This window comes from Prunus dulcis, chromosome 1 (assembly GCF_902201215.1).
Source record: "Prunus dulcis chromosome 1, ALMONDv2, whole genome shotgun sequence".
Taxonomy (NCBI): Eukaryota; Viridiplantae; Streptophyta; class Magnoliopsida; order Rosales; family Rosaceae; genus Prunus; species Prunus dulcis.
The window spans coordinates 8,869,781-8,972,596 of NC_047650.1; the positions used below are offsets into that span (position 1 = coordinate 8,869,781).

At 36.6% G+C, this 102,816-nt stretch overlaps 11 protein-coding genes across 12 annotated transcripts; 2 read left to right on the plus strand and 9 right to left on the minus strand.

Annotated features, from left to right (window-relative positions):
- Window positions 1–3,844: 3,844 nt before the first annotated feature.
- LOC117627801 (pleiotropic drug resistance protein 3-like) lies at window positions 3,845–11,149 on the minus strand. Its single transcript, XM_034360051.1, has 24 exons — window positions 10,842–11,149; window positions 10,503–10,626; window positions 10,337–10,422; window positions 10,073–10,157; window positions 9,713–9,872; window positions 9,543–9,619; window positions 9,407–9,460; window positions 9,215–9,305; window positions 8,819–9,120; window positions 8,445–8,726; window positions 8,041–8,354; window positions 7,765–7,925; window positions 7,585–7,688; window positions 7,348–7,501; window positions 7,119–7,262; window positions 6,923–7,002; window positions 6,491–6,823; window positions 6,009–6,299; window positions 5,855–5,938; window positions 5,644–5,777; window positions 5,227–5,454; window positions 4,830–5,001; window positions 4,497–4,751; window positions 3,845–4,401 (listed from the first exon to the last, which is right to left on the minus strand). The coding sequence occupies exons 1-24, from the start codon at window positions 11,147–11,149 to the stop codon at window positions 4,135–4,137; spliced, it is 4,290 nt and encodes a 1,429-aa protein (XP_034215942.1). The 3' UTR covers window positions 3,845–4,134.
- Window positions 11,150–17,860: 6,711 nt separating this feature from the next.
- On the minus strand, window positions 17,861–20,222 carry LOC117622590 (S-adenosylmethionine synthase 5). The gene is made up of 2 exons (XM_034353328.1): window positions 19,864–20,222; window positions 17,861–19,430 (listed from the first exon to the last, which is right to left on the minus strand). The coding sequence occupies exon 2, from the start codon at window positions 19,418–19,420 to the stop codon at window positions 18,239–18,241; it is 1,182 nt and encodes a 393-aa protein (XP_034209219.1). The 5' UTR covers window positions 19,421–19,430; window positions 19,864–20,222; the 3' UTR covers window positions 17,861–18,238.
- A 6,624-nt stretch (window positions 20,223–26,846) lies between these two features.
- Window positions 26,847–28,678, plus strand: LOC117622601 (autophagy-related protein 8i-like). The gene is made up of 5 exons (XM_034353339.1): window positions 26,847–26,984; window positions 27,075–27,130; window positions 27,570–27,622; window positions 28,181–28,299; window positions 28,397–28,678. The coding sequence occupies exons 1-5, from the start codon at window positions 26,945–26,947 to the stop codon at window positions 28,483–28,485; spliced, it is 357 nt and encodes a 118-aa protein (XP_034209230.1). The 5' UTR covers window positions 26,847–26,944; the 3' UTR covers window positions 28,486–28,678.
- Window positions 28,679–29,023: 345 nt separating this feature from the next.
- LOC117622609 (probable inactive serine/threonine-protein kinase fnkC) lies at window positions 29,024–31,023 on the minus strand. The gene is made up of 6 exons (XM_034353352.1): window positions 30,950–31,023; window positions 30,684–30,813; window positions 30,373–30,542; window positions 29,961–30,246; window positions 29,485–29,654; window positions 29,024–29,350 (listed from the first exon to the last, which is right to left on the minus strand). Exons 1-6 carry the CDS (start codon window positions 30,978–30,980, stop codon window positions 29,193–29,195), a joined length of 945 nt encoding a protein of 314 aa, XP_034209243.1. The 5' UTR covers window positions 30,981–31,023; the 3' UTR covers window positions 29,024–29,192.
- A 4,161-nt stretch (window positions 31,024–35,184) lies between these two features.
- Window positions 35,185–37,229, minus strand: LOC117622618 (BTB/POZ and MATH domain-containing protein 3-like). The gene is made up of 6 exons (XM_034353364.1): window positions 37,155–37,229; window positions 36,891–37,020; window positions 36,591–36,760; window positions 36,176–36,464; window positions 35,729–35,904; window positions 35,185–35,618 (listed from the first exon to the last, which is right to left on the minus strand). The coding sequence occupies exons 1-6, from the start codon at window positions 37,189–37,191 to the stop codon at window positions 35,461–35,463; spliced, it is 960 nt and encodes a 319-aa protein (XP_034209255.1). The 5' UTR covers window positions 37,192–37,229; the 3' UTR covers window positions 35,185–35,460.
- An 844-nt stretch (window positions 37,230–38,073) lies between these two features.
- On the minus strand, window positions 38,074–39,955 carry LOC117622627 (BTB/POZ and MATH domain-containing protein 6-like). Its single transcript, XM_034353374.1, has 6 exons — window positions 39,844–39,955; window positions 39,623–39,752; window positions 39,323–39,492; window positions 38,929–39,214; window positions 38,629–38,795; window positions 38,074–38,488 (listed from the first exon to the last, which is right to left on the minus strand). Exons 1-6 carry the CDS (start codon window positions 39,875–39,877, stop codon window positions 38,334–38,336), a joined length of 942 nt encoding a protein of 313 aa, XP_034209265.1. The 5' UTR covers window positions 39,878–39,955; the 3' UTR covers window positions 38,074–38,333.
- Window positions 39,956–48,841: 8,886 nt separating this feature from the next.
- LOC117636766 (ubiquitin carboxyl-terminal hydrolase 13-like) lies at window positions 48,842–53,047 on the plus strand. Its single transcript, XM_034371468.1, has 6 exons — window positions 48,842–48,926; window positions 49,013–49,142; window positions 52,057–52,226; window positions 52,313–52,604; window positions 52,672–52,801; window positions 52,967–53,047. Exons 1-6 carry the CDS (start codon window positions 48,899–48,901, stop codon window positions 53,045–53,047), a joined length of 831 nt encoding a protein of 276 aa, XP_034227359.1. The 5' UTR covers window positions 48,842–48,898.
- A 3,947-nt stretch (window positions 53,048–56,994) lies between these two features.
- Window positions 56,995–61,328, minus strand: LOC117620149. Of its 2 annotated transcripts, XM_034350383.1 has the most exons (8): window positions 61,201–61,328; window positions 60,921–61,090; window positions 60,526–60,814; window positions 60,222–60,388; window positions 59,876–60,040; window positions 57,902–58,321; window positions 57,692–57,810; window positions 56,995–57,567 (listed from the first exon to the last, which is right to left on the minus strand). In XM_034350383.1, exons 1-5 carry the CDS (start codon window positions 61,284–61,286, stop codon window positions 59,886–59,888), a joined length of 867 nt encoding a protein of 288 aa, XP_034206274.1. In that variant the 5' UTR covers window positions 61,287–61,328; the 3' UTR covers window positions 56,995–57,567; window positions 57,692–57,810; window positions 57,902–58,321; window positions 59,876–59,885. The 2 variants fall into 2 exon arrangements, with proteins under 2 accessions (XP_034206274.1, XP_034206202.1); XM_034350311.1 differs by having other exon boundaries at window positions 57,902–60,040.
- LOC117636845 (ubiquitin carboxyl-terminal hydrolase 13-like) lies at window positions 57,284–57,987 on the minus strand. The gene is made up of 3 exons (XM_034371574.1): window positions 57,902–57,987; window positions 57,692–57,810; window positions 57,284–57,567 (listed from the first exon to the last, which is right to left on the minus strand). Exons 1-3 carry the CDS (start codon window positions 57,985–57,987, stop codon window positions 57,284–57,286), a joined length of 489 nt encoding a protein of 162 aa, XP_034227465.1.
- A 9,360-nt stretch (window positions 61,329–70,688) lies between the features above and the next one.
- LOC117636916 lies at window positions 70,689–75,193 on the minus strand. Its single transcript, XM_034371675.1, has 9 exons — window positions 75,080–75,193; window positions 74,545–74,557; window positions 74,334–74,404; window positions 74,137–74,260; window positions 71,945–72,080; window positions 71,616–71,785; window positions 71,245–71,536; window positions 70,975–71,141; window positions 70,689–70,837 (listed from the first exon to the last, which is right to left on the minus strand). Exons 1-9 carry the CDS (start codon window positions 75,191–75,193, stop codon window positions 70,689–70,691), a joined length of 1,236 nt encoding a protein of 411 aa, XP_034227566.1.
- A 7,715-nt stretch (window positions 75,194–82,908) lies between these two features.
- LOC117636998 (ubiquitin carboxyl-terminal hydrolase 12-like) lies at window positions 82,909–85,600 on the minus strand. Its single transcript, XM_034371761.1, has 4 exons — window positions 85,438–85,600; window positions 84,149–84,278; window positions 83,196–83,325; window positions 82,909–83,061 (listed from the first exon to the last, which is right to left on the minus strand). Exons 1-4 carry the CDS (start codon window positions 85,598–85,600, stop codon window positions 82,909–82,911), a joined length of 576 nt encoding a protein of 191 aa, XP_034227652.1.
- Window positions 85,601–102,816: the final 17,216 nt, after the last annotated feature.

A 102,816-nucleotide genomic window follows, 5' to 3' on the forward strand; every position in this document is an offset into this window, starting at 1 on the left:
TCTTCCTAATATAATTTCACCACCACTAATTAAATAATGGGGTTTTATTATTTTAGGTTCGACCCATTCGAGACGCAAGTCTCTTAATTACAATCCTTTGCTTCAAGGGAAAACCCTTTGATTCCATCATAAAGAAACAGAACGTGTGTGTTTGATTTTGCAGCTGCTCCCAAGTCCAACCTCAGGATGCCTACGTATCCTTTGCGGGAATCAAGCCACTCGTAGTTCAAAAATTCATGATGAATAAATGACTCATCACAAAACGAAGAATTTGAATGGGTTTGATTGAGGAGTTTGAGTGAATTTAGCTGAATAAACCAGGGATTCGATATGGAAATATGTTTGGGATGGTTGCATCTAGATTGAATCTCTAGATTGCCTACGTACCCTTTTAAAGGGATCAAACCAACGTAGTTCGAAATTTGGAAATCAACGGGTAAGTGTGGCCCACTAATTGAGAATTTCTGTTTGAGAGACTTGGACTTAATCTCATTAGAGTTTTCATGGGTAGATGACCCATGGAAAATTGGATGGTTTTGTACCACTTTCGTTGTTGTCAATATCCAAGAAAAATAATGAGTAATTTTAATTATGCCATTAATTTTTCCTAAACATTGACAATTGCGTTTGGGAAAGTTTTTTTTTTGGCAAAATTTGGTTAAAATAAACCAGATATTTAAATTTGATTGCGGTTGCGTCTATTGGGATGTTAGACTGCCTACGTACCCTTGACGGGATCAAACCGACGTAGTTCCAAAATTTAGAAATTAATGGGTAAGTGTGGCCCAATAATTTAGAGTTGGTGTCTTTGAGACGATTTGAAGATTTTCATAGGTAGATGACCTATGGGAAAAATTAGAAATTAATGGGTATGTATGGCCCAATAATTTAGAATTTGTATATTTGAGATAATTTGGGGATTTTCATAGATAGATGACCTATGAGAAATAATTAGAAATTAATGGGTATGTATGGCCCATTAATTGAGAATTTGTGTTTGAGATATTTGAACTTAATCTCATTGGAATTTCCATGGATGGATGACCTATGGGAAATTTAGGAATTAATGGGTAAGTGTGGCCCATTAATTGAGAATTTGTGTTTGAGATATTTGAATTTAATCTCATTGGAATTTTCATGGGTAGATGACCCAAAAAAAATTTGGATGGTTTTGTACCACTTTTTCTTTTTGTCAATGTCCCAAAAAATTAGTGAGCAATTTTGATTAACCCTCTAATTTTCTAAAGTTGACATTTGCAATTTGGGAATTTTTTTTTTGGCAAAATTTTGTTAAAATAAACCAGATATTTAAATTTGATGTTCATCTATTGGGATGTTAGACTGCCTACGTACCCTTGATGGGATCAAACCTGCGTAGTTCCAAGAATTTAGAAATTAATGGGTAAGTGTGGCCCAATAATTTAGAGTTGGTGTCTTTGAGACGATTTGAAGATTTTCATAGGTAGATGACCTATGGGAAATAATTAGAAATTAATGGGTATGTATGGCCCAATAATTTAGAATTTGTATATTTGAGATAATTTGGGGATTTTCATAGGTAGGTATCCTATGGGAAAATTTTGAAATTAATGGGTGAGTGTGGCCCTTTAATTGAGAATTTGTGTTTGAGATATTTGAATTTAATCTCATTGGAATTTTCATGGGTAGATGACCCATGGGAAATTTTGGAATGGTTTTGTACCATTTTTATTGTTAATGTCCAAAGAAAATTAAAAGGGGCATTTTAATGAGCCCATTAAGGATTAATCCATCAACCACATAATTTATTTGGACCAACCCATGAAATATTTTGGGCTTTTGAGAGTTAATGGGTAATTTGTTTTATTGACCCATCAATTTGTTTTTCGGGCCTTTTAGTTGGCCCATAAACAAAAGGTCCATGTCAGAAAAACTTTGAGAGCTAGTTGCATTTGAAATTGATATCTATTTGGAGAAGTAGAGATCGATCCAAACTGAGCCACTCCCATCCTTATCTGGATCAATTCAAACTGGACCCAATTATATATCTCTTCAGCCACTCATCTGCCACAATCAATACGGAGCCTAGAGTCTTAGACGCCAAAACCAAAGCAAGACCTTTGCTTTGCTCATATCTGTCAGATTTAGACTACATAAACCATTTAAAATATTAATCTGAGGTCTTGGGAACTTGAAGGCAGACTTGGACCACATAAACCATTGGAAATATGGGAGCTTGAAGGCAACACGTCAGTTTGTCAAAGTACAAAGGTACTTGTCCTTGTTTTTTGTCTTTTCTTCCAATTTCAACAAGGTGGCTGACGCCACCTTCTTCATGGTCCTTGGAAAGACACCTTTTTTTTTTGTATCACCTTCATCTTTTTTTTTTTTATGTTTTGGCTTGTTGGCTTTTCTTCTCCTGTTTCTTCTTGATCTGCTGCTTCCTTTTTTGCTTTGAATTTCTTCTTCCTTTTGAAACAAAGTGGCTGACGCCACTTTCCCTTTTTTTTCTTCTTCCGTTTATTTTCTTTTCAGTGGAAGCCTTCTCCCTTTTCTCTTGGAAGCCTTCTCCCTTTGAGCTCTTTTTTTTTTTCTTTGCTTTTGGTTTGCTGCGCAACCAGATGAAGAATTCAAAGGATAGACTGTACAAACGTGGCCTCCCTTTTCAAGCTTTGTTCCTTTTTTTTGTGCACACAGCTGATTTTTATTTGCTGATTTTTATGTACCCAAATTGGATTTGTGCTCTTGAGAACTCACTGAATGAATTTTATGCCCAAAAAAAATGGATATACCATTCAGGGTATTTGATTGAGGGTTACACACCCATGATGGATTTTGTATCCAATATTTTGTATCCATTTCAAAGGATTTTCTTTTGCTCGGCAGAACTTTGTTAAACAGAAATCCTCTCATGGATTTGTTGTTCATCATTTAAGGGTTGCCACCCAATATGGATTCATCATCCAAGAGAATGATTTTAGGGTTGCCACCCATTATGGATTTATCATCCAAGAGAATGATTTTAGGGTTGCCACCCAACAAGAATTAATTGACAGGATCAATCTACCTGTGAAAATGTCTCTTCTTGTATTTGTGCTCCTGCAATTTTCCTTCTGCAACAATTTTCTTCTTCTGTCGTCTTCTCCTGTTTTTCTGTCCTCCTTTCTCCTCCTTTTTTTTTTTTCTCTTTAATGCAGAATATTTATATTAAAAAAATGAATAACCAACTCCCCCAAAAATAGGAGCCACTCAACCCACTTAAACATTTTCATTGGTTGGAGACCCCCACCTTTTTCCAAACTTCCCCCCACCTTTTTTTAATCCCACGTTCCAATGTGATTTTTTTTATTCCAACAGAGTGTAAGGAAAAGAATAAAAAAAAAGAGAGAGGAGAGAGGAGAGAGGAGAGTGTGAGTAAAAGAATAAAAAAAGAGTGGTGATTTCTCCACTCCAATTTTATTCATTTACACTTCATTTTTTAATTAAAAAATAAGTGGTAAGTGGATAAAATTGGAATGGACCCTAAAAAAATAGGAGAGGAGAGAGATGAGAGTGTATGTAATATTTTTTTTAACAAAAATTAGAGCCGGGCAAAAAAAAAGAGAGGAGAGAGAAAAGTGTGGGTAATATTTATTTAACATAAATTTGGGCCGCACATGAGCCCAGCCTGCCACATGCTGGAACAGACCCTGATCTGGGTCTGTAAATTTCACCTCTTTTAATTTTGAATAGCTTAAAAGAGTAGAATTTATCAGAACCCAGAAATGTAAATTAAAAAGTTTTTGCAAATGTGGAAATTAACCAAGCACAGATGGTTTTAATTACGATCTTGTAGTTGAATTACCAATACAAAATTTGCACCAAGTTTTCTTGTGATACATTTCAACCGTCAACAATCCAACATAGGACAGACATATAGACAAAAACAGGCTTCTTTCTTATTTTTGATGAAATAAAAGTTTAGGGAAGGGAGAGGCTACCCCCACACCCAGGGCCATGGCAAACCTTAGACCTTTTCAGATTTACAGAGGAATATACAAATTGTCCACCAAACTCGGAATTGCTGGCAATGGGACTCGAACGTTAGTGGGGCGACACACAATGCAAGGACCTTACCAACTGAACCAACCCGTGTCGGTAAAAATAGGTTTCTTTCTACCTTCTTTGAAAATTTAATTTCCCAATGCAATAGGCAAATAGAGACGCATAAGCAACTGGGAAAGCAATGAGAACAATAGCCACAAGGGCTAAACCATCATGATGGAAACCATAGTAATCTTGTAGGAAGGAACCAACTGTTTTATGCTCCCCAAAAATCAGGATGTCTTTGTTCATGTCTCCATATTGTGAGGTCAGGAGGCCATTTAGGGACCATGATGTAGGACATATCCAATAGCACCAAACCCACCACTTAGGAATTTTCTGCATAAAACATATACAACATAATGGTCAGCTTCCCTGTACATGTCACCGCATTAATTCCAGCATCAGATTAAGAAAGAGTTGAATTCGTTTACCGGTCCCGGCATGAGGAAGCCAGAGAAAAGATTCAATATGGTGTAGACTGCAGTTGCCAAAATGGAAGCAACATCCAGGTTTGTGCTCAACGAAGCAATCAGCATCCCAAGATACACAAAGTACAGAAATGTCCAGAATGTTGCATAAAAGTACCAAAAAACCTTAGTAGCTGACCAATAATACCCTATTGTAGGGTATGTTATAATCACAAACAGAATTGCTTGCAACATTGTGTATGGCATTTCCACGGCCACCTGCAACATTAAACATATATAGTTAAGGCTGATCCTGTATAAATCAAGAGATGTTAAAATTTTCTGTTAATATCGAACCTGCGCAAACGAATAAGCCTTTGATGAGTACATCCCAGCAAATCGTTCCCGGTACAAAACAGTGCGCTCAGTTTCCACATAAGGCAGAACTAAGTTGCAATTGGTTACGCCCAAGAATATTACAGCAATGTACATGGACCCAAGTATGTTCAACAAATCCTGCTCATTATTTCTTCAGGAAAATGGAAAACATAGGATTTAGAAGTTAGCAAAGTTCTTGTGCTTTTGATTTTTATTTTGAAATAACTATTATTATGAAAGACCTAATTCCTTTCATGAGTAACAGATGTCAATATAGAAAGATTTACATGAATGGTTTTCTTTCCTTTTTTTCTTTTCTGAAATATATGAATGGTCACTTCTGGGTATGAATATGAAGGGAGAAAATGGGGCTTACATTTCCTTCCCTTTCTGCCAAAAGATTATCCCAAACAACACTGAAGCACTAATCATAAACATGAAACGTGCTAGATTGTATTCCGGACTTCTCCAGTAGGACAAGTGTTGTTTCCAAAGGCATGCCTTAAACTGCACCCAGCTATTTTGAGGAAAAGGAGTGGGAAAATACAAGTCCTTTGAACCCGGCTTTGGCACGCTTAACTGTCTTACCAGCTCAATTGTGTCCCTGCAAAAGAAAAAATAATGTTATGATTGATTTAACACCTGAAGTAAAAAACCTGATGATCATGTTTAACTTGCTCAACAGATGGACTAGTTTACTTTCAACATTCATAATCCACAAAGAAATTAATCCCATGGGATGCCTTCTGATAAAGTATGCATTTCAAGTAATGGTAATAACATACACACCCACCTATACTGAGTAGACTCTCTATAAATGCTGGCAAAATCTAAACCAAGTTCTTCCTCTACCGAAGCAGAAGTAACTTCTAACATCCATGTTGCTGGATTGTAATTATCTTTGATTTTTGGTACACCAGGAATGCCCTGTTGGATGGTGGCATATTGGAGTTAGTAATATACAGCAACTCTATATGCATGCACTGCTGAAACTATGAGCATACCTCGAAATATTCGATTAGTTTACTCGATTGATGTCCTAATATTCCAGAATAGATGATCTGTCCTCCCGTTTTGATCAAAATTAACTGCAAAAATCAATGTCTTCCTTAGTTACACGCTTCTATCTTTTGGTCTAATTTTAGGACTGAAGGCTACCTCATCAAAAGACTCAAAGATATCAATGCTTGGTTGGTGAATTGTGCAAACAGTTGTCCTTCCTGTGTCAATGACGTTCTTCACTGCGCGCATGACAATTGCAGCTGCTCTGGCGTCTAAACCTGATGTAGGTTCATCCATAAATATTATGGATGGATTGGAAACAAGCTCCACTGCAATTGTTAGCCTTTTACGCTGCTCAGTGGATAGGCCACTTTGTCCAGGAATCCCGACTAAAGAATCTTTTATATCCTCCAGTTCAATCGTTTCAATGACTTCTTCCACAAATCTCTGCGAAATAGATAAGAAAAGTATACTATGAGGGCAGTGCATTGAACTCTGTTACACCCAAGGAATGGCCCTGTGACAATTTTTTATATCTTATATTGTGAAATCTAACTCAAACTCAAATTGTTTCCTATATACATTGTAATAAATTCTCAAGGAACATGTGTGGTTGAGAAGTTGAGAGAATATCTTACAGATTTTGTGTCTGGATCAGTGTCAGGTGGCAACCGCAACCAAGCTGAGTACATAACTGATTCTCCTACTGTGATATGTGGAGAATGTATATCAGTCTGCTCACAGTAACCTGATATTCTTGCAAATGTCTTCTGTACCTTGGGGTGCCCTCCTATTCTTATATCTCCTTCAATAGTACCTCCTGTTTTCCTTCCAGAAAGAACATCCATGAGAGTTGTTTTCCCAGCTCCACTGACACCCATCAATGCTGTAAGAATTCCAGGTCTGAATGCTCCTGTAATATCTTTAAGCAACTGAAGCTTTTTCTGTTTGAAACCATGCTCTCTCATTTCCTTTGCAGAGGGAATGAAGTTAACATAAAAACTAATCAGTTTTCCTCAAGGCAACAACCAATGATAATTTTATGTGAATATTAAGTATGATTTGATTACCGGAGGGGTATCAACATAATACTGCACATCCTTAAATGACACTGTCAGTGGTTCAAATGGCAGAGCCAGGGCCATCTTCCCTGTATAACACCAACCGATTCTTCTAATAATTCGGTAACTAATAGTTCTCGTTCATTGTTTCAAATGTAAGATATGAAATTGAGAATTAATTTAGTTAGTAACTGTCTAATCTCACCAAAATTTAACTTTTCTCCCACATTGTGGTAAAGATCAGCTGGAGTTGATACATTCTCTGACTGAGCACTGGTGTTGCAAGCATCTTTCCCTTGTAGTTGAGATAATCTCTTTTCCGAAACAATAGCCCGAGACATATTTGGAGCTGTATTTAGGAAGAGTTTAGAAGTAAACTGACAAAATGTCTTGTAATACTAAACATTATCATCCGTCAATTAAATTGAACTTACGATTTAAGTAAGTTAAGGCTAAAGCAAATCCAAGATCGAAAAGTACTGTGAAGCCGAATAATGCTCCTACCGATATCCAATAGAAAGATCCATCAAAGTTCAGACCATGACTGGTTAGAACTTCATTCCCTAAGGTTGTGTTTCCCTTTGAAACCTAACCATAAAAATTAACTGAAGGTGTTAGCATATTTATGTGACTTGGCAAGGGACTAAAAGACTATATCATCTTCCTTGTACCTTTTGCCAGCGAGGAGCAAGGAATTCATTTAGAGCTGTACCTATTTCCCCATAAGTCATAGGAGAACACCAGAATACCCACCTCAACCAAGGAGGTAGAGAGGCTGAAAAATCACCCCTTATTAGCCTAGTCATTATTGCATGTACTTTAAAGGGAAAAAAAACTATGAATGGACTTACGTCGTGGCAAAATGAAGCCTCCGCATAAAAACATTACCACTAAGATAAAAGTACCACAAGTTGTTGCAGCAACCATAGTTCGGAAAATTACAGCAACCAAACGACACATGGATGTTGATGCTTGATGCAGAGCAAATAGCACAAGGAACTGGCAGAAGAACCTAAAAAGCATTGGGAAAAAGAAGGAATTCTATAAAACATAAGCAACAGTGAAGCATTGTGATTTACTGGTCTAAAATTTCTTGTTCTGTTGTGTGACTATAAACTGCCTCTTACCTTTTTATTTCTGGGCTATACCCAATAACATAGTAAGTTGTGGCAGTCCAAAGCACTGAATCCATGAATGAAAATGGAACCTTCAGCATAGAGGCCGGAATAGAATACGCCCATGCTGGGTACAAATAGAATCCTCTTTGCTTGTAAACTACTGGAAGTCTAGTAACAGTCAAGGACAGCTCTGCAACGCCATTTGTCATATGTCGAACGAGTGTATAAAACAATGCGCCCAACAAAAAATTTGCGCTTGTCAAATTCACAGCCATCTGAGTCCTTATAAATACTGTCATTGTAATAAATGCAATGATGATAAGCTGTGGAAAAAGGAGAATGAAAATATGTCAGTGTCTTGGAGTTTAGCTGCAGAAGTAAAACCCTGAATAGTGATATCAGTGACAATAAACCTGCACTGTTTTGAAGACATAGACAAAGGAATTTCGTTTCATAAGAAGCAGCTCCCTGGCCATGCAAGCTTTGAACAACTCCCATTTGCTCACAGAGTAAGTGGTAAATGATAAGGTATTGTCATGGGACTGCGATTTATCATACGGTTTTGAGAGCTCATCGTCTAACTTATTTCCTAAGTAACTTGCTCTGAAAAGTTGTGATAACTGATCCACTGAAACATGATTGTAGGGAATGTTATCGTGCTTCCAGTATTGTGCTTGATCCTTCTTTGAGATTACCTGTAAATGGTGGAAAGCAGATCATTGTTATTATTCTGCTTTTGGAGTTTTTGCCAAAAGGAGAAACGAGAAAATAAAGCACGTTCTGGCACCTCCTGAAGAAAATCTGCAGCACCCTTTCTTGATGGGCACTTGAAACCGCAGTCTTCAAAAAACTGAAGTGCGTGGCTGCGAGGACCATGGTAAACTACCTTCCCCTCTCCCATTAATATTACATCATCAAACAGATCAAAGGTCTCAGGTGCTGGTTGAAGAAGTGATACCAATGCAGTTGCATCTGTGATGTGCACCAACTGCTGGAGATAGGTAACTATCTGAAATGTTGTAGAGCTGTCTAATCCCGTCGATATTTCATCCATAAATAGAGCTTTTGTGGGACCTACAATCATCTCTCCTGAGAATTAAACAGATAAAGGAATGTTATGCTTGAAATATTTATACATGGGAAGTAATGAAATTCAATTTAGCTTGACTTCAAGATTTACTACCTGTTGTCAGCCTCTTCTTCTGGCCACCTGAAATGCCTCTACTTAATGCATCACCAACCATTGTGTCACTACAGGTATCCAGTCCGAGGATCTAAGAGACCAACATATAGTAATTCAATTTGCATGTCTAAGTGAGTAAACATTGTTTGTTTTTCAAGTACTTAATGCCAACACTGCTGGGAGAAAATTTACCTTCAAAACATAATCGGTTTGGAGATTTTTCTTTTGTCCTTGAACTGATATTGCCTGCAAGTATTATGTTAACCTCTAAGCCTCTAACACCGTTTTAAAATTCACTAGAGGGAATGTTAGAAGATTTCGCAACTACCTTCATGTAGGTGTCAATATCTGGATCAGGGACTATTCCCGCTTCTTTTTCTCTTCTGCTGACCTCCATCATTATATCTACATAGCCAAAACGAAATTGAACTTCATTTGTCACAAGAAGTACACGATTAACCTGATGACAATAAACGCAGAAGGGCATAAGGAATGCACCAGCTCTACTCCGAACACCCTGACAGCGGGCAGAAAAGTCGATTGTTTCCCTCACGGTCAACTCAGGTATGTGAAGGTCGTATTCGCTTATGTAAGCTGACGTTTTCTGGGGGACAAACTCATCTAGCTTGTGACCATTATAAGAAATCTCCCCTGAAACCTGAAGGAAAAAAAAAAGTCTGAGTTTATGACGATTGTACACGGTTTAACTCACTAATACACTCCATTATATACTGAGTTTTTGAATATTAACATATAAAAGACTTCAGGACCTACATGTCTAATATGGATAGGCATGCATAATCATGTCTTTTCTTGATCAATACTATTTAAAAAAAGAAGGTGGTTTGCAATGCTCACCTTGAGAGATTTGTCTTGTTTTCCTGCAAGAGTTTGTAACAAGGTGGTTTTCCCACAGCCTGGGGGACCAAGAAGGAGAGTAAGCCTGCATTTAAACCATGTTTATGAGTAAAAAGTTGTTTACTGAAAATTTGAAACTATGGCTTGATCTACTGATTATATGTTTCTCAGATTTTAATATTTCCTTATTTGATTTTGGAATATAATTATCCAAAAAGATAAAATGGGTTCTAGAGTCTTAGCAATTCAACATGCATACAAGACCTTGATGGTTTGATGATGCCACTGACATCTGTTAGAATGCTTATCTTGGCTTCTACAGATTTGAACCAAATTGCCTTTGTAAAAACCTGTTCAAAAGTTGTACCTTCATCAAGCTTAGTAAGAACAAGATATCTCCACTTAGATTGAATTCAAAACATATACTTACTGATAACAAGCTTAGAAGAGAGTTCCATAGCGTCGGAAGCGGCTTTCCTTGGACTACCTCACACTCTGCTTCCACAAACAAGTTCTTGTACCTCACCTCCACAGTCGGCAGTTTCACATTCACTCTAGAAGAAAACTTCTTGTTAGCTAAACAAAATGCACATATGAGCAGCCAGCACAATGTGTAGCCACCACAACCATAAAATGAAGATAATTGAAATGAGCAGACTAAAAGACACTAGGTGCATGATTGAGAAACTGATAATACATCTACAAACTACATTTTTCCACAAAATTGAAACTTAAACAGCCATAAGATCAAACTTTAAAGCATAAATACCGGTCTATTCTTTCTCGCAGTTTCTGTAGAAGTTTCAGATTATCATTCTCTATGTGGCTTATGAGTTTTTCAATGAACAGATGCCTCTCATGTGTTCTTAACTTGGTAACATCAACCACCCTCTTCCCTGCATAGTCTTTCGAGTCTTTTCCACCGCTTCCATTCTCACCACCACCAACATCAAAAAGTGAGGTTTTGAGGCGTTTTAATGTAGGCAGTCTCTCAATTGCAGCCCACTGCAGCTGAACTTCCTCATCCTCCTCCTCTATGATTGAGTGGACATTTCTTTCAACTGGTGTTAGCTCCATTTGAATAATATGCTGCTCTGTGCTCTAAGATCCCCTTCAATTTATAACTTAGTGTTAGTCAACCTTCACTTGACTTAAACAGTCAATCCTAAATATGAGAGAGAGCATTTTTTTTTATACAAGCGATACTGAGAATTGGGAAAATCAAACTTACGAGCTAGATGCAGCAGAGGTAAATGCTTTTAACCACTTGTGCTGTAAGCGCTTGCTAGACAAAACCATTCTTAAGTTGGCTTGCACATATATTTTTCTAATGTGAACTGGTAGAAATGGCAGTCCATTTCCAGCAAAGCTCAGTCCTTGTCAAAATACTGACGTGCCCAAGTAGCTTTTTTTTCTTTTTTTTCTTCTCTTTTCTTTTCCTGCTGAATAATCCTTGCTTTTTTGCAACAGAGATAGAGGTCATGTACCCCACTGTCATTACATTAGTGGAGGGAGGTCACAAAGAGATATGTTCATAACATCTTTTGCACTTCGTATGTACACAGTTTTCTTCTGTAATCAAATTCCACGCAAAGTTAATGGGAAAAAGACCTTGAAACTAACAGTCAACTTAAAGATTGTCCCAACAATAAAGATTGTCCTTGCTAGTTAGTTGATTTATTTATTTTTGAGAGAGGCTTGCTAGTTTAATTCTTGAAATTTTAAATTCATCTCTTTGTTCACGCGGCCTTGATTTATTGCAGAAATCAGTAAACATTTCCCATAATTTTCTTTTCTTTTCCATATCAACATCAGAGATGAAGACAAAAAAAGAAAAGAAGAAGAAGATCATGCTCTTTGTCCGTATTATAATTGATCGTTTTTCACATTCTCGGGTTTAAAATAATAAAATCATTGTTGAAATGACCAAGACTTTAATTTTAGTCTGTGATGTGCTGTTGGGGCATGCATGGGACAGCATTATTTAAGTGTGGGCCTCAGAATCTAAACACTCTTATATTTACTAGTACGGTTGAATAGCTAAAAATACTAGTACGATTTATCAATCAGTAGCAGAAGGGAAAAATAACCAAGCACTTGTAGGTAAGAAGGGTGTAATTCAAATGGTTAAGATTGTTTATCTTCATAGACGGAGCCAGATGCAGGTCTGTGATGGCGGTCTTGTGCTCCTCAATCTATGTATAGCTCGATATACTTTTTAAGATATTTAAAGTATTTTAGATAATTTCGTAACAATTGAAAAAAGAAAAAATTTCTGGCTCCGTCACGTTTATTCTTATACGACAATTACTTGCGTACTCAAAAGCCTTTTCACACAATAAAGTTGGTACTATTATGTGATAAAAGCAAAATAAAGCAAGGAATAGTATGAAACTTAGTGGGATCTGCATGTTTAGGATTTAACCATTTACCAACCAAAATATTTGTCCTCCTGATGCAACCAATTGTGACGTTAATGTTATAAAACTTGAGTTGAGACACATCATGTCATGTTATATAGTCTTTTCCACACTTTTGCAGGCTGCTTGAAATTATAGTGGCTTGGTGATGTTTCAAATCTCACAAAATGACATTGATTTTTTTTTTAAAAAAAAAAGTAGGGCTCGTCAATGGGCTGAGCATTATTTAATGGGCTTCGGTAGGGTCGGGCTTTAAAGAGGAGAAAGAAAAATATCGGGTCGGGCCGGAATTTTTTAGAAAATTCAAAGCTCAAGCCCAATCCATGAGCCGGGTTTGAGAAAGCCCATCGGGCCGGGCCGGGCCTAAACGGGCCCTACTTCATTAGCAAAAAATCATAAAGGCATTTTAGTTCAAATTTGAGATTAAATTCACTTAATTCCAATATTTTGACTTCAAACTAAATTCATAAAACACCCAATAAAGTCACACAACTTATAAGATTTTCCACAAAAATAATAAAACCAAGTATTATTTTTGGTATTATTTTTGAGGTTATTACATAATTAGATCGTAATACGTTTTAAGAAATAATTTTTTAAAATAATAAGTATCAAAAAAATATTTTTTTAAAGGATGGTATGAATAAATATGCAAATATTTGGTGATGTGTTCAAGAAAAGCATGATTATATTTGGTGGTACGATTATGTTTCGTGATATGATTATATTTGGTGATGTGATATGTTGTTTATCTTATATATATATATATATATATATATATATATATATATATATACAGAGAGCTTCCATTGAGGGATCCCTCAAATAAGCTTATTTGAGGGACACCCCTTGTCGGCCCACTCCGGATTGTATTTCACTAATCCAAACCATCTATTTTGTAGATACTCATTCAAAGATCATCTCTACAAAAAATCACTTGAATCCGATATCATTTGACCACTCAATTAAGTTATTGAAATTTTAGCATTTTCTTGAAGTACCGTGTTCATTGATTTTGTAAGACACAATTGGATGTCGAAACGGTTTCCGATTTGTCTAATTTTTTGTAAGGATGATCTATGAATGAAGACCTAAAAAATAGATGGTTTGGATCATTGGGAAAAAAATTGTAGGGTACCCTAAAGGGTGTCCCTCAAATAATTTTATTTGAGGGATCCCTCAATAGAAGGGGACTGTATATATATAATTGTTGAATTAATAATTGATGAAAATTAATGTGCTAATCATCCAATTATAAACTAGGAATGAGTAAAGAAAAGTAAATGAAATGAAACAAATTATATATGTGATTTAAGTGAGTGATATAATCATAAACCTAAACTCTTATTTATACATAATTATATATGTATGCGGGCCTAATGGCCCGGGCTTTTGTGGGCGGGCCGGATCGGACTTTCTTGGGCTTAACCGGGCCGGGCCGGGCTTCAAACACCCAAGCCCAAGCCTAGCCCGGCCCAAGGCGGGCCGGGCCATCTCAAAGCCCATAATGGGCCGAGCTGGGCGGGCCCCCATCAGCCCATGAGCCCGTGGGCCAAATGATGAGGCCTAAGAAAAAACACCAAAATGTTGTAAAGGAGAATGGGTGAAGCCTACATTGTCAAAAAGTGAATAGTGATGATTGGGTAGAAATATCATGATGTCTCTCTTTTTACTCATGGGTGCCATTTACTTTGCCTATAAATAGGCACTCTTCCTACTTGCAAAGGTGTACTAACGGAGAAGAGAAGAGAAGAAAGGAAGAGTGAGAGGAAAGAAGAAAGAGTGAGAAATCTGAGTGTCAGTGAGAAGAAATTCTGTCAGTGTAAACACCACAAAGAGCAAATATAATTCTACTCTCAATATTCAGTTGATTTCCCATACTCTGATTATTTTAAATTTATAACACAAAAAAAAAAAAAAAAGATCATACTGATGGCCAAGAATCAAACTTTTGAGGCTTGAGACTCTGTGTGAAACCAACTGGAAAACTAGGTCAGAAAAGGCCTTGACCCAATGGGCATCTTTTGCATTCATGATTCATCTCGGATCCATAAATAAATAAATAAATTTGCATAATATTTTCTACTGAGTATGGTGAGAAAAAGAATACACCACGTAACTATTATATGTAAATGTAACACCACGTAATATGTGAGAAAAAGAAAAATATTGACACAATTCAAATTGTTTTTCTTAAAATAATATTGTTAATATAATGATAACTAGCCATCTGATCCATGACATGCAAGTAATTAATTGGCTATCAAATTTCATGATCATATATTGATGTTGAACAAATAATGTGGCTATGTATATATCAGTTGTCATATTAGGAAAATAGAAATTCGAACTTGAATGCAAAAGTACGCACACACTATTAAAGTAACTGCTTAATTCGTGTATGTTGTAAACAAGTTATTTGTTGGTGTGAAAAAGTGATTCGGCATTTTTGGGCTCAACTTAGTGATGTCTGGGCCTTCGGATTTTGTTGGGCCTCGAGGAGGTGGATCCTGCAAGAAGAGTATCCACTCAGTAAGACCTAGGACATTGGTGTGGTACCGGCCGAAGGCTCTTCGATGCTTAAATAAGTACGGATTTAATAAGCGAACTGAACAGATCTATGGGTAGTATGCCGAGAGTTCAGATTACCTCCATTTTGAGAAATTGTGCTTCTTTTATAAACCTTAAGAGATATGCAAATTGTGTAAAATTTCGATGTGAGACTGGTTATTCACAGTGGATATGCCACGTGTCCAGTGGGCAATTTGTGCTTTCATACTACGAACGGTAGATGTGGGTGCCAAGACTTCCCTGCCGATGCCTAATGTAAACCAAAGTTTGAGTGTCATGTTGTTTGTCCATGTGGGCCATATCTTCTTCCCTTGGAATGATCAAATTATTGTGCGACACACTATCATGAAAGAAAGCGAGCCCGATGTCCATTATAAATCCCATTTTTAGTTGCATGTGCTTTGTCTGAAACAACCCAAGTGGGATAATTATACAGGTGAGCAATGGGTTAATTGTACGTGTGAGCAATCAACTTCGCCTTCCTCTTTTTCATCAAGCCTGGTTTGATTGCTCAGATATTTGTTTAAGCAAAAGAAGAAATTGTGGAGAAGCAAATCCCTCACAACTCTTTTTGGCCATGTTTAGGGATGGCAACGGGTCGGGTAGGGGCCGGGTATGATAATACCATCCACATCCCCGCTCTCCATCCCCGCCCCCATCCCCGAACTCATCCCCGTTTATTAGGTTTCGGGGAATCCCCGTCCCCATCCCCGTCGGGGGACTATCCCCCATACCCGCCCCGAATCCCCGATTTTTTTGCATAAAAAAAATATTTATCATACATTTTAACATTAAATTTCATATTAACTTATCATTCAACACATCCAAATTAACTATAAAGTTCAACTCAACTATTTAAAATCACATCAATATGAAATTCCATAGAAAATTAGGAAGAATTAGGAGAGGGAAGTTAACTTAGGATTAAATATAAATATTATAATATATATTTATTTATTTAAATATAAACATATATATTTTCGGGCCGGGTTCGGGGATGGGGACGCCAATACCATCCCCTCCCCATACCCATCGGGGATTTTTCAAGTTCGGGGATCCCCGTACCCGATACCCATTTAGACCCGAAATCTCCCCCCATTAGGGTCGGGGACCCGACGGGGACCCGCCCCTACGGGGATTTTTGCCATCCCTAGCCATGTTTGGTATGCTTCACTATGCCTCACTGGATTGGATTGGATTAAACAATACTTGAAACCCATGTTTGGTAAGGGAGGGGATTATCTTAAATGAGATTATATAGTCCAATAGTTAAAAAAAGCCCGGACTCGCACAGCTAATATAGTGAGCCCGAAATTGGGTTCGCAAAATAGTACGCTCGCTATTTTGAACACGCGAGTCCGAATGAAACCCAACGCCCAGCGCTCTACCCTGGATTTCTTCTCAGAACGATCTCTCTTTGCACCCCAGCAACCAGCAGAACCCAAAACCATCTATCTTCACCATCTGAGTCCAATTCGTAGTAGTTCCAAAGAAAAAATGAAAAGCAGAAAACAATGAAACCAGAAACCGAGAGAAGAAAGAAGGAAAAAGGAAGAAAAGAAAAGAAGAAAAAAATATGGGTCTGTGTAATTATGATACTGCTCCTATTTGGGTAGCTTCCTTACTTGCTGATGATGTTTTGGGGGTGTCTAGAAGCCGCTTGATTTGTGTTGAGTCGGTTTAGATCGTTTTCATTTGAACGCACCATCCATTGAGTGCAGACAATCAAGACGGCGGTGCTGGAAAAAATGGAGCCATCTTGCTGTTGTTGCCAAATTGAGACAGGACTAAATCCTGTCAAATTGCTCATCTTGGATTACAGGTTTTGATGCGCTGCTTGGTGGAGACCCACAAAAAAATGGTGGCGATGAAGGCAGTTGGTTACTGGATCTCTCTTCACAATTGAGAAGAAGAAAAAAAAAAAGGAAAAAAAAAAAAACCATAACAGAAAGAAACGATGGAGAAGAGGAGAATAAATAAAATAGAGAAAAGTAAACAAAAGAGAGAAAAACAAGGAAAATAAGAATAAAATACTAGGGAAAAAAAAAAAGGAGAGAGAGAATGAGAGCTGGCAGGGCTGATGGGGGTGGGGCTATTTTTCAATTCATATGGGTTGGCTTGTATAATTATTTATTTATTTTTAATTTTTAATTAAATTTAAATATTTAAATAATTATTTTTTAGTCCGACATAGCACCAAACGTAGGTCTTCACTATTTTTACAATTCAGCTTCTTAGTCCGATGCAGCACCAAACATAGGTCAGTACTTAATCTAGCTTAGGCCAATCCGAGCTAATCCAAGACAGTCCCAGGATTTAGTCCAGTCCATGACAGTCCGCCGTTCCAAACGACCCCTTTGGGATCTACATCAAATGTTAAGTAACCAACTTTCTCTCTGTGCTTCTTTACAGCCTAAAAGTCTTCAATCAGATGGCTTTGAAAATTTTCCTTTGATTAAGCTGATGAAACTGCGAAGGAATCAGAATTGAACTAGAGCACTGCTTCCTCAGATTCTTTTTTATTTTTTTGTTTTTTTTTAATGTTCAAGCAAAAGAATATGAAGCACACGTTTGACCAACATAGGGAACCAAAAACAACCTCAATGGGCATAATACCACGTAAAAATATTATCACACATGACATATCTTATTTTGCCAGAATAGCAAAATAATGTCATCCTCGTTAAATGAATGTTAAGTGTTTGAAGAGACTTAGGGGGTCACAAATGTTTTTAACACTTGGAACAGTAAATCATGGCAATAGCAGAACCCCAAAAATACCAGCAGAAACAAGTCATAGGAGAAGACAAATTATCAATTGTATTAAATGCCACTTGCCATGTGCACCAACAATGAACAATTTAAACATTGTTGCTGCTTCACCGCAAAAACCATTTGTCTATGAATTCTTATTATCTCAGTGAGCAGCGATGATGGCATTATATTCAACCTCTGTGAACACATATTTCCATATGTTTTGTCACTTCCATTAACCCACATAATAATAAACTAATACATCCTTGAAAGAACTCAAAAAATACAAATCATTAATAAAAATAAAAATAACTAAACAAAAACCCAAATGGCAAATTGCCTGTATAGAGAGCAACAGCAGCACATGCTCAAATTAATTCAATGTTGATGAAGGGCCTTCTTCATTCAGAGAGAGAGAGCTTCAAGCTTGGACCTTGTCCCATTTGAGTGGCTTGACCACCTCCCATGTGAAGTCAGTGTCATCCCTGCCAAAATGCCCATAGGCAGCAGTCTTCAAAAACCTTCCATTGCCACCCCTCTTGAGATCTAGGTTGATGGCAATCATACCAGGCCTGAAATCAAAGCTCTCTTTCACAATCTTGAGAATTTCCTTGTCTGGGATCTTCCCAGTGCCATAAGAATCAACAAAAACAGACAAAGGCTCAGGCACACCAATGGCATATGAAACTTGCACAATGCACCTCCTGGCAAGTCCACTGGCCACAATGCTCTTGGCAGCCTGCCTCACAATGTAGGCCCCACTCCTGTCCACCTTAGTTGGGTCCTTCCCAGAGAAGGCACCACCACCATGAGCTCCCCATCCTCCATAGGTGTCAATGATGATCTTCCTGCCAGTGAGACCAGCATCACCATGAGGCCCTCCGATGACGAATCGGCCAGATGGGTTGAGATGGAAGATGGTCTTCTCATCAAGGTACTTCTCAGGGATCACAGGCTTGATCACATGCTCCTTGAGATCAGCAGCAATCTCATCGTTTGTCACAGTCTCGTCGTGCTGGGTCGAAATTAGGACAGTGTGGACACGAATTGGAACCATGGCACCCTTGTCATTGTAGTACTCAACAGTCACTTGGGTCTTGCCATCAGGCCTCAACCAAGCACAAGTACCATTCTTGCGAACCTCGGTGAGCTTAGCACCGAGCTTGGTTGCAAGGACATGGCTGAGGGGCATGAGCTCAGGGGTCTCATCAGTGGCATAGCCAAACATGTGGCCTTGGTCACCAGCACCAATCTCTTCAGGCCTTTTGGTCAAATGGCCATGGACACCTTGAGCAATGTCAGGGCTCTGCTGCTCAATGTTCACAAGAACCTTGCAATTGTCAGCATCAAGACCAACATCGTCTGATACAAAGCCAATTGTACGGCATGTGTCACGAACAATCTTCTCATAGTCTACATTGGCCTTGGTGGTGATCTCTCCGAAGACCATGACCATGTTGGTCTTGGTGCAGGTTTCACAGGCCACCTTGCTCTCAGGGTCCTGTGCAAGGCAGGCATCGAGCACTGCGTCTGAGATCTGATCACAGAGCTTGTCTGGGTGACCCTCATTGACTGATTCAGAGGTGAACAAGAAGGTCTCCATTTCTTACAATCTGAAAAAACAGAAGAGAAGCACATGCATAAGGCTTAGTTATCAGTTTTTGTGCAATCAAAATCCAAAATTAAACACATGCATAGCCAAATTCAGATCCAATTCCGTATACGCCAAGAATTACCAAATCAAATGCATGCAATTAAAAGCTATCAGATCTGCAATGCCAGAGCCCATTTCTAAAACCCCAAACAATCCAAAGTTTAAATTTTCGAAAAAAGCCAACTACTTTCTAATGGATCTACCAAAAATAACAAAAACCCAGTTCCAATTTCGGTCGATTTCATCACAAACTCACTCACACAGCACGAAACGACAACATGAAATGAAGTCCATAAACACCCACCAACTTAAAATAACAGATCTAAAAGCCAAATTCACACAAAATGAGACGAACCCAGAAAGCAAAAGACAGTTAAGCACCAGAAACACACCTCAAAATCGAGAGAGTGAGGGAGAGGGAGAGAGAGAGAGCTTGAGTAGAGGAAAGATTGGAGCTTTGGGTGTGTTGTCGTCTCCTCCTCAAGCGGTTCGAAAAAGTTTGAGTTTGAGGCCCGAATTTATAGGGAAATGTGGGTGGCCTTCTCCAAGCCCCTAGGCTGCAAAAATTGGGTCATATTCATCCTTGATAACGTGGCATGTGAATCTTGGGCCTGAGGTTTAATCTCAGCCGTCGGTGAGAGGGAGTCGGTGGGTGAAAGAATAAAAGGAAGGGATCTACTGCTGGTCTAAGATACGCGGAGGACGCGTTTACCGCGAAAATTGCCTGTACACGGTACGCCCACCAACCCCAGCCTGTCTCTTATCAAGTGATTAGTCTACGGTTTTGACTAATCACCCCATTTTGGCTCGCTCTTGGACTATCAGCAACTATCATTAAGTTGGTGTTAATGGTAAATTGGCACCTTGTTTGTCATTATGCACGCTCCGCCCTTGTGTTTTCCCAAAGAACCTTTTTTATTTTTTATTTTTGGTCTGATGTTTTTCTTGTTTTCTATACGGCCAACTTTGAACAATATTTATTCACAGTAAATATAAAAGGGAGTTGATTTTCCCATTTTTTCTCCATTTACATTCTTTTTGGCCTTTTAATATTTTTTTAAATTAATTTTGTTCTTTTTGTTCTCTCTTTTTTATTCTATTCTTACCTTACATAAATTTTTTTTTTTTTACTTCACTTTTTACCAATGTCTTTTTCTTGGAGCTTTAGTTTTAGAAATGTAATGTACTAATCGAGTAAGAAATAATTAACACTGTATATTTGTCTATGCAAAATTATACGGTGCACTTGCTGCAAAAACTCATGCCCCAGGAATAAACCTTGCAACCATAGTTTCTTTTTTTGAAATGAAACAAATTTTAATGCAAAAGACAATAAAATACAGAGATGACCAAGGTGGCCACAAAGAAACAGAAAACAAAGAAAGAGTAACTAAACTGAATAAAATCCTCATATACTCAATACCAGATTAAAATTACAACTTCAGTTTCAGCTACAAAAGAAGATTTAATTTAACCAAATTGTATCACTCCACTTAAACTATCAGAACATGAGTTGTCCAAAAAAAAAAAAAAAAAACATGTTTGGGGGCTAAGAAAATTCAACCATACAAGAGCAAACATATTTTCCAAGAGCTAAGAAATTAATGTATGGTAAGTGTAGGATAGGAAAGAAAAAGCACAAAAAAGAATAAAATTGACTAAAAGGTATTATAAAGCAAAAGGGAGTGTAAATGTAGAAAATGAGAGTGGGAAAATCAGCTTCCATAAAAAAAAATATTACTCAAGAAGCAAGAAAAGGATAAAAGAAAAATAAATGTTAACCTTAAAATTAAAGTGGAATCTACCAAAAAAGAGATAAAATTTCAATGATTTTACTAATTAATATGAATAAAGCTTACAAATACAACTCCTATAGAAAGAGAGAAGGAAAAAAAACATAATTCCACACTAGTCTTAAAACTTAGCTAATAATAAAACAAATCAATTCTAGCTAAAATCGTATCTGAAAATTCCAATAATAAATCATTCTTCCTCTTTTAAAGCCATAATTGATATTTAATAGAAAATTTCCTCTCTTTGACGCCTTCATGCCAATTTTAAACTGATTGTTTTTCTTTATTTTTCTTCGTAGGAATTTACCAATAATTTGTCCTACATTAAATGATAACGAAAATTTTAGGGAGCTTCACTAATATACCCAAAATAGGGGCTGAAATTATAGAAAAACCTCACATGGAATGCACTTTAGAAACACACCCAAAACTCATTTACTACATAAAAAATTAGTGTTTAAGTTTTTATAAATTACATGACTGTCATTGATCAATTTAAAAAAGAAGACCAACACAAAAAACTTAAATAGCACCCAAAACAAGCCCAGCCCAATTTTATAAAAAAAACCCAAACAATTCATTACAAACAAAAGGTCTTGAAAACCATAGTTTCATTAACGTATCATGTTAATTAATGATTGTAATGTTCTACACCTTTATTGTCATGTTGATTAATTGTTGTAATATTCTAGTTTAGGGTAACAACACTGCTATGTCATGTTGATTAATGGCTTAAATGTTCCAGTGTAGGGTAATAACACTGCTAGTTTCCTATAACATCCTATTTCTAATGCATATTTACTCCTGTAATGTTCCAGTGTAGGGTAATAACACTGCTAGTTTCCTATGATATCCTATTTCTAATGCATATCTACCCATGTAATGTTCCAGTCTAAGGTAATAACATTGCTAGTTTACTGTCATGTTGATTAATGGCTGTAATGTTCCAATCTAGAGTAATAACACTGCTAGTTTATTGTCATGCTGATTAATGGTTGTAATGTTCCAATTTAGGGTAATAACAATACTAGTTTCATATGACATCCTATTTCTAATGCATGTTTACTCTTGTAATGTTTCAGTCTAGGGTAATAACACTGCTAGTTTCCTATGATATTCTATTTCAAATGCATATATACCCCTGTAATGTTATAGTCTAGGGTAATAACACTGCTATTTCCTATGACATCCTATTTCTAATGCATGTTTACCCTTGTAATGTTCCAGTCTATGGTAATAACACTGCTAGTTTACTGTCATGTTGATTAATGTTTATCATGTTGCTATTTCTAATACATGTCCATCAAAGAAAAGATGAAGAAAGAACAAACCAGGCCAACTCTGAGCCCAGATTGTTAATACGATTATGTCATAGAAGTATATTGTTAATACTCTGTCATAGAAATACACTGTTAATACCCTGTCACAGAAGTACATTGTTAAACAAAAATGAGATTCATAAATGAAACAGTAATAAAAGTTGAATCGATCATCAAAGCTTAAAATACATTTCGAAAATCAACTAAAATTCGAAGAGAAACACATAATTGAAGCAAAAGATCAAAAATCTCAAGTCCAAACCAAACGACGACGATAACAACAACGACGATGTCAATAACAACAACGACGATGTGGCAAAAAAGGAGTAGAGCTCGAAGATGAGGAGTAGAGCTAAGAGCATCTGATCGAGGTTTGTTCGAGGTCTTCAACAATCCGAAAAAAGAAAAAAATCAATAGAAGCACGATTTTAGAACAGGAAATCGAAGGTGAAATATTGAAAATTGTAGATTAAAGATGAAGAATATAGTTGGACATGAGACTGAGCTTCAATGGAAGCTCCTTTTGCTCCAACACCAGAGAAAGCACCAGCGAGAAAAGAGAAAATAAATCTAATTTGGTTTTTTGGCAGATCTGATTTTCCTCTCTTAAATCCATAGTAAAAGGACAATATAGGTATTTAACACACACAAATAAACTAAAAAACAACTATTAAATTAAAAAAAATTGACAACTATCAATTTTTGGGTTTTTTTTTTTTGTGTGTTTATAGTTTTTAAATGGTGTATGGTTTCTTTATAAAACTATGTCTAAGATTGTGTATATAACTAAATTTCTAAAAATTTTGTTGTAGTAAGTGGGTATCTCATTCGACCAAAAAAAAAAAAAAAAAGGGTATCTCTAGTACTATTATAATAATCTTGCTCATATTTTGTTTATGTAATCCCTTATTAAACCGAGTTAAAACTTGGCATTAAGTTCCAAGAAAAAATATTTTAGCAATCTTTGTTTACAACAATTGGTCATGTGATTATGATGTGAAGAGTGGGTACGTGAGACTCATTGTATACTCTAGATTTTTTGAGAAAAATGTCAACTATGAGAAGCACAATGGGTCCAATACATCATTGACCAATATCAATTGGCAACCTACTTGACATTTAGAATGCGTATTCATTGTTTGAGCTCCTAAATAAACGACATCAAAAGAAGAAAGAGTTTCATAAAACGGGAATAATATTATTTTGCTATTCCTAATCAATAAAGCTATGACATGTGTGATGAGAGTCTATACATTTGGCTTAATAAAGGTAATTTCACTTGTTATTACATTTCATTATCACCAATTGGATTTATGAATTTTCTATATTTAATTTGGTGATCTTATTAGGTGAATTTATCTTTTGTAGGAAGTTGGAAAGCCAAAAGATGAAAATATATATTTGTCCAAGTTCAAGCCAAGTGTGAAGAGAATTGCTGGCGGATTTTATTGAAGAATTGATTGTGAGATTATTGTGATTATAAAGAGAAGTAAAGGGGGAGAAGAGAAGACAAAACCGTTGGAGCTAAAGAGAATATTTCATGTCATTCATAGCCATTTAGCGCCCACTACCTCACTGTTATTTCTTTTTCACTAACTCTCCACCATTAACACATGTTTAATCAAATTAATCCCTCACTTAAACCTTTCATTACCCACTTTGAATGTATTAACTTTCCACTCACCTCATTGACTACTATAAATCAACCATCAATTTATTTGGCAAGGACACCACTACGACATATTTCTTTATCCATTCCATTTTAAATTTAGTTATGTTTTTCTTTGTAATGAGTTGTTAGAACTCTAGCAAAGGCTAAAGTGAATGTTCTTTGAGTAAGTTTGTGAATTATTCTTTAATCCAATATACAGTATGAATTGCTAAATCTTTATTTTTGGTTGTTCAATATTTTCATATCCTTTTATTTTGATTGATGTTAAGTGTTACTATCTTTTCATTAATTCAATTATATTTTTCTCATTGTTAAGAACTGACTTAGCATGCTTTTAAATTAAAAGATTAGATATTATGCAATTCTATTTTCTGAACAATCATTAATAAAAGATAACATTGAAAAATTAAATTAGTTTCAATTTCTTTATTCCAGTTAAAGTTGCTCAATGATAATCTTAATCGAGTTATAAGTTGGATTAAAGAGCATGAAACATATTTTGCTTGAAGAATTGAACCTTGATGCCTTAACATTTCCATTATTGATAATTCATTTTAAAACCCACTCTCTACAACACTCAAATCAAATTACTTTGCCATTTTGCTTGTCACTTTTATTTTGATACTTTTAATTATTTCTTTGTGTGAAGACTTTTGCCTACCTGCTCCTTGAGAATACAATACTTGGACTTCCAAGATTTTTACTACATGTGACTACTTGCACTTGGATAGATGCAACATTGACAAATATCGAGTGGCAACTAACTTGACATTTAGAATGCGCATTCATTGTTTAAGCTCCTAAATAAATGGCATCAAGAGGAGAAAGACTTCCATAAAACGGGATAACACTGTTTTACTATCTCCAGTCAATAACGCTATGACACGTGTGATAACACTTTCACAAAGTATAGCATTATTGGCCGATGATAGCAAAATAATACTATTACCATCTCCAGTCAATAACGCTATGACACGTATGATAACACTTTCACAGAGTATAGCATTATTAGCCGAAGATAGCAAAATAATACTATCTCCGTTGCAACTAAATTTTTCTCGCATCAAGAGAGGAGGAACCTTTTAGGCAGTGTTCTTGTTGGTCTCAACAAGAGTGAATGTTTATGCTTGAGAATCAAGGTGAAAATTGAGAGAGAGAGAGAGAGAGAGAGAGAGAGAGAGTAGAAGATTTCAGTTGAATTTTTTATATCATAGAACCTTGTTTTTATCTTCTTTGTTTTTTTTTAAAAATAGTTTGGTAAGAAGTATGTTATTAAGAGATTTTAGTTGAATTGGGTTCTTTCCACTACAAGGCAAAGGCTTGGCTTATGAGTGGGTTGGTGAGTCTACAATTTGGTCTCACATCCTCTTCTATTATTCTCCTTTGATGGTACCATTACCAACCCTACCAACCTCACTCAAAAATAAATAAATCATTTCCAACATGTTTAATTAAGGATAAAATTACTTTTAAACCATTAATCTTAGCTTAAGCCATCGTCTTAACTGAATCAACTGTTAATCCAAATCGAAGATGCAAAAAGGACCCACAGGTGGCATGATCCAATCGCTGTGAAGCGTGGGTTCGCACTACTCTCATGTGATTATAATAAGCAATGTCAATTTCATGGAACATGCTTTTATTAAATGTGAAAATTCAATTCAATCAAGGCCTTTGAAAATCAAAGTCACATGGACGTGTTTAGTGCTGACACCTCAAAACATTTACTCAACAAGGACGTGGTATGGTGGTAGACCTTATTGTCTTTTTCTATTTCCCTTTTTATTCCATATATAATTGATTGTTAATATCAAATTCACTTTTGTTGTTGGCTGTAGTTTTTTAAAGCATAATGTCATCACAAATTTCCATTGCACCGATAGTGACAGTCACTTACGCCTATATATGTAGTTGTTTATCGTAAATTTATCTGTGCATTATAATAAGATCTATATCATCAACAGTTAATAATTACTCACACATGAATATGTGATTATCCTTAACATCGTTCAATCCTAACATCAAACATTAGTTCAATATTTCATGCACTAATTATAGCCATTTGTTTGGATGAGGGAAAATAACTCGAAATTTAGCTAAACGTAGGGTATTTAAGAGGTGAAGTTGACAATTTCCATAGTGCGATTTACAAAATTCGACATACATAAATCCAGACACTAAAATCTTTAATTGACAAAAATTGAAATGATGGAAATATAAATTCCATCATTTTAGAATTCTATGTAATTTTCAATTCTTTCATCCAAACGCAGAGTAATAGTTCAATAATTTATAAGCTAACTACATAAATACTTCTATAGTTTGGAGGGTTTTATATAGTTAATTGATAATCGCTGAAGCTGGTCCATAAAAATCAATCAGTCAATTTATGGAAAGCCCATTAAGAGCCCACAAATTGCAGATCAAAGCCCAAATTGCGAAGCCCAATAAAGAGTCAGCAACGTGTCGGTGGTTGATAAAGGAACGTCAAAGCTTAAAGCAACAGAAAACGACATGTGAGGTGCGTTTGTGAGCAATCTACGTAACACTTGTAGCTATCTCCTCTTCTACACGTCTTTCTCTTCACAACTTTATCTTTATATATAAAAAAGAAAGTCCCCCCATTTTCCATGATTGATTTTTCTTTTGGACTTTTTAGCCTCTCGCGTACGAAAAAGGGGAAAACTTTATGGGGAAGATCAAGCCTTTCAAGCAGGAGTTCTCATTCGGTTTGATTTTTCTCTCCTTTTTGACTTCACTCATTTACAGAAAGGCTTTTTCTTGTAATTTTTATGATGGTTTTGATGGTTTTGATTCAGATGAACGACTTGAAGAATCGAAAAGTATCATCGCAAAATACCCAGATCGAATTCCGGTTAGTTTTCATTTATGATTGTTTGTTATTTAGTTTTCTTTGTGAGTTTATTTATTTATTATTTTATATTTATTTAAATAAGAATGGAGTAATAAATATATATGATTCAGAAATTCCAAGATACTGGGATAAATAATGCACTAGGAAATTGGAAACATGGAGATTTGTTCTTGTTTGTGTGTGTGTGTGTGTGTTTTTTTTTTTTTTGTGTGGTTGCTGTCGTCTTTGGCAGACCTGAGTTGGTTTTAATGTTTGACCCGATTGAGAGATGATAATGTTTTAGTGGCTGAGAGCATTTTTTTGGGTGTATACTTTGAAATGGCAAATTTGTAATTTGTGTACAATCATAACGCTTAATTTTATCAGAATTGACGCAATTAGGCTTTAATGGAGAAGCTGTCAAAACTGATCAAGGTATTCTTTGTATGTCTTTCTGCAGGTGATCATTGAAAGATATTCCAGGACAGACCTGCCTGAAATGGAAAAGAAAAAGTATGTTCTAGTTGTCACAAATTCACGATTCTCTGCATTTTCGTCAAGGCCAAAGTTTCTTGTGTTAAGAACTAACTTAAATGTCATATTACATGTACATCTGAGGTTCAATTTTTCAGAAACTTTAAGATCCATGCATTATCCATATGTTTATTGGTCAGTAAAGTTTCCGTCTCGAGGTCCTTTGGCATTGGTACTCTCCTGGTTTCTTTAGTGTACTTATAATAATACTAGGATATTTCAGTTTGTATATTAGTACCCTCATCCTAACTATATAGCTCTTTGTTCTAGCGAAACAGAGAGCTTTGCTTCTGTTACTTGCTCTGTGTTCTGATGATCTTTTGGCATGTTTTGCTTGCTTTTCTATGCTTTAATAATAGATGTATGCTTGGATGAATTTCCTTTTATTCGCAGTTCGGTATAATCTGAATGTAGCTACTTAGTTCTAGAAGTTCTTAACACAGATTGAATTGGCTTCCGGAATATTTTAGCCAATTGTTTTTGCATTCTCACTTTAAGGAGAATAACCTGTATATCGTGTTTTCTTGTTTCGTATAGATTTCTTGTTCCAAGAGACATGTCTGTCGGGCAGTTTATTCATATCTTAAGCAGCAGGCTTCACTTGACTCCTGGGAAAGCTCTTTTTGTGTTTGTGAAGAACACATTACCTCAAACAGGTAAAAGACATATTATTGATTCGGTTACCAGTTTTATTTGGATTCTGCACGACATTGAGAACTTGTTAACACATTTTTCTGTGGATTTCATTTACAGCCAGTCGTATGGATTCCATCTATGAAAGTTACAAGGAGGATGATGGTTTTCTGTATATGTGTTACAGCAGCGAGAAAACCTTCGGCTGATCCTTCCATCTCCTCCCCTAATAATCTAATCGTTCATATTAGCAACTTGTAAGTATCTGCTGTTAACTTGTTCTCATTGCGAAGGGGCCTGTGAGGCTTGCTTCACTGTATTCTCTCATGTTCATTGTAAATTTGATTTTTTGTGAATTCTGTAAAGTTCATGACCTTCAATAATTCCATATTTTCATTCCAATGTCGACTTTCTATAATAAATATCACCATATAAGTGGGTTCAATCCTAACCAAAAAATTATCTAACAAAAAAGAGGAGAACTTGTAGCCATGCTTTGTGCTCTGAGAATGTGCTTGCCTTTCTTTTTATTTTATCGTTTTCTATTTTCAATACATTTCCATACTACGTACTCAGCAGTAGGACGTCTGAGTGATTATAGAATATTACGGCAGTACGACCATATTGACAAGATGGATGAGTATCTTTTCTTTGAGATGGTTGAGAACATTACACCACATAATTTCATACGAATAGTGCACCAGAAGTTCCATGAAAGCAAAGTTACATGCTGGAAAAAGTTGCATGAAAGGAAAACAAAAAGAAGACAAATGATATTATTATTCAGACCACCGAAGGCCAGGAGAAGTGATACAACCATATTATTCATAAATGAACGAATATTTTTTCAACAACATATTTGAGACGAGGCTTTTGACACATACAGCTACAGGCAGGCAGTCGCTTACTATTTATTTTACTCTAGCGCACTAGCAGTTCCATGCACAGTGACCTCTGCCTCCACGGTACAACTGTCGTTCAACAAGAACCTGTGGCTCGTGGTTTTAAACCATGTGACTGTAATGAATCTCGGCCAGCCCTGCATGGGACTGGAGGCACTGAACCACCAGCTAACTGCAAGATGAAATGAAAAAGAAGAAGAAAAATGAATGAGGAGCTGAAGACCAATAATTAAAAAGTGCAAAGAAAAGAAAACTTCTTCACTGTGCAGGGGATGGTGATGGATAGAACTAGGCTAATCTATTTACCTTTATATTCACGGTTAGAGCTGCTGTAGTCTTGATTTAGGAGGCGCAGGGTATACTGTGCATATATTTTAGAGGTAGGAGGCAGAGATGTCGGATCAGCTAATGCCAAATAAAGAGAGAGATGGCCACTCGCCGCACCGTCTCTTCCCATGGGATACAGTTTTATCTTCCTGCAACAAGCAACAAGCATTTTTAGGAGATTACCTGCACTTAATAACTTCTGCAGCAAGTTTAGTTTCCATCTGCAAACTTTACTGCTTTTTTGGCATATAATTTACTCATCTCCTTTATTTTGTTATTTTGTTATTTGTTTTGGTTGGTAAACTTTCTCTAAAACTTTAACTGATTCTTTACCATCTTCATGTAAGTAAAATTTTCACAAGGAGAGAGAGAGAGAGAGAGAGAGAGAGAGAGATAAGAAGGACATAAAAAGCCTGTAAAGAAGGATGTATTAATAAATGAGGAGGCTTATGCACCATTTTTGGTCTCCAGCAATGAATGTTTGTGAGTCATAGCTCTCCGCGTTTAACTTTGAGAAGTTGTCAATTTTCCAAACATGCTTGTACATAATGGCATCCTTGATCATTGATAGACACTCTCCTTTGCATGTGCTTCTTTCTTTACGAACAAGGACCTCCGCTCCAAACACGCAGGTGTCTTCCACGACAAATCCATTGGAAGCGTCAGTAAAGGCTTTGAGGGAGAGGAATTTATCAAATCCCCAGTCTAACTTCATCCCATGGAAGCGCCTTTCATTTTGTTCTAAGCAACGCATATGAAATAAAAAGAAAAGAATCAGAATATGGGGCAGTACTTTGTATAGATGAGAAACATTGGCTTATCTGTTCTCTGCTGTATGTTTAAGAATAAAATGAAAAGAAATGGTACCTTGAAGAGCAAAGTACGTGCCAGTATTCTGATCAAGCAAAAACAACCTGAAAGCAGCATGCACTTCCCAACAAGTCTGGGGGCCATTTGCTCCAGCCAATACTAAGTTGAGAGAGATGTGCTCTGTCACATTCCTCCTCTTGTTTCCATTTGGATAGAAAACCAGTTTCCTGCAGCAAAACCACAATTGATAGTACTCTAATGCAGCTTGAACATAAGAAGTAAATAATAACAGTGAATGCAAATTCAGGTTATGAGAACCAGAGTCACAAAAGTATAAGAACTTGTTGAAATGAGAGAAAGAATTGTACCATTTGTATCCTCCAGCTTCAAACTCCCCTGATTCATATTTCTCCAGTGAATGTTTGGACAGCAATGAAAGCGACTGTATTTTGATCGTGTAATGAGTTGGTGGCGCATCAGAAATTGTTCTCAAAATCCCTGCAATTAAAATGTTGGCAACACAAACTAGAAGGTGTGAGGGAGGGATGTATACATTAGGCGTCTGTAACATGCCATGTTTACATTAGCTAGTGCTTTAACAAACACACATATACAGATAGCGACAGAATCTTACCGTCTTGTTCATCGAAGTTAAGACTAGTCATGTTAATGGCAAAAAACTTGGCTGCCGAACTTTGAAGGTGCTGATAATTGATGCAGGTTACAAGATTCAGAATGGGTTTTCAGCTTTTAAAAGGAGAAATAAAAGGTGTTATTCCAAACTTGAAACTTTTTAAGGATACGACACTTATGCTTTGCTTTTGCAGGATAATAATTTGTTGTTTTGTTTTTCAAGGAAAAGGTCTCAATGACCTGCTTGTAGGTGTTTTGAATCATGTACCTATTCGAGATCCCACGCAACCACGTTTATTAAGGTTGAGGGAGAGAGAGAGAGAGAGAGAGAGAGAGAGAGAGAGAGAGACAGAGAGAGAGACAGAGAGAGAGAGAGAGAGTGTGTGTGTGTGTGACTCTCACCTTTTCTTGCCACACCTAGACCATACACAACATTGCATTGTTAAGTAGCTTTCTGCATGCTGTATGAGGCATGTCTCTTCATCTCTCTGTATTAATTTTTCAATCTCTTCATTGTCCATTTTTATTAAATCAAAGGAAAAGGGTTTTATGAAAAAGTGGCGTACTTGACTAAGAGCAAAGAAACTATGTAAACGAATTACCCAATCAATAGCTTGATGTGTTTGTAGATTGTACGAACCAAGAAAGGAAGGGACAGATTTTATATCTTAACGGCACATGTACAATCATAAAGCTTGTCTTATTGGAAGCAAAGCATTGTTGCCAGGGTGAATATCTTTTTGTCTTTCTGCAGTGACCAGTGAAAGATACTCCATGACAAGACACTTGAGATTATAAATTTTTTAAATCTAATTTCTTGTCAATAACACTTTTAAAATTAATAATTTTTCTGCGTGCTGATTGCTCCTTAAAGTTTTCATCCCTAGGTCCGTCCTTCCTGGTTTCTTCAGTGTACTTGTGGTAAATGAGATTTCAGTTTGTTCTAGAAAAACATAGAGCTCTGCTTCGGTTACTTCCTCCATGTTACGATGATCCTTTTGCATTGATTGTTTGCCTGCTTTTTGTGCCTTATATAACATAACAGACGCATGCTTGGATGAATTTCCTTTGATTTTTTCAACCAAAAACAAAAATTCTGCATGGCATTGAGAACTTGTTAACGCATTTTTCTGTGCATTTCATTTACAGAGAGTCATGGATTCCATTTCCATCTAGGAAAGTTACAAGGAGGACGCTGGTTTTCTGTTTATGTGTTACGACATCGAGAAAACCTTTGGCTTATCTTTCCATCTAATCTGTAAAACTCACAACCTTGATAATGCCATACTATCTTTCCCATGTCCATTTTTTTATCTAACAAGAAAGTAGAAAACTTGCAACCAAACTGTTTCTGCTCTGACAATAAGCTTCCCTTTTTCTTTTTCTTTTCTATTTTCAATATATTTCCGTACGACTCAGCAGAGACTAAAAGTTGTAAGGTTGAAGAAGTTACAGAAAAAAAATGAGAAACAAAAAAACAGAGGATTAAGAAGCCTTTGACAACAACTAAAAGCATGTAAAGTCCAAAAAAAGGATACATATTTATTCACCACCAAGGTCATAAGAAGAGATACAACCATATTCATAAGGAAATGAGTATCTTTTCTTTCACACATTTATGTAGAGATACCATTTCTGGTCTCCAGAAATGAAAAGTTGTAGAATTCGGCGTCTAATAACTTTGAGAAGTTGTCAATTTTCCAAACATGCTTGCTTGTACATAGCGGCATCTTTTACCATTACCATTACCATTGATAGACACTCTCCTTTCCCTGTACTTCTCTCTTTACAAAGAAAGACCTCTGCTCCAAACACACAGGTGTCATCTACGAGAAATCCATTGGAAGCTTCAGTGAAAGCTTTATGAGAGATAAACTGATCAAATCCCAATCAAGCCATATAAAAAAATATATCAGAAAATGAGACAATACATTGCAAATATGGGAAACATAAGCTTATCAGTCCTATAAATTAAGGAAAGTAAATGGTTCCTTGAAAAACCAAGTAGTTGCCCTTATTCTGATCAAGTAAAATCCGTTCCAAACTCTTGCTTATCTGCTGTAATTATCTCATGTTTATTCCCGGTAGATCTCTTCTTCTTATCTTGATAGAGTTATGCATCTATCTGATCTAGTTGTTCCCATTATCAATTGTAAACACATTCATATAAGTAAAACATGACAACTCTCTTTATGATGAGATTAGGGTTAGAGAACGTGTCTGATGAGAGCAGGGCCTTAAGCTTATATAGGGCTAGGTCAAGTCGTCTCTCCTCATCACCGAGGGCCGACTTGACTAATCTTCCAAGCCCACCAAAACGGTTCATGCAAAAAAGGAAATAAATAGGACCCCTTAATAGGCTTTAAAACCTTTCCTTATTCCACAAGGTTTTGGGCCTCAAGGTATAACTTAATTTAAACTCTTATCAAAACCTGATATAATTTAGTATCTAGTGCACCGATCTAAATAGGAAAACATAACATGGCTATCAGTGCCAAAAATTAATTGACTAATTGTCGTGTTTTACTTATATGAATGTGTTTACAATTGATAATAGTTACAAAGAGACCAGAGAATAGAGGCATAACTCTGTCAAGATAAGAAGAAGGGATTTACAAGGAATAAATATGAGATACTTAAAGAGATATTTAGTCATATACCCATTCTTAGCACTAAAACTATAAATAAACCCTACTTTATTTAATTTCTATAAACAAACCCAAAAATGACAACTAGCCCTATTGAATTTAATTTTAATTATTAAATTACTTTGATGCCCTATTGATTGTTTTGGGCTTTTTTATGAGGTTTTTGAGTTGAGTTTGTTTTAAGAAATCAATGGCAGTTTTGTAATTTAAAAAAAATTAAAAGCCTTTTTGTTATGTTATAAATGGGCTTTGGGTGTGTTTCTAAAGTCCATTTCATATATGGTTTTTTTTGTTTATAATTTGGGCTCCTATATTGGGTATAATAGTGAATCTCCCAAAAGGCCCGGTTTGGGATTGCTGTCACTTTAAAAAAAAGTTGTATGATGTGCTTTGAAAATAATTAGCTGTAAAGTAAAGCAGCTCCATGTTTGGTAAACAATATTTTTAAAGTGCTGTTTATACAAAAAGCAGTGTCAAAACCATTTGGTAAATTTTAATATAAAATTGTTGTAACTGTGAATAATGACTAAAATAGACATGATGTTAGAAGTTTTATGTACTAATCATGTGGTGGTAGTGGTAGTGATGGAGTGGAGGTAGTGGTGGTGATGAAGGTGGAGTTGGTGGTTGTGGTAGTGGTGGTGTTGGTGGTGGGGATGGCGATTGTGGAGGTGGTGGTGGTAGTAGTGGCAGCATGGTGGTGGTTGTGGAGGTTTTGGAGGAGGAGGTGGTTGTGGTGGTAGTGGTGGTGCTGGTGGTGGCGGCGGAGGATGAGGAGGAGAAGGATGTGGTGGTGGTGGTGGCAGTGGTTGTGGAGGTAGTGAATGTGACGGTGCAAGTGGTGGAGTTGGAGGTGGAAGTGGAGGTGGTGTCATTTTTTAAAATGAATGATGGTATTTTGGGAACTAAAAAAATTCATTAAAAGTTCATTTCTGCTTATTTTAAAAGCAGCTTTGAAAAGCAACTCAGAGCCTGCTTTTAAAAGCTGCTGTCAAAAGACCACTGCTTTTAAAATAATTGGGATATTTTATTTTTACCAAACATCTTAAACTGCTTAACTTTAAAGTGAAGCAGGTTTTTGACGAAAAAAAGCAATCCCAAACAGGGCCAAAGAGATATTAGAGAAAACGTTGGGCTAATCTTTCCATCTCCTCCCTTAATCATTCATCTCATCGTCCATATCAGTAACTCGTACGTATCTGTTGTTAACTTGTTCTCAATGCGAACGGCGTGTGAGGCTTGCTTCACTGTATTCTCAGTTCATTGTATATATATTTGATTTATTGTAAAGTTCATAACCTTCAATAATGCCACATTATCTTTCCAATGCCGACTTTTATTTTATTTTATGAATAACAAGAAGAAGTTCAATGTTATCTAAAAAGTTTCAACAAAAAAGAAAATGTTATGTAACAAGAAAGAAGAAAACTTGTAACTTCGCTTTGTGCTCTGAGAATTTGGTTGTCTATATTTCTTTTTCCTTTCCTGTTTTCAATATGTATCCAAAATACTCAGTAGTTATGAAATGGATGAAGTTACACTGAAAAAAGAATGAAGAGGAAAACAAAGAAAAGCAGAGGACCAAGAAGCCTTTCAGAATAACTAAAAGCATGTGAATGATCACACGTTTGAGAACATTACACCCCATAATTTCATGGAATTTCTAATAGGGCATTAGAAATTCCATGGAAGCAAAGTTACATGCCGGAAAAATTTGCATAAAAGAAAACAAAAGGAATGAAACCATTATTCGGACCACCTAAGGTCCGAAGAAGCGATACAACCATATTATTCATAAGTGATGAATATATTTGAGGCATGGTTTTTGATACATACAGCTAGAGGCAGGAGCTTACTATTTATTTTAGTCTAGCGCACTAGCAGTTCCAAGCACAGTGACCTCTGCCTCCACAATGGTACTATCATTCTCCAAATACCCCAAGCTCTCATCACTGAAAATTCCCAGTGTAATGAATTTCGGCCAGCCTCGCTTTGGACTGGAGGCACTGAACCACCAAGTAGCTGTAAGATGAGATGAAAAAGAAGAAAAAAATTGAATGAAGGGCTAAAGACCAATTATTTGAAACCTCCTCACTGTGTAGGGGATCATAGAATTAGGCCAATCTGTTTACCTTTAGTACCATATTCAAAGTGACGGTGGCTGTACACTGGATCTACGAGGCGAAGGGTAAACTGTGCATATAATTTAGAGGTAGGAGACAGAGATGTGGTATCAGCCAATGCCAAATCAATAGAAAGATGGCTACCCTTCCCATCGTCTCTTCCCTCGGGATAGAACTCTATCTTCCTGCAACAAGCGTTTTTCGATTAGATAACCTGCACTTAATATCTTCCACAGCAAGTTTAGTTTTCATCTGCAAACTTAACGTCTCTTCTTTTGTTTTGTTTTGTTTTTGTTATTGGTAAACTTTCTCTAACACAAGTGATTGTTTACATCTTCATGCAAGTAAAATTTGCACAATGAAAGAGAGAGAGAGAGAGAGAGAGAGTGATAGACCAAGGAGGAAATAAAAAGCCTGTCAAGAAGGATATATTAATCAATAAGGAGACTTTTGCACCATTTCTGGTCTCCAGCAATGAATGTTTCTGAGTCGTAGCTCTCCTCATCTAATTTTGAAAAGTTTTCAATTTTCCAAACATGCTTGTACATAACGGCATCCTTGATCATTGATAGACACTCTCCTTTGCATGTGCTTCTTTCTTTTCGAACAAAGACCTCTGCTCCAAACACACAGGCGTCATCCACAAGAAATCCATTGGAAGCATCAGTGAAATCTTTTTGAGAGAGAAATTGATCAAATCCCCAGTCAAGCTTAATCCCATGGAAGCACCTTTCCTTTTGTTCTTCTAAGCAATTAATGACCAAAAAAAAAAAAAAAATCAGCTTTTGAGGCAATGCTTTGAATGTATAAGAAATATAATCTTATATGTTCTCTGCTGGTTGTATAGGAATGAAATGAAAAGAAATGGTACCTTCAAGAGCCAAGTACTTGCCATTGTTCTGATCAAGTAAAAACAACCTGAAAGCAGCATACACTTCCCAACAGGTCTGGGGGCCATTTGCTCCAGCCAATACTAAGTAGAGAGAGATGTGATCTTTCACATTCTTGCTCTTGTTTCCGTTTGGATAGAAAGCCAGTTTCCTGTAGCAAAACCACAATTGAGAGTACTCTAATGCAGCTTGGAAATAAGAATAAAAATTAAGGCTAATGAGAAAATACAGAGTCTCACAAGTATAAGAACTTGTTTAGGAAACGAGTGAAAGAATCATACCATTTGTATCCTCCAGCTTCAAACTCCTCCGATTCATATCTCTCCAGTGAATGTTTGGACATCAATGAAAACGACTGTATTTTGAACGTGTAATGAGTTGGCATTGAATCAGAAAATGTTCTCAAAATCCCTGCAATTAAAATGTTGGCAACACAAGGTATCAGTATCAGTGATGTATGTACATTTGGTGTCCATAACATGCCATGTTTACATTAGCTAGTGCTTTCAACGCACACACTCAAACAGATAGCAAGAGCACCTTACCGTATTGGTCATCGAAGTTAAGGTTATTCATGCTCATGGTAGTAAACTTGACGACCGTGGAACTTTGAAGGTGCTGATAATTTGTTACAGATTACAAGAATCAAAATGGGGTTTCAGCTTTTAAAAGGAGAAATAAAAGGTGTTATTCCAAACTTGAAGCTTTTGAAGGATATGACTGTTATTCTTTGCTTCTGCATGATTATCTTCTCTCTATTTTTCAAGGAAAAGGTCTCCATGCCCTGCTTGTAGGTGTTTTGAATCATGTACTTATTGTTTATTAAGGTTGAAGAGAGTATACTCTCACCTTTTCTTGCCACACCTAGACCTGCACATTCTTATTAAACCGAACAACATTGGGTTGTCATTGCATTGTTAAGTAGCCTTCTGCATGCTGTAACGCATGTCCGTTGATCTCTCTGTAGAAACCGAGGAAGAAAGGAGCAGAGTACGGAGATGGCTATGCATCTTCCTTCTTTCAAAGATGACAAATTCTAATTTATGTTGATTAAAAATTCTACTTTCAAAGATGACAAATTCTACAAGGTCAAGGTTTCTTCTGCTAAGAGAACAAACCGAGATTATAATTTTTTGAAAAACAGAGAGCTCTGCTTCTGTTACTTTTTCGGTGTTATATGAGGATCCTTTCGGATTTCAGTACAGCCAGTCATACGGATTCCATGTATGAAAGTCACAAGGAGGATGCTGGTTTTCTGTTTTTGTGTTATGGTAGCGAGAAAACTTGTGGCTAATCTCTCCATCTTCATCTCCTTCCCCTAATTATCTAACTGTAAAATTCATAACCTTTGATAATGCCATACTACCTTTCCCATGTCCATTTTTAACTAATGTACATCCTTCATATTACTGGGACCAATATTATCTAACAAGCCAAGAAGAAAACTTGCAACCATGCTTTTTCTGCTCTGAGAATGTGCTTGCCTTTTTCTTTTTCTTTTCTATTTTCAATATATTTCCATACAACTCAGCTGAGACTATAAAATTTGTAATAATTGAAGAAGTTACATGAAGTAAAAAAAAAGGAAAACAAGGAAAACCAGAGGATCAAGAAGCCTTTCACAACAGAAGAGACACAACCATGTCACAAGGAAATGAGTTTTTTTTTTTTATTCTTTCAAACATTTGAGAAAATTGAAGAAAATTAAACCCCATAATTTCATACTACAGGGCATTAGAATTTCCATGGACAGTGACCTCTGCTTCCACGATGCAAGTATCCTTCGACAAAAACCCCATGCCTGCTTGGCTGAGAAATCCCAGCGTTATGAATCTCCACCAACCCCACTCCGGATTTGAGGCGCTGAACCAGAAGTTGCCTACAAGCGCCAAGAAGGATTTCCAGTTGAGTATATTGAAAACAAAGTTGAAAAGGTAAAATAAAATGAAACGAAAGAAGCCACATCATAACCAGAGAAGAAACCTCATGACTATCTAGCAATAGCACTAGGCCAATTACCTTTACCAAGCTGATGCCTTGCATTCACTTGGTCCAGGATCCGTAGCGTAAAATCTGCATAGATTTTAGAGCCTGGAGGAAGAGATTTTGGATCAGCCAATGCCAAATAAAGAGAAAGATGAGTACCAATTCCATTGCCTTTTCCCTTGGGATAGAGTTGAATCTTCCTGCAACAATCGCCCACGAAGAATAAGAATACTTTTAGATTACCTACGATTTAAAGTTTGATCCTCGAGCAATTTTTTTTGTGGAAAAAAACTTTAATATGATGATTGATAAGAAAGCTTTATGTAGGGATACCATTTCTGGTCTCCAGAAATGAACGTTTTTGAGTCATAGAATTCCGCATCTAACTTCGAGAAGTTGTCAATTTTCCAAACATGCTTGTACATCACGGCATCTTTTACCATTGATAGACACTCTCCTTTGCATGTACTTCTCTCTTTACAAACAAAGATCTCTGCTCCAAACACACTGGTGTCATCTAAGAGAAATCCATTGGAAGCTTCAGTAAAAGATTTCTGAGAGAGGAACTGATCAAATCCCCAATCGAGCTTCATCGCATGGAAGCGCCTTTCATTTTGTTCTACGAGATGTCATTTAAAAAAAATAATGTCAGAAAATGAGACAATGCATTGCAGATATGAGAAACATACGCTTATTGGTTCTATGAATTAATGGAAGTAAATGGTACCTTGAAGAACCAAGTAGTTGCCCTTATTCTGATCAAGTAAAAACAACCTGAAAACAGCATACACTTCCCGAGAAATCTGGGAAGCATTTGCACCAGACATTACCAAGTAGAGAGAGATGTGATCTTTCACATTCCTGCCCTTGTTTCCATTTGGATAGAAAACCAGTTTCCTGTAGCAAAACCACAATTGATTTTGTACTAATGCAGCTTGAAAATAAGAAAGTACTGGCAACTAATCCAAATGAAGATTATGAGAAAAGACAGAGATGTTGGAACTTTGTCTAGGAAATGAATTCTAACCATTTGTACCCTCCAGCTTCAAAGTCCCCCGATTCATATTTCTCCAAAGAATTTTTGGCCAGCAATGAAAGGGACTGTATTTTTACTGTGTAATGAGTCGGTGGGGCATCCGAAAAGCTTCTCAAAATCCCTGCAATTAAATGTTAATTGGCAACACAACAAGAAGAAGAAGGAAATAAGCTCGTACTTAGCTAGTACTTTCAACAACAGAGCATCGTTACCATCTTGGGCATCGAAGTTAAGACTAGTCATCATGAAACAAGCTTGACCACCAAACTTAATTTGATGAGAATTTGATACTAGTTACAGAAATGAGAAAGGGTTTATCTGTTTTAGAACCAAAATGGGTTTTCTGTTTTTAAAGGAAAAATTTAAAGGTATTATTCTAAACTTGAAACTTTTTAAGGATAGAACTGTGATGCTTTGCTTCCTTAGGATTGTCTTTCTTGCAAGGAAACGGTATCCATGACCTGCTTTTAGGTGCTCTGAAACATTTACTCAAAATGATACACGTATTATTCACCAAGAAAGCCATAGCTCATAAGTAAAACAATTCCATACAATCATTCATTAAGGATTGTGTTTTAACACGGCAAATGGACTGACAATACATTACACCCCCATGGCTTGTATACCACAAGCTTAATTACTATTCTATGCTTTAACAATTCCATGGACGGTAACTTCTGCCTCCAGTATCCTTCACTAAAAGCTCGAAGCCGGCTGACTCGCTGAGAAAGTCCTCTACTGTAATGAATGTTTGCCAACCATTTCATTGACTTGAGGCACTGAACCAGCAATGGCCTGCAAACAGTGAACATGCCTCATTAATTAGATAAACATTTCCTTCAAACTCACTTCCTCCAATTTATGTACCTGCGAACAAGAACCGAGAAAAAACCAAACTGAACAGGCACAGAAATAAACACAAGTTAAGATCAACAAACGCGTGGGTGTTTTGCTTGTGCTCCCTCATTTGCCTTGCCAAGCAAGCCAAGTATTTTCTTTTCTCATCTTTCATTTGCTCCATGACTCCCACTCCCAACCCTGTGCTGGGCAATTCAGCTCCCCAACTCTCTTACTGATTTACCACCAGACCGTAACCTATCCACAACCACCATGAGATACAAAAAAACTAATAAAAACAAAAAAACCTGGCAAGATTAACTACTGGCTCCCAATTACTCACAGAGCATACTCTGCGAATCGTAGATCAATTGAACGCCAAGCATAAGAGTCTGAAATGTAAACAAGTGGCCTAATATATATTTCTTTTTAATTTTCTTCTCAATCCTGATTTGTCTTTTCTTTTTTTCTCTCTTTTTGTGTGCTTGCAGCCGGTTATACCTGGTTCAATGCCTTGACTCCGGCTTGGGGTAGGCAGACTTTCATTAAATTGGGCACTTTCAAAATGTCAGACCAGGTTTATTTGGTGAATAATGCTCGGGGTCGAGGCAGGTCACTGTCCATGGAATTGCTAAAACATTAGAACCAGCTAAAGCTTAAAATGCTAGATCTGGAGATTGGAAGATGAAGAAGATGTGGGTTGTAAATTATGGTATTGTCATGAGGGACTTTGTTTTAAATTAAGTGGGTCGTACTAAAAATTAGTAAAATACGTAGATGCTCAAGACTTGTACAAAAGAACGATTGTAATAAAAATTAAGAAGCTTTGGTTTATAGTAATTATTAGGGGTGAGTACAATCTGGTTCAGTCCGATTATTTTCGGTTCCAATCCAGCTTCAAATTTGCATGCAATTCTGATTCCATATCTGTAAAATCTGAATCCAGATCTACAAGATTTGAACCCAGATATACAAGATCTGAACCCAGATATACAAGATGAACCCATATCTATACAAGATCTTAACAAGAACATAACCCATCTCCAAAAACTTAACCCATATCTGTACAGAAAAAGAAGGGGAAAAAAAAAAAAAAAAAAAAAAAGAAGAGAAGCAGAAAACGAAGGAAAGAAAAAAAGAGAAACAGAAAACACAGAGTTGCAAATAAAGAGAGAGGGAGAGAAACATAAAACAAACAAAGAAAAAAAATTAGTAATAGAAAAACAGAGAGAGAGGAAGAAAGAATCAGTGAGAAAGAAGAGAGGAAAGAAAGAATAAGGGAGAAAGAAGAAAAAAGAAAAGAAAGAAGAAAGGAGAGGAAAGAAAGGAAGAGAGAGAAATCGGAGAAAAGAGGAGAGAGAGAGAGAGAGAGAGAGAGAGAGAGAGAGAGAGAATGAGTGAAGTGAGGGTGAAGTGGCGTGTCAGACCAAAAGAAAAGAAAGTGTTGTTGGGTGGGATTAGGAAGGGTTAGGAAACAGCATACATTTCCCAAGAAATCCGGGTAGCATTTGCACCGGGACATTACCAAGTAGAGAGAGAGATGTGCTCTTTCACATTCCTGCCCTTGTTTCCATTTGGATACAAAACCACTTTCCTGCAGCAAAGCAACAATTAAGATTAAGGATTATGAGAAAAGACCGAGATGTAAGAAGTTTGTCTAGGAAGGTGTCGAAAATATATTTCCTTGTATTTAACAGATTACACGAAGTCCCTATTTATACTAGTACAAGATATCTACTTAAGGCAGGAATGGCTAATTGCTAGGAGGAGATTGTGAAGTTGACTTCCATGTAGGCTAGGAAAGGAAAGCTGTGTTAACACCCCTCGCAAACTGGGCGTCCCAGGATGCACAAGTTTGGAAGACATATGCTGATAGCGTGGTTTGTGAAGGGCTTTGGTGAACAGGTCCGCAGGTTGGTTGACAGAAGTAACAAAGCAAACTTGATGACTTCCAAGAGCCACCTTTTCATGGACAAAGTGATAGTCTAACTCAATGTGACGTGTGCGGGCATGGAAAACTGGATTGGCAGCCATGTACATGGTACTGAGATTGTCACAAAAGAGTTGGACAGGGAACCGAAGACGCACACACAATTCATGAAGAAGAGAGCATAGCCAAGTGGTTTCGGCACAAGCATGAGAGAGTGCACAATATTCTGACTCTGTACTAGAGCGCGAGACTGTGAGCTGCTTCTTGGAACACCATGAGATGAGATTAGTTCCAAGAGTAATCACATATCCAGTGGTCGACCGACGAGAATTGGGGCACCTAGCCCAATCCGCATCAGAGTAGGCGGAGAGGCTAGCGGCGGCAGTTTGAGGAGTGAAGGTGAGGCCGAGATCAATAGTGCCCTTAATGTACCTAAGTATCCGTTTGGAGGCAACAAGGTGAGAGGTGCGAGGAGCACTCATGAACTGAGCAACAGTTGGGCAAAAGATATGTCAGGGTGAGTAAGAGTGAGATACTGTAAACTGCCAACAAGCTCGCGATACTCCGTTGGGTTGGAGATGAGAGCACCATCAGAGATAGATAGGAGAACCTTGGCAGCCAATGGAGTAGATGCGGGTTTGGAGTTGAGAAGATTGGCTTTATGTAAAAGATCATGTGCATATTTGAGTTGATTGATGTGAAGAGTACCATATTTATGAAGAACTTGTAAACCCAAGAAATAGCTGAGTGGACCAAGGTCTTTGATGTCAAAGTGGCCACCTAAAAGAGAGATGAATTGTTGGAGGTGAGTGGAATCACTGCCAGCTACCACGATGTCATCAACATATAGAAGGAGAAATACGGTATGGGATGCCTGTTGAAAAATAAATAATGAAGTGTTAGCTTGGCTCCGTATAAAGCCTACAAAGAGAAGGAAAGTACTGAAGTGATGGAACCAAGGACGAGGTACTTGTTTGAGGCCATAGAGTGCTTTGTGAAGCTTGCAAACATAAGAAGGATGAATGGGATCAATAAAACCGAGGGGTTGAGCCATGTAGACATCTTCTTGAAGAAAGGCATTTTTGACGTCAAGTTGATGAAGGGACCAACCATGAGAAACTGCAAGACTGAGAACAATGCGAATGATGGCAGGCTTGACAACAGGACTGAAAGTTTCAGCATAGTCTATGCCCGGACGTTGATGAAAACCCTTGGCAACTAGACGAGATTTGTAGTGTTCGATGGAGCCGTTAGAGTGACGCTTAATCCGAAAAACCCACTTGCAGCCAACCAAGTTCTGAGACAGAGAGGAAGGAACCCAAGACCATGTATGATTTTTGAGGAGTGCATTGATCTCTTCAGTCATAGCGTGACGCCATTCAGTATGCTTAGTGGCCTGTGAAAAACAAGTAGGCTCAGTAGGCTCAACAACAGTTAATAAGGCACGGGGAAGAGGATATTTGACAGTGTATGAAGCTTAGGCTTTTGGATGCCATCCTGAAGGCGGGTGCGCATGCGTGGAACAGGGGCAGGAGATTGCGAAGCTGCTGAAACTTGGGGTTTCTGAGCTACTGTAACCAGGGGGTTCGGAGCTACTGGAACTAGGGAGGTCAGAGCTGCTGGAATCGGGGGGTTCGGAGCTACTGGAACCAGGGCAGGCGCAAGAGGAGAGAGTTATATGCGAGGGTGTCGGGAATAAGTTTGGAGCAAGGGCTGGGATAAAGCAGAAGAAGTGTTGTTGAGTGGACCCGAGGGTGCGGCGGGGTCATTGCTAGAGACTGCAGCAGCTGGAAAGGTGCGCACCAGAGAGGTGCCCATGAGGTTGCAAGTCTGAGTCTGAGTCTACGGCAGGAGTAATTGATATGGGCACATGTGTGGAGGAGGGTAGAATTGGGTGGAATTCAATATCCACGTACTCTGAAGAAGATGATACCTGCAAATGCTTAAATGGAAAATGCATTTCGTTAAATAAAACATGACGGGACGTGTAAACACGACCCATGGAAGGATGTAAACAACAGTAACCTTTATGGTGAGAACTGTATCCAAGGAAAACACATTCAATGGTGCGATTGGTGAGTTTATTTTCAGTATATAGTCCAAGGTAAGGGAAACAAAAACACCAAACACTCGGAGATGAGAGTAGGAAGGAGGATGTTGGAAGAGACGATTGTATGAAGTGTTCCATTGAAGATTAGGAGTAAGTAGGAGGTTCATGAGATAGACATTAGTGAGGGCAGCTTCAACCCAGAGATTGTGGGGAGTGTGAGAAGTGGTAAGGAGGGTACGGATCATGGTGGCAATATGTTTGTGTCTAAGTTCAGCTAGGCCATTTTGTTGGGGAGTGTGGGGACATGAGAAATGTTGGTGGATGCCTAGTTGACTGCAAAGATTAGAGAAAGCATTATTAACATATTCAGTGCCATTGTCACTTTGAAAGATTTGTACAGTGGTGTGAAATTGATTTTTCACCATGGCAAAAAAGGTTCGAAAGTGAGAAAAGACCTCATTTTTACAGTGCATAGGATAGATCCAGGAGTAATGAGAAAATTCATCTGTAAACAAGACATAATAGCGATAACCAGTGACAGAAATGATCGGGGACATCCATACATCAGAGTGAATTAAATAAAAGGGAGATGGGGCAAAGGTTTTATTTCTAAGAAACGACAGTTTGGTGGATTTGCTAAGTGCACAATCCTTACAGAAAGCATTTGAAACTTTAAAGCCTAGAGGTGAAGCTAAATGAGATAGCACAGATGGGATGGATGGCCAAGGCGACGATGCCAAGCAGGAGAGTGCACGGTGGTAAGGGCACGGTGGACCGTGGATGAGTGAGAGGAAAGGGAAAGTGGGTAAATACCATCTTTAGAAGGGCCCTGAAGAATAACAAACCAGTACGTAAGTCATAGATTTGATAAAAGTTAGGAGTAAAGACAAAGAAAACTAAATTATCATGAGTAAAACGGGCAACAGAAAGAAGATTAGTACAATGAGATGGAAGACAAAAGACATTTTGAAGAGAAAATTTGTGAGAACCTAAATGAATAGGAAGAGAGCCAGTATGAGAGATAGAGAGAGAATCTCAATTACCAAGAAATACAGAATTATTACCTTGATATGGTTGTTGATTTTGGAGATTAGAAGGACTACCAGTCATGTGATGAGTGACACTTGTGTCAGGGTACCAAGTTGAGTTAGATGGCTGCATAAATTGAGCCCCAGCAAAGGAAGGAAAGGATTATGGGCCATTGTAGCGATGGGGACATGTTGAAGTAATATGTTGATTAGTATTGCAGATGGTGCACCAAGCGGGTCCCAAGACACCAGGAGCTGAGTTGGGTCAGGCAGAGTATTTGCTAGAAGCAGCAGATTGGGCCCAAGGAGGTTGAAAGGAAGGCCATTTGCTTTGAGATCCAGAACTTAAAGAAAAAGGAGGCAACAGTTGATTAGGCCATTAGGGCTGCTGAAAGCCATTCCATGGGTTGCTCCAGGAAGATGAGAAGTCACGCAAGCTACCATGGCCGCGACCGCGCCAGCCATCACGGCCACTGCGCATGTTGCTGGTGTGTGGGTCTTTTTTCTCCCGGCAGCTGTAAATGGGCTGGGCTGCCAGAAAAGGGAAATCACTGAAATTGCCCCCTGTGCTGGAGTTCGAAGATTAAGCCCCAAAAGCACTTTGAAAGGGCAGTAAAACCTTAGGAAGTGTTCTGGTTACCTTCACCAATGAAAATGAGAGCTGCTTATAGGTGATTTATGCTTGCTTACAGATAAAGTTTTAGCTTGGCATGAGGAGATTGTGGCATGGGAGCAAGGTCAGCATGAGTTGAGCACCAAAGAGGAGAATAAGGCTTCCTAGGGAGAAATGGGAGTGTTTAAGATGAGGGAGACAAGGTTTGCAGGATGATCTTGGCTAAAATGGGCTAAAGGAAGGGCATTACTTCTTCCGGCAGCTTGACAGACTCTGAAAATAGTCTGTTAACAGAGAAGAACGAAGAAGAAGAGTGAATAGGGCTACTGGATTTTTGCTAGTAAGAGAGGAAGCTTGCTCTCTCAGCCTGGGTTGGTTTTTGCTAGGTGGAGGGGACCTTCTTTTATAGCTGCGGGAAACCTCCATTCCCCAAGAAACCCTAATGGTTTCTTCCCCAACTTAGCAAGGTTTTCCTTCCCTTTTCCTTTCCTCTCTTGACTTTTCCTGTTTTAGTGAGATTTTTCTCTATCTATTTGCACAAAATCAGGGATTTTGGAGCTCAAGGCCTCCTTTCCTGCGGCTGCTTCAGTAGAAGATTTCTACTTCCAGCCATTTTCTTCCTTTCTTTCTCACTCTTTCCTATAACCAGTTTTGATAGGGAAGGAGTTGGGATGTGTATGTTGGTTTGAAGAGTGTCTCTCTTCCTGGCAGCTTGCATGTTAACATCCCTTGGTTTCTCTGATGTTTTGTTTTTGGAACTTGATCCCTTCCCATGTGTTGTCACTTCCCAGCAGCTCTGTTCAATGATTCTGCAGATCTCTACGTGGCTTCTATCTTTTTTCCAGCAAAGGGCTGAGATTTTTATGGCTTATCTTGGGTTTTTTTGTATGGGCCAAAGTGGTTTCTTAAGCAAGTGGGCTGTTTTATTAAATATTGGGCTTTTGGTTGGGCTATTAATTCTTTGATTGGGTTATTTTGGTTGGGTCATTTTGGTTGGGTTATTTTCCCCCTTTTTGCTCACCCATATATTTGGGCCTAAGAAATGGGCTTGGGTTCCGAGGCTCCCAAGCAACCCGGAACCTCCATTTCTCGTCCCATCAATGGGCCTCATGACGACCTATTACCATCCATACCACAACCCACTCAAGCAAGCCCCGGGCATCTTGCGTGGCTTGGGCCCACTTAAGCTTGTAGCATGGCATGTTGTTTATTTGCTTGGCGTGGCATGTGTATAAGCGCATATGGCGAACTTTCGCGTGCCCAAATTGGGTTTCTTCTTGGTAAGATATCGCATTGGGCTGAGAATTTATTTGGGCCGAAGCGTGGATTTTTTGGGCCTCAACAGCTGGAAGAGCCGCCACCACCACAATGAGAAGGGAAGGAAGTATGACCGGTGGTGTGAGGAGAGGATTAGGTGGCCATTAGCGCTGTGTTTTGATCAAGAGAGATTCGAGGAGCCTGTGCTTCAAAAGCTAACAAACGAGCACGAAGATCAGCAAAGTCAGGAAGCGGAGGAAAATTGAGAATTGCAGTGACGAGCATTTTGTAATCAGGTCCTAAACCCCGAAGCACAGTAGTGACAAGTTCTTTTTGGGAGACAGGTTCATTGATGGCAGCTAGTGAATTGGCAAGGGACTTAGCATGATGAAGGTAAGCATCAATGGGTTGAGAGCCTTTTTGCAAATCCATGAGTTGAAAACAAAGAGCAGATTCACTAGCCATACTGGATTGAGAGAAGTGGCATTGGAGACACTCCCAGAGATCCCGGGCAGAGGTGCAACCGACAGTGAAAGAGAGAATGGACTCAGAGAGTGTATTGGTGATGTAGCTAACAATGAGTTGGTCTTGTTGGTATCACTGAGCATGGGCGGGATTGGTTTGGGTAAGAGTGGTAGTGGTGGTAGTGGTTGTGGGTGTTTCGGTGGGAGAGGTGGAGGTGTGGGCAGAAGGTTGTTTATGAGTGCCATCGATAAATTTCCAGAGGTCATGACTGACTAAAAAGGGTTTGAGTTAGCGGAGCCAAAGAAGATAGTTGGAGTCAGTAAGCTTGATACAATGAGAAGAGTTGGGGCTTGGGAGGGAGATGGTGGATTCAGACGAAGCCATGAGGTGGACCTAAAGGAGAAGAGGATCGAATAAGGGAGAGGGAGAAAACCCTAGGTTAGGCTAATACCATGTACAAAATATATTTCCTTGTATTTAACAGATTACACAAAGTCCCTATTTATACTAGTACATGAAATCTACTTAAGGTAGGAAATAATATAGACATGAATACAATCCGATTTACAGCAGGAAAGGCTAATTGCTAGGAGGAGATTGTGAAGTTGACTTCCGTGTAGGCTAGGAAAGGAAAACTGCGTTAACAGAAGGAAATAAGAGAACAAATTCTAACAAGATAAGTATCAAAGAGAGCGTACTTTTATTAAAGGGAAAGTAATTCCAGAGCTAACTTGGATGCCATGAAAACATTCTCTAAGTTGATATGCTGATCGCATAGGTCAAGACCCTTATAAATATGGAGTTTAAACGCAAAATAAAAACACAAAACCTCTACACATTTCAAACATATATGTTCAAAGATTACGCAGATTTCAAGCACACTAAAAACAAAGGGTAAGATTAACTCGAAAATATCGCGCATACATCCTTTTTGGCACTATTGTTTCTACAATCTACACACATATATGAAGCTATATTATATATTGAGTTGTGGTTTTCCCTCCCTTGTTTCAATTAGTCAATAGTCTTCTCCAAGCAAAGGGTCGCTGTTTATCCTCAGAAAAATTTGTTGGTCAATTTTATTGCCATGACTACCCTTATATTTGACCAAGATGGTAAGCCACCTTCTCTGTCTCTCTATATTTTGTGTTTTTACTCTAAACGCTACGTGATAGAAATTTTATGATTTTTTTTTTTCCAGGTCTTTCAAGATCACTTTCAAATTCACCACCAACTCATTACACTCTAACAATAGAGTCATTTTCGATGCTAACTGAAAATTCAGTGGATACATATGAGTCTGGGGAGTTTGATGCTGGAGGATACAAATGGTAAATCGTGTTTTCTTAATTATTTTCTTCCTTTTCACTTTTTGTGTGGATATATGATATATAATATATAATATACCTTGGATATACATAAAGCTTCCTTAAGCTTATTTTGAGGAATTCCTCTTGTGGGTTCACTCGCATTCACTACTACAAAAAACACTCTGTGCGACGAAATAAGTTTGTTGCGCAAAGTACAATTTCGTCGCGCAAAACCTGCGTGACGAAATTTTGGTCTCGCATGATCCGTCACGCAAATCTCGTGAAGATAGGGTTTGCGCGACGAAACCTAATCTTCGTCGCGCAGAGCTTTGCGCGACGAACATTAACGTCGTGCAGATCGACCTTGCGCGACGAATACTAACGTCGCGCAAATATTTGCCCGACAAAATATTTCAGATATTTTAATTTTTGTGTTTTAAATTTTTTTAATTAAAATAAACTAATTTAATAGTTTGTGCTACGATATATTTTGTCGTGCAAGGTTTTTGACTTTTTTTATTATTATTATTTCTCTTGTATTAATTTAATTATATTAATTTATTCAAATTTTTACTTTTTAAATTAAATTTAATTATATGATTTTTTTAATTACTTTAATTTAAATTGACATATTCAAAATAAAATTACATATAAAAAATAGTGATCAAATTATCCAATATATATATAATATTCAAAATGTACACATAAATTAATAAAGTACAATAATAAAATCCTAATACAAGCCTATTGTGGTGGCAGTGGCGGATGGTATGTTTCGATAGCGTCCTAATCCTCAACTTTAGCCGTCAAAGTCTCGACGATTCCCTACAAAAAAAATATATATATATATATGGTCAAATAACAAAAAATTGGCATAATCTCCCTAAAATTGTTATAAATCCAACCCAAACTCCAATCCTCACCCTATACTCAACCCCAAACCCCACACAAACTCAAACTAACTCCAAAAACACATATTAATGAAAAAAAATTTAAAATTTGGAGAGAATATACCTTTTGGCAAGATTGAGAGTGAGTGAGAATAAGAGGGAGAAGTGAGTGTGAGAGAATTAGAGAAGATAGTGAGAGAGAGATGAGAGAGTGAGTGAGAGTGAGAGATAGTGAAAAGAGACATGAGAGAGTGAGTGTGAGTGAGAGATAGTGAAGAGAGAGATGAGAGATTAAGTGAGAGGAATGAGTGTGAGAGAAAGGGTCGGATTTGGGGAGAGGTAAGAGTAGAGAAAGACATTGAGAAAATGGTGGAGGAGTTATTTTGGTTTTAAAAACCGTATCACTTTGCGCAACAAAATATTGTTCGTGCAAAGTCTTAAAAAAAAATTTATAAAATAAAATAAAATTCCATTGTCCCATTTTTGGTGCCAGCCCAAATTTTTAGAGTTTTATGCGAGGAGTTGTTGGTCGCTCAAAGTTTTGAGCAACCCAAAAATTCCCGCGTCCCTTTTTTGGTACCCGCCCAAATTTTTAGAGTTTTGCGCAACGAATTGTTGGTTGCCCAAAGTTTTGAGAGACGAAAAATTGGTTCGTAGCGCAATTTTTGTAAAATAATTTTATTTTACGATTTAAAATATAAATAAGGTTAAGGCGACCAAATGTGTTTTCGTCGTGCAAATAAAATAATAAAGAAATAAAGAAATAATTTAGTTTAACAATATAAAATATAAAAATAAGTAACTAAGGGTTAGGCGACGAAATATTGACATTCGTTGAGCTTCAAAAAATAATAAAAACATATGAAAACAACTATATCTTAAAATTTATAATGTATAATTAAATAAAAAAAATTAATTGGTTTGCCCGACGCATGTTTACATCATGACGTCATGCTATTGGTTTTTGCACAACGACCCCATTGGTATATTTTTAAAAAATATATATATTATTATTATTATTATAAAGTTTACTGAAAATGTGACTGTACTCCCTTCAAATTCTTTTTTTTTTTTAAAAACATAAAACCCACAATAATATATTTTTCTAACAAAAACCCAATCCTAACTACATAAATATATATACTATTCAATTTCTTAAGTGTTATACATACAAAATAAATAAATTTAAAGCTACTTAATAAATAAATAAATAAATAATATATATACACACACACCCCATTCAACGATCCAACCGTCAAACTTGTTTGTATATAATTTCGAGATCGTATACCCCAAAAATTGCAAAAAACTTCAGAGATATAGTAATGGGACAAAACTTTTTGACGGTTATAAATAAAAAATCTCTATTTAACGTTTATTTTAACTCCGATTTTGATTATTTTTTACAACTACACTCCTTGACCCTATATGAATATAATGACTGAATTTGATCTTCAATTTAAAATATTTACATTAGTGGATACCACAAAATCTTATGTTATATTTAACGAAAGTATAAATAAACTCTTAATTGTTAGTGAATATATTATTTTGATGGCATACGCATTCTACGAAACTAGTTTCAACGATCCAACCGTCAAACTTGTTTGTTTATACTTCGAGATCATATACGCCAAAAATCGGAAAAAAATAAACATTCAGATATCAAGTAATGGGACAAAACTTTTCAACTGTTATAAACGAAAACAAAATCTCATTTGAATCCAAAGAGTGCTAGCGTTTGGACTTTGCTTCACCCCTTTTCTTTAATTTTTCTGTTGTAACCATAGTGCCAGTGTAGTTTGGACTGGTCACCAATGCCAGAGGGGGTGAAAAGTGGGAGGGAGGAGGTTGAGGAGAACGTGTAGTAAATTGTTTTTGAAAGGAAACGTGTTTTAATCTAAAATACAATAAAACTTGTAACTCAAATTTAATGACATGACGTGTCCAACTTAGCTGCCACATTGGTACAGGATTGTGGTATAAAAACAAAATTATGATAAAAGTAGCATTATTGTTTTTTTTTAAATGTTTGTTCACTGCAGGAAACTGGTGGTGTACCCAAATGGAAACACGAAGAAGAATGTAGAAGACCACATCTCTGTCTACTTAAAAATGGCAGAAGCAAATTCACTTCAGAGTGGTTGGGAAGTATCTGTTGATTTTAGATTGTTTTTGCTTGATCAGAATAAGGGACTCTACTTGGTTCTTCAGGGTATATATTCATTACATATCTTCTATCTGTTTGGAGTTATGCATCCTTGCATTTTTCATGATCTCTTGATTTTTCTTGCTTATCAGATGCTAATATGAACAAGATGTGCTTGCACGGGGCGATGCTCCAAGTGGGTTTTGATAGAGTAATCCCTCTGAAAGCATTTTCTGTTGCTTCCAATGGCTATCTCATTGATGATACTTGTGTTTTTGGAGCCGAGGTCTTCGTTTGCAAAGAAAGAAGAGCGGGCAAGGCAGAGTGTCTGTCAAGGATCAAAAAGGCTTTTATGAACAAGCATTGTTGGAAGATTGAGAGTTTTTCAACGTTCAAATCCCAACGCTTGCAATCAGAACTATTCACTGCAGGAGGGCAGAAATGGTATGTATCTCTGATGATATTATTAATTAAACCTTGTTAATTATTCATCTAATTAAACTTGTTGCAGGAAGATAGAGCTCTATCCCAAGGGAGATGACCATGGAGAGAATACTCATGTTTCTGTTTACTTAAGAATAGCTAATCCAGAAAAGCTATCTCCTGGCTCCCAATTACTTGTAGAGTATACTCTGCGCATCGTAAATCAATTGGACGGGAAGGATAAGAGTCGGAAATGTAAAACATGTGGCCAAATATATAGTTCTTCTTTTACTTTTGTTTTTTTCCCTCTTTCTTTTTAATTTTCTTCTCAATCCTGACTAGTCTTTTTTTGTTGTTTCTTTTTTCTTTTTGTGTGCTTGCAGCGAATCATTCATGGTTCAGTGCCTCGAGTCCGTGTTGGGGTTGGCCTTGTTTCATTAAATGGGACAGTTTCAAAATGTTAGACAACGGTTATTTGGTGAAGAATACTTGCTTGGTCGAGGCCGAGGTAACTGTCCATGGAATTGCTAAAGCATTAGAGCCAACTGACGATTAAAATACACCTGGTATGCAAGATCTGGAGATTGGAAGATGAAGAAGATGTGGGGCAATTGGAGGAAGAACGCAAACCCGAAGATTGGAAGAGGGTATTGTAATGAGGGACTTTGTTGTGAATTATGTAGGTTGTACTGCAAATTAGTAAAATACGTAGATACTCAGGACTTGTACAAAAGAATGACTGCAATAAAATAAAAAAATTTAAATTTTTTTTAAATTTTTTTAAAAAAACAAGTTTGCATTTTGTTATTGAATTAAAAAAAAAAGGTTAATTGATGATTTGCCCCTGATTTTGTAGGTAACTTTCAATTTACCCATTTACTTTTTTTTAAAAGAAAATTAAGGACCCCAATTAACTTTTATTGTCAATATCCCCCACCGTCAATTTTTCTGTTTGTCCTTGCCATTATTTGCCTAAACAATAGCTTTTGTGTTTTCCAGCACATTCGGACCTAGGATTGGTCCAGTATTTGGAATAGATAAATGAGGAGGATTCAGATCGAGATCTCCTATGCCACTGGTATGGCCTTGATACCAAGTTGACGTTCTTACAGGCATTCCAAAGACTGTGAGGTCAAGTTGGTCCCCTTCAGGCTGCCTTTCTCTCAGATTGGGGAAGCTATTGCGCGAACGCAATCTTCCTCTAGGCTCTGGATAGCCTTGGTGTTATTATCCAACTTCTCTAACATTTTGACCATTAGTTGTTCCGTTAGAGTCGGTTCAAGCTGTTAATCTTCAATTTCCACAGCGTCAGCATTGCTTTTATGAGGAGGATCCATTGGAGTAGGAGAAGTATCTCCCAGATAGATTTTCCTGTGAGTTTTATTGACCATACAAGTGATCCCATCGGGCATGCCAAAAATATATTCGTTATGTTTTGAACACTGTGATGCCTCTGGCTGCTAGTAGACTGTACTTTGGCAACTAACGGTTACTTGTTGGTGAAGGAAGTGAAATGAGAGAGATCCGGGCCCTGAAGTGGGCTCAAAAGCTGCTCTCTGGTGAATTGCGATAGGCATGTCACTACTAGTAGAAAGGGTGGGTAGAGTGGTGATAATGTTGTGAATGTATTGCACTCATGTGATCTTAACCTCTAACCAAAGCCACTGTTCTCTAAAGAGGGGAATCTGGCTTTAGATAGGTTCTTTTCTATACCTCAATGAAGAGGACTTCAATATTTCACTTGTTATAGAATAAAAACAGGATGGATGATGATTTTAGACTGTCATTGGACAGAAAGTAAAATAACAGATCTTGAATGAGAAGTGTCCGATGGACACAGTACAATTGTTGGAAAGTAAATACAAGTCCAAAGGGACTGCAATGAACTTAAATAAAGTAAAGAAAGGTCCAAATAAAGCCAGGAAAAGCCTTATCGGACATAAACAAACCTTATCTGACAGAACTGCAATCTACTTGAGACAATGCAGGAAGTGTCCAATAATGATTTGTCAGAGATATCTGTAGTCAGAACTTGTCTGAACTATTGATAGGAGTTTGATTTAAATGAGCTGGAAATTTCAAAATGTTAGACAAGGGTTATTTGGTGAATAGTACTTGCTTGGTCGAGGCAGAGGTCACTCTCCATGGAATTGCTAAAGCATTAGAGCCAGCTAAAGCTTAAAATACTTGTAACACACCTGGTATGCAAGATCTGGAGATTGGAAGATGAAGAAGATGTAGGGCAATTAGAGGAAGAACGCAAACTTGAAGATTGGAAGAGTGGTTGAGAAAATACATGTTTTAAAAAAAGCAAAAGTACAATACATGTACGTACGTATGTTTTATGTCTAATACAAGTTTTTTTTTTTTTTTATATATACAAAATTTTCAACTTCAAACAAAGATTTATGGGTATGGTTGTAAGAGAGAAGATAGTATTCTTCATGTAAAGTGTTGTTTGAAAGTGATGCATAAGCAAAAGCATGCATTGTCCTAAAATCTTATGTCCATATCAAATACAAAATGCTTCTCTATATGTCTTTAACATATGAATGCATCCTTCTACGTATAAAATAGTATTATAATTAAATAGTACACCTGCGCAGCTAAACTGAAGTTTTTTAATATTTTTTTTGTCTTAAATAGTATAGCCGCTAGGCTGTACTCTTTAAATATAATACATGTGAATAGAATGGCCGCGCGGCTATACTTAAGTTTTTTTTTATAAATAGTATCGCCGGGCGGCTATACTTCAGTTATTTTCTGACTTTTTAATTATTTTTTATAATTTTTTTAAATAAATAGTACAGCCAAACGGCTATACTGGGTACTTTATTTTATTATTATTATTATTTCCTTGAATTTCATTTATCGATAAGGGTAGTTTAGAAAATACACATTTTTTAAAAAGCAAACGTACAATACAAGAACCTACGTATGTTTCATGTCTAATACACGTGTTTTTTGTCCAAAATTTTCAAATTTCAAACAAAGATTTATGAGTATAGTAGTAAGCGAGAATGTAGTATTCTTCATGTAAGGTGTTGTTTGAAAAGTGAAGCATAAGCAAAAGCATGCCTTGTCCTAAAATCCTATATGCCGTATCAAATACAAAATGCTTCACTACATGTCTTTAACATATGAATGCATCCTTCTACGTATAAATTACTATTAAAATTAAATAGAATAGCCGTGCTGCTAAACTGAAGTTTTTAAATTTTTTTTTTAAATAAATAGTATAGCTGCGCTGCTAACTTAGTTTTTTTTAAATTTTTTTTAATAAATCGTATAGCCACGCAGCTAGCCTAAACCCTTAGTTATTTAAAGAGTATAGTACCGTAGCGGTACTGCAGTTATTTTCTAAATTTTTCTTATAAATAGTATAGCCGAGCGGCTATACTTGTGTTTTCAAAACTTTTTATTGTGTTTTCAAAACTTTTTAGCATAAATAGTATAGCCGTGTGGCTATACCGGGTTCTTTATTGTTTTTCAATGTTTTTTTCCTTGAATTTCATTTATTGATAAGAGCAGTTTAGAAAATACACATTTTTAAAAAAGCAAACGTACAATACATGTACGTATGTATGTTTCATGTCTAATACACATGTTTTTTTTATACAGATTTTTCAATTTCAAATAAATATTTATGGGTATAGTAGTGGGAGAGAAGGTAGTATTCTTTATGTAAAGTATTGTTTGAAAAGTGAAGCATAAGCAAAAGCATGCCTTGTCCTAAAATTCTACATGCCTTATCAAATACAAAATGCTTCTCTACATGTCTTTAACATATGAATGCATCATTCTACGTATAAAATACTATTAAATTAAATAGTATAGCCATGCGGCTATACTGAAGTTTTTTTTTATAAATGTTTTTAAATAAATAGTATAGTGGTGCGGCGATACTCTTGAAATATAATATAATTAAACAGTATGGCCACGCGGCTGAACTGTTTAATTATATGATATTTAAACAGTATAGCCGTGCGGCTATACTATTTATTGAAAAACAATTGAAAACTTAAGTATAGCCGGGCGGCGATTCCCCTTAACCATGCAAGTAATAAATAATGTTACGAAAAAGGTTGGAAGCAATGCTTTCATTCATATTCACACAAGCCAAGAACAGAATTTTAGCACTATGTGCAACAACATTACACCTGCCTGCCTGAATTAAACATATGATAGAATTAAGCAGACTTGCGGTGTTTCAGAAGTTCCGTGGATGGTGACCTCTGCTTCCACTATGCAAGAATCCTTCACAGAGAAACCCCTGCCTGCCTGATTGAAAAGGTCCAGTTTAATGAAATTTGAAGGATCCCAACAATAGATTAATGTATCTGGACCCTGTTTTGCAGCTCCATTGAAAAGTGTGTTAAAAATTTAACACAGAAATTGGACTCAAATCAAATACCAAACAGGCCCTAAGAGGCCTTTACATTTATAAGAAAGATGATTGGCAAGCTTTTGATCTACAAGGCGCAGAGAATACTCTCTGAATATTCTGTAGCCAGGAGGAAGTGCTTTTCTATCTGACAATGCCTAGGAAAGAGAAAGATGCCTACCCTTGCCCTTGCCATGTCCCTTGGGAGAGAGGCTTATCATCCTATAACAACCAACACATGAAGAAAAAGAAACTTTTCAATTTCTTATATTTGGAAGCAATGTGATGAGTGCAAGAGGAAGGCTAAGAGTCAACATTATCCGTTGTGGCCTCCAGCAATAAATGGTTCTGAGTCATAGAACTTTGAAAAGTTGTCAACCTTCCGAACATGCTTGTACATAACGGGATTATTGATCATTGATATACACTCTCCTTTGCCTATAATTCTTCCTTCAGAAGCAAAGACCTCAGCTCCAAACACGCAGGTGTCATCAATGAGATATCCGTTGGAAGCCTCCACAAATGATTCTAGAGGGATAAATTGATCGAAATCCGAACAAGGCATCTTCCCATGAAAACACTCTACTTTTTTATTGGCATCTAATTGAAGCACATGAAAGTTTAAAAGGATCAGCAAATGAGCAAAGTGTTTGAAAAATATGAAACTATGAAAAGAAGTAGTTGGCTATCTGCTGGATGAGAATCAGACTGAAGTAGATAATACCTTCAAGAACCAAGTACGTGCCGTTATTTTGATCAAGCAAAACAATCTGAAAAAGGTAGAGAGAGATGTGGTCCACCACATTCTTCTTCAAGTTTCCATTTGGATACAACCTCAGTTTCCTGTGCGCAATCATATCATATAGTAGTCTTATACCATCACAAGATATGCACTGTGAAAATAAAGATAAGATGAAGATTGAACATAATTTACCATTTGTGTCCTCCTGCTTCGAATTCCCCTGACTCAATACTATCCACATAATTTTTGTTCAGTGATGAAAATGACTGTATTTTCATAGTGTAATGAGTTTGTAGTGATTGTGAAAATGACCTCAAAATCCCTGAAACCAAATAATACAGCAACACAAGAAGGCACGTAGAGATAGAAGCATTAGGGTGCTGAAGTCTTAATGCATATATTCCTTTAGTCTATAATTGTAGAATTTCCTTTGTGTAGGGTTTACACTAAGACACGGTCACACAGCACTTGATGTTGTTGAGACAGAGAAATTATCTTTCCATCTTGGTCGATGTTAAGAGTAGCCATGGCAGTGAAGTTCACCAACGAACTATTTTTTAGGATAAACAGCAATATATACTTCGCTTCAAGAAGGCTGCCCTTGTTGACAAACTGAAACAAAGGAATTAGCTTGATACACATTAAACAAGGTATTTCTACATTCATTGGTTGTGCAATCAATCTCTTCGTTTTCCAATTTTATTAAGCCAAAGGAAATAATGTCATATTGAAATGGAAATATTTCTGCTCACTTTAACCCAAGGTGTATGCTCAGTATCCTTCTTAATACTTAAGCTATGTTCATAAGCATAACCATGGTTACATAAATAAATTAACCAGTCAAGTATTGAGAAGGGTGGTGAGCATACACCTTGGGTTGAAGTGATGAGAAAAAATGCATGTTAGATTGTATGTATTGTAGAAACAGAGAAAGAAAGAGACAGGTTCATTCATTGAAAAAATGAAAAGCTATTTTCTAGTTTGTAGTTTCTTTTTTTATTTTCATATATTGAATTAATTAAACGGATTTTCCATATTATTTTTCATCAACACATATTTCCTGAATTTGGTATAATTGGAAAATGAAAAGATTCAGTTGCACCCCACATATGACAGAATTAAGCAGACTGCTCTGCTTCCACTATGCAAGTATCCTTCACAGAAAAACCCTTGCCTGTCTGACTGAAAAGGTCCAGTTTAATGAAATTTGAAGGACCTCAAATCCACCTCTTGGCACTGAACCAGTTATAATTTACAAGTGGGACAAAAAAAAAAAAAGATTCTCAATTTAATTTTAATGCAGCTTATATCGTGGATTAATGTATCTGGACCCTGTTTTGCAGCTCAATTGAAAAGTGTGTTGAAAATCAAACACAAAAATTAAAGAGGTCTTGAGGCTTTACATTTATAAGAAAGATGATTGGCAAGCTCTTGATCTACAAGGCCTAGAGAATACTCTGTAAATATTCTGGCGCCGGGAGGAAATGCTTTTCGATCCTGGCTCCAAAATATTTACAGGCGTGCTTTTCGATCTTGAATACATGAAATAACCTCTTCTGCATCCATTTCCAAGAGAAGAAAACGGCGGCCCATCTGACTATTTCAGACGAGGATCATTATATCCGAGAATTCTCCTACTTCATTAGGTTTAATTATTTTGCTTATAGCCAACACAATGTAGTAAGTCATTGAACCATATTGACTTGTATCTTGGTTTGGCATATATGTAGAACAATGTGAAGTGAGCACACATGATATGGCTACATGGAGTTAAGTATGAACAGGCAGTGACTTGCATCTTACATGTCTTTTCTTCATACATGACCAAATATAATTGAGAGAATTTTGTCACTTTGCAAGAGAAAAAACCAATATAACCTTAAACTTCAAAACAGTTGAATACATGTCTTGACTTCAATAAAATGGTGGTGTTGTAAAAAAAACGTAAATAAACCTGAAAAAGGACACATGAGGATACCTGAGACCATTGTAACTTCACCACCACCAGGTTCTCTTATAAAGAAACCTCTCCAAACTATATATGCCAAACCTACCACTCTAACCTTTTTTTTTTTTTTTTTTGGTCAAGACCACTCTAACTTTAGCTCTAGGAAAATTCAAGAACATGTTTTGAACACAAAATATTACATTACTACCTCAACTTACCATAAGCTGATTAAAGAGCTTTAGCAATTCCGTGTACAGTGACCTCTGCCTCCACTAAGCAAGTATCCTTCTTCAAAAAACCACTGCCTGCCCGACGGAAAAGGTCCAGCTTAATGAGACGTTGACAACCCTGAGCCAGACGCGAGGCACTGAAGCAGTTATACCCTACAAGCAGAAAACAAAAATCATTCTCAGTTGATGCTGCAGCTTCAGCCAAAATTTATTTGGGCCATGTTTCGTGGTTGCATGGAGAAGTGTACTGAAAAGAGAGATTTCCAAAACAGAGCAAAATCTAAGGAACATAAAATAAACCCTCATGAGCCTGTGGCAGGCCATTAGACTTTACCTTTAACGAAAACATGCTTAGTGTGCTTTTGATCTACAATGCGCACACAATGCGCTGCAAATATTCCAGAGCCAGGAGGTAGGGTTTTAGGATTAGACAATCCCAAGTAAAGAGAAAGATGACTACCCTTTCCAAGGCCATATCCCTTGGGATAGATAAGTATCTTCCTGCCGCAATCAAAACATGAAGAATAAGAACAATTTTAGATTACCTGCAGTTTAAAAGTTTGATCTTGAAGATCAATTTATTATTTTGAACCAAATTCTAAATAAGTTCAACAGGAAGTGTTACTGATCAGAGATACCATTTGTAGTCACCAGCTTTAAATGCTTCTGAGAAATATCCAGATTTTAACTCTGAAAACTTCTCAATCTTCCAAGCATGCTGGTACATGACAGGATTCTTGATCATTGATAGGCAATCTTCTCTAACTATTCTGCTTTTTTCAGAAACAAAGACCTCAGCTCCAAACACACAGGTGTCATCAATGAGATAACCATTGGAAGGATCCACAAATGATTCCAGAGGGATAAATTGATCGAAACCCGAATAAAGCATCTTCCCATGAAAACACTTTACTTTTTTATTGGCATCTAATTGAAGCAACATGAAAGTTAAAAGGATCAGCAAATGAACAATGCATTTGAAAAATAATACCCATCTGCTGGATCAGAATTAGAGTGAAGCTAGATAATATACCTTCAAGTACCAAGTAGGTGCCTTTTATCTGATCGAGCAAAAACAATCTGAAAAAAGCATTAAGTTCCCAACCATCTTGGAAATAGGCTGATCCAGAGATTACCAGGTAGAAAGAGATGTGGTCCACCACATTCTTCTTCAAGTCACCATTTGGATAGAGCCTCAATATCCTGTGAGCAATCATAGTAGTCTCATGCATGTAGCAATAATAACAAATTTTAATCACAAGTTACACAACAACATGTTTGTTTAATCAGCGGATATGAGAATAAGGATTTACCATTTGTATCCTCCAGCTTCGAAATCCCCTGACTCAATACTAGCCACATTATTTTTGTACAGGAATGAAAAAGACTGTATTTTCATAGTGTAATGAGTTGGGGTTGATTGTGAAAATGACCTCAAAATCCCTGAACCCAAATAATGAAGGACAACAAAAACAAAACAAAACAACCATTAGTGTGCTAAAATCTTAATGCATCCTCAGTCTATAATTGTAAAATTAAATTTCCTTTCAGTAGTGTTTAAACTAACACCCATAGGGGCAGAAAAAACATCTTACCATCTTGGATGATGTTAAGAGTACCCATGGCAGCAAAAGTTTACCAACGAAGTATTTTTTAGGATGAACACACAGTACTTTGCTTCAAGAAGACCGCCGTTGTTGGCAAACTGAACCAGCAGAAGGGAAGTTGTACAATTAATGGACGGGTTCTCCTAACCACAACCCAGACAAATTTTAGGGAAGAATCTATGTTTGTTTTTCTCTGTTAGGATCTGCTTAGCTCAGGAACGGACCTTATATTTACTAATTTGGGCTATAGCGCAGATAGCTGTTTTTTTTTTCCCAGCCCAATATAATCCACCCAGCCCACCCAAAGTCAACCCGTCTTCATGAAGAATCAATTATAATTCATGTCTTGTTCTTTTTCATTAAAATATAGTCATTAAAAAAAGTCTCTTCCATTCCTATGCCATACCGTAATCAATTGAAAATAGGGATTTGCAACTAGGGCTTTTCTGTTTATGAATTATGAATTATTACATAGGATTTGTAATTGAATTTGGTGTTCTTATTTGTATGAATTATATCAATTAGGGTTCTGATGCATTTCGAGGAGTAAGGCTCATTATGTCTTTTTGACTAGGTGTTTTTTCTTTTTTTCTTTTTTTCTTTTTTTAATCAATGAAATTCATTCATATTGTTGAGTTTTCTATTTTCTTAGTAGGTATGTACGTAAGGTAAATTTAGTCCCCCCAATTTGAAATCCTGAATTCGTCTCTAGCTTGGCTGTTATTCTAAGAATGTCATCTCATTTAAAATATATTCAACGGTTAAAAAACATGTCATAATTTTGAATAAAACATGAAAAATCTGCGAATAATGGGTGTCGTCCCCTTTTTTCAGATCAGTTTTTCTTGCTCATCCCAATTCTCATATGTTTGGGACAATATGAATCACACCTAAAAGATTAAGGAACGCAATTGGAATTACCAGATATTTGAGGGAAAAAAAAGGGAAACATGACATGACAATAATTGAGAGAATTTCGTCACTTTGGAAGAGACGAAACTAATACTTCAAAATACAGTTTAATACATGTCTTCACTTCTCGAACAAAAAAAATAAATTGTCTTGACTTCGATTTGTAGAAAACGTGAACTAACATAAAACCAGAAAAAGATAAAATGAGGACACCTGAGACCATTGTAACTTCACCCAACCATGCCAAACGTACCACTTTCTCTCTCTCTCTCTCTCTCTCTCTCTCTCTCTTTAGCTCTAGGAAAATTCAGAACTTGTTTTGAACACAAAATATGACATTACTTCCCCAACTTACTCTAAGCTGATTATAGTGCTTCAGCAATTCCATGGACAGTGACCTCTGCCTCCACTAAGCAGATATCCTTCTCTATCTCCAAAAAACCACTGCCTGCACGACTGAAGAGGTCCAGCTCAATGAAACGGGGAAAACCCCAACCCGGGTACAAGGCACTGAACCAGGTATATCCCCGCAATAGTCACCATATGTCATCAAATAATGGCGACTGTTGTCACTTTTTTTTGTAGTGCAGGCATTGAAAATTGATTACCTTAATCCGGCGTAGAGGCACAAAAAGAAAAAGAAAAAAAATATAATAATGAAGGATTGAGAAGAAAATTGAAAAGAAAGAGGAAAAAACAAATAAGAAAAAGAAGACATACATGTTTACATTTACAACAACAAAATGCTTGTCATTCAATTGGTCTACGTTGTCCAGAGTAAACAAGTATTTTGGAGGCAGGAAATAGCTTTTCTGGAGTAGCCAATGTTAAGTAAAGAGAAACATGAGTATACTTTCCTTTGCCATTTCCCTCGGGATAGAGATGTATCTTCCTGCAAACCACCAACAAATAAAATTATTAAAAGAATAACTAATTAAACAACAAGTTCAGATTAATAATTAAGAAAGCTTAATATCATCAGAGATACCTACCATGTCTGTCCTCCGTCATTGAACGGTTGTGATTCCAAGCATTCGGGTTTTAACTTTGATACTTTCTCAATCTTCCAAACATACTTGTTCATAAAAGCACATTGGGTCAAGATAAGGAAAAGGTGGAGCCTAGGTTGGTTGGTTAATTGACACTTTGTGCATACCGGGGAGGTTAGGGTAAACGTGACTTAAAGGTAAGAGTTCAGGGTACTAAATTGAAATTAATTTTTTTTTTAAAAAAAAATATGAAATTGGTTCAAGCTCAACAAAAAAATGTTAAATTTTTTCAAGTCCAAATAGGTTTCCCTTGTTTGTCTTGGTTTTGTTTTGCCTTTCCTCCACCCATCATATGCGGATGCTTCTCAAGATCAGATCTCCACTACTATCGTTTTTGCATTTTTTTTTTAATAGCCAAATTATGTCGTTACCAGCTTCATTCTCCACAATGATGGCTTTTCTTTGTAATAAGTGAGATGTTTCTTTCAGTTTGTGAATAGGGGGTCGCCCTTTTTTTGGTCAGTTGCAGAGTCTCTTTGGGTTTTTTTGTGTAGTTTTCACCTCTCCTTTGTGTAAGAGTTTTTCGCCTCTTCTTTTGTGAGAGCTTTCCACTTTTCTTTTGTGAGAGTTTTATTTGTGTTGTTTTCTGACTTGGTTTTTTCAACCTTTATCTCTTTTTGATTGTTCTGAGTTTGCAATCTTAATTGAGATGCCTTTGTCAAAAAAATTTCTATCCTGCGTGATCATTAGTGGAGACACACCAGATTGTCTTAATTTTGATGTTAGATTTTGTTATTATAATGGCTCTTTGTGGTTAGTTTGTATTACCCCTTGTGGTTAGTGGCTTTCTTTGGCCAAATTATAAATGCAATCCCATAATTTCTCAAAAAAGAAAGCAAAAAGGAAGAGCTTAGCGCTTACATTCTCAAAGAGTACACTCTCCAAAACAAACATACCTAAAAATAGTGGTAAAATTCAAACCTAATGTAACAACTCCCACAAATAGTGGGTCCACCTCTCTTTTTATAACTAAAATCAATAAATTATCTTATTAGAAAATTAAGACAACTCTTGCAATTTACTCTAGAAAGATCCCTAGTACATTCAACTGTACCAAAAAGTCTCTTTTTCTTTTTTTGTCAAACACAACTCTCGACAACCGCATATAAATGGTCATCAATAATTTTAGAAGTTAAACGAGTAAACAACTCACCAACTTCATATTTAATCTAGATTGGATGATCATTGAATTGGGAATTTATCTTATAAAACTCATTATTTGCAGTTGCACCTCCTTGTTCATGATGTACGTGTAGACACACATGCATGCATTAGAGTGCATCTATCCTTAGTTCCTTTCCTTGCATCCATATGTTAAATTTCTCTCCTCGTAAATTAGATTAATTTAGAATAATTTAGACTATAGCATAGCTTGTATTAAATGCAAAAAACAAAAAATAATATAGAACTTCGTTTTAAGGCTTGACTAGTTTCTTCAACACAAGTCGAACACAATTGCAAAGGTCGACAGAGACAAAAAGAAATATAATTTACGTACCATCATGTTGGCCAAACTTGAGACTAGCCATGGCCAAAACTTCCTTCCGTCGATACTACAAGTTGATGCCAAAAAATTCATAAAGGGTGCGTCGTCGACCAGTTCCTCCTGAGTTGAGTCAGTGAAGAAAAGTGTTTCAGCGATGATTAGAAAGAAAGTTATGGAGGGTGGCCTTAAGTTATATTATATTGGAGATCGACCGAGTACGCTTGTTGGTTTGCTCTGATTTTACTTCTATGAAAATTCTCTCTTCAACCTCCAAAGAGACCACACAATCCTTGCTCAAAAATATACAATAAGGTTTCATTAGAGAGGCACCCAAGATCTGAAAAAAGCTGGGACTTTTTTTATTTTTAATATTAATTATTGGAAGATGAATAAATTGTGATGAAATTTTAATTTTGAATAGGGCAAATGTGGGCTTTTCCTCCCAACAAAAAGGAAATAGTTTTGGTGCAAGGCAAGAAAATACGAGTTTTGTGATTATTTTTTTCTGTTATTTTAAATCATTTTGTTATTTCTAGAAATTGATATTGCAGCAGGGACGTTATTTTTTGTTTGCATACATATCATTTGTGATTTTGTCAATGTTTTCATCCTTCTTTTTTCATACCTAGAATATCAAAAAAGTGCATACTGTTTTCGTTCTCTACAACTTAACTTGGATCTTAAATTACAAATTCATTTTTGGGTTTTTATTTTGCGAAAACATTTTTCGGAAATGAGTTCAAGAAATGTTACCAAATGGGTCCTAACTTCATTGAAAATATAAATCGCTTGTTAAGGAGTGAAGTAGCAACTCTCCTTTCGACTCAATTAGCCACTAGTAAAAAAAACCCCTTGCGCGACCAAATTTTGCGCGACGAAAAATTATTCGTCGCGCAAAGCCACTTTGCGCGACGAAACTTGAAACTTCGTCGCTCAAAGTCTTGCGCGACCAAATTTTGCGCGACGAAAAATAATTCATCGCCCAAAGTCACTTCGCGCGACAAACTTTTGCGCGACGACAATACATCGTCGCGCAAAGTCTTGCGCGACCAAATTTTGCGCGACGAAAAACAATTCGTCGCCCAAAGTCACTTCGCGCGACAAACTTTTGCGCGACGACAATACATCGTCGCTCAAAGTCTGGCGCGACCAATTTTGCGCGACGAAAAATAATTCGTCGCTCAAAGTGACTTTGCGCGACGAAAAGTAAACTTCATCGCTCAAAGTCCTTATAAAACTTCGTCGCGCAAACTTCGCGCGACAAAATTTTGCGTGACGACAATACATCGTCGCTCAAAGTCTTGAGCGACCAATTTTGTGCGACGAAAAATAATTCGTCGCTCAAAGTGACTTTGCGCGACGAAAAGTAAACTTCGTCGCGCAAAGTCCTTATAAAAATAAATAAAATAAAAAAATATTTTTAAAAATTTTTTCCATGACGTAATCCAAACATTTTGTCACCTAAACCAATTTATTTTTGTTTTTATTTTGTATGCATAACACTTAAGAAATTAAACGGTATATATATTTATTAAGTAACTTTAAATTTATTATTTTAGATCGGATCGGATTTTTATTAGAAAAATATATTCTTGTTGTTGGGATTGGGTTTTTGTTAGAAAATATATATTTTAAATTGACGATCGAATTATTTCATTGTATTCATATCGGGTCAAGGAGTGTAGTAGTAAAAAATCATCAAAATCGGAGTTAAAATAACCGTTAAATCTTGATTTTTCATTATAACCGTCGAAAAGTTTTATCCCCTTACTTGATCTCTGAATGTTTATTTTTTCCGATTTCTGGCTATATGATCTCGAAGTATAAACAAACAAGTTTGATGGTTGGATCGTTGAAACTAGTTTTTTTGAATGCATATGCCATCAAAACAATATATTCACTAACAATTAAGAGTTTCTTTATACTTTCGTTAAATATAACATAAGATTTTGTGGTATCCACTAGTGTAAATATTTTAAATTGAAGATCAAATTCAGTCATTGTATTCATATAGGGTCAAGGAGGGTAGCTGTAAAAAATCATCAAAATCGGAGTTAAAATAACCATTAAATCTTGATTTTTCATTTATAACCATCGAAAAGTTTTGTCCCGTTACTTGATCAATGAATGTTTATTTTTTCCGATTTTTGGCGTATATGATCTCGAAGTATAAACAAACAAGTTTGACGGTTGGATTGTTGAAACAAGTTTGACGGTTGGATCGTTGAAACTAGTTTCGTAGAATGTGTATGCCATCAAAACAATATATTCACTAACAATTAAGAGTTTATTTATATTTTCGTAAAATATAACATAAGATTTTGTGGTATCCACTAGTGTAAATATTTTAAATTGAAGATCAAATTCAGTCATTGTATTCATATAGGATCAAGGAGTGTAGCTGTAAAAAATCATCAAAATCGGAGTTAAAATAACCGTTAAATCATGATTTTTCATTTATAACCATCGAAGAGTTTTGTCCCGTTACTTGATCTATGAATGTTTATTTTTTCCGATTTTTGGCGTATATGATCTCGAAGTATAAAAAAACAAGTTTGACGGTTGGATTAAAAAAACAAGTTTGACGGTTGGATCGTTGAAACTAGTTTCGTAGAATGCATATGCCATCAAAACAATATATTCACTAACAATTAAGAGTTTATTTATACTTTTGTTAAATATAACATAACATTTTGTGGTATCCACTAGTGCAAATGTTTTAAATTGAAGATCAAATTCAGTCATTGTATTCATATAGGGTCAAGGAGGGTAGCTGTAAAAAATCATCAAAATCGGAGTTAAAATAACCGTTAAATCGTGATTTTTCATTTATAACTATCGAAAAGTTTTGTCCCGTTACTAGATCTCTGAATGTTTTTTTTTTGTGATTTTTGGGGTATACGATCTTGAAGTATATACAAACAAGTCTTATGGTTAGATCGTTGAAGTGTGTGTGTGTGTGTGTATGTATATATATATTTATTTATTAAGTAGCTTTAAATTTATTTATTTTGTACATATAACTCTTAAGAAATTGAATAGTATATACATTTATTAAGTAGCTTTCACCTTAATTATATTTTAAATCATAAAATAATTTTTTTTTTTTTATTATTCATAACAATTATTTTTATAAATATTGTGCTTCGAACCAATTTTTCGTCTCTCAAAAGTTTGCGCGACCAACAGTTCGTCGTGCAAAACTCAAAAAATTTGGGTGAGTACCAAAAATGGGACGCGGGTTTTTAAAATTTTAAAAAAAAAACTTTAGACTTTGCGCGACCAATATTTTTTGTCGCGCAAAAATTTGGGCGGGTACCAAAAATGGGACACGGGAATTTTTTTTATATAATTGTTTTAGACTTTGCGCTACCAATATGTATTTTTCCTCGGGCAAAAATTTTAAGATTTTGGCGGGTACCAAAAATGGGATGCGGGAATTTTTTTAAAAAAAAATAATTTTTTAGACTTTGCGCGACCAATATTACTATATTCGTCGCGCAAAACTTTGCGAGACCAATATGTTTCGTCGCGCAATAATTTGGGCGGGTACCAAAAATGGGACGCGGGAATTTTTTTATATAATTGTTTTAGACTTTGCGCGACCAATATGTTTTTTTCGTCGCACAAAAATTTAAAAATTTTGGTGGGTACCAAAAATGTGATGCGGGAATTTTTTTTTAAAAAATAATAATTTTTTTAGACTTTGCGCGACCAATACTACTGTATTCGTCGCGCAAAACTTTGCGAGACCAATATGTTTCGTCGCGCAAAACTTTGCGCGACCAATATATATTTTTCGTCGCGCAAAAATTTGGGCGGGTACCAAAAATGGGACGCGGGAATTTTTTTTATAATTGTTTTAGACTTTGCGCGACCAATATGTATTTTTCGTCGCACAAAAATTTAAAAATTTTGGCGGGTACCAAAAATGGGATGCGGGAATTTTTTTTTTTGAAAAAATTATTTTTAGACTTTGCGCGACCAATATTTTTATATTCGTCGCACAAAACTTTGCGAGACCAATATATTTCGTCGCGCAAAACTTTGAGCGACCAACAGTATTTTCGTCGCGCAAAGTGATACGGTTTTTAAAAACCGAAATAACTCCTCCACCATTTTCTCAATTTCTTTCTCTACTCTTACCTCTCTTCTCTCTTTCCCTCTCCCCAAATCCCACCCTTTCTCTCACACTCACTCCTCTCACTTAATCTCTCATCTCTCTCTTCACTATCTCTCACTCTCACTCACTCTCACTCACTCTCTCATCTATCTTTTCACTATCTCTCACTCTCTCATCTCTCTATCACTATCTTATCTAATTCTCTCACTTCTCCCTCTCATTCTCACTCACTCTCAATCTTGCCAAAAGGTATATTCTCTCCAAATTTTAAATTTTTTTCATTAATATGTGTTTTTGGAGTTAGTTTTGAGTTTGTGGGGGGTTTGGGGTTGAGTAAAGGGGAGAGATTGAAGTTTGGGTTGGATTTGTGGTATAACAATTTTAGGGGAGATTATACATTCTTTTTTTTTGTTGTTGTTGTTATTTGACCATATTTGTTTTTTTTTGTAGGTAATCATTGAGACTTTGATGGCTAAAGTTGAGGATTAGGAAGCTATCAAAACATATTATCCACCACTACCACCACAATATGCTTGTATTAGGATTTTACTTTGTTAATTCATGTGTACATTTTGAATATTATATATATATATTTATTGGATAATTTGATCACTATTTTTCATATGTAATTTTATTTTGAATATGTCAATTTAAATTAAAGTAATTAAGAAAAATCTTACAATTAAATTAAATTTAAAAAGTAAAAATTTGAAAAAATTACTAGAATTAAATTAATATCAATTTAAATTAAAGTGATTTAAAAAAAAATCATACAATTAAATTATATTTAAAAAGTAAAAATTTTGAATAAATTAATATTAAAGAAATAATAATAAAAAGTAAAAATTAATTTATTTTAATTAAAAAAATTTAAAACACAAAAAAATATTTCGTCGCGCAAATATTTGCGCGACGTTATTGTTCGTCGCACAAAACTCTAAAAATGTGGGCGGGGTACCAAAAATGGAACGCGGGAATTTTTTATTTTTTAAATTTTTTTGAGACTTTGCACGACCAATGTTTTTTGTCGCGCAAAACTTTGAGAGACGAATATTATTCGTCGCGCAAACCTTTGCGCGACCAACTTGTTTCGTCGCGCAAACCTTTGCGCGACCAATGTGTTTCGTCGCTCAAAGTTTTGCGGGACCAATGTGTTTCGTCGCCCAAAGTTTTGCGGGACCAATATTTTTTCGTCGCGCAAAGTCACTTTGCGCGACCAATGAAAAATGTTGGTCGCGCAAAGTCTTTCTTCACGATCTTTGCGCGACGGATTCTGCGCGACGAAGTTTTTGTCGCGTAAAAATTTGTGCGACTACAATGTATTTTGCGCGACGAAATTATCTTCGTCGCGCAAAGTGTAAAATGTAGTAGTGAGCAAAGCTAAAAAAGAAAGCAGAAAATTGACAAAATTCTCATTTGCAAGTATAGATACTAAAAATTCAGAATTTAAAAAAAAAAAGTTTTCAATTGCACACTAGAAAAAAATTTCAAATGAGGATCGTTATATCATGTTGTGTTGCCAATATTGAATAGCAATGATTTTTGGAGAAACATTTATGCTAACGGTAACAACAGGTGACACAAGATGTGTGTTATGAATATTTTTACGACAAGCTTTAGCTGGCTATAATGCTTTAGCAATTCCATGGACAGTGACCTCCGCCTCAATTAAGCAAGTATCCTTCAGCAAATAACCCTTGTCTAACCGTTTGAAATTTCCCAATGTAATGAAATTAGACCAACCAATACCCAAAGCTGAGAACCATTGAATATCTGCAAGCACACAAAAAAGAAAAAACGAAAGAAGAAAAAGAAGACTAATCAAGGATTGAAAAAAAAAACTTTGAAAAGAAAAGGAGAAAAGAAACAAATAAGTAAAAGAAGAAATATAAATTAGACCGCATGTTTACCTTTACTATAAAAATGCTTGGCATTCAATTGATCTACGATGCGCAGAGTGAACTCTGTAAGTATTTGAGAGCCAGGAGACAGCTTTTCTGGATTAGCACATTTTAAGTAAATAGAAACATGAGTACCCTTTCCGTCGTCAGCTCCCTTGGGATAGAGCTTTATCTTCCTGCAATCACCAACAAATTTATTAATGATTAAAAAAAAGAAGGAACTAAACAACAAGTTTAGATTAATTACAAGGCTTAATTAATATCATCAGAGATACCTACCACGTCTGTCCTCCAGCATTGAACGGTTGTGATTCCAAGCATTCGGTTTTTGACTTTGAAAATTTCTCAATCTTCCAAACATACTTGTTCGTAGAAGCACTGTTGATCCCTGATAGGCACTCTGCCTTGCCTGCTCTTCTTTCTTTACAAACAAAGACCTCGGCTCCAAACACACACTTGTCATCAATGAGATAGCCATTGGAAGCATCAGCAAATGCTTTCAGAGGGATAACTCTATCGAAACCCATTTCGAGCATCGCCCGGTGCAAGCAAATCTTGTTTAGATTAGCATCTGAAAAGCAAACAAAATTAGAAGATCATGAGCAATGCATAGTGATAGATAGATAGATAGATATATAATGTATGCATACCTTGAAGAACCAAGTATTTTCCCGTATTCTGATCAAGCAAAAACAATCTAAAATCAACAGAGACTTCCCAACGAGTCTCAAGTGAATTTGCTCCAGCCATTTTTAAGTAGACAGAGATGTGGTCTTCCACATTCTTCTTCTTGTTTCCATTTGGGTAGACCACCAGTTTCCTTCAGTGAGCAAACATAAAAACAATGTTAATAAAGAAGAAAATAATATACCAAAGCGATGAAACGAAAGAAAATAATATACTAAGATGGCGAACATTATTTGAAGACAACACATGGTTTAGTTAGAAGAACTATAGCTTAAGAAAAAAGATGAATTACCATTTGTATCCTCCAGCGTCAAACTTCCCTGACTCAAAGCTACCCTCTGATGTTGAATGCTTCTTCAGCAACGAAAACGCCTCTATTTTTAGAGTGTAATGAGTTGGCGGTGAATCTGAAAATGGTCTTGAAACCCCTACAGTGCAACATTAAATATTAATTAATTAATGGCAACAACACTAGAGGTGTATATAAAAGCATCTCTAAAGGAGATGTCACATACAAAATGTTAAATTTGAATTTGATGGCTTATGTGGCAATTTTGACACTTACGAAAAAAATATATTAACTCCACTTGTATTGCCAAATATTTTATTATTTTATTATATTTTTAAAAGCATGGTACATATAATGCATAAAGTTTTAAAGAGAGTAAATGATAGTGGAGTCTATGGCTGAAAATATCTTAAAATAATATTTGACACCATCAAGCTTTTTGATATGTTATTTTTGACATATCTGTCACAAGTCTTCAAATCCATGTAGGATTTGACTACTCGGTTGGAGTAACTTCAACCTTTATTTTTATCAGTTTATATCTACGTGATAATTTGGCATATTGACTGGAGATGCTCTAAGGGACTTTTCAATACAAACCTAATCCCGGATGGAAATGTTAGGTAAACCCACCTATTTGAATTGATGACAGCCCAATTTGCATTTACTACTTATTTTTCTTGACTAGTTTGCCCTTGAAGATAAATAATGAAAACAAATTAAGGGCTCGTTTGGAACTGCTTATTTAGGAAGCAGTTATGCTTATACTCACAAATTGTTTCCCTCCTTGTTAGGTAGAGTACATCGACGCTCAAACCTATTTGATAGGTAGTTAACATAAACCTTTCTTTACCTATGTAAATAATAGAAAGAAAGGAAAAAAAAAAAAAAAAAGAGGGAAGAAACATAAATTGCTCCTACATACAAGGTAAATAAATAAATAAAAGGTATATGTTTACATGTACGTGTACAAGCATTTTTCCTTATGAATGCTTGCAGTTTTGGGTTAATATGTAATTTTCTATATATAAAATAACAGGCACCCAAAATAATATATATGTGTACGTGTCCATGTGTCCATGTCTTTACACCCAAGTTTGAATTTCTCTCTTGTAAATTATATATATATTTAGACTATAACTTATATTGAACAAAAAAACAAAACAAACATATATATATATATATATATATATATATATATATATATATATATAACTTCGTTTTAAGGCTTGACTAGTTTCTTCAACACAAGTTGAACACAATTGCAAAGTTCGATAGGGACAAAAAGAAGTGTTAATTTACGTACCATCATGTTGGTCAAACTTCAGACTAGCCATGGCAATTAAATTCACCACCAAACTTCCTTCTGTACTACAGGTAGGTAGATGCCAAAAAATTTATAAAGGGTGGGCGTGCGTGCGCATCAACCAGTTCCTCCTGAGTGAGTGTCTTGACTTGAGTCGAAGAAGAAGAAGGTTTCAGCGACGATTAGAAACAAAGTTTTGGAGGGTGTCCTATTTATATTGGAGATCGAGAGTAGACTTCTTTTCCGATAGGAAGAGGAATACTACCATTCTTTCACATATGAACATTCATGATGCCTTATATTATCCGAGAGTCCTTTAGTAACTTAAATTAAATGACAAAGGTTGAGCCTTATTGGGTCTTCTCGTATATTTTTATTTTTTATTTTTGAAGTACATGATAATTACAAGTTTCTTAATAGAGAAAAAAAAAACATGGGAGATTCACTATTATACCCAATATGGGGGCCCAAATTATAAAAATACCCTATATAAAATGGACTTTAGAAACACACCCAAAGCCTATTTACAACATAACAAAAAAGCTAGCTATCAAATTATAAAATGGACTTTAATAATCAATATTAAATTCAATAAGGCTAGCTATCATTTTTTGGATTTTTTTTGGGTTTGTTTATAGGAATTCAATTGTGTAGGGTTTATTTATAATATTAGTGCTAGAAATGGGTATATCACTAAATATCTCAAAAAACATAGTGACTTGAAATACTATCAAGTTGTTTTTTTTTCAAGAATTAATATATAGTGACATGAAATAATACAAGTCCTACTCCAATTTATTGTTTTACAAACGTAAGTACAAATCATGAGTTAAGAAATTGCCGAAGTATTAAATTGTTACCCTGGTTGTGGCACTTATGTCATGCTTGCCATGAATATTAAGCAAGTATACTTCATCAAAACCCCTTGCCTTCCTCACTGAAAGTGTCCAGTGAAGAGAAAGTAGGCGGGCCAACCCCAATTTAGGCTTGATGCACTGAACCACAGCTATTACCTACACACACACATAAACCCTAATGTTATGCGGCATTATATTCAATTCTACACTGAGATAGGAAAACCTTTACCTTCATCACATTTATGGCTGGAGTGAATTTGATCCACAATGCACAGGGAAAACTTGCAAATATTTTGGAACCTGGAGGTATTTCCAGATAATCCAATACCAAGAAAATAGAAGTATGAATACCCATTCCATCGTCAGCGACCCTTATGATAGAGCTTTATCTTCCTGCAACAACCAACAAATTAAAAACAAGACTCCATTTTTAGAATTACCTGCAAGTTTAATCTTCAAGAATCAAGATTTCAGTCACGTTTTACAATTGCAAGCTTAAATGCCACATCAGAATTTCAGGCAAAAGGTATGCATTTCAAATTGCATACCTTCCCAAATCACAAAATATCTACATGGTACGTAGTTCTGTTAGGGAAAAATTATCATTAACTAATAAAGGTAATTATTTTCGTTTTCATGCAGGTAAAAAGATATTTCAGTGTGCATCAAAATTAAAAGCAGCCCCTTAAAGAAGGATATTAATAAGAAAACCAATCAGAGTTTCTTCTTTCAGAGTTTTAGTCTCTTTAGGTCAACATGTTGTTGTGTCTTTCTGTCACTGTCTTTCTTTTATGCAGGGTTTTGGTTTCGTCCCTCCTGCTGTTCTTATATTTTTTTTTATGTTTCTTATTAATAAAATTATGATCAAGGAGACGGGCGGGGGCTCCTAGAATGTGTTGGTCCCTTCTTTGAGGGTGGTGGATGTTTGTGCATTCGATGACCGATACTGAGGAGTCTCGCCTAATATATATATACCATTTCTGATAACCAGCAGTGAATTAATGGTTCTGAGTAGTAGCTCTCAGCATCTAACTTTGAAAAGTTCTCAATCTTCCAAACATGTTTGTACATAACGGCATTCTTGATCATTGATATAGACTCTCCTTTGTCAGTTCTTCTTTCTTAATTAATTGAATATTAATTCATTTAAACAATTTAAACTTCCACTTCATCATGGATATCTTCTTGTTGTGTTGCCAACATGGTTGTGAGATCAATTTCAAATGCACAACCAACTCACTACGTACACGGTGACGAAAAAGTCACACGACCAAAAATCTAAACAGAAAAAAATAAAGTTCTCATTTGCAAGTAGGAACTAAAGTTCTCATTTAACAACATTTAAGTCAAAATAAAATCAACGTAATAAATGGCTCCTATAACTATAAGGGTCCTAAGGCAGCGAAATTTCTTGTCGTGAAAGTTTTGACCCACACGAAAGGCGTAACGATCTGATCAGATATATCATGCAATTCTTCATAAAAAATTGTTGAACTTGGTGGTTTTTTTTAAATTTTTTATTGTTTACAAATTTTAAATTATTTGATAAATAATTTTTTTCTTTAATCCATGTGACATGATATTATTGGATATGTGAGCCCCATATGTATGCAACATCAGCCGTTTAACACACTTTTTGATGGGGCAGATGCATTAAGGGACAAATGGAGTGAACATCTAAAATCCTCTACCGAACCTCTAATCTTGAGCCCTTGGAACCTCTAATCTTTCTCACATCTGGTCATCTAGATTTTTGTTCAAGTTCGAACCTCTAATTTCAACCTTTAGATGCATCCAACAGCTGCTTGATACAACACCTGATTTAAAACAACACTTGTACTTTTTGTCCACAAAACAATAAGACTCGCGATTCTCTCTTTACTCTTTTAATATTCCTAGGTTGTATACTGTGTATCACCGTTGCCGAACCACTGTTATCTCTCGTGTTGGGCTAATAAACCCAGATTGGGCAAGGGCATGTGGTTTTTTGCTTTGAATCTATTTGGTGATTGTTGGTGAGAAACACAAGTCAATAATTTGTGTGAGGTGCTTTTTTTTACTTGGAATTTTGAACACCCAAGTTTGCATGTTCGCTCATTGTTGAAATTCATTCAAAGCTCAGCCAAACAAGTTTGGTTGTCAATTTAAAGACAAAAAAATAAAAAATAAAAAAAATAAAATTAATTGGGTGAGTTAGTACCCCTAGGGAGGATAGTTAATTCAAAGCTTAGTCAAACAAGCATTTTGGTTTCGACATTTGGGCTTTCCATGGAACCAACAATATTTTTTTAGGTGGTTTGTATTTGTACGCACCCCCTAGGATGGATAGTTTATCCTCTCCATTTCTTTTTTATTTCCCCAATTCTTATTGGGTCTCTAGAATTTTCTTCGCATCTCATTTCCCCTTCTTAAGATTTCTGAGACCTTAAGTTTAGTTTTGACTAAAAGGCGCTTTCAACTGAATTTTCATTTCGCCTACTCAATCTTTTCTCATATGCTTCAAGAGAGCCCATTATTTATGTCACTAACAGACTAGTTCAATCTTTTGTCTATTCAATGGCAATAGCTAAAGGATCATACTTGTTAGGAAGACGGATAAGTATTTTTTCAACAATTCTTGAATCATTAATATTTTGCTCCACAGGCTCTCAATTGATTGACTATTTCTTTTACTTTAGCATAATAGTCTTGTGTGGTCTCAGAATCCTTCATTTTAATGTTTTCAAAATCTCTTCTTAAAGTTTGTAGTTTAACCGCATGTACCTTGACATTGCCTTGAAATTCCTCCTTCAAGGTATTCCATGCTTTCTTTGTAGTTGTGGCTCCCATGATCCTTGGAAAGATCGTATCATGCAAGGCTTGTTGAAATGAAAATAAGGCATTTGCATCTTTTTGTTGATCCTTCTTTAGTTGCCTCAACTGTTGAACGGTTGAATTTTCTTGAGACGTAAAATAGGTCTTCATTTTAATATTCCAGAAGTCATAGTTTTCTCTAGTGAAAATAGGAAGAGGGACAGAGTTATAGCTAGTGGTAGAATTATGGAGGACTAGAATGAACCGACGCCCAAGGTTGATTGGAACAAGCTCTGATACCATTGTAAGTCTATGGGATAAGAGGTTTAGGAAATGGTTAGTTTAGTGATTAGGACAATAGTTTGACTTGGAATAGAAAACTTTTGAAAGAGTAAAGTTTTACTTGAATGGAGGAGGAAATGTACAAAGCTTTAGATATAGGACTTAGTGGGATATAAGACAGCTGGTAGTTTTCAGCTTACATTTTTGTCAAGGCAACAAGCCTATATACAGTGGTGGCTCTGAAATTTTAGGAGCCCTGTGCCAAAACTTTTTAAATATAATTTAATTGTATGATTTTTTTTTAAATCACTTTAATTTAAATTGATATTAATTTAATTATAGTAATTTTTTCAAATTTTTACTTTTTAAATTTAATTTAATTGTAAGATTTTTCTTAATTACTTTAATTTAAATTGACATATTCAAAATAAAATTACATATGAAAAATAGTGATCAAATTATCCAATAAATATTTATATCTATATATTATTCAAAATGTACACATGAATTAACAAAGTAAAATCCTAATACAAGCATATTGTGGTGGTAGTGGTGGATAATATGTTTTGATAGCTTCCTAATCCTCAACTTTAGCCATCAAAGTCTCAATGATTACCTACAAAAAAACACAAATATGGTCAAATAACAACAACAACAAAAAAAAGAATGTATAATCTCCCCTAAAATTGTTATACCACAAATCCAACCCAAACTCCAATCTCTCCCCTTTACTCAACCCCAAACCCCACTCAAACTCAAAACTAACTCCAAAAACACATATTAATGAAAAAAATTTAAAATTTGGAGAGAATATACCTTTTGGCAAGATTGAGAGTGAGTGAGAATGAGAGGGAGAAGTGAGAGAATTAGATAAGATAGTGATAGAGAGATGAGAGAGTGAGAGATAGTGAAAAGATAGATGAGAGATGAGAGAGTGAGAGATAGTGAAAAGATAGATGAGAGAGTGAGTGAGAGTGAGAGATAGTGAAGAGAGAGATGAGAGATTAAGTGAGAGGAGTGAGGGTGAGAGAAAGGGTGGGATTTGGGGAGAGGGAAAGAGAGAGGAGAGGTAAGAGTAGAGAAAGAAATTGAGAAAATGGTGGCGGAGTTATTTCGGTTTTTAAAAACCGTATCACTTTGCGCGACGAAAATAGGGTTGGTCGCGCAAAGTTTTGCGCGACGAAATATATTGGTCTCGCAAAGTTTTGCGCGATGAATATAAAAATATTGGTCGCGCAAAGTCTAAAAATAATTTTTTCAAAAAAAAAAATTCCCGCATCCCATTTTTGGTACCCGCCAAAATTTTTAAATTTTTGTGCGACGAAAAATACATATTAGTCGCGCAAAGTCTAAAACAATTATATAAAAAAATTCCCGCGTCCCATTTTTGGTACCCGCCCAAATTTTTGCACGACGAAAAATATATATTGGTCGCGCAAAGTTTTGCGCGACGAAACATATTGGTCTCGCAAAGTTTTGCGCGACGAATATAGGAATATTGGTCGCGCAAAGTCTAAAAAAATTATTATTTTTTTAAAAAAATTCCCGCATCCCATTTTTGGTACCCGCCAAAATCTTTAAATTTTTGCCCGAGGAAAAATACATATTGGTAGCGCAAAGTCTAAAACAATTATAAAAAAAAATTCCCGTGTCCCATTTTTGGTACCCGCCCAAATTTTTGCGCGACAAAAAATATTGGTCGCGCAAAGTCTAAAGTTTTTTTTTTAAATTTTAAAAACCCGCGTCCCATTTTTGGTACTCGCCCAAATTTTTTGAGTTTTACACGACGAACTGTTAGTCGCGCAAACTTTTGAGAGACGAAAAATTGGTTCGTAGCACAATATTTATAAAAATAATTGTTATGAATAATAAAAAATAAAAATATTTTATTTTATGATTTAAAATATAATTAAGGTGAAAGCTTCTTAATAAATGTATATACTATTCAATTTCTTAAGTGTTATATGTACAAAATAAATAAATTTAAAGCTACTTAATAAATAAATATATATATACACACACACACACACACTTCAACGATCTAACCATAAGACTTGTTTGTATATATTTCAAGATCGTATACCCCAAAAATCACAAAAAACAAACATTCAGAGATCTAGTAACGGGACAAAACTTTTCGATAGTTATAAATGAAAAATCACGATTTAATGGTTATTTTAACTCCGATTTTGATGATTTTTTTACAGCTACACTCCTTGACCCTATATGAATACAATGACTGAATTTTATCTTCAATTTAAAACATTTGCACTAGTGGATACCACAAAATCTTATGTTATATTTAAAGAAAGTATAAATAAACTCTTAATTGTTAGTGAATATATTGTTTTGATGGCATATGCATTCTACGAAACTAGTTTCAACTATCCAACCGTCAAACTTGTTTTTTTATACTTCGAGATCATATACGCCAAAAATCGGAAAAAATAAACATTCATAGATCAAGTAACGGGACAAACCTCTTCGACGGTTATAAATGAAAAATCATGATTTAATGGTTATTTTAACTCCGATTTTGATGATTTTTTACAGCTACGCTCCTTGACCCTATATGAATACAATGACTGAATTTGATCTTCAATTTAAAATATTTACACTAGTGGATACCACAAAATCTTATGTTATATTTAACGACAGTATAAATAAACTCTTAATTGTTAGTGAATATATTGTTTTGATGGCATATGCATTCAAAAAAACTAGTTTCAACGATCCAACCATCAAACTTGTTTGATTATACTTCGAGATCATATAGCCAGAAATCGGAAAAAATAAACATTCAGAGATCAAGTAAGGGGATAAAACTTTTAGACGGTTATAATGAAAAATCAAGATTTAACGGTTATTTTAACTCCGATTTTGATGATTTTTTACTGCTACACTCCTTGACCCGATATGAATGCAATGAAATAATTCGATCGTCAATTTAAAATATATATTTTCTAACAAAAACCCAATCCGAACAACAAGAATATATTTTTCTAATAAAAATCCAATCCGATCTAAAATAATAAATTTAAAGTTACTTAATAAATATATATACCGTTTAATTTCTTAAGTGTTATGCATACAAAATAAAAAAACAAAAATAAATTGGTTTAGGTGACAAAATGTTTGGATTACGTCATTGAAAAATTTTTTAAAAATATTTTTTTTATTTTTATAAGGACTTTGCGCGACGAAGTTTACTTTTCGTCGTGCAAAGTCACTTTGAGCGACGAATTATTTTTCTTCGCCCAAAGTCATTTCGCGTGAGCGACGAATTATTTCCCAAAGTCACTTCGCGTGAGCGACGAATTATTTTTCGTTGCGCAAAATTGGTCGCGCAAGACTTTGAGCGACGATGTATTGTCGTCGCGCAAAAGTTTGTCGCGCAAAGTGACTTTGAGCGACGAATTATTTTTCGTCGCGCAAAATTTGGTCGCGCAAGACTTTGAGCGACGATGTATTGTCGTCGCGCAAAAGTTTGTCGCGCGAAGTGACTTTGGGCGACGAATTATTTTTCGTCGCGCAAGACTTTGAGCGACGATGTATTGTCATCGCGCAAAAGTTTGTCGCGCAAAGTGACTTTGGGCGACGAATTATTTTTCGTCGCGCAAAATTTGGTCGCGCAAGACTTTGAGCGACGAAGTTTCAAGTTTCGTCGCGCAAAGTCACTTCGCGCGACGAATAGTTTTTCGTCGCTCAAAATTTGGTCGCGCAAGGGGTTTTTTTTACTAGTGAACCGCATAAATGAAGCACCAAAGTTGGTTAACAATTTCAAATGAGGATTACTAAATCCAGTGCTTGAATAATTGCTGTTGCTTAAACAATTTCAAAGCTGGTAAAAAATCTCTTCTCTTTTTCTACGTTGTTCATATATGTATGATATCCAATCCAGTGCTTGAATAATTGTTGTTGCTATACATCATCATATATCCAAGCAATTGTTGTTGCTTGAATAGTTGTTGTGCCTTGGATATGAGGAGTAGTCTGTACTCGATGCACATATGAATAGTTGGTGTTTCTTGAATAGTTATTGTTGCCATCATCATATATCGATGAACAGTACATCATCATCATATTTATTGTTGTGCATCAAATGAGTTGTAATTTTTCTACGCTTTTTCTACTTTTCCTTCTTTATGAATGACGGTTTATGCATTTAGAATTATAGTTTGCTTATCTTTCTTTTTTTGTTGGTCATGAAATTACTTTTATGTTTTTACTTTTGCGCATTTTTCGTAAACATCTAGACATAAATCCTTATTTTGGTTGCACATTTGAACAAAATAGATGCCTTTTTTTTTTCTTTGGATGTATATGGTTTGGAAGTTTTTTACAAAATGTTTTTGTAAAAGTACTTTTCTCTTTTGAAAATCTAGAAAAACGATAAACAACCCAAAAAAAAAAAGGAAAAAAAAACATTTTAGAACTCTAATCAACTCTTTTAAAATCTATTATAAAACTCCAACAAACACCATTAAAATCAATCTAGGAATTCAATCAAACTCTATGTAGAGTTTATAGAAATCAATTGAACTATATTGAACTCTATAAACTTTATAACTCCATTTACCTCTTTTAAAATCTTAATTGAATACACCCCCTTTGAACTCTCTCTCTCTCTCTCTCTCTCTCTCTCTCTCTCTCTCTCTCTCTCTCTCTCTCTCTCTCTCTCTATTAGTTTGCTCTGCTTTTGCTTCTATGAAAATACTCTCTTCAACCTCCATACAGACCACACAATCCTTGCTCAAAAATACTAGAAGGTTTCATTAGAGAGGCACCAAAGATCTGGAAAAAGCTGGGACTTTTTTATTTTTATTTTTATAAAATTATTGGAAGATTAATAAATTATGTTGACATTTTAATTTTGAATAGGGCAAATATGGGCTTTTCTATACAACAAAAAGTAAATAGTGTTGGTGCAAGGCAAGAAAATATGAGTTTTGAATTTCTATACCACACGATGTCATGTTTATATCATATGTCACATCAATTAAATGAATGAAATATATTTTAATAAATAAAATTAGAAAAACATAAACTAGTATTTTACATGATGTGGTATGTACACATCAGCACATCATGATTATGGCATAAAAATGTGGTAAGACTAGTATTATTCTTAGAAATTACTATTGCAGCAGGATGTGTTATTTTTTGTTTGCATGCATACATATATATCATTTGTGATTTTGTCAATGTTTTCATCATTCTTTTTCCATACCTAGAATATCAAAAACATGTATACTATGTTTTTGTTCTCTAAAAGACAAAAACTTAACTTGGATCTTAAAGTACGAATTCATTTTTTAGTTTTTATTTTACAAAAATATTTTTCAAAATGATTTCAAGAAATGTTACCAGATGGGTCCTAACTTCATTGAAAACATAAACCGTGTGTTAAGGAGTGAAGTAGCGACTCTCCTTTCAACTCACTTAGCAACGACTCTCCTTTCGACTCACTTAGCAAAACTAAAAAAGAAAGCATGAAAATGATAAAATTCTCATTTGCAAGTAGAAACTAATTAAAAATTAAAAATTAAAAAAAATAATTCAACCGCGCGTTAGAAATTTTTTTCAAATGAGGGTGGTTATATCATGTTGTGTTGCCAATATTGAATAGCAATGATTTTTGGAGAAATGTTTCCGTTTGACAGTAACACCGGGTGACAGGAGGTGTGTTATGAATATAATCACGACAAGCTTTAGCTGGCTGTAATGCTTTAGCAAATTCCATGGACAGTGACCTCTGCCTCGACTAAGCAAGTATCCTTCACCAAATAACCCTTGTCTAACTGTTCGAAATTGCCCAATGTAATGAAATCAGGCCAACCCCAAGACGGAATCGAGGCACTGAAAGATCGACCACCTGCAAGCTGCAATAGGACACAAAAACAAAAACAAAAAAGGGAAAAAAGAAGATTAATCAGGATTGAGAAGAAATTTGAAAAGAAAGAGGAGTAAAATGTTTACATTGACGAAAACAATGCTTGGCGTTCAATTGATCTACGATGTGAAGAGTAAACTGTGCAAGTATTTTGGAGGCAGGAGATAGCTTTTCTGGATTAGCCAATGTTAAGTAAAGAGAAACATGAGTATCCTTTCCACGGCAATTTCCCTTGGGATAGAGCTGTATCTTCCTGCAAACCACCAACAATTTAATTAAAACAGAAGAATACTAATTAAACAAGAAGCTTAATTATCATCAGAGAGAGATACCTACCATGTCTGCCCTCCAGCATTGAATGGTTTTGATTCCAAGCGTTCGGGTGTTTACTTCGAAAATTCCTCAATCTTCCAAACAAGCTTGTTCATAAAATCTTTGTTTTCTTTTTTATGAAGAAAATCACTGTTTTCTTTTGATACAGTAACAGCATTGTTGATCCTTGGTAGGCACTCTGCCTTGCCCGCTCTTCTTTCCTTACAAACAAAGACCTCTTCTCCAAACACACAAGTATCATCAACGAGATAGCCATTGGAAGCATCCGCAAATTCTTTCAGAGGGATAACTCTTTCGAAACCCACTTCGAGGATCGCCACGTGCAAGCACATCTTCTTTAGATTAGCATTTGATAAGCAAACAAAATTAGAAGATCATGAGCAATTCATGCAACACGAGATATATGAGAATTAATTTCAAACAGACAGATAATATATATACCCTGAAGAACCAAGTAGATTCCCTTATTCTGATCAAGTAAAAACAATCTAAAATCAACAAATACTTCCCAACCAGTCTCAAGTGATTCTGCTCCAGCCATTTCTAGATAGACAGAGATGTGGTCTTCCACATTCTTCTTCTTGTATCCATTTGGTTACACCACCAGTTTCCTGCCGTGATCAAACATAAAAAATACTAGGGGCATTTCCAATATAGACCCAGTCAATGACCAAAATGTTATTTTTATTCACATCACAAGGTATACATAATTAACTAGCAGATTAGAAAAAACGATGATTTGCCATTTGTATCCTCCAGCATCAAACTCCCCTGACTCAAATCTATCCACCGAATACTTCTTTAGCAACGAAAACGACTCTATTTTTAGAGTGTAATGAGTTGGCGGTGAATCTGAAAATGGTCTTGAAACCTCTGCAACGCAACAATTAAACATTTTATTAATTAATGGCAACAAGTGTAGTGGTTTGGAGTATTTACTCTCTCAGGCAAGGTCCTGGGTTCGAGTCCTAGCATCCGTGTTGTGTGTGTGAGTTTAATATGCTATCGCCCCTTTCAATAGGAAAGGACCTCAAAAAAATTGTGTGTGTGAGTTTAATATGCTATCGCCCCTTTCAATAGGAAAGGACCTCAAAAAAAAAAAAAAAAAAAATACATGCATGTATGCGCATTGATTGATATAGAACGTCTGTTTGGGCAAATGTGGGTTAAGTTAGTATTGCCCACCCCTCAGTATCTAAGTTCGAATTTCTCTTTCTGTAAGTTAAATTAATTTAACATAAACTAGACTATTATTAATATTTTAAAAAACAAAATAAAATGGAACTTCCTTTTAAGGCTTGAGTAGTTTCTTCAACACAAGTTCAACATAAGCTCATAGATAGATAGAGACAAAAATAAGTAGATGTTACGTACCATCTTGGTCAAACTCAATACTAAGCATGGGAATTAAATTGACCACCAAACTTCCTTCTATAGATACAGGTTGATGCCAGAAATTTGATCAAGAAAAAGGCTTCAGCGATGATTGGAAAGAAAGTTACGGAGGTGGGTCTAATCGCTGAAACCTATTTTCTTGGGGGAGAGAAGAGTTCTTTTTCCGATAGTAATTTTTACATATCTGACACGCCTTTACTAATACGACTCCTTAATTGAATTAAATTACATTAAATTAAATTAAATAGATTGGGCCTTATGGGGTTTGATCCATCGTAAAGGTGACAAAATTGGGCTTTTCCTATAATTTGAGTATTGTATGATTTTTGCATAATTTAGGTCTTATTTATGGGTTTACATGTGAAACTCTCAAATAAAAAAGAGCTTATTGGCAATGTAAGATATAAAAATGAATCCTAAAATTAACTAAGCACCCTCTGTTATCAAATATTTTATTGAATTACTAATTTACCCTAATATAAAATGATTAAAAACGATAGAGTGCTGCTATTTCCGCCCTCTTACATATTTCCTCACCCACCATGTAAATTCGAAAAAACACAATCTTATTTTTCCACCCACCATTATTCCTAAAATACCCTTTAATTATTAATTCAAGCAAATTCTCATTGCCAACGGGAATAGGCAACTCCGGTTCCGCCAGCAGTCATCAGCCTTACCTCAACGAATGTGATTTGCAGCAGAATAGAAATAGTAATTTGAAGTATAGCACAAGCAGTCGAAACCGAATAATTTGGTTCCATAACACCCAGATCAATACCAAGCAACGCATATCCCATGTTTGTAATAGCATAAGCGTATAAACCTCGTGAGGGTTGTAGGACCATGATGGTTTGAGAAAAAGTCTAACTAAGATTGCAGGAACATATGTAGGGTGTAGTGAACAAATTTAATTTTTATTTTAAATTTTTTTGTCCTTATCGGTAATTATGTATAATGGTAAAATAGGTAATTCATGTCTAAAATTAGTATGGGAGGCAAAGAGCAAATAATGTGCCAATAAAATCACTCTTTTTTTAATTTTATAATATTTTAAAAGATTTTGTTATTATTTTTTTCACACATCATCCCCAATTAAATATCCCTAATTAAATATCAATATTTTTTAGGTCAAATTTGTAAGAACCCAAAACAAAAATATCTAAAAAAAAAAGAAAATATCTAAAAAGTAAGGAAAATATCTTCTAACGAAAAGACTATTTTGCCCTCGCATTATTTAATGGGGGAAAATTTGGCTTTTTAATCGAGAAAGAATTTGGGAATTCTGCTTACGCCATTGCGTAGAGCGCGGCGAAATGAGTTCGTAGACACGGAGTAGACCCGAATCGGAGCCGTAACGAAGAAATTATGGTCTAAAAATCGCGAAGGGCAAAATGGTAATTTGGTCAAAAAGTCAGATTTTTATAGGGAGATTCACTATTATACCCAATATGGGGGCCCAAATTACAAAAATACCATATATAAAATGGACTTTAGAAACACACCCAAAGCCCATTTACAACATAACAAAAAAGCTTTTAACTTCTTATAAATTACAAAACTGCCATCCATTTCTTAAAACAAGCCCAACCCCAAAATCTCATAAAAATACCCAAAGCACTCAATAGGGCATCAAAGTAATTTAATAATCAATATTAAATTCAATAAGGCTAGCTATCATTTTTTGGGTTTTTTTTGGGTTTTTTTATAGGAATTCAATTGTGTAGGGTTTATTTATAATATTAGTACTAGAAATGGGTATATCACTAAATATCTCATTTTTATACCCCTCTCTCTCTCTCTCCCCCGTCACTTTCTCTCTCTTCCTCTCTCTCCTTCCGCGCGAACTGGGCAATGCGCCTGTTCGACTTTCAGGCGGCGGCCCGGCCACCACACGCCGAGCCGATCTCCTCCGTGGGTACCTACGGGTCCACCTCCGTGTCGCCGTCACAACCTGACCAACCTCCACCCCGGGGCCGCCCTGAGCTGGCCGAAAAATCGTGTTTTCCGACGGAGGTTCGTTCGAAGCTACCCGAACTTCCAGCTCGAAATTCTCCTTCGTTTCTCCACCAAATCGATCGAGTAAGGTATGGTTTCTCAGCTATTTTTCGTGTTCTAGCTGATGGGTATATGGGCTTCGATCGATTTTAGCTCTAAAGGGTTCGATTTTTGACTTGAAGTTTGGCCAAAACTTCGGCCGTTCGAAACTACTATTTCTGGTCACTTTTTGGGGGTTGTCCAAGAATAAAAGTGACTCCAAATGTGGTGTTTTACCTAGGGTAGGAGTTTGGAGTCTTGGTTCCGAGATTTTTTGGCCACCCGAAATCGCTTTGGACACCCAAAGCTGCCCGCGCGTGCTGGAGCGCGTGGGCGAGGGTAGTGATGTAATTCTGTAAAGTTTTGTGACCCTCGTGTCGTCACGAGCGTGTGGGTTTTTGCGGATCTCGATTCGGAGTCCGTTTGAGCCCCGAACGGATTTTCCATATAGCGCGATCCGTGGGTGCAGTGTCGTTAAAACGTCGGATCGCGCTGAATTTTGGATATGTCGGTCTACACGATGTCAGGATCGCGTAGGATTCGACGGATTGCGAATCGGAGTCCCGGATACTCCGGAATCGCGAACCCTGGGGCTAGGGTTAGGGTTTTAAGCGATAACGCGATTTTGGCCAATCCGACCGTCCGTTTTGGACCAAACTCGTAAAACATGGTTCCCTTTCTGTAAGGAACCTTCAGGGAAGCCCAGATTGGCCATCGGAGGTCGTGGACCCACGGGGTCCCGGGTCGGGCGATCGGGCAGTGTATCGCTCAGCTGAGCGTCGGACCTTTTGAAACTGGTCCAAGTGTCTGAAAAGGCTAGTGTGGGCTCAAGAGTAACTTGGATTTGAACGCACGTATTTCTAGGAGCCGGGGGCAGGGTGTTTAATTTAATTCTTTTTTTCAGCGGTTTATTGATTTATTGTTCATGGATAATCAGACATCAGAGGTCCAGCCGATCAGCAGGAGGAACCTTCAAAGGGCCAAATTAGCTCGGACCATCTGTGAGTGGACTTTCTTTCATGGATTATCTTATATAAATGAGTTATATAGAGGTTTCCATAAATAAGATTTTATAAGTGACTTTATACAAGGATTTTATCTCGATTTTATATAAATAAGTTTTTATAAATAAGTTATTATAAGCTAATCTTATTATTTGATCTTGAATAAGTATTTTGCAAATCTTTGAGCATGTTTTATACTGTTAAATATTTCGAGTTACATATATGATGAAAGTTATGTTTAGTAGCATACCTCGAGTTTTATATAACAGAATAGCAACAGCATCGAGACTACAGTCAATTTATCAGATTTCAGAAAGTTACCAGATTTTTAATTAGACCACCATGTACCCGTTTTTTTATGGTGATTACCCAGAGTCGGACCGATGTCTACGGACATCCAGTCTGATTATAGTTCAGTCAGTGCACTTGACTTTGCCTCACGAGGTACGGGGACGCTCGGACCGTGAGTGCCAGGATTTGCGGCTCGGCAGACTTGGTGTCCCGAGACCTGCCAGATTGCGGCTCGGCTGACTCTGTGTCCCCGAGACCTGCCAGGATTGCGGATCAGGCTGACTACGGTCCCCTGTATCTTGCCAGAGCGGCTCGAGTGACTTGGTGTCATCGAGACCTGCGGCAGATCAGGCTGATCATAGTCCCCTGATTTCGCCAGTTTGCGGCTCGGGTAGACTGCGTGGCGCCCGAGACCTACCAGGGGAATTGACGGATATGACAGGGGTACAAATAGGTGGTATTTTCAAAGGATTTTGAGTTTTCTTTTATTCAAGGATGACTTTCAGCGATTTTATATCGGCTTTTTTAGTATTCGCACAGTTATATCTCTATATCTTTATTCTGTTATACCAGTTCTTGATTCCTCCAGGCAGTGATATCTTTGTATATTTGATCGATTATGTAAGTTTATTCATCAGCATACTGATTCATGCTTATAGAATCTTTTATATTGAGATATAGTTAAATTTTCGATATATAAATATATATCCCTAGTTATTTCAAAACGGGGGTATTATATTCTGGATTGTTTTTAAGAATTTCACTTTTTGTCCACTCACAGTTTAAAACTTGTTTTTCGCCCCCAGGTCGTAGAAGTGCACAGGATCCACCACCGGGCCACTCTTAGCCTCCGCGCTTCAAAGTCAGGTAGGGTTTGTAGAAAAATCCTTGAAAGCCCGTGAACTTTGGAAAATTGCTCTGATATCGAGCTTTAGTGGAAAAACTGAAACTGGCAAATATTGGTTTATCCTATTCTGGCTGTTGGTGTGGATTTGTTGAATATTTAACAGGTGAAAATTTTGGGATTGGTCAAAATACAGGGGAGACTCTGCCGAATTTTCGGCAGAAGTCTAAAGGAATTTTAAAGATAAATTGAAGTAAGAAGGGTAAAAAGGTCATTTTTGCCCGACATTTGCCAAGTGTCGGACACGCACAGGACTTGGCTCGAATTCCAAAGTGGAAATTGTGTTGGGTCCTGTCAATTCAAACATATAATATTTGAGAGGATCAAAACATATAAAGAAAGAAAGAAATAGTAGGAGATGAACTAGTACAAAAAACAATATATAAATGTTACATAATAATTCCATAACCTTGTCACAAACGCACTCATAAATGCTTTTCCATAAACCTTGTCCCAACATATAACAAATAAAGGCAACATTGCATATGATGCAATCATGTCCAAATCTCATACGTGATAAAATAAAAAAAATGGACATGGCAACAACATATGACTGAAGTAGATGGGCTCTTTGCATCTTGTGTTATCGTAATTAAAGACATCAAAATATTAAGGTTGAAATCTTACATAGTAGTAAGCATCAAAATAGGTTTGAAGCAGAGTTTAACGAAAATTCCAATTCCACTGATTTGCCTCTGCTCAAACACAAGAACCAAAATGGTTACTTCCCTTGCTGAGTATATTTGTTAACGTCGGAAACGGTAATAGATGACCAATCAAACCCGGGTACGACGAGTTTTGCATAGGATCGGAAGTAGTCGAATCCAGCTTGCATCACTCACTTCTTTGACTACACTGCATTAGATGAGTTCATGTATTTTTGAACAGTTACATTCCGAAGTCGTTTGTGTCTACGCTTCATGCGCTGCAACTTCGCCCTATCCAGATTGTCATGCCTTTTGTCATCTTCAATTTGGCCTTCAACAAATTCCAAACGTGCCCTTGCCCTTTGGATTTCATCACCAAGTTGAAGATGCCTCTCCTTCCAAAAAGCAAGAACTCTTTCAGACTCAAAACTTCCAACAAAATGGTCATTCTGTCTAGGAATGTGACATTGCTTGTCTGGTGACTCACTTGCGTTTCGAATGCGGTCTTTGTTTGGAGAGGTGTTTATTATGCTCACATCAAACTTGGTTAGTAAATCCATTCTATGGGGAGAGTGAGTTTCTATGGAGGAGAGAGTTTTAGAAGATGGAGACAGATTCGGTGGAGGAGTGAGTTTTGTGTGGAGGGAGAATTTCTATGAAAAGGGTGATAGTAATACCAATAAAAGGGTTCCCGCCAAAAAATATTTGGTTGACAATGTATAAATTAATTTTTGGTCTGATACAATCTAAGTTTAATCCTAACTAGTTTGGTTGAGTTCACTAACTAGATGTCACTTCCATTGAGTTTCTTTCAACCACTATCAGTGGTGTAAGGAGAGGGTGAGGTTGACATGCTTGAAAAGCAAAACCTGACACCTCTTTTTTTAAAAATTGAAAAAAAGTACATATGTTGACTACACACAAGCTTTGGTATGTTGGTCTATAAACCTATGTTCCCTTTCTCAAACGAAATTGCATATGCAATCCTCATCCTCCCAAAACAAAGAAGATTATTCAAGCATGTCAACCTCTTCAGGCGCCAACAACACAATCGAAGATGACAAATTGGAGTCGCAGGTTCTATTTCCACATTGTACTCACCGACCCCTTCCATTTTCAACATCATTTGGGAGTGAGGGGGACTCCGATGATCCATTAGAGGCAATACATGCAGTCAGTAGCAAGCTGGATTATAATTCCAGACTGATCAATTCATGGCACGAGAAATGTGTTGAAGACGAGGCCATTTTGGCTGATCTTAACATTAGAGTGAACAAAGCGTTCTCCCAAAAGAACAAGTACTTGAAGCTGAGTCATAAAAGGAAGCTGAAAGCTGAGGAGTTGGATATAGTAATGAATGATGAAATTAAAGGTTGTTTGATGAACCATATGCGATGCGAAGAGCACCATAGTGAACTGGAGTTGGCATTCAACGAAGGATTCGAAAAATTTCGAGCATTTGCGGCAACTACTCATACAAGTTATAATTGGGACTATGTGTCCCCTGATGCTGTGAGAGAGATACTAGACGATGGTGGTGACATGAATGAGCATAAGCACGTCAAACTGCTCGGAAGAAGCCGACCGATACGACTAAGTGATTGCGGCTACCGCTGTTCAGTTGGTTGAGGGTGATCGTGGTATTGCACAAATTAGAAGTATATTCCCTTAATGTCATTATCTAATTTAAAATAACACAAATATCAGTTTCATTTGCTTCATATATAATTATTGGGACTATGTATTGCAAGTCATCATGTGTTCCTTCTGTCTAACATTATATTTTGCAAATATCGAAATATTATTCAATAAGCAGTCAATATCACAGCAAGTTGGGAATCAGTAAAGCCTCATTATCATGTCCATTCACATTAAAGAGCTGGCGTACTTTTTCTCAAAAAAAACTGACACGTGAGTCATAAGTAACATAACATGTGCTATACATTGTTTAGTGAATGGTTTATGGTTTATTTATATATAATAAAATTCCAAATATTGCTGAATATTTATTTCGTCTATATCACTAGGGACATGAGTGACCATAAGCATGTGAGACCTGCTAAGAAGAAGCTGACCAATACGACCGAGTGATTGTGGCTACCGTTGTTCAGTTGGTTGGGGAGATCGTGGTATTGCTAAGAGGGAGCACATAATATGTTTTGCAATCAAATTTTCTTTTGTGTGTGGAATTATGAGTAGTTCAAAAGTTAGTGTACCCTTTAATATTCTCCAACCGTTCGAAATGTGATTAGCTGCAATGTACTTTTTTACACGCTGCTTTCTAATCGCTCTGTTCCAACAAAGTGCTTCAAGTATCCTTCAGTTACAAATGTTTACAAAATCGTGCCCCTAATAACCAGTCGAGCTCAGATCTTAATAACCAGTAAAACACTAGAACATAACATTCGAAAAAAGTGGGTACTGCTGGAAATCATTACTGGTAATGGAAACAACAGCTGGCTGCTGGAAATGCTGCATTAGCCTGTGATATAATCAATGAATCTCTGTTAAAACATAATTCACCATAAACTACCCATTTTACATGGTAAAAGTCATTGCTTCTTCACATAACTCAAAATTTGATACTTTATCAAATGTCTATGAAAATTTCTAAATAGGGAGAAGACGTAAAATTAACATGTGTCCAAATTTCATGCAAGAATGAAACCAAGCAAATTTTCATTTCAATTACCAGTGGACATAGTAAGAGCTCATCGGTGGACATGAACAAAAAAATAATAATAAAAAAACTGAATCTAGAAAACTTCACCTGATCATTAATCTTCATAACAACCAGATTTCGTCTAATAGAAACATAAATCATTCAGTTGGTCCGTGCATCCTGTCAAATTCGTCGAATAATGGGTCACTACGATCTATTGGAGTTGATTCGTCATTGTTCGACGGTGATGTCCTGCATAAACATCAAACACAAGCACATAAAAAATTTACCTATTCAAATTTTAGGTGTTATTATAAATAGTGTTAGCATCTTACGGTGTGTTCAAATTTCTTGGGCATTGTCTTCTATCATGACCAATGTGTCCACACTCCCGACAGTGTCTAATCCCTCGCTTCATTGCCTTTTCCTTTGCTCCCGTTACTCGTTTCGACCTTCCTTTGCACCTCACTCTCTTAGGGTCTTTCATATATTGTGTTTGAGAGCTGGACCCTCCAACTTCGTTATTACTTGGTCCATCCTTCAACAACTTCAACTTCACCTGCAAACTTTTTAGAGTCTCTGACAGTAGCTCACATCCTTCTTCACTCATTAATGCATCCTCAACCACATCTGAAGCAAGTCGAGACATTGTACTCCGCTTTATTAAAAGACCAGGATCTGCAGAGTCTTTAATTTCGTTGCCATTTGCATCTGACACCAATCCAGATTTTGCAGTTTTCTTCCACCTCTTCAAAATATATTTATCGGGCATATATTCAATTTGGTCCCTTCTGAACAATGCTAGGATGTGCTTGCAAATAATTCCAACAAATTCAAATCTTTTGCAGACACACGATGCGTGGTCAAAATCTTTGACATATACGACTTCTGCCACTCTTGTTTCCCAATTTTTCCTTTCACTCATGTTAAAGACAACTTTAGAAGTATCCTCTGTTTTGAGCTCTAGGAAACATGATGTGACAGGACCCGACCCAATTTCCACTTTGGAATTCGAGTCAAGTCCTGTGCGTGTCCGACACCTGGCGAATGTCGGGCACAAATGACCTTTTTACCCTTCTTACTTCAATTTCTCTTTAAATTTCCTTAGACTTCTGCCGAAAATTCGGCAGAATCTCCTCTGTATTTTGATCAATCCCAAAAATTTTCATCTGTCAACAATCTCAAATATTTTCACCCAACTGCCAGAATGTTTCTAGTAATCAATTCGATTCTAAACACCAAATTTTCAACTGGATATCAGAGCATATTCTCAAGCTCTCAGGGTTTAAAGGATTTTCTACAACGCTACCTTACTTGGTGGTGCGGAAGCTATGACCGGCCCGGTGGTGGATCCCGCGTACCTCTATGGCCTGGGGGCGAAAAACAGTTTGAAAAAAATGTGAGTGGACCAAAAATAATGTTCTTCAAAGCAATTCTCATAAACATAATATCCCCCATTGTAAAAAAAGAAATTTAACTAAATAAAACTGAATACTTACTTTCTACATCACGCATAGTCAATTCAAGGCATTCTATATCAGTCATATTCAAACTCGAAAGTTTCATACAAAAACCACTGAATTCAAAGCTTTCATAAAAGTACTGAAATCAAACGCGTATAAAAACTCTGTACTCAGACCTTTCATAACTGAATAAATATAAAGGGATCTATGTCCGAAAAATCAGAAAAGCTGATTTATAATAGCTGAAAATCAACATTTAATAAAGAAACTCAGAATCCTTTGAAAATACCACCAGTATGTACCCCTGTCATTTCCGTCAATTCCCTGGCGGGTCTCGGGCGTCACACAGACTTACCCGAGCCGCAAACTGGCGAAATCAGGGGACTATGATCAGCCTGTTCCGCCGGCAGATTCCTCGATGACACCAAGTCAACTCGAGTCGCTCTGGCAGGGTGCAGGGGACCGTAGTCAACCTGATCCGCAATCCTGGCAGGTCTCGGGGACATAAAGTCAGCCGAGCCGCAATCCTGGCAGGTCTCGGGACACCAAGTCCGCCGAGCCGCAAATCCTGGCACTCACGGTCCGAGCGTCCCCGAAACTCGTGAGGCAAAGTCAAGTGCACTGACCGAACTATAATCAGACTGGATGTCCGTAGACATCGGTCCGACTCTGGGTAATCACCATAAAGAAAAACGGGTGCGAGGTGGTTTTAAAATAATGTCCTTTTAAAAAGAAATATCTGAATAATAACTGAAAAACTCAAGTCGTGCTGCGGTCTTAACTGATTCAAAACTCAAACTCTGTTTCTGTAACTGGTAAATAAGCAGCACCGACTTATAGAATTATCACTGTACTGCTCATATTCAAAATCGTATTAAAACTTACTCAAAGACTGAATGAAGAAACTTACTCAAATAAACTCATTTATAAAACTCATGTAGATAAAATCATTTATAAAATCTATTTTATATAAAAGCACATCAATTCATATAAAAGCACATCAATTCATTCATAAAATCTGATTTATGAAAGAAGGTCCACTCACAGATTGTCCGAGCTACTTCGATCCCTCAGAGGTCTCCTTTTAAAATCCTGTCGGGCTCCTGGTGCCTGATTACCCCGAAAGATTAAATTAATAAGCTGCTGAAATAAAAAGAATTTCAACTAAACACCCTGCCCCCGGCTCCTAGAAATACATGCTTTTCAATTTACAAAAATACTCCTATGCCCACATTAGCCTTTCGGACAGTTGGACCAGTTTTGGGAGGTCCGATACTCAGCTAAGCGATAACTGTTAGATCGGCCGACCCGGGACCCGTTGGGTCCACAATCTCCGATGGCCAATCTGGATTTCCCTGAAGGTTTCTCACACAACGGGAACCATGTTCTGCGAATTGGGTCTGAATCGGACGGTCGGATTGGCCAAAATCGCGTTATCGCTTAAAACTCAAACCCTAGCCCCAGGGTTCGCGATTTCGGAGTATCCGGGACTCCGATTCACAATCCGTCGAATCCTACGTGATCCTGAAATCACGTAGACCGACATATCCAAAATTCAGCTCGATCCGACTATTTAACGACACAGTACTCACGGATCGCGCGATATGGAAAATCCGTTCGGAGCTCAAACGGACTCCGAATCGAGATCCGCGAAATCCCACACGCTTGTGACGACACGAGGGTCACAAATCTGCACAGAATTATATCAGTACCCTCGCCCACGCGCTCCAGCACGCGCGGGCAGCTTTGGGTGTCCAAAGCGATACCGGGTGGCCGAAAAATCTCGGAACCAAGACTCCAAACTCCTACCATAGGTAAAACACCCCATTTGGAGTCACTTTTGTTCTTGGACCACCCCCAAAAAGTGACCGGAAATGGTAGTTTCGAGCGGCCGAAGTTTCGGCCAAACTTCAAGTCGTAAATCGAACCCCTTAACGCTAAAATCGATCAAAGCCCATATACCCATCAGCTAGAGCACGAAAAATAGGTCAAAAACCATACCTTACTCGATCGATTTGGTGGAGAAACGGAGGAGAAATCTGAGCTGGAAGTTCGGGTGGCATTCGGACGAACCATCGTCGGAAATCATGGTTTTCCGGCCAGATTCCCGCACCCCCGAGGCTGGTGTTGGTCGGAAAAGAACGACGGTCGAGTCACGGTTCCAACGGTACCCACGGCGGAGATCGGTTCCAAGTATGGTGGCCGTGGCGACGAGTTGAATGGGTGGAGGTCGCGGGCGGTTTGGCTGCGGGAGGAGAGAGAGAGGGCCGACGGGGAGAGGAGAGAGAGTGATATAAATATCTGACTTTTTGACCAAATTACTATTTTGCCCCTCGCGATTTTTAGACCATAACTTCTTCGTTACGGCTCCGATTCGGATCTACTCCGTGTCTACGAACTCCTTTCGCCGCGCTCTACGCAATGGCGTAGGCGAAATTCCCAAATTCTTTCCCAATTAAAAAGTCAAATTTTTCCCTATTAAAATATATGAGGGCAATTTGGTCATTTCGCTAAAAGATATTTTCCTTACCTTTTTAAGATATTTTCTTTCTTTTTGATATTTTGTTTTGGGTTCTTACATGATGTACTTTGTATTAGTTCTTGTTCAAACTTTGAAACATTGTCCTTGTGTACAAGGTAGCCATTTGTTTGTTCATTGGCATCGGTAGAATACATTGAGCGACTTCAAATGCATCTACGTGATCAGCAACTAACTCTTTTTGACGTTGATAAGAAAGTGCCATCTCAAATCGTATTATGAAATCCATCAACGAATTTCTCCTTGATATGTATTGCTTGAAAAAACCATGAGAACCTTCCGCTATTTGGCTGCTTGACATTAGGGCTGGGCACGGTTCGGTTTGGACCGGTTTCGGGGAAAAAATGGAACCTGATCCGATAGTGCAGACCGGTTCGGTTTGGACCGGTTCTGCTCAACATACATACAGAAATCCGAACTAAACCGGACCTATCCGGTTCCGGTTCGATTCCTGCGGTTCCGGTTTTTTTTTTTTTTTTTTTTTAATTTAAATTTTAACAAATCTGCCCAAAATGTATTTATATACTAACATACCCCAAATTTGAGGTTCCATCAAGCTTTCAACACATCAAAATGAATCCAACTTCAACAAAAATACAATCCAAATTCAAATGAATCCAACTTAAACAAAAATTCAATCCAAATTCAATCCAACTTCAACATCATCAAAATGAATCCAACTTCAACAAAAATACAATCCAAATTCAAGTGAATCCAATTTCAACAAAAATTCAATCCAACTTCAACATCATCAAAATGAATCCAACTTCAACAAAAATACAATCCAAATTCAAATGAATCCAATTTCAACAAAAATTCAATCCAACTTCAACATCATCAAAATGAATCCAACTTCAACAAAAATACAATCCAAATTCAATCCAACTTCAACATATAAATTACAACCCAAATTAAATCAAACTTCAACAAAATAAGTTCCAAAATAAATTACTAGCCAAATACAACCCAAATTCAACCAAATATACATTACAACCCAAATTAAATTCCTCCTAACATTGAAAAGTAGTTGGAGCTATGGTGCTAGGTGTGGATGAACTCATAATATCTACATAAAAAAAACATAAACACATTAAAAAAACATATATAATATTTAAAAAATATATAAATTAATTCTATTGGACCGGTTCGGATTGGACCGGTTCCTTAGGATGGAAAACCGGAATCGAAATCGGTCTGAACCGGTTCGGTTTGGATTTTTCTCGGTTTTTGACTTTTTTGGTCAACACGGTTTTTTTCGGTTTTTTCCGGATTGGTTTGGTTCGGTTTTGCGGTTTTGCGGTTCAAATGCCCACCCCTACTTGACATTCCAGCGGCAAAAAATTGTCGTGCGTTGGCTGGAACCCAAGATTCCTTTAAATCAAACATTGAACTTAGCAATGGATGGTCAATCAAACCAGCCTTTGTAACCACAATATTCCATTTTGCATCAAACTCATCCTTATTGTCAGTATCCCATATGACTTTCTGAAATTCACGCCAATACTCCTTATAAGCAGAATGTGGTAACTTAACAGAGAACTTTGATGTGATGTGCCATATGCAAAGTCGATGAAATGTAGTCGGGAAGGCTATTGAAATCGCTCTGGTCATTGCCGCATCTTGATCTGTAATGATCGTTTTAGGTTCGCCACCTGGCATGGCTTTCTTAAACTCCTCAAACATCCAAATAAACGACTCAGTCGTTTCCTTGCTCAAAAATGCGCATGCTAAGACAATTGTCTGACCATGGTTATTAACTCCCAACATTGGTGCAAATGTCAAGTCATATCGATTCGTGTTGAATGTGGTATCGAATACAACAACATCTCCATAAAACCCATACGCCCGTCTAGAAGTTGCATCTGCCCAAAAACATCGACTAAACCTGTCATGGCCATCTCCCTCAATCTTGAAATAAAAAGCCTCATTTTTTTTTTCTGTTCAGCCATAAAATACTCGGTCACTAGTTCAACATCGTGGTTCCTCAGCTTCCCATTCACACTACATTCAAGATTGTAGATATCTTTTTTGATAAAACCGATTTTATCCATTCCTCCGGATTGCACCTCGAAAATACTTACCTTCTGATGAATGGGAATATTAACTGAACCCAACTGTTTTGTGAGTACTTTTGTAGAATCTGAAATATGACGGTGTGATCTCAATAAATGCATTCTTTATGAGGGTGTCATCTTATGATTGTGTCCCTCTGCAAAAAGAGAGATGGTATACTTCTTGCTCCCATTTGTCTTCACAACCACAATCTTAGCTTTGCAATTGCATCTACTTATTCCCCATTGTCTTTTTCTCTCCCGAGTTTCATCCCTCCTGTATGCACCTTGTTTGCAACATACAAATTCTTTCCTCAAAATCTCTTTCTTATTTTTCCCCCAAAAGCTGGAATAAAGTCGAATACCAAAGCCAGCCAAGAATGCATATCTATTATAGAAATTGTAAACGAGGTCAAGCGAGTCGAACTTCATCCCAACTGCTGGTGTTTCCTCATTTCTTACTTCAGGAATATAAACCCTCCCATTAGCTGTTACACAGTCATCACTCTCTGAGCCCCCAGACATTTTATCTGCGTATATTATTGATCAACTTCTATATTACTGCATAGCAAATATTAATTCATTAATCAATCATTACTGCATCACAACATATCAATGCATTCCACTTACACAAAACATTGCCCAAATTGACACAAAACATGCATAGCCTAACTTGTTGGATTCCGATTACACAAAACGCAAGCAAAATTTAATAATAGTTACGTTATCTCTTGTGAAATAATCTGGAAAAAATAACATTAGAACCAACATGTTCAACTAAGAACACAAATGCAATTCAAACCAGCAATCACATAACTTCACCCAATATCCTCTCCAAATGCTTACTCCTAATGTCATTAAACCTAAGTTTAGGATCTTTTACCTACATTTCATAATTTCGCACCCCACCAAAAACAATCAACTAAGTATACTGAATATTCATAAGGAAATGACGCATTATTGATTCCACAATGACGCATTATTGATTCCACAAATGACGAATTTCCCACCCTCACAAAAAACAAACCAAACCCAATTAAATCAATCCAGCAAGAGTGAACTTACCTCTCAAAATCAATCGGAAGCTCCGAAGTCAGTAAGCTTGAGAGAATGTGGTGGACATTAGAGAAGACTCTTTGGTATTGGAGACTCCATTTCTACCAAAATCGAGGAACAAACTGCTGCTGCGGCGTCTAGCTACAGAAAGAGATATGCTACTTTGCTTTCATCTGGAATCTTGTCTGCTGAATGAAAAAGAGAAGGGGTTTTCACTTGAGCCATAGAATCAAAACAGGGCAACAGCTAGGTAAGAGCCATTAATCGTCATACTCAGGATACCATAGATCGCGGGCTTCCCATGGAGCTGATGACAATGGAGCGACTATAGGGTTTGGGAGCTTTGGATCCTTCTAATTGTGGGTTTGCATTACATTCAAAAAGAGAGGATTGTGTTCTTGAGTTTTTCACAGAGAGGGAAAGAGGGAAAGATCTTCAACTGAAGTTGGGTTTCCAACGGGTCAAATTTCAACCCAGTTCTACATGCACCCTCTTTTAAAAACTCACCGTTAGATGAAATCCAACGGCTTGTACATACCCCTCAAAAACACCCCTTATAACTTTCCACTCACTATAGAAGCTCCCATGTTTGATTGCATTGGCTCAGAGGCTCTTGTTTAATAAGAGTTATTTACATTGGCACCATACTAGGTCTTTCCTATTTTTATAAAAGCATTTCCAGCTGTCCAGGATCGCGGGGGGGGGGGGGGGGGGGGGGGGGGATGGCTTATGGGTCCCACGAAACCGAACTAGCCCAAAGGCAAGGCGAGCCCGAGTTATGGGGTGATGTCATTGCTGACACCAAGGTTGCGTCAGCCCTCCAATTCAAATTATTTTTTACGCACGCGCCAACAGTAAAAAGAATTTGAACGCGCACGCCTGCTTTTCGCCAACGGCTAGAAGCCATGTGGCGGCCTCTAGGCGCTCCGATCTATTTTTCTCCTCCAATCCAACGACAGTCAATTTTTTTGCAATAAAATTATGAAAATATATATATATTTAAAAAGTACCCAAAAATTAATAATTTTTTTTTCTATAAATACCAACCAATACTCTTCACTTTTAACAGCAAATCCTCATACATTTTCTTCTCCTTCACCTATTACTCACTTTCTACTCAACATTTTATTCACTTTCAAATTTTATTTTTATTTATCATCTTATGGCTTCTTCTATCGAAACTGGAGGGCCATGGAGCATCATGGAAGATGTTTTGTTGAGTGAGTGTTGGGTCCAAAGTAGTCATTTGCCCTTTCCTATTTCCATAATCTCTTTGTCAAGCAGTTGGGCAATTCTTCCATTGCTAGTGCGTGCAGTTGATGCTTCCAATCATTCCTGAAATTCCTCGACCTTCAGCTTTTTATAGAAGCCGTGGAGGTCCCTGGACATAGGTTTGCCTAGGTAGTCCCTGGTGTATAGAGTTTCGACTGCATCACAAAATCTTACCAAGCTCTCCAAAGTAGTGGACTTCCCCATCCAGGCAATCTCATTCGCCTGATCAGCAGATGAACCATACGCCAACATTCGTATAACAGCTGTAAGGTTTTGCTCGGGAAGAAGTCCCAATGCCCCAACAGCAGCACACTTTTGAACAAAGTATTCATCATAATTGCAAATATCATGCATGGCTTTATTGAACAAATGGGGTTGCATTCTATATCACCTTCGAAAATCAACATCGAAGTACAGAGAAGTTGGGATAAAATAATCTTCCAGAAGATTCTTACCCGAGAATACCTATGTATGTCCACATTCGGGCCACGACCGAGTTGTGAACCACAGCGGCGGCCTTCGTTTTCTTTATCAAGCAAAGCCACTGCTATGACAACTTGTTGATCTAGTTCTAGTTGCACACTTTTGCCTTTAGCTCGTCTACGCCTTCTTTCTTTAGTTTCTCGCTCTTGCCTCTCCAAGCATCTGCTCATGTCTGACATTGAGAATGGAGTATGAATTCTAAAATCTGATAAATGAAAGTATAGAGAAGATCTAGTGTTAGAGGTATGAGCTGAGCCTCTACTTTTATAGAAAAATTTAAGCGGATAGAGATGACACGTGGTGCGATTTTAGAGGGTGAAAATCTTATCTGAAATTTGAAATTTGAAATTTATCTGAATTTTTAATTTTGAAGTTTATCTGAATTTTGAATTTTTAAATTTATCTAAAATTTGAAACCGAAAATCTTATTCGAAAATTTTATCCGATTATGAGATATGAATTTTATAATCAATATTGACACATACGAACCCAAAAATCTTATCCGAAAATATTGTCCTTTGCCATGGCAACGAGTGGAAACACACATTGCTTTTTGCAAAGGGCAAAGGACAAATGGGTGGAGTTGCTCTAAAACTCTTTAAGGTTTGAGAAATTACATTAACACTTTCTAATATTTAAATTGTTTTTATAAGATCCTTCTTGTTAATTTTCCGTTCAAAAATTACTTATATCATTAAAAGATTTCTCCAAATGACAAAGTTAACTTTAAAGATTAGATGACCCATACACCCTCTAATCTTTGAGGTTATTTTTATCATTCGAAGTAATTTTGTGAAGACATCAGCAATTTTGGACAAAAATTAACGAAAATAATTTTTTGAATACAATTTGAAACCTCATGAGGTACTAGTGTAATATCTGAAACCTTAGGGGTTTTGTGAAAATCGGAAAAATCTTAATAGGTGTCGTGCAAATAACTATTCATGTTGGCATGTGCTCCTCTACGAACCGTCCAGGTGAAGATCATACACTCAGACTAATTAGATCACCAATGCCATATGTTAACAAATGGTTGTGTCTTACATTAAAAACATTCATAACCCTTGCCAAGTGTCATTCATTGGTTGGCCCTTTGTGATCAGTACCTCCAATCATGCTAGGGCATGGCTAAAGATCGCTTTTTTATTTTTATTTTTTTATTATTTTTTATTTTAATGATTAGGGCATGGCCCGAATAAATATTTTCACTCAGACACTGCCCAAATACTCTCTCATCAACCCTAACTTTGTTCTAACGTTGCAATCAAAGAGGGCTTGACCGATACCACACTCATGCCTCTTGGATGATTAGTTCAATTCTCCTGTGCATAACAATTCCAACAAGGGAAAGAAGTACCTGAGGTTTCCACCTGACTGGGTAGAAACTCTAACTTTGATCTAGTCAAAGTCCTACGTTGTTGACCATACACTTGTATAGACCTAGATTTTTTCGCTTATCGACATCTTTATTATGCACAAGTTTGCTCTACAAGTTCGAACAAGCATAAAAGGCTTCTAAAGTCTTCTCTCTCAAACATTTCAAGACTTGTTCGAGTGTAAATGCGTGCCATTTGATGTTGCATTGGTGTTCGAAATGGCAGTGGAGG

Excerpts from the sequence above, each read along its gene's own strand:
- LOC117636916 (XM_034371675.1), bottom strand. The coding sequence starts at position 75,193 with ATGATCAAGAATGCCGTTATGTACAAACATGTTTGGAAGATTGAGAAC. Across the intron at positions 71,786-71,944 it reads GACGCTGGAGGATACAAATG|GAAACTGGTGGTCTACCCAA; the intron begins GTAATTCATCTT and ends TGCTCACTGAAG. Across the intron at positions 71,142-71,244 it reads AATGCTGGAGGACAGACGTG|GAAGATAAAGCTCTATCCCA; the intron begins GTAGGTATCTCT and ends TGGTGATTGCAG.
- LOC117636845 (XM_034371574.1), bottom strand. The coding sequence starts at position 57,987 with ATGAAAATACAGTCATTTTCATCACTGAACAAAAATTATGTGGATAGT. Across the intron at positions 57,811-57,901 it reads GAAGCAGGAGGACACAAATG|GAAACTGAGGTTGTATCCAA; the intron begins GTAAATTATGTT and ends GATTGCGCACAG. Across the intron at positions 57,568-57,691 it reads CACGTACTTGGTTCTTGAAG|ATGCCAATAAAAAAGTAGAG; the intron begins GTATTATCTACT and ends TGCTTCAATTAG.
- LOC117622609 (XM_034353352.1), bottom strand. The coding sequence starts at position 30,980 with ATGACTAGTCTTAACTTCGATGAACAAGACG. Across the intron at positions 30,543-30,683 it reads GAAGCTGGAGGATACAAATG|GAAACTGGTTTTCTATCCAA; the intron begins GTACAATTCTTT and ends GTTTTGCTGCAG. Across the intron at positions 29,655-29,960 it reads ATTGCTGGAGACCAAAAATG|GAAGATAAAACTGTATCCCA; the intron begins GTGCATAAGCCT and ends TGCTTGTTGCAG.
- LOC117620149 (XM_034350383.1), bottom strand. The coding sequence starts at position 61,286 with ATGAAAATACAGTCTTTTTCATTCCTGTACAAAAATAATGTGGCTAGT. Across the intron at positions 60,815-60,920 it reads CACCTACTTGGTACTTGAAG|ATGCCAATAAAAAAGTAAAG; the intron begins GTATATTATCTA and ends TGCTTCAATTAG. Across the intron at positions 60,041-60,221 it reads TAAGCATGTTTTCGTTAAAG|GGTATAACTGCTTCAGTGCC; the intron begins GTAAAGTCTAAT and ends TTCTGCTTGTAG.
- LOC117622627 (XM_034353374.1), bottom strand. The coding sequence starts at position 39,877 with ATGATGACTAGTCTTAACTTCGATGCCCAAGATG. Across the intron at positions 39,753-39,843 it reads TAACTTCGATGCCCAAGATG|GGATTTTGAGAAGCTTTTCG; the intron begins GTAACGATGCTC and ends ATTTAATTGCAG. Across the intron at positions 38,489-38,628 it reads AAGGCATCAGCTTGGTAAAG|GCAACTTCTGGTTCAGCGCC; the intron begins GTAATTGGCCTA and ends TGGCGCTTGTAG.
- LOC117627801 (XM_034360051.1), bottom strand. The coding sequence starts at position 11,149 with ATGGAGCTAACACCAGTTGAAAGAAATGTCCACTCAATCATAGAGGAG. Across the intron at positions 9,873-10,072 it reads AACAAGACAAATCTCTCAAG|GTTTCAGGGGAGATTTCTTA; the intron begins GTGAGCATTGCA and ends TTTTTCCTTCAG. Across the intron at positions 7,926-8,040 it reads TATAGCCCAGAAATAAAAAG|GTTCTTCTGCCAGTTCCTTG; the intron begins GTAAGAGGCAGT and ends AATGCTTTTTAG.
- LOC117622618 (XM_034353364.1), bottom strand. The coding sequence starts at position 37,191 with ATGAGCATGAATAACCTTAACTTCGATGACCAATACG. Across the intron at positions 36,761-36,890 it reads GAAGCTGGAGGATACAAATG|GAAACTGGCTTTCTATCCAA; the intron begins GTATGATTCTTT and ends GTTTTGCTACAG. Across the intron at positions 35,619-35,728 it reads CTTTGAATATGGTACTAAAG|CTACTTGGTGGTTCAGTGCC; the intron begins GTAAACAGATTG and ends CTCATCTTACAG.
- LOC117636766 (XM_034371468.1), top strand. The coding sequence starts at position 48,899 with ATGACTACCCTTATATTTGACCAAGATG. Across the intron at positions 52,227-52,312 it reads ACTCTACTTGGTTCTTCAGG|ATGCTAATATGAACAAGATG; the intron begins GTATATATTCAT and ends CTTGCTTATCAG. Across the intron at positions 52,802-52,966 it reads TAGAGTATACTCTGCGCATC|CGAATCATTCATGGTTCAGT; the intron begins GTAAATCAATTG and ends GTGTGCTTGCAG.
- LOC117636998 (XM_034371761.1), bottom strand. The coding sequence starts at position 85,600 with ATGGGATATGCGTTGCTTGGTATTGATCTGGGTGTTATGGAACCAAAT. Across the intron at positions 84,279-85,437 it reads AACCGGAGTTGCCTATTCCC|AGGTTTCAAGACCATTTTCA; the intron begins GTTGGCAATGAG and ends GTTGCGTTGCAG. Across the intron at positions 83,062-83,195 it reads CACAGTTTACTCTTCACATC|CTTGCAGGTGGTCGATCTTT; the intron begins GTAGATCAATTG and ends GTCCTATTGCAG.
- LOC117622590 (XM_034353328.1), bottom strand. The coding sequence starts at position 19,420 with ATGGAGACCTTCTTGTTCACCTCTGAATCAGTCAATGAGGGTCACCCA.
- LOC117622601 (XM_034353339.1), top strand. The coding sequence starts at position 26,945 with ATGGGGAAGATCAAGCCTTTCAAGCAGGAGTTCTCATTCG. Across the intron at positions 27,131-27,569 it reads AATACCCAGATCGAATTCCG|GTGATCATTGAAAGATATTC; the intron begins GTTAGTTTTCAT and ends GTCTTTCTGCAG. Across the intron at positions 28,300-28,396 it reads GAACACATTACCTCAAACAG|CCAGTCGTATGGATTCCATC; the intron begins GTAAAAGACATA and ends TTTCATTTACAG.